The sequence below is a fragment of the Telopea speciosissima genome, chromosome 7 (assembly GCF_018873765.1).
Source record: "Telopea speciosissima isolate NSW1024214 ecotype Mountain lineage chromosome 7, Tspe_v1, whole genome shotgun sequence".
In the NCBI taxonomy this organism is placed as follows: Eukaryota; Viridiplantae; Streptophyta; class Magnoliopsida; order Proteales; family Proteaceae; genus Telopea; species Telopea speciosissima.
The window spans coordinates 30201190-30345368 of record NC_057922.1 but is presented as its reverse complement, the minus strand read 5'-3'; the positions used below and the strand labels follow the sequence as shown (position 1 = coordinate 30345368).

Here is a 144179-nt window from a genome sequence, read left to right as displayed (position 1 = left end):
AAGCATAAATAGCATTTACCTGTCTGGAGGGCCCTTGGTGCTGTTGGCCTTGTGCAACATTGGTTGGAGGAGCTTGGGTATCTTGTTGAATATGAATCTGATGCCTAGGATTTGGCTCAGGTTGGCTAGTTAACTTTCCTATTTTCCTCTCATCCAAGATTGTGACAAGCTGGGTGAGTTATTTTTCCATGTTATTGTGGCTTGTCATGAGAAAAGCTATCTTGTTCATCTCATTCAATCTTGTTGCCTCTCTTCTATTGGTAAACCCTGGGGGTTGCTGATAAGGTGCAAGGAGAGGAGGCCTAGCAGAATTAATAGAAGGTCCTGGATGAGGACGAGGGGGAAAGGAGTTAGGAGACATTCCTTGGCTTTGTGGTGCATAGTTGGGCCTTTGGGCACCAAGCTGGCCTTGATGGTTAAAGTTGGATGGGCCTGCTTGGTTCCTTTGATTCCAGGAGAAATTGGGGTGATTTCTCCATCCTGGATTGTAAGTATTGCTATATGGGTTATTTTGGTAGAGAGCACTTACATTCTCAGTGCTGGAATTGCCCACCAAGGTGTTGGGGCATTCCTCAAAAAGGTGTCCAAGGGTTTGGCACCAACTGCATACCGACACATGATTGACCTGGTTGACCGGATTAACTGGTATAGACTCTTTAAGAACTATGGACTCCAACCATTTTATGAGGCTGTCAAGTTTGGCCTCCTTGGTTGGCATACCCTCAATGAAATACCCCTTAGTGGTCCTTTCAGCCTCTTGGGAGGATTCACATTCCCTAGTCTTATCGGCTAAGTTGGTTAAGAATGTTCATGCATCATTTTCCTCAGAAAAAGAAGTAAAGCCTACAGGACACATGGACTCTACAAGTTGCTTGGTCTGATAATCAATACCCTCATAAATAATTTGGCATAGCTGTCACAAGTCGAAACTATGGTGAGGGCATTCTAAGAGGAGGTCCTTGAATCTTTCCATGAACTTGGAAAATGACTCATGTGGTTTCTGCCTGAACTGGAGGATGTTACTTTTAAGCTTATTGGTCTTGTGAAGAGGGAAGAATTTTCTCAAAAAGACAATGGTGAACTCATCCCATGTATTAATGGAGTTTGTTGGCAGTCCATAGAGCCACTTCTTGGACAAAGGATATAAACCTAAACCTAACTGCATCATCAGTCAAATTCTGGACCTTAATTAGAACACAGATCTCCTCAAATTCCCTAAGGAAGAGATATACATCCTCATTAGCCATCCCATGGAAATGGGGTAGCATGCTAATGAAGTTGGTCTTGAGTTCATAGTTATTCCCTATAACAACATGCAGACTGATGCATGAGGGTTGTGCAGCCCTGGTAGGGTAAAACCTATCCTTAAGAGTCTTGGATTGTTGGTCACCCATGGTCAAAGGTGGGGTTAAGGGTAGTGGAGAAGGTGGTATTCTAATAAGATGATTAGATGAATCACGAGTCCACACCGTAGCCACCTAAATATGAGGTCTCCTTTAGAAAAATTTAAGAAAAATAAAAGACTTAAGAAAAAAGTACTAAAAACAAGAGGGAGACCAAGGTAGATAGTGCATCTATCCCTCAAAAATCGAAACAATGGTTCCAAAGCTGTAAGGATGCCATATAGGTTGACAGCAAAGGAACCCGTATAGTCTTCTATTGTCACGCCCCCATCCCAACAAGGGATACAATACATTATAAGGGGTGACTAGGACGACGTGTGTCATCCTACTAAGCTGCCAGGATCACTGACACAGTGTCCCAATGCACAGTCATAACCAATATTAAAATAACATAATATCAGAGTGCGGAAAGAAAAATATTACAATCCAAATAAAATCAATAGTTTTGCGGAAGCGTATAAAATCAATAGTTACAAGATGATCAAAGCCTAGATGATAAATACTGTAGTTAATCCATTTTTCATTACCATCTAATAATGATCAACAAGGGTATAACAGTAAATGTTTATACATGGGCCTACGTCCTAAAATAAACAAAAGGGGAACAAGTCCCTAGAATTCTCATGGCCCGTAGGCACAATCGTCACAAGGACACCCGTTGCCATGTTCCTCTAACACAGCTTCCAGCTCCTCCGTACCTGCATCATAATCTAAAAAAAATATGTACACGAGGGGGTTAGCTCCACTGAGCCAGTGAGGGGATGGGGATGCACAAACACACAATTCACATAGTCCAATGATGTATGCATATATTAAATAAATTTTCCACCTAACATCACAACTAAGTCAAGGTATATGCTACTGTGACAACTCGGGAGACACTGTGGGTCACTTAACTTATCGCCACAATGAAACCTCAATTGTCACCTGGGACCTACGCCGATCGAAGCCTCCAAGACCACTCAGTGGCAGACCCCTGATAACCAATACTACCATGACTGGCCTCTCCCACCTCCACAGAATCCGGTGTACTGATTACCCAACACCTAAACCCCTGTTGGTAAGGGTCGTAGTATAAGGGTGTAAAATCCTATCCACAGCTACATGCAAGTCCTATCGTCCCGAGAGGTAATCCGGGCGCATCAACTTTTCATCTGGTTTAGTGCCCGGTTACCAGCACGACACGGCGCATACAGTTCAACATGATATTCAACATAATTTTTTTATAATTATATATAGTATCCGGGGTTTCGGCACCGACACCGAGACCCATCAAAGTAAAGCATCTTCCATTAACATCATAACATTCATATATAAAAATATGCAATATGCGCAAGCATGCTTAATAATTTATAATGATGACATAATATACAATACAATAATAATATCAAGCCCAAACAACCAAACCCACTCACATATAAGTTATGTTCCGATGTTATGAGTTGTCGTCGCAATTAAGTAACACGTCGCAAGATGAAAACTTTAAACCTAAATAAAGAGTGAAAACAGGGTTAATTAAGTAAAGGGACGGATCCCCAAAAGGTCTCCCATAAATCATTTAAGTATAAGGTTTCAGAGGCAGGGTGGTTTTATGGGTGGTTTCATGCCCAATTCCTGCAACCACATGTAAATCCTAGCTAACCAGTGGCTTAAGAAGGTCTCTGCCAAGGGCGGTTGCAGGTGTGGTTTCATGCCCAATTGCTGCAACCACAGGTAAATCCTAGGAAACCAGGGGCTCAGGACAGTCTCAGTCAAGGGCGGTTGCAGGAGTGGTTTCTCAGGAAATGAAACCACACATAAATCCTAGCTTTCCAGGGGCCTTCTCAGGGAGGTAATCTCAGGGTGGTTTCTTGCAGGTCTGAAACCACATGTAAAACCACATACCTGCAGAATCGAAATTGAAAGGTTTCTCACTCGGGATTCCTTTCCCAAGGGGTTTAAAGGTAAGGAGGCTTCAAGAAAGCTTCCTCCTAGGTCCATTAGGATTCTAAGACCTCATTAGGTCCATGTAATCCCAAGAATTTAAGAGGAAAAATAAAGAGAACCTAATTTAGGACATAATAGGGTAGAAACCCTAAATTTTTCAAATGGAAAGGGATTGCTTAGGCTTAGAACTTGTAATGGAGTAAAATAACTCCACCATAGTCTAGGTTTAGAGGTTCCATCGATTCCTTGGGTTCCAAGAGAACCCTAGGTCGAATCTCTCCCATTTCCTAAACCCCAAAACCCAAAATAGATGAAGAGAGGTGGGTTTTAATGGCTTACCTTCCCCCAATATAAAAAAGCTCCACGTAGAGGGCTCCACAAGGTGAGGTTCCAAGCCTTCATCCAAGTTTTTCTATTCTTCTTCCTCCTTTTCTCCTTCCTTCTTCCTTCTTTCCTTCTTTCTTCTTTCTTCTTTCTCCTTTCTCTCCTCTTTCTCTCCTCCACGATTTAGGTTAGATGGGAGAAATAAAGAGAAAGAAAGCTTCTCCCCCCCCCCCCCTTTGTCTTATTTATAGAAAATGGACCTTGGGTCCTTTAAGTTAAATGGGTCAAATAGCTAAATGGGTACTTTAAGTTAAATGGGTCAAGAGTTAAATGGGTGGATCCAAGATAAATGGGTCATTAGGCCAAATGGGTACTTTAAGTTAAATGGGTCAAGAGGGCTTAATGGGTTGACCCATGATCTTATTTAGGGTAAAGGAATGGGTTAACCCATCTTTGGGTCAAATAGAGTTAGATGGACCCTTAGGTTAAATTGCCACTTAAGCCCACTGGGCCTCTTAAGTTAATGGGCCTCCACTAGTTATAATTAGGAAAGAACCTAATTAAAAGATGAGCCCACATGATATGGGTATAATTGCTCTTCACGCGTTTCCCCAGGGCAAGTGGGACCCACAAATAGAATATTCCCAACTCAACTAAAATAGTCCGGGCGATCCAAATCTTGACCCGTACTTCGAGGGCACCGAGAAAAAGGGTAAATAAATAAAATTAAGGGCTAGAACTTACTATTTTCTTGTCATGGTTTGTCCCCCATGACCCCGAATAGTTTTCTCCACAGGTAACCCACACTGTGGTCAATAATTTTGTAGCTGGGTTTGACCACCAGTGAGAACAGCTCACCAGCATATGTGGCAGTGATAACCACACGTCACGGGGAAAAAATAATAATTAATTATGGTCCGGGATGCGGGTATAACATCCTCTCCACCTTACAAGAAATTTCATCCCCGAAATTTGAGGCAGCTAGGGGCTTAAGTGAGAAGGGTTGTTGGATAACAACATCCCAAGTCACCCACATCTTAAACTAAGTTAAAGGTCAAGTCAAGATGAGGCAGTGCCTACATGACACAGCAAGTCAGGTTCCACAATTCTCTTTTCCTTACAGGATCACATTACCACAGGGGTGTGGTTCACAATAACCCTAGGAACATAGGGTTCCTACTACTAAGTAAAGTCTCAAGGAACAGAGGTTGCCTAGATCTTCTAGATCAGGTGATACCACTCTAGCCTTCTCTGGTCAGTCTTGGGTTACAGGATTTAACCTGTCCATGTCTCAACATAGGGTGAACATTCTGAAGGCTTTCACATCTAGTTGTCTCATTACCTAACCCAACTTTAGAATGATTTGAAATATTGATGGAATCTCCTATTGTTCACTCCCAGTACGGAGGGAACACATTTGGTGATCCATTACCCCATTCATATCTGTCGTTGGAGAAGGTCTTATTACATCCTTCAGTTTCAGCTTTCACAACCTTTAAACCGATAACACAGTTATCCCACAGGGAAGAGTCCACATCAGTCCTCTTTCGAGAACCAACAACCTTTACTAGCTTTTTGTCCAAGTCAACTCTTATAGTAGTCTCCATAATTTTAACCTATCCGGTCATTAAATTCATTATTCATTACCCTAAGGTTTGGTCAACCAAGGTCAGGACTCCAACTAGTTTCACAGCAAGGTCAAGGTAAGTCATACTTGTAGTACCAGAGAATCACTCTAGTCACACAAGTCCAAGGTTCTAAAGGATATCTATATATATTTATCACACCAATATGTAGGCATAAATTCAATAATTACATTCACATCCCTATGGACATATCTGTCATCTAGATCAATCCACAAGAACAAGAAGTTCTCAGGTACGATTCACTAAGTCTCTTTTTTTTTTTTTTTTGGAAAGTCAAATCACGGTGTAGGACTTTCTCTATGAGTCTAAACAAGGTTTGGATGAACCAAGTAAAGTTCAAATAGAGTTGTCACTAGCTTGAGGTGTTATGAATGACTTCTAAATACACGTGACCTTCATGGCTCAATCACATAGACCAGCCCAAACTAGCCTATCACTTTCCTTTCTTAGTACCTACCCATAAGGTTTGGGTCCTTAAATTCACAGGGTCTAAGGTCTTCATCCTCAAAGGTAACTCTTCTCCTTTTATGTAAGAGAGGAGTCACAGTGGTTACCAATGCCTGCTAGTTCTTATTAGCTGGCCCAGTCGGGTACAAGTCCTAACCTCTTTCAATTCAAGGTATTGACTAGACTTAGGTGGTTCTCACAAATGGGTCACATAACGGGATATCCGGTCTAGGGTATAGGCACATAATCATTACATATAAGTGTAGTCAAAGGTCTCCAAAATAAGCTCAAAATCCTAAAAGAAATCGGGTGGACTCACGAGCGACGTCAACACTCTGGGTGCATTCGTGGCTCCTCCACGAAAATAGGGAGAGCAGACTAACGGGCAGATGTAGAATGCGAATCTGTTCGTTCGTCCGATCTCAAAAGTCTCAATGGCCGAGAGAGTTTAAGTCAAAAGGATCTACGGACGGACGCATGAGTATGAATCCGTTCGTTGATCCGCACAGATTTATAATGATAATTTCAAGTTTTATGCAGAGCGGAGTCACGATAAGTGGATTCACTCGTTCGTCCGTTTGTAAAAATTTAACATAACAGAGCCGCGAGTTTTAAAACTCATTTTTGGCTCCAAAGAAAGGGACATAACCGTAAGGAGAAAAAGCTCTATAGGGACTTCCTTTCAAACTTCCCTTAGGTGGTTTTCTCGTAATCCTAAGCCTCAAGGTTCAACTCTCACTTGTTCAAGATATGACTTTCTTCCCATCTTTACTTTCTCTTTTCTTGGATTTGTGATGAATCATTTCGAGGTGTGATCATGTCTTGATTTTGCTTGTAATCCCATGGCCATGTATGCCAAATCCATACCAAACCGATTGGAACTAGGGTTTTTAGGTGTAAATCAAGTCCTATTTGATCAATGGCACTAAGTTGTTGGATCCTTGTTTGATTATTGCATCTTTTATAAATTTTTAAGTCTTTGGAAGTATTTTAGAGATTGTTGCTATGTTTGTCATGTCTAGTTGAATTTTACTTAGATTATGTTTAGGTTTTGGTTGTAGTAAAATCCTCAATTCACAATATTTTGGAGAAACTCTTCAAGTTCAAATCTAATTCTTTTACATACCATAAAATCTCGTAAAACATTATCCCATTGTCTTATCTTCAAGCATATTCTCTTGTATACATAATTATTGATAAAATCCTTAAATCTTTCCCTTTTTCCTCAGATAAATAATTCTTGTCTCTTGTTGGGGTATTTTCATCCAATAACTTGCTTGTTTGATATTGATTGGAATGTAAGGTAGCCAAAAGTATATATTGTTCACATTGATCTCATTATTCACATCCACGCATTAGGGATCTCACATGGATTTTACATGTGCATTGATCTTATTCATTTCTCTTCACTCCAAACATCTTCCTATGGTTATCATGTCTCATTTCCCTTATATGCTCTTGTCACAATACAATTTCCACATCTTGTAGACATTTCACTTCTATACTTTTATTTGTCAAGCATAAAGCTTAAATTACCAGGGTAAGATATGCCACAAGAGAGGCGAGGGAAACATCAAATGGAGGTAATAAACACCAAAAATAGATTGGTTAAACCAAACAGGGCCAAAAATCCTTTCTGGCTTGGGCGGTTTTAGGTGTGGTTTCAGTAAGTTGCAACCACAGGTAAATCCGGGCTCTTACAGAACCAAATTTTATTCTCAGAAATTCACGGATTCTCAGTCGGTTTCACAAAATTGAATCCGTAGGTGAAACCGTATGGCCCAAAAATTAAAATTTTAAAACCCGCGACTTAGGGGTTTGTTTCCCTCCTTCCAAACACAATCCTAATACATTTGAAGAACCAAAAGCCGTGATCGTTCTTGCTCTCTCTTCCCTCCTCGGTGGATTTTAGTGCTCCAATTTACTCCTTAACTACATCCAATCGCATTCAGGTAAGATCTCTATCTCTCCCATCGATTTCTCTCAAGGAGAAACCTCAAACTCGATTTCAGGTTTATAAAACTTGGGGTTTTTGTTTCCTTTTGCTCGGTAGGCTACTCACAACCTAATCTTAACCATTTTCTCACCATAAGCAACCTATATAAAGGCTTGCATACAATCTTGGCATCTAACTCAAGGATTTAGGTTGGATTTTGGAAAAACCAAAACCTAATCGAATTTTTCTCTTCTCTTTTGCCATATTTGATTCGGTCTTACTATGTAGGCTTAGTCTACACTATTTTGAGTTGCCATAAACCAACTTTGCTTGTTTCTCAAGATTCAAACTTCCAATCACAAAATCTGAAAATTCGTTTTGAAGCCCAAGGCATGCTCCATGATCGAACAAGTCTACTTCTTATTTGAACTTACTGCTTTGTATAAAGCATTACTCTCTAGGCATAATATGGCCATTAACCTCTATCATGTATGATTGCATTCACATAGTGGCCATGCCTTTCCTTTTTTTTTTTTTTTTTCCCAACTTCTTAGATCACAATTGGATAAAAAAATCAGAATTTTTTAACCTAAGAATTCTGCTGTAATTTAATTTGCTTTGAAAGGAAAATCAAGGGCTAGGTTTTGAACTTTACAACCTTACATTGATCATCTACTTAGGCCTTAGCATTCAAGGTACTAATTGCTATCAATCTTGGCTTTTGACCGCAGGTTAAAATAATCAATGGCTCCAAGAACAAGGCGTGCATGCGTGGAATAAGTTGCACCAACTGTCCTAGATCCACTATGATTTTAAAAGATAGAGGACCAAGAGCTTTACCAAAACTGCTGCCGCTTCAAAAATATAGTGGAAGGGCGGGATGTAGTGTTGGATGATCTCAAAGCTTACATGGTGGGGCAAAGATTCGAGGCATTGGGGTGGACCAACATTCTCAACCTTCCTGAACCATACTACCTGAAACTCATTCGCCATTTCTATACAAATTTGGACATCGAGAACCCGGGCACACAAAACTATCGGGTTGTTTCATGTGTCAAGGGGGTTCCTATAGCCTTCATTGCAGCACAGTTGGCCGATGTTATCAACGTGTCCATTGGAGGAGCAAGGACCTATTGTTCACTTAGAAAGAATCCCTATACCTTAATCAAGTGGGAGGTATTGACATTCTGACGGCCATCAGGCGGTTGAACCTGCGAGTGGTGGAAGGCTTCGATGAAGTCATGAAGAAACTCTCCGACCAGACTCGGCGCCTAGAGGGTATCGAGAGAGGGATAGATGACATCAACACCTTTCTTGGTCGCGGTGGTGGCGGTAGTGCAACGTCTAACCCAGCTTTCTCTCAACAATTTGAAGTTATCCTGGATCAGTTCTTCTAGTTCTTGTCTTAGGATGACCAACTGGGAACTTTTAGAAATGGTAGACTTGTATATTTAATCTGAGATGAACAGAATCAAATGTTTTGAGTTGGAACAGATGAGATCTTGCATTCTGAGTTGGGAAAGGCACAGTTATGCCCAAACAAAGAATCTGGAACAATTATGGTGTTTAGATTAGTATCTTTTGATTGGGCAGGATAGAATCATATGTCTTTGTTGGAATAGATGAAATCATGAATGTTGAAATGGAAAGGATATGATTGCCTCCCAAGAAGATTTGGAACAATTGGATATTTGTAATTAACCTTATATATATTTTTATGTACTTGCTTAATTCTCTCTTGCTTAAAGCATTGTTGATAATTATGCTTAGTTATAATTGATTCATTATTGTTTATGGATTTTAACATATAGTTGCCCATTTATGACCTACTTAAGATTCAACCAAGCAATTACATAGTTGTAGCTTAACAGCCTATGGTTCAAGTCCTAAGTGCCATGTTTCCTATTATCTTCTAGGTTCTTGTTTCACCACAATTAGTCTTCTCCTATGTCTGCACACAATCATTTATGTTCGTGAAGATTTTTAGTTTAGAACCTAATTGTGGAGAGTAAATCAAGAGTCCGCGAGACTGTGGTCGGTGCAGAGCATCATTACTCTAATACCACTCTGTCACGCCCCCATGCCAACAAGGGATACAATACATTATAAGGGGTGACTAAGACGACGCGTGTCATCCTACTAAGCTGCCACGATCACTGACACAGTGTCCCAACGCACAGTCATAACCAATATTAAAATAATATAATATCAGAGTGCGGAAAGGGAAATATTATATTTCAAATAAAATCAATAGTTTTGCGGAAGCGTATAAAATCAATAGTTATAAGATGATCAAAGCCTAGATGATAAATACTGTAGTTAATCCATTTTTCATTACCATCTAATAATGATCAACAAGGGTATAACAGTAAATGTTTATACATGGGCCTACGGCCTAAAATAAACAAAAAGGGAACAAGTCCCTAGAATTCTCACGGCCCGTAGGCACAATCGTCACAAGGACATCCGTTGCCATGTTCCTCTAACATAGCTTTCGGCTCCTCCGTACCTGCATCATAATCTAAAAAAAATATATACACGAGGGGGTTAGCTCCACTGAGCCAGTGAGGGGATGGGGATGCACAAACACACAATTCACATAGTCCAATGATGCATGCATATGTTAAATAAATTTTTCACCTAACATCACAACTAAGTCAGAGGTATATGCTACTGTGACAACTCGGGAGACACTGTGGATCACTTAACTTATCGCCACAATGAAACCTCAATTGTCACCTGGGACCTACGCCGATCGAAGCCTCCAAGACCACTCAGTGGTAGACCCCTGGTAACCAATACTACCATGACTGGCCTCTCCCACCTCCACAGAATCCGGTGTACTGATTACCCAACACCTAAACCCCTGTTGGTAAGGGTCGTAGCATAAGGGTGTAAAATCCTAGCCACAGCTACATGCAAGTCCTATCGTCCCGAGAGGTAATCCGGGAGCATCAACTTTTCATCTGGTTTAGTGCCCGATTACCAGCACGGCACGGCGCATACAGTTCAACATGACATTCAACATAATTTTTTCATAATTATATATAGTATCCGGGGTTCCGGCACCGGCACCCACCGGCACCAAGACCCATCAAAGTAAAGCATCTCCCATTAACATCATAGCATTCATATATAAAAATATGCAATATGCGCAAGCATGCTTAATAATGTATAATGATGACATAATATACAATGCAATAATAATATCAAGCCCAAACAACCAAACCCACTAACATATAAGTTATGTTCCGATGTTATGAGTTATCGCCACAATTAAGTAACACGTCGCAAGATGAAAACTTTAAACCTAAATAAAGAGTGAAAACAGGGTTAATTAAGTAAAGGGACGGATCCCCAAAAGGTCTCCCATAAATCATTTAAGTATAAGGTTTCAGAGGCAGGGTGGTTTTATGGGTGGTTTCATGCCCAATTCTTGCAACCACATGTAAATCCTAGCTAACCAGTGGCTTAGGAAGGTCTCTGCCAAGGGCAGTTGCAGGTGTGGTTTCATGCCCAATTGCTGCAACCACAAGTAAATCCTAAGAAACCAGGGGCTCAGGACAGTCTCAGTCAAGGGCGGTTGTAGGAGTGGTTTCTCAGGAAATGAAACCACACATAAATCCTAGCTTTCCAGGGGCCTTCTCACGGAGGTAATCTCAGGGTGGTTTCTTGCAGGTCTAAAACCACATGTAAAACCACATATAAAATCACATACCTGCAGAATTGAAATTAAAAGGTTTCTCACCCGGGATTCCTTTCCCAAGGGGTTTAAAGGTAGGGAGGCTTCAAGAAAGCTTCCTCTTAGGTCCATTAGGGTTCTAAGACCTCATTAGGTCCATTAATCCCAAGGATTTAAGAGGAAAAATAAAGAGAACCTAATTTAGGACATAATAGGGTAGAAACCCTAAATTTCTCAAATGGAAAGGGATTGCTTAGGCTTAGAACTTGTAATGGAGTGAAATAACTCCACCATAGTCTAGGTTTAGAGGTTCCATCGATTCCTTGGGTTCTAAGAGAACCCTAGGTCGAATCTCTCCCATTTCCCAAACCCCAAAACCCAAAATAGATGAAGAGATGTGGGTTTTAATGGCTTACCTTCCCCCAATATAAAAAAGCTCCATGTAGAGGGCTCCACAAGGTGAGGTTCCAAGCTTTTCCATTCTTCTTCCTCCTTTTCTCCTTCCTTCTTCCTTCTTTCCTTCTTTCTTCTTTCTTCTTTCTCCTTTCTCTCCTCTTTCTCTCCTCCACGATTTAGGTTAGATGGGAGAAATAAAGAGAAAGAAAGCTTCTCCCCCCCCCCCCCCTTTGTCTTATTTATAGAAAATGGACCTTGGGTCCTTTAAGTTAAATGGGTCAAATAGCTAAATGGGTACTTTAAGTTAAATGAGTCAAGAGTTAAATGGGTGGATCCAAGATAAATGGGTCATTAGGCCAAATGGGTACTTTAAGTTAAATGGGTCAAGAGGGCTTAATGGGTTGACCCATGGTCTTATTTAGGGTAAAGGAATGGGTTAACCCATCTTTGGGTCAAATAGAGTTAGATGGACTCTTAGGTTAAATTGCCACTTAAGCCCAATGGACCTCTTAAGCTAATGGGCCTCCACTAGTTATAATTAGGAAAGAACCTAATTAAAAGATGAGCCCACATGATATGGGTATAATTGCTCTTCACGCATTTCCCCAGGGCAAGTGGGACCCAGAAATAGAATATTCCCTACTCAACTAAAATAGTCCGGGCGGTCCAAATCTTGACCCGTACTTCGAGGGCACCGAGAAAAAGGATAAATAAATAAAATTAAGGGCTAGAACTTACTATTTCCTTGTCATGGTTTGTCCCCCATGACCCCGAATAGTTTCCTCCATAGGTAACCGCACTGTGGTCAATAATTTTGTAGCTGGGTTTGACCACCAGTGAGAACAGCTCACCAGCATATGTGGCAGTGATAACCACACGTCACGGGGAAGAAATAATAATTAATTATGATCTGGGATGCGAGTATAACATCTATAGCCACCTACGGGCGACTCCAAATGGATTCTAATGTAGGGTGAAGGACTACTATACGTTTTTGTCTCCAAAATCTCTCACTATGTTGCTTTCCTGTTATCCAGAGTGGTCACCTCCAAAGATAAGTCATATGCCAAATCACCCAACCAAGTCAATATGTAGCGTCATAGGTAACTTAATCCTATGAGGGACACCAAAAGATGGAGGGTTGGAGCATATGAAGGACTTTAGATTGGGCACACACTATTTGAAACAGAAGAGAAACAAGAAGAGGTTTTCAAAAACTTTTTTTTTATTTTTTTTATTTTTAGAAAAAGAAGAGAAAATAATAAACTAAAACACTTCGAACTACTTAAAAATCAGATAAATAAAATGGACAATAAGTTCCCCGGCAATGGCGCCAAAAACTTGTTTAAGTTAAAATAAAACTACAAGCGTACTGGTCAATCGTAGCTACGGGTCGAACACGAGGAGATATACGCCACTCTATTTAACTAACTTAAAAATAATGCAAAGTGAACCGAATCAACCGAATCAATTAAAGTACTAAATTAAACTAACGGATCCTACTCATAAGCATCTAACCTATTAAACTAAAGCGAATTGAGAAGAATAAAGGAATAAAAGAAACCAATCAAACTAATGCAAATTAGAAGTAATAAAAATGCAGTCACATATCCACATCCACATAAATAAAATAACCACATAAAAGAAAAATAAAAGAAATAGAGGGAGAAGAAGAAGAAGAGAGAGAGAATGAGATAGAGGAAAGGGAGACTGAGATTGAGAGTTTAGAGAATGCGAACCTAGATGTGCTTGAACCGGATTAATTAAAGAAGCTTGAATGAATACTTGCATGAACTTACCATGGCTTCCTCTTCTAAATCTCCAAGTCTTGTCATCAACATAGGAGCTTAGACTAGGAGGCTTTAAACTAGAACTATCACAACCATTAAACTAGGTTTAAGAAATTAAAACTAAGAACATGAAATCAAAACTAAGAACTTGAAAGAAACTAATCTTATGAAATTAAAGTTAAAAACTAAAAAGCCAAAAATCACAATTTAGAAACAAAGAATAGAAGAAAAATTTACTAAGTGAATAAATGAATTTTACAAGAGAGGTAGGGGTATTTATAGGTGGAAGAGAGGAGAAGAGAGAAGAGGGAAGTGTAGGAGAAATATTCCCTAAGAAAAGAGAATATCCTCTTCTCCTTCCTCTTTTACAATGCCTTGGCTCCTAAGAAAAAGAAAAAAAATATAAAGAGGGAGAGAAGAGAATATTGTTTACATAAGCCTTCTATTTCTAGAAAAGTAAACTTTCAATTCTAACAAGTGCTTCCTTTTCTTTGTAGATATCTTCTCCAAGCAATAAAATCAAAGCATCTTCAACCTTCCATAGATGAGAAAATATCTTTCAAAATAAAACTTTCCCAAGTGAAATTCTAGGAATGCCCTTGAAAAGTTGGAGGGGAGAGAGAGAGCGATGACTAGGATAGTGATGACTAGGATTTCTACTCAACAAATGATAAAATCCCCAATGTGTCCTTTAAAATTCATGGGGCATTAAATGCAGCCCAATAAAAATCATGGACACCTTGTGGGCCTTCAAAAATGTGGAATCTAGTGGCAGTGTGGGTCCCTCCATGTGGGTAGCAGTCCTTCTCTCTCTTCAAGAATGTAAAATTATCAAAACTGCCCTGTACTTGCAGTAGATCTCCACCATTGCTTAGAAATATCTTCTACAACGTCAAAAATGTCCTTGGGCAGTGGTAGAATGACTATGGGCTTGCACTACAGCTCCATTCTAACCCATTATCCTTTCTTGGGCTGAAAAGAATAATCAACTGTTCGGTGGGCTAGACAAATACGTACTTACGTTCCGTCACGTCCAACTTGCTCCAAATTTAATCCTCTTTACAGCTATGGAAAGAAAAATGGCAACTTTACTTGTAACTTGGGACATGCAGCTCCCGATAGTCCAGAATAGCCCAAAATAGCCCAAAACCTAAAAAACACAAGAAAGCACCAAAGTAACTCCTTCCAATGTGGTAAAATGTATGCTTTATACCCTAAGATTTCACACATAAATGTGCTCATCAATACTCATCTTCTTCTACTACTCAATCGAATCACTGCCACCACACCAAGGCTCGTTGGCCACCAAGGTCCGTTGACCACCAAGGCGCAATGCCACCGAGGCCCATTGGGCACCAAGGTCCGTAGACCAAAGGCGCAAAGCCACCCAAGGTTCGTAGACCAAGGCGCAATGCCACCCAAGGTCCGTAGACCAAAGCGTAAAGCCACCCAAGGTCCGTAGACCAAGGGGCAATGCCACCCAAGGTCCGTAGACCAAGGCGCAAAGCCACCCAAGGTCCGTAGACCAAGGCGCAATGCCACCCAAGGTCCATAGACCAAAGGCACAATGCCACCCAAGGTCCGTAGACCAAGGCTCAATGCCACCCAAGGTCCGTAGACCAAGGCGCAATGCCACCCAAGGTCCGTAGACCAAGGCGCAATGCCACCCAAGGTCCGTAGACCAAAGGCGCAATGCCACCCAAGGTCCCTAGACCAAAGGCGCAATGCCACCCAAGGTCCGTAGACCAAGGCTCAATGCCACCCAAGGTCCGTAGACCACCAAGGCACAATGCCACCCAAACTCCGTAGACCAAGGCACAGTGCCACCCAGGTTCGTAGATCACCAAGGTCCGTTGACCACCTATGAATACCAAGGTCCAGGAACCATCGAAGCAATAAGGATCAAATAACTACCAAAGACATGCTATACACGAACAGATTAAGAAGTTAACTACTCATAGCCAGAGAAGAAGGTCACAGTAATCACATAGTTCAGAATTCACAAGTTCAACTGGCTATATACACAAAAAGTCAAGAAACCTCCGTTGGGGGAGTCACATCCTCCTCTGGAGGAGAAGCCATCTCTGCCTCAGGAGGAGGCGCCACACCCTCCTCCACAGGGGCAGTACCCTCATCAGGCTGGGCGACTCCCTCATCAAGCTAGGCGAAGCCCTCCTCAAGCACCACAGTGCTCACCCCTGCCAGGACATCAGTGGTCACAGCAGACAAAAGGTCAGTGCCGCAACACCCGCGAACCGCGAGAAGTCATAACCAGGAGCCTCCTCAAGAATGTAGGCGGCCAAGTCCTGGATCCCCGCATCATATATCCCCTGGTTCTCCTTGTAGAACCAATCCATGAGCTCCGAAGACTGCCTATACTCTGCCACAACACGCTTGCCAGACTCGGCTGACTCCACCTCATGACCCTGCCTCACATCGCAAAGCTCCTCCGAGGATCCAACCACGACCGTGGCAGGGTTAGAGTCACTAGAAGACGACATGAACAGCACTAGGGTAGATTACTTACTCAGAGAGTGATCTCCCCCAAAGGCAAGTGGCCGATGCAAGAAGGAAGAAGGCAAGCTGCAACAGATAGCCAATAAATCCATGAGAGAGAAAAAAAAATTTACCTCAAATGGATAGGCGAGCACGACCTCAATCAAGTGTGGCCTCAAGAGGGCAAACGGGCGCAGCCTCAAGTGGACAAGCAGCCCCAAGCACAGGGACGTGACCACGGGCGGGGCCTTTGACATGACCCTCAAGTGGCCTCAAGAGGGCAAACGGGCGCAGCCTCAGGCGTAACCACGGGGCGCGACCTCCGATGCTACCGCGAGTGCGGACTCAGATGGGTCGGGCAGACACAGACCCAGACAGGATGCAGCCTCGGGCAAAATCTCGAACAAGCACAGCTGATGAAGGTGACCACGACAGATGTGACGTCGAGTCACAAGCAATGACCACAAGCACCAAGCAAGGCACCAAGCAAAGCACTAAGCAAGCACCAAGGCCAATGGCCAAAGGAGGACAAGAAAGCCAACAAGGAGTCACACTACTCTATGTTGCTTAAAGACAAACATATGGTGGGCACCAAAAAGGCAAATGCCAAATGAATGCAAGGAAGAGACAAAACCTCAAAAAAGGTGGAAAGCAAAAAGCAAGAGAGAGGGGAGGAGAAAGAGTGAAAAGTGAAAAAGGAGAGGTGAAGAAGAGAGACATATACCTACAAAGAAGAAAACAAAAAGAAGAACGAAAAAGTGTAGGAGGAGAGGTTTGAACCTATAACCTCTCCCACGTCACGAGAAGATTCACAAGCAAGCTCCACAAGAGAAGCTTATTCGCGATAAACCCCTCGCTACATGACAGCATTACTCTCTTGGACATTCCATTCCAAGAGAGCGGGGGGCAAATGATGAGCCCAAGATTATCTAAGCCAATCAGAAAGCACCACGTGTACCAGTGAACCAGCCCAAGGAGATGGACCGTGATAGGCCCAGAAGAAATCCGATGCAAACATGGGCGCGACCTCCACTATGGGTGCGGCCTCTCCACCTTGGGCGCGACCTCCACCTTGGGCACGGCCCCTCCACCTTGGGCCCGACCTCCACCTTGGGTGCGACCTCTCTACCTTGGGCGTGACCCCCACCATGGGCGCGACCTCTCTACCTGGGGTACGGCCTCTTCACGGGTGCAACCTTCACCTTGGGTGCAGCCTCTCCAGACGGGACCTCCGTGGATATCGCCTCACCATGCACCAACTATATCGCAGCAGACACACGCCATCTCCAGGACTCTAGGCCACCGCCTAGAGGTCACGTCACCTAGACGGACTCAAACACTAAAAGCCTATCACCATGGGCAGAGGTCTATCCACCAAGGATCCTAACATAGCCATGACACTCCCTCATGCAGGGAGGCGGCCAAACAAAGAGGAACCCTGCTACCCAGGGACTCTATCAATCACGAAGGCCACTCTAAATCAGCTGGGACTCTCCTCACCGCCAGGCACTACTATATAAGAGAAGCTACTCTACCCCTTCACCCATCTTGAGTTTCATTCACTCATCTATTTGCGCAAAGAGATCTGACTTCGGCATCAGAGAGTCCTAGGCCGGAATCACACCGATTCTCCGTTGTTACCCCTTGGTCCTTTTGTAGGTTACGGCACTCGAAGGGACCGCAGACGATTTCCTGACGCAACATGGTTCTAGGAAGGGGAGTGCTCCACCAATTTTCCAAGAATGAGAGAGTGCTTATTGAATTTTGGCAATCTCATGAATATATGTGATTTGCACTCTCACTCCCAAATTGATAGCACACATGGGCAAGGGATATTGAGTTTTCTATTGGGACTGGATCACCAACCCATCCAATCTTTTCCACCAAAGAAAGATCCTTATTGCTAGAGGAATCCAATATTGGGTCCAGTATCCAATATTGACCCAACATCTTTCCTTTTCTAACATTGGGTCCATTCAATTATTTCTTCTTCTTCTTCTTCTTCTTCGTCCTACAATGAACAATCTCAAACCTCTTCAAGGATACAGTCTTCCGGTTAAAGCAGAGGAAAAGAAGAACAGGGGAAGCTTTATTGATTCCTCAATCCTCACCCAACGCCTTAACCATTAAAGGTTGTATAAGTACAGTATTTGCTTGTACAATGTAGCAGTGACTGCTCAGATGATGAGTGGCCGGTGACCCTCACTGTTATCATATGGGTAATTTCTTAACGACAAAGTGATATTTCCCGCCTTCTTCTCTTTTCAAATTTTACAATAAGGGTCATGAATCATGATTTGAAGCAAAGGACCAAGGAAGTCTTTGCAATAGCAGCTCTTTTGCCAAGAGTAGCATATAGGATATGACTATGGAATTGAAGTTGAAACCTTACTAATGAAATGAGAATGGCTAACAAAACATGCGCTCACAACTTCTCTGCTGCCACTTTTGAGGAAACATTCCAGGAGTAACTCTTGCTTGTTCATCTCAAAAGCAAAACAAGCCTTCAAGGATTATCATTATTAGTTATTTTAACATCCAAACCCCGGTTTGAGGAATCGAAATTGGATTGGGTTAATCATCCGATTCTCCAGTTGATTCCTGCAACCCTCTTTTGAATCGCCTTATTATACATATTTGATCTTCATCGTTAGTCATTATTTCCTTCTTTTAGTCAGTAAAATGAAACAAGACTTGCCTTTTGTAGTAAGCTCCCCAAGTTCACTGAATAAAAACTCCAAAAAAAATATATAAGAAATTTTGTAAAATCTTTGCATCTGTTTTTACGATAACCTGATGGATTCCCTTCGGATTAGAGCTCTATCCCACGTCCGATTTTGTATTACTTGAACCTTGATCCAAACTCAACTAATCAGAAATACTAGCTGACAAAACTGGGACTTCAGTCCAGCTACTAACTACTATCCCTTGCTTCAAACTACAACAACCAAAATTTACTAATGATGGGATCATGGGATAGACAGGAAAGCATTACTTAATTACCAACGAATTCCCAACGGCCATGATGAAGATCTCACCTTCTTTTAGGATACACAGGTTTTACCATCCAACCAATCCCTGATCAGATTGGGAATGTACAGGATTCCATGATTACACTGGTGTCTTGCCTCAGTTTTCAACAATAAAATATGGAATTACTTACGTGTTTATCAAGAGTGTGTTGTTTATCTTGCTTCTGTTTTTCACACACACACACGCCACACAAAGTGCTCATGTGTTGCAGCTTCCTTGGTCACATTATGCCCCAGATGACAGTTCTTTTTTCCCTCTTTTCTTCTTCTGTTGACTGCTCTTGCTTTTGGATGCCTCTACTGTCATGAAGTCATGGACTTCAAATGGGTTTGTGTTCGTATCTCTGGAAAGGGTGTCAGATTTTGCTTCAGTTGCTTGAGATAATCCATTGCTGCAAGATCGAAACCAACCTGTCCTCTTATTAGTTTTGTATTAAGAATGTCTTTAAGAATCGTCAAGGCAGATTGAATCAGCAGCAGACATCAAGTAGTTATGATGGATCCAGAAGAGCAACATAGTAACCCAAAAAACAGGCACAACCATATTAGGAATAGAAGCAAAATCCTTCAAGTACGAGCTTAGATTCAATGCATCAGAGAATGGTAAGACAGCAAAAGCTGCTCCACATGATCGGTGTCAACATTTGAAAGAGCAGTAATAAAAAAAAATCAGATGGAGAGCCCAAGCATAGTAACATTTTGTTGGAAAGTTAGCCTTCTAATTACATGCTCCTCCAAATGCTGAGCTACCTGCTGCAATTGATTAATTCTGCCTCTGCTTTCTTGAATGCATCAACAATTAAATCAGTCGCAGTAAGGTTCCTTAAGATTTCTTCCCTGTCAACCGTAGAGTCCCCTCTCCTGGAATTTCTTCCTTCAGATCAAGCTCACTTTTAATTGAATTATCTGGGTAAGACAAAAACATTTGTTCCAATCTTTTGCTCTTCCCTGATAAAGAAAGGTTGATGCAGATACATCACCAAAAGAGGCTTATTTTAATGGAAATAAGCCTTGGGTTGGGTTATGTTGGCTGAAACGCAAAGAGAGCCTGGGTTTGGCTAGCCTCTTCAACGACATAAAAAAAAAAAGGATGTAAGATCACGGTTCTCTCTAATATTGTTCATTAAGAGATGCCTTGACAACCACCCCTAGAATTGCCTTCTGATAGCTCCGCCGCTGTGGGTGAACCCTTTCTCCGCCACTGTGCGTGAACCCTTTCTCAGCCGCCGTGCGTGTTGTTTCCTCTGCCAATGCAATAGTTAAGTTTCTGCTTAACCACTCCACCTTTACTCCTCTCTCTTCCACCCTATAGATTTTGATGGTGGGGTTTCCTGAATCCTTTGTACTACAGTTTGTTACTCCTCTGTTTTTTACCATCTTCTAGTTACAGTCCTACTCTTTGCTTACCTTTGCCTGGAGTTTTTCTTCATCCTGCTCATAATGGTTGTATGCTAAGTGCTCTTTCTGTGTGATATTTCGGTGCACTCCTCTGTGTTTTGGTTTATCTCTCCGATGAGTTCCCATCAGAGTCCTGCTACGCCTGACTCCCGACTACTCTCTCTCCCACCTCCTTTCTCTGAAAATAACATCCCCCCAACGGCCTCAGTGCAGGTGGAGACTCCCCTCTCCCCGACGGAGTATCATAGTTAATCGGATGATGAGATTTTCATTGAAGAAGAAGATGAAGAACGGCTTTCTCAGATTTGGAATAACACACCGGTGGGATATATTATGGAAGGAAAACCCTATTGCAAACAAGCGATTGAAGAAGGCCTGGTTACTGCGTGGAACCCGAGATATAAGGTTACTGTGTCTTCAATGTCAGAACGTCAATATCTGTTCCATTTTCACCACGAAATGGACATGATTAACACACTCCAGGAAGGCCCTTGGGCAGTGTCAAGTAATCTACTTCTTCTTGAGAAGTGGAATATAACTCAAAAATGGGAGTTCACCCACTGTGATTTCTGGGCACAGCTGCACTCTCTCCCAATGGACTTGAAGGACCCGGAGATCCTCTTCATCTTAGCTCAAAAGGTTGGTGAGCCATTGAACCTTATGCTGGTCGAGGGTATTCAGTTTGGGAATAAGTTTGTTACTTCAGGATAAGGGTGAGAATAGACATCAGGAAACCACTCAGGTCCTCCATATCTGTGAAACGTCACTCTGGCATCAAGACTATTGTGAAGGTTAAGTTTGAAAAACTTCTCACGTTCTGTTATTTTTGTGGCAGTCTGGGTCATGATGAGAAAAGGTGCACTCAACTGTATGAAGCGTCTATTTATCACACCAATAGCCTTGGATGCGACCCCTCGAAGGAATGTCCGAGCCTGCCTCAAGCTAAATGGGGTCCAGAACTGAGAGGAACTCCTCCGGATGAGCGACTACTCCTCAAAGCCTTGATTATTCCGTGCATGCAGAAAGACAAGGAACCGGCAGAGGTTACCACCATGTCGACGAGTAAGGTCGACGATTCTAGCAGAAGCCTCAATACCGGCACCGGAGAAGATAATGGAAGAGAGGCGGTGAAAGCTCAGAACCCTCATACCACGCGTAGGCGTACAGGACCTGCCACGCAGTACCAGCACATATTACCAGGCGAAACCGTCGCCAGACAGCCTGCCACTCCTGTCAATGCACATACAGGTGTCAGATCCCAGGTTTCCATTCCCATGCCTATCCCAACAAAGCGAGCCATATTGCCTGATGATCGTTACCTTCCTCAGCTTTCCATACCAAATCAAACATCAGATTCCTTGGGATTACAGCTACCTACCTCCTCGGCCTTGATGCCCACTAAGTTGACCCCCCCCCCCCCTCATACACTTCTCAGGGGCTCCTTCCTTCTCCTATCCAGGAGTATTTACTTAAATGCCCTGAGCACTCCACAGCGGTCCTTTCCCTGCTCAATCATATGGCTGATGTCACCATTTCAGGTTTAGAACCGAACCAAGGGTTGGAACCTTTGAGCATTGACTACCCGGTTTATCCCATTTAACCCTTCCATTAACTCAGGCCCACATCTCCCCTCCTATGGATACCTCAAATATCCAGCATTTCCTCAATCAGCCCACACTTCATCACTCATCACACCCTCCCATTACCACTCAACTAAACTACCACTGTGCTTCAAAAATCCCTGTCACACCCATTCCAACATCCCCTTTTAACCTTACAGTGTCATTATCCAGCCGTATGTCATCCGGGAAGAATACCCTGAGGACAGGTAAGGTACAGACTAAAAAGCATCATGCTCTTATCATTGCTGATACGTCCAGAGCGACAAGGAAGTCCAAACATCCCCGCCATACTAAGAAGGATAGCAAAGACCAGAGGGATGAAGCCCAGGAATACTGTTCAGAACAGGTATTATCTCAAGCAGCTAACCAGGATCATTTTTTATCGAATGGACCCATCAAGACTGGGGTGAATCAGTCTCACCGGGGGTCATGAAGCTGATCAGTTGGAACTGTCAGGGTCTAGGGAGCCCCCGGACAGTTCGTGCACTTAAGAATCTCTCTAAGACGGAATCCCCAGATATTATCTTTCTCATGGAATCTAAGAGTCAGGGGAACAGAGTTGATAGGATCAGTCGCCAGTTGAGGTTCCACAGCAACTTCTCGGTCAACTCTAATGGTGCATCAAGGGGATTGGCACTGTTATGGCATTCTCATGTTCAAGTGGAAATTCTGTCTTCGGATAATCACATTATTGATGCCAGGATCTCAAGCCAATCTGGTCAGAAGTTTATGATTTCCGTTGTTTATGGTGACCCGAACAAACAGCATAGACAGAGAATTTGGGATCAGCTTATCTCTATTGGGGCTTCTCGGGTGGATCAATGGCTTTGCGTCGGTGATTTTAATTCTTACTTAGATGGGCATGAAAAAGAGGGAGGAAATAGGAGTAGTTTGCGTGATATCCGGCAGTAAAAACATGGTGGACCAATGTAACTTAATGGACTTGGGTTCCAATGGGCCAACCTTCACATGGAACAATAGGAGGAGGAGATCAGCGAACATACGTATCAAGCTCGACCGTGCTTTTGCCAACCCTGCGTGCATTTAAGGTATGATAATGCTGCTGTTCTCATCAAGCCGGCCATTGCCTCTGATCACAATCCCCTAGTCATGGACACAGAAGGAGGATTAGCTAAGGGTCCTCGGCCTTTTCGATTTGAGGCGATGTGGCTCCATCACCCTGGTTGTAAGGAAGTGATTGAGAGATCTTGGGTTACTTTTGGTTGCAACAGTCCGGCTGAGAAGTTGCTCCGAAAATTTGATAAATGTAAAAGGTCTTTGCGTCGGCGGAATAGGGAGAGCTTTGGACAGATTCAAACAAAAATCATTGATCTTAAACATCAACTTGAGTCTATCCAGGGGCAGCCTTTCTCGGCTACTCAGCAGGAGTTGGAAGAATCTACCTGCCATCAGTTGGAGGAACTGGTTAGGGAAGAAATTCTGTGGAGACAAAAATCAAGGATAGATTGGGTTCGTGAAGGTGATCAGAATTCTGCTTTTTTCCATGCATCTACTGTTCAGAGGCGGCAGAGAAATAGGATCCTCAGGGTCAAGAAAGATAATGGAGAGTGGTCCCAATCCCTAGAAGAAGTGGAGGAAGAGCTGGTTAGGCACTTTAAGGAGGCAGTCACTTCAGAGGGCGTGTATATGAGTACAATTCAGCAGGCTCTTCTCCCTGTTCAATCAGTAGTCTCGGCAGATTTAAATGAGAAGTTATGCGTTGTCCCCTCAATGGAGGAAATCTCTGAAGCCTTGCTTGCTATGGGCCCTCTCAAATCCCCCGGTCCGGATGGATTTCCTCCCGTATTCTTCCAAAAATTCTGGAGTATCACAAAGGAGGATGTTTTCGCCTTTATCTCTGATTTTTTCACTTCTGGCATTCTCTCGAGGTTAATAAAATTTTTGTGTGCCTCATTCCAAAGAATTCAAATCCTGAAATGGCAGAGCATTACTGGCCCATCAGCTTGTGTGGTGTTGCAGTGAAGATTATCTCAAAGATTATGGCAAACAGACTCAAAATGGAACTTCAAGGTATCATTTCCCCCTATCAGTCAGCCTTTGTTCCTGAGAGATTAATTTCTGACAATATTTTTATTGCTCATGAACTTTTCCATTATATCAAGCATCAGAAAAAGAGTAAATTAAAATTTTTGGCCCTTAAGCTTGATATGAAAAAAGCTTATGATAGGATGGAGTGGCCCTTTATCAAAGCTACTTTCATTACACTTGGTTTTTGTGCTCGTTGGGTGGACATGATTATGCAATGCATTTCCTCAGTTTCTTATTCTATTCTTGTAAACGACTCCGAAAGAGGTTCCTTTGTCCCATCTAGGGGTATCCGTCAAGGTGATCCTCTCTCCCCCTTTATCTTCATCTTGTGTTCTCAGGTCTTAAGTGCTATCATCTCAACAGCTGAAGATGGGAAGTTGATTCAGGGAATCCGGGTCAAGAATCGTGCTCCAACTATCTCTCATCTTTTATTTGCGGACGACTGTCTTTTATTCTCTGAGTTGAAGTTGCAACAGATTACCTATCTCAAGGAAAGCCTTGATTTGTACTACCAAGCAAGTGGTCAAGCGATCAACTTACAAAAGTCAAGTCTTACCTTCAGCCCAAATACTCCGATGCATTTCAAAAGATGGTTCTCTCGCATTTTGAAGGTTCGGTATGGTGATGGCCCTTCTAAGTATTTGGGCCTGCCTTCGGAGATAGGGGTTTCTAAAGCGGAAGTCTTCAAAGATCTAACTTCCAAGTCCTGCAATTGAATCAAAGGCTGGAAAAATCAACTTTTATCTCATGAAGGTCTGGTTGTCCTTCTCAAATCAGTAGGATGTTCCCTCTCTAGTTTTGCGGCAGCTCACTTCTCTCTCCCAGTTTCCCATCATGATGAATTGAAGCGAGCTATGACCAATTGCTTATGGGGTCAAAAGCAGGATGAGAATAAAATTCATTGGATATCATGGTCTCGTCTTTGTCAATCTATGGTAAAAGGTGGTTTGGGTCTCAGGGATCCCATTTTGCAAAATAGGACCCTTCTTTCCAAAGTTGCATGGCGGTTATGGACAGACTCAGAGTCTCTTTGGGCACGGTTCTTTAAAGCTATCTACTTCCCAAAATCTGACTTTCTTCATGCATCATCGGGTCATTGCCCTTCCTGGGCCTGGCGGAGTACTCTCATTGGAAGAAAGGTTTTGAGTAGTGGTTTACTTTGGCAAGTTGAATCAGGAGATGATATCAAGATTTGGAAAGATAACTGGGTACCTTCCTCTCCCACTTTCAAACCATTATATCCCAAGCCTATGAACTGCCAGCTGAGTAAAGTGTCTGAGCTGATCGATCCTATCAACCGGATTTGGAAGGAGGATTTATTGAGGGAATTTTTTCATCCTCCTGATGTGCAGGCTATCAAACAAATTCATCTTAATATTTTCCCAAGGAATGATAAACAAGTTTGGGGTGGTGCTAGAAATGGGCTTTTCTCCATCAAAACTGCTTACCATATTCAAGCTAATCAGCAGGATTACTTGTCTGATGGTCAAGCTTCTTCTTCTCATAAGAGGGAGTGGGAATAGTATCCTACCACCGTATGGAAGCGCATCTGGCATTGTAGGACTTGGCTAAAAATAAAAAATTTCTTATGGAGGTGCCGCGCTGAAGGTGTTGCAACGGGTGAAGGGCTGGTCAAGAGACAAATTCCTATCGACCCAAGCTGCCAAAGATGTGGGTGCGATCTGGAAACTATTAACCATGTGTTATTGGAATGCCCCTTCGCTAGAGCCGCTTGGTTTGGGAGCGAACTCAACTTTAACATTCCTCCTCCGGATGCTTCTCCAACCCTTGCTCTTTTTCTGCATAATTGGGAGAACTATAAGTTTCCATCCAAACAAAGAGGAAGGGAGGTGTTATCTTTAGCATCCTTCATGTGTTGGTTTATTTGGTTGGCAAGAAATGATCTGTGTTTCAATGATAAAGCAAGGAATCCAGTGGAAGTCGTTCTCAAAGCCCAGAAAGCTTAGCATGAGTTTGAGGAACTCTCAAAGAATCCTAGTTGTGACCTTCCGTATGGTAATGAGACTTCCCACGTCCTTCAGGCTTGGCAGAGACCCCCTCAAAATGCCACTAAACTGAACTGCGATGCTGCGATTCAGGCGGATACGAGAGTGGGAAGAGTCGGCTTTATTGCTAGGAATTACTAAGGTGACCCCATTGTTGCAGTCTCAGACAGGGCTGAGTTTTTTAGCAGTTCATTTGGTAAAGCAGCAACTATTAGATCGGGCATTATCTGGGCAGTAGATGCAGGGATTTCAGAGGTTATTATTGAATCTGAAAATGCCACCATTATCAAGTTGCTTAATGATGCTTCTTCTACCATCCCCTTGGAGCTTGATGGAGTTATCCATGATATTTGGATTTTAGTCTCCTCTTTTAATTCTTGTAGTTTCTAATGTATTCCTAGGGTGATTAACATTGTTGCTCACACCCTAGCTAGGAAGGCCCTGTCTTTGACAAGTAAGACAGTTTGGCAGCCCTTTTGATGCAGATTCATCACCCAAATGGGCTTATTTTATTAAGAATAAGTCTAGGGTTGGGATATATACATGTTGGGCCTTTAATCCCAAGGGTTTTCTATGTAATAGGCCACTTTAATGAGCCTAAACTAGAGGTATATAGGTTGCATACGGGATTAGCCCAATACTTACTTTATTTTTATGTTTTTAATTGAACCGGTTCAAATTGGTTGCATCCAATTGGTTCAATTTAAGTGATCATGTGACTTGGTTAAGTGATCATGTGATGTAAGTTGGGCTGGATTAGGACTCTATCAGTCCAGCCATGTTTTGATTCTATTTCCTTTAGTATTCTAGTTTCCTAGTCAGTTTAAGTTACCTAATAGGTTAGGGATAGGGTTAGGCCATTCCTTTTTAGTATCTAAGTCTATTTTTGAGTCTTCTATATAAGTTTGTAAGGGAGGCCAGCATTACATACGAATTTGATTAATAAAAAATATTGTTTTGTTGCTGTCTTTGCTGCTGCTGCTTCTCTCTTCAGAGACTGCCTTGTGTGTCATATCAAGACCCCCCCCCTTGTGAGTAATATCAAGGTTGAAGGACTGGAATCCCCAGTGACTCTTTGCATCTTGTAGATCGGGAGGTCCTCTCTTAGCTTTTCTTCAATCTGCTACTGTTGGAGATCAGTGTTAATTCAAGTAAGTTGTTTTATAATTCTGCAATTTCATTCATCTTCTTAATCCTCCACTTAACTCTAATCGATTCCCATAACCCTAGCTTCACTCTAAAATCTGTCCAGCCTTATCCCTCCACTCGATCTCAGTTGCAGCCCAATCTGTCCATCAAAACCCTAAATCCAATTCTGCCCTAAATTGCAAAATTTTGTAACTCATCCAAACCCTAACTTCTTTATATCAAAATAACCCCCTAGACCTGCCCATTAATACCCTATAAACCCCTTTCCCAAAATCCACCCCTAAACCCTAGATCCTGAAAACACTCCATTTTTACAAGGCCTCTAACCCAAAACCCTAGATTTTCAACTTCATCCAAATCAATCCAAACCTAGACCAATAGACTCCTAAAAACCTGCACATCATTACCAAATAAAACCCTAGCTCGAAACCCTAACCCTAATTCTGCCCTAATTAGCCTAAGTTGTCCCAATCGGCCAGCCTTGTTTGGTGATCCTATTACCCTGGTTCCTAGTGGGATTATTCCTACCTAGGACTACATCAAATTGGTATCAGAGCTATGGCGGAGGGAAGCTCCAACCACGCCTCAAAAGACCCACCTCCATTCGTTTTCAATACCCGAGTTTGTCTACCCAATGGGAGCACAACCATATTAATTGTTGATGAGAGGCGACGTAACAACATTATTTCACAATCCGTGGTGAATATGTTGTCCCAGTCAGGAGAGATTTGCATCATGCCTACTGGTCAAGTCTTTGTTGAATTTGAGTGTTCCTCATACTCTGACGGTGCTTGGTGTAAGCCAATACCATCTCCAAGGAGCGTTATTGCAGTAGGTTGTAATTGGTTGGACGAGCGACAAGGTTGGATTGAACCTGAAAACAACTCGTGTGTCCTACCTAATCGACACGGTCTATACCATTTGTTTACTCTAAAAGGGTTACAACCAAAGGTGACCACATCGACTGTACAGCCACAGGGACTGCCGAACATGTCAACTCAAACGCAAGTGGCATCGACTGTGTTTGAAGTTTCACCAATGGCGGATGTACCAACAAAAGATTCTACTAAGGCAATTTGTGTTAAGGAGATTCAAGAACCGATAGCTAAAGAAATTCAAGTAGACCAAGCTGCACCAGTAGTTGAGATCATAATTGAGAAGCTAGGCCATCAAATTGATGTGGAGGTCCAAAACACAATGGTAGAAGAAACTACTGAAGAGGTCTACACTGAAGAGAGCAAAGTAGACAAGGCTGAGGACATGGAAGATGAAGTGGTGGTTGAGAACACTCCACAAGAAATCATCGACATCCAAGATATTGCTCTTGAAGAGGTCGAGCACATAGAGTTTGTTATGCCACTATGGTTCTCTGAAGAGAAAGCTCCACTCCTTGAAGACTTTATTCCTAATATTCTTGCCTCACCAGAGTTCTGTTTGGGAGTGGTCAAAGCTGCTACTCACAAGTTGTTTCCCCCTCATCACTGCAAAATTCGAGGACAAATTTTTTCAAGCTGGGGAGAGTTAATGCAGATTCATCACCTAAATGGGCTTGTTTTATTAGGAATAAGTCTAAGGTTGGGATATATAGATGTTGGGCCTTTGATCCCAAGGGTTTTCTATGTAATAGGCCACTTTAATTAGCCTAAACTAGGGGTATATAGGTTGCATACGGGATTAGCCCAATACTTACTTTATTTTTATGTTTTTAATTGAACCGGTTCAAATTGGTTGCATCCAATTGGTTCAATTTAAGTAATCATGTGACTTGGTTAAGTGGTCATGTGACAACTTAAGTGATCATGTGATGTAAGTTGGGCTGGATTAGGACTCTATAAGTCCAGCCATGTTTTGAGTCTATTTCCTTTAGTATTCTAGTTTCCTAGTCAGTTTAAGTTACCTAATAGGGTAGGGATAGGGTTAGGCCATTCCTTTTTAGTGTCTAAGTCTATTTTTGAGTCTTCTATATAAGTTTGTAAGGGAGGCCAGCATTACATACGAATTTGATTAATAAAAAATATTGTTTTGCTGCTGTCTTTGTTGCTGCTGCTTCTCTCTTCAGAGACTGTCTTGTGTGTCATATCAAGACCCCCCTTTGTGAGTAATATCAAGGTTGAAGGACTGGAATCCCCAGAGACTCCTTGCATCTTGTAGATCGGGAGGTCCTCTCTTAGCTTTTCTTCAATCTGCTACTGTTGGAGATCAGTGTTAATTCAAGTAAGTAGTTTTATAATTCTACAATTTCATTCCTCTTCTTAATCCTCCACTTAACCCTAATCGATTCCCATAACCCTAGCCTCACTCTAAAATCTGTCCAACCTTATCCCTCCACTCGATCTCAGTTGCAGCCCAATCTGTCCATCAAAACCCTAAATCCAATTCTGCCCTAAATTGCAAAATTTCGTAACTCATCCAAACCCTAACTTCTTTATACCAAAATAACCCCCTAGACCTGCCCATTAATACCCTATAAACCCCTTTCCCAAAATCCACCCCTAAACCCTAGATCCTGAAAACACTCCATTTTTACAAGGCCTCTAACCCAAAACCCTAGATTTTCAACTTCATCCAAATCAATCCAAACCTACACCAATAGACTCCTAAAAACCTGCACATCATTACCAAATAAAACCCTAGCTCGAAACCTTAACCCTAACCCTAATTCTGCCCTAATTAGCCAAAGCTGTCCCAATCGGCCAGCCTTGTTTGGTGATCCTATTACCCTGGTTCCTAGTGGGATTATTCCTACCTAGGACTACATCACCTCCACTCCTTGGCTTCTGGATCTTTGTAACGAGGATGCCTTGTGTTCATCTTGTCACCCTTTGCTATAATATTTCTTCGTACCAAAAAAAATAAAAATTAAGGCTGCATACGAGATTGCTTTTATTAGGACTTAGTTTCTTATACTTAGTTTATTTTTATGTGTTTTGGGTTAGTTCAATTGAACTGGTTCAATGTGGATCAATTTAAGTTGCAAGTAATTATTATTAAGTGTTTTAGTTGGCTGGATTAAGATTCTATAAGTCCAGACATGTTTTGAGTCTATTTCCTCTAGCATTTCACTTTCCCAATCAATTTAGGTTTTCTAATTAGTTAAGGATTGGGTTACCCCTTTTCTTTTTAGTGTTTGAGTCTATTCTTGAGTTTTTTATGTAAGGTTGTAAGGGGGGCAAGCATTGTACATGGATTGTGATGAATGAAAAGTTTTTGCTGCTCTCTTCCATTGGAGAAATCCCTTGTGTGCGATCAAGGTAGGTTGGTGTTTGATCCAATCGAACCAACTTGCGGTGTGAAGCCCAGGTGTAATTTTATGTTGTTCTTATAATTCCATCATATTCTTCATCCATTAACAAGTAAGTCAAGACCTTCAAACCTGTAACTTGAACCTTTGTTTCTAGAAGATTACATGTTACATGTTTTTTAAGATTAAGCAATCCAGCCATTGGAATCTGCTCAAATTTTGATTGATTGTTCTGCAACCATTTTCATCAACTCGATCCAAACTTGAAGAGATTCTGACCAGACGATCTTCAAATTTTTGAGTTTCCTATTTTAACCCTACTCCACTTCTTCTACTCTGTTTCAATCCTTCATAGCTTGCCGCCGATTCTGATTCCTACCCTATTGACTTACTGAAATCAGATCACTACATCTCTGAATCAGTGACTTAACTTACTATTATCAACCCTAGTTTCAGTACCCTATTTACCATAATACCCTCACTCCTACCCCAACTGGGAATCAACCAATTAACCTATTTTCTGTCCCCTTATTAAGCTGCAACTTTCAGCAGGCTTTCCCATCCCAACTTTTGAATCATCCTTTGATTAAAGATCATGTTTGGTTACTGGTTTGAGCAATCAAATCCAGCACTACATTAAGGGGTCTCCAGTAGATTGCAACAATGTATAGATTAGTCATAAGAACCAGTCATGGAACATGACAAAAGCTCTAAGGTCATGGGCTCTGAGACATCACACTTCAGCAAAACTTATCAGCATACCATGACTTTACGAGGCAATCATTCTCCACACTAGTCATGGAATAGGTACTGTGCACAAATTGCACTGCCACAAGACTGTCAGTGCAAGTAAACATAGATTTCTGACAATCACCAGAACCCAAACCTCAAAATTTCAAATATTTGTCCATGATACGTCAATACCTCCATCTGTCAGAGCTGCATACAATGAAATATCCATGCAAAACACAGAAAGTTTATGACCAGCTAGTGAAAGAAAATTCGAGAGAATCCAGAAGGAAGACCTTGGCCCATGCAAAGCACAGAAAGCTTGTGACCAAGCAGTGAAAGAGAAAATTCGAGTGAATCCAGAAGAAAGACCTTGGCTGTGATGAATTAAGCATCAGGACCAACAGCAATTACTACTCAAACTAAAGCCACTTGCAGGGAGACAGGGACTGACACAGTAGCAGAATTGACTTAAAAATTGCCAATATGTCATTGACCATATGATTCCAATCTGAGGGATTCATGCAGGAAACAAGTTCAAATTTATTCATAGTATTATAATTCATTTAAACAGAAAAATACAAATATATGCTAGCAATTTGAGTTTGCCTTCAGGGCATCTACCACAGATCACAATATGGCAGAACTTACCATGAGCAAGGAAAGGAAAGAGATTTCACCACATCAATATTATGTAGGAAGTTTTAGGAGAAAGAAAGACCACAAATCCAAGCATATCCAACCCACACAAAATAGATGAAAGGAAATGTCATTAGAGAAGTAACCATGGGCTCAGCCGCTCAGGTGCCAAAAAACCACAAATCAAGAGCATCCAGGAACGACAACTAAGGCGCTATGGTACTTGGTAGAACAACAAAGTTTTCCACATAGCAAAGTGCACAGTTAGCAACCCTGTAGATGAAATCAGACCTCTTCTCATAGCTAAACATGAGGACCTCAGCACACTATCTAGATCAGCTCTAGAGATACACACCCCAAGGCCATTAGGATTGGAATGAAAAGCAAGTCCCATTTCTTAATTTCAAGTTAAAACAAATAACAAATTTATTTACCTTTTTTCTTTGCGGGGGGTTGGAGGGAGGAAGTGTTGAGCCTCTAACTTCACATATTTGAGAATACATGGACAAAAAACAATCCCAACTCAAATTGCCAGAAATAATCACATAAAAACATTGTGGTTATAAACACCTTTTAATCTTAAAACCCTTAATCTGAGTTGAAATCAGACCTCTTCTCATAGTTAAACATGAGGATCTCAGCACACTATCTAGATCAGCTCTAGAGATACACACCCAAAGGCCATTAGGAATTGAGCACTATACTGTAATTGTGGAATATGTCCCATTTCTTAATTTCAAGTTAAAACAAATAAAATGCACTACCCGGTGCTCATATTCCACAATTACTAGAACCTACTGGCAGAAAATTAAATGATAAATCATACCGGGTAGTGCATTTTTATAGCTGTTATTGTTGTGAAAGAAATATGAAAAAATTGATGAGTCATCTGTTTGCATCATTCAACCAGGGAAAACCTACAACCCAGAGCATCTAATTAAACCTTCATGTGCCATCATTAGTTCATAACCAGAAGATCTGGACAGCTCTATAATGAATTGTCATACTTCAATAGAGCATTGCAGGACCAAGATTGTTGCACCTGTTAGTCCTCAAGATTCCAAGTTTAGAATATAGATTGAATCGTTGTACGATTCAAGTAATAGTAACAGTAACACTAACAGTAAGAGTCATAGTCACAGTCACAGTCATAGTAATAGTAATAGTAATAGTAATAATACTAGTAAAGTAATAGTACTCATAGCAACTTGGACTATGAAAATATCTACAATAGTAATAGTACTCATAGCAACTTGGACTATGAAAATATCTACAATTTAAGCACTATTTCTCTTAACATTCATTAAAAGAATTATCTTTCTTGTATTGTGTTTTTACAGCAGAAAGTCATAATTCCCTCTTTATGAACAAAACAATCTACAAACCAACAAATAAAGCAGGGCAAGCATACCAGGGATGGAAGCAAGCAATTATTGGAGAGTTGGTGATGATCACTTCAGGTCAAATCATCTTACTCCGATGTTTGGTTCTCCAGTACTGAGGTTTCCTCTTCTCGAAACTAGGATTGTTGCCCTCAAAGACACTGTTAGCCAGCAGAACTAGACAACTTTTTTTAGGGGTAGAGCAGAACTAGACAACTGACCTGAGCCATTACCATTCACTGATCTCTCAATACCACCAATCTCTGCTACAAGAGGAATAGGACGTTCTGGTATTGAGGGAACGGGCAGGTCAGTCTCCAATATCTTCACAACCTGATCCATAGTTGGCCTAGCATATAAATGCGGATGAGAAGAAAGAACAGCAACCAGAACGTACTTCTCCATGACTTCTTCAGCACCCAACTCAGGCATGCCGTCTTTGATGACATCTAAAGCTCTCCCTTCTCTCACCAGGGACCAAGCCCAATCCGCCACAAGGGAGGTACCGCCATCATTATCACTAACAATTGCCTTCTTCCCACTCAGAAGTTCAAGAAGCACAATCCCATAGCTGTAAACATCACTTCTCTCGGTTAAATGCCTATACAGGGCATACTCAGGGGCAACATAACCCAGTGTCCCGGCCACCCTGGTGCTCAGATGGGTCATCCCCTCCGGTGTCAACTTGGCGAAGCCAAAGTCAGCCAATTTGGGTTCAAACATGTCGTCCAATAGGATATTACTAGTCTTAATATCCCTGTGGATGATGGCTGGTTGTGCCCCGTAATGCAGGTAAGCCAAGCCCCTCGCCATCCCAAGTGCAATTTTCTGTCGGATTGGCCAGCTAAGCTTCTCGTCTGTTGATCCAAACAGATGGTCATGAAGGCTTCCGTTGCGCATCAAATCGAATACGATGATCCGCTGGGGACCCTCGAGAGGAGTAGTGTCAGTACAGTATCCTCTGGGAGCAATAAGGTTTACATGCCTAACACAGGCAATAACCTCAACTTCATGGATGAAGCTGGCATCTCCGGCAGCAGAGCAGTTCTTAAACCTCTTCAATGCAACCTCAGATCCATCCTGTAAAATTCCCTTATAAACATTACCGTAGCCTCCCTTGCCAATTATGTTATCCCTTGAAAAATTCCTCGTAGCCTGTTTGATTTCATCGAAAGTGAACCTAATAAGAGTCGTACTCGCACTTATCAATTCCAACCCCGAAAATGAACTCGCCCGAGAAATTTTAACAAACATCTTCCTCTTCTTCCTCCATTTCTTATATCTTCTCCTCATAAACCGAAAGCCCACAACTACACCCAGCAAGCCAACACTACCGCCTATCACAACCCCAATAATCAGGGTATTGCGATTGTTGTTGCTCGAAGTAGAGGAAGATAAATATAGAGAGAACAAACACATGGCAGTCCCTTTGTCAGTCGGCCCAAATCGATTAACGTTACCGGCAGCATAGATTGACGGGTATCCAGTACAGGCCGAGACGTTCCCAACTTGAGGGCCGCGCAAGTAAGCTGCTTGGAGGCTGGACAGAATTGTAGTGCACGAAGCGCAGGGAGAGCCATTCTCAAGGGCCTGGTTGCAGTAATGCTCGACGTCCAGCAAAGCGGACTCGGGAATTATTGATTCAAACTGCGTACGAGACCTAATATTCATACAACCCTCAGAAATCCAGCTGGTCTGGAAGCCGCAAGAAATGAGAATGTCGAAGTCGGGGATGATTTCATTGATTAAGGACTGGTATGAATCCCAACAAGACTCAGAGGCATTTAACGGAGGGAGGAAGAACCCACTGGTTTGAAGATACAAGGATTCAACCAGACGGAGACCTTGAAGAACGAATTGGCACTTGGTGGAGACATCGGGAAGGTCGAGCCCGTTCGAACTGTGAACAAGGTCACGTAAAACATTGAAATTCAAAGGACAGGGAGCTTCTGCGAGCCTCCTATGTGAGAATTCGACCGCAATTACGAGACCAGAGTTGAAACCAAGAAACCCCAACCCCAACGCGATGAGCAAAATCAATAAATGAAGGACAGACATGAGAGAGAGCTCCAAGGTCTAACCAAGTTTCTGCAAGTTTGCATTTTATCTTTTTCTTCTTCTTTCCACCATTCTCTGGGAATTGTGATATACCTTGACCGGATTTCATTTCTGTTTTTTATTTCTCTACGTCAACAGCATTGAAGGTCCACAGAAGTTTCATCAAAAAATAAATAAATAAACATAAAAATAAAGAATCCAAAGAAGCCTTGTGGGTTCTTTCCTCCCCGTTGAAGGACGGACAGTGACAGAAACCAGACACCAGCCTGGAAAATTTCTGAGATATTTTGACTGTGAATGAAAGAGGAGAAAAATAGGTTTTGGTTAACCAAGTGATCCACCTAATCTTTAATTTAATCAAATTATCCAAAATAAGTACGAGTACCCCTCCCTCACTACCTATAAACAGTATTTCACTGTTGTAGATGGAAAAACCTTCTCTGTTGACCTTATTTCTAAAGGCCCAGTTCGTTTCAAGTTATTCCCAACCCTCACTCTCAGCTATACAGTTCTAGGTTCTTCTCTCCCCGATCGTGATGCTCTTATTGGATTCGACCTTTTTAGTCGACTTCCTCATCTCCGATGGAACGTCCATGGTCTTAGTTACAAGCAGCAGTTCCTTCCCTGGACAAATGTTTCCACTCTTTTACTAACAACTCCCCTTGCAGATATCAAGCAACAGTTGATCACTCAATGCAATGCAAGCTCCCACACAGAGTTCTTGACAAAAGGTGATCACCCTTTGTGGAAAAATCCTCAATTCTTCATCCGTCTTCCTTTCAAGAAAAATGAAGATGCCAATCCCACCAGAACCAGTCATTCAGGAATGAAGCCTGATCATCTTACACTGGCTCGCCAAGAAGTTGCCTTCCTCCAGGCACAGAATCTTCTTGAGCATACATCTTCCCCTTGGGCATGTGAAGTTTTTTATGTGAACAAACGTACTGAACAGACTCATGGAAAACTCAGACTTGTTATCAATTATCAACCTCTCAATGCTTTCTTAGCAGATGATAAATTTCCATTACCCACTCGTCCGGCGCTCCTGCTTCAACTCTCTAAAGCGACTATTTTCAGCAAGTTCGATCTCAAGGTAGGATTTTGGCAGCTTGACATACATCCAGATGACCGTCCTAAAACAGGATTTTGTATCCTAGGATACCACTTTCAATGGACAGTCATGCCTTTTGGCCTCAAAGTAGCACCATCCCTTTTTCAGAAGGCCATGCTACGGATCTATGAGCCCATACAATCTCAGGCACTTATTTACATTGATGATATCCTCCTGTTCTCTGAGACAGAAGCAGCACACTACCAGCTCCTTCAGCAGTTCCTCAAAATAACTCTTTGATATGGCATCATGCTATCTCCCAGTAAAATAGAAGTTGCAGTCTCCAAAGTTCATTTCTTGGGTGTCATCATTGACAAAGGGAAATTTGATCTCCAGCTTCACATTGGTCAATCTCTCCTTAAGTTTCCCAATGGACCACTCACAAAGCAGCAGTTGCAGCAGTTCCTTGGTATTGTTAATTACATGACTGAGTTCCTCCCAAAGCAAATTCAATTCACCAGCTCTCTTCATAGTCTTCTCAAGAAAGATCCCCCACAGTGGTTTCCAGTTCATACTAAAGCTATTCAGTCTCTCAAAACCATGGCACAGTCTCTCCCATCTTTGCAGATTCCATCCACTGGTCTTCGCATTCTCCAAACTGATGCAAGCGACACTCAGTGGGCAGCAGTCCTCCTTGAAGAAGCCCCAGACAAATCCAGGAAAGTTTGTGGATATCGCAGTGGCCAATTCAAAGTCTCTGAACAGCACTATCATTCTACTTTCAAAGAAATTCTGGCAGTTCGACGCGGCATTGAGAAATCCCAGTTCTTCCTCATTGGCCATACTTTCCAGGTCGAAATGGACATGACTTCTTTTCAACGGATGCTCCAATTCAAGCAAAAGATCCTTCCCGAGCCCCAGCTTCTCCGATGGGCACGATGGTTCTCCCAGTGGTCTTTCAAAGTCAAACACATCAAAAGCAAAGATAACGTTCTGGCTGACTTCCTGTCAAGATCCAAACCTCTTACTCCCTCATCTATCCCGGTTCTATGTATGCCTCTTTACGGTGAACCTTCTTCTTCCTCAGGACCACCTATAGACCCTTTAACTTCCTTACTCCCAACCCTTCCTCCACCACTTTATTGTGATATTTCTCTCTGTACTTTGAAGAGTAACAACATTCAGACTTACTAGTCCACCCTTGCAGCCATAATTCACAAAAATGGCCTCAAATTTGACTGGGTTGTTTGTCATCTAGATTACCCGTTTCTTACCCCTTTTACTATCCGTGTCCCAACCATGTTTGATCAGGACTGTGTTGTCTTCTTCTGGCATCTCCTAGCAATCCACAAGATTGCTATCACTTTTAGCAAACCTAGCCTCCTACACTATCTCTGCGCTGCTTCGTCTGTCTTTGCTAACCCTACTGGCACCTACTTCTTCCGTCTCCAACTTCCCCAGCATTTGGCCCGTTTCCTACAACTTTTTTCCCCCATTCCACAATGGATCTCTCTACTCCAAAACCTTCCTGGTGATGATTTCTTTGTCACATACATCTTCCATCGTCCTCCAAACTTCATCCACCACGACCTTGTCACCCCTCCTATTCTGGACCATCACCTAGTGGCTTATGATCCCTCCTACATCATACATGGCACCAACCAGAATGACATATTTACCCATCGCGATGATGATGACATTTCTAAAGCAGTTTGGTTGGACTTCATGCGCACCATGTGCACTCATAATGATGTGGACCCATCCACCCTACCAGCCTCCATTATTAATTCTACTAATACAGCCTGGCAAGTCAATAATCAGCTCCAGTATCCCGTCATTCACCATCTCATGCGCCACCATGTGGAATTTGAAATTGATCACGTTTTGGACTATGTGCCTTATTCTAGCGACAGTGCACCAGACACAGATTAATTTAGAAATATTGATTTGTAAAAGTAACTATGGTCTGTGAAAGTAACTATGGTTTGAGTAACTATAGTTTGTAAAAGTAACTATGGTTTGTAAAAATAACTATGGTTTGTAAAAGTAACTAGGGTTTGTTGTTTTGTTTGGCTATAAATATGGCCTCTCCTTCTACAAAGAGGGTAGAACGGTTTCATTGTTTCATTCCACTACTATAATTGGTATCAGAACATCTTTTCCTAATGATACCAATTAACTATGGTTTGAGTAACTATGGTTTGTAAAAGTAACTAGGGTTTGTAAAAGTAACTATGGTTTGAGTAACTATGGTTTGTAAAAGTAACTATGATTTGTAAAAGTAACTAGAGTTTGTTGTTTTGTTTGGCTATAAATATAGCCTCTCCTTGTACAAAGAGGGCAGAACGGTTTCATTGTTTCATTCCACTACTATAATTTTAATTGCTTCTAAGTCTAACACATAGAATGCTGATTTCTTCCAATCAACACTTGCACTAGGAAACAGCAAAAATTGTGTGCCTGAAGCAGAGGAAGAGAAAATGGAGGGCAGCCATTCTATGTGTTAGACTTAGAAAATTAACCAACAAAAAACTTAGAAAGCTAGCCTCTTTTTGCGACTTTGGGACTAACCGCTCACCTAAGATGAAGAAAAAAGTTGCATCTTCACTGCAATCAATTGATTTTAACACAGCGATGAGCACTTGATCCAAAAGACTAACAATTGATATCAAAGTCAAGGTCGCAATTTTGAGTCACTCATCCTTGCACCAAAGAGGCTCAGCTCAAGGACTACGTACCATTTTATTGTATAGTGGAGTTGTAACTATTAGGTTGAGGCAAAAGTGAAAGATGGGTACTTTACAGTTTGCACAGCTTCAGTTGAAGTAACTGGTTCCAAGGGATAAACTCTCTTGTAAATACCCTGGCCCAGAAGGCCTTGTCTATCATGTATTCATGTATAAGATAGATTGGCCGTTTACCATTCCGTGGCTTCATGATCTTTGTATAAATGAAGCCATTGATTGTACACATGTTTATCAATGTTGGGCTCCTCTGTAGCACGACATGGTGTGCTGTGCACATCCAACGGCCCACAGTGTTTGGGCATGCAACCCAATGTCCTGCCTATGTGTTGGGCTACGTGCCCAAGCACTGTAGGCCATTGGATGGTACGCTACACACCATGTTGCGCTACAGGGGACCCAAATCCTGCTTATCATCAGTAAATTCATTCTTTACCAACAGAAAAAAAAAAAAAAAAAAAAGGTTGAAGTAACTGGTGAGTGGTGATGGAGAAGGAGAGGGCAAAAATGTTAAAAAAAAAAAAAGGGTAAATTATAGATCACCCCCTAGTTTTTTAAAAAACTCAAATCACCCCTTGGTTTAGACCCCAAAATGCCAAATTAGTCCCTGACGTTAGTTTTATGTTGTTAAGCGATGATGTCACCCAGTTAAATAAATTTAAATCCCTAAACTACCCTTGACCAGTGTTGATTTGCGTTTTTATCCTTATAACTAAAAACCCCAAATTCTATTTTCTTCCTCACACCACTTTATTCCTCACCTGCAACTTAATCTCAAGCTGAACTTCACCGGAGAGAAGAAAGAAAGTAATGAGAAGAATTTTTTTTTTTTTTTTGAAAGACAAAACAACACTAGAAAAATAAATTGAGTCTGAACAACTGAAGTGGGCGGAAGAGGAAGAAGAAGAGGAGTAGAACCGTTCTTCTACCAACTCCAACCAGAGAAAACCAAGAAAAGCCAAAGCCTTGCAAAAACTCCCATTTCTTCTTTCTTCTCCCTGATTGCACAAACCAAATTTTAGAAGCCCTTAAAATGATGAAGACAATCATATGAGAAATCAGAAAACCCATAACCCTTTCCAAAACCAACAGAACAAACTCCCAACCCAAGAATTGCATAAATCGAAACCGGCAGAACCAAAACCCTAGAACCTTCTCATTTTGGGTTTTCCATTTTAAATATCAAGAATTAAATTTTGTGAATTTTTCTTTAAGTTCCCATCTCTCATGGTAGTGCCTTCTTTTGATTTTCTTCAGTAAATCAAATCTTAGTTTTAATAACCACAGAGCCCTCTGTTATTAACTTTTTCAGCATAAAGTTCCACACTGTTCTCCGAGAACTTAAATCGTTTTTGAACAACTGAAGCGAGTTCCCTGGTTCTTCTGCTCTTCTCACCTAGAACGTTCTCTGTGCGCATAGGCGTAACTCTAACATCAACACCAGAGTAGCCATCCTCGGCAAGCTCTCTGGTGAGAACCTCGTTGAGCTCCGCAAAGAAAACTCCATCGGCAACCAACGTACGCTTTTTGCTCATCTGAGTCGCCATTCTCTAAGGAATCGTGCGATTTTCGTTCCCAAATGAAGCAACAAAAGGGCGCAGGATTTCTTTTCAGCTTCTCTTCGTGGGGTTATTGAAACCCTAAGTAAAGAGAAGCAAAGGCGGCGGTGGCAGTGCTGCTAGTGGAGTTGCAGGGAAGGGATGGGGTATTTTAGGTTGAAGATGGAAGGAAGGGTAGTATTGTAAATTTAATTCTAATGTTTTAGTACAAGGGTAAAATAGTCATTTCACACCAATAAATAACAGTACACTAACACCATTACTGCAGAGGGGTTGATTTGAGTTTTTTCAAAAACCAGGGGGTGATCTAAGTTTCGATTGAAAACCAGGGGGTGATCTATAATTTACCCCAAAAAAAATTGTAGAGGGTGAGGGAAGGGGGTACTGTTTTGGGTAGTTGTGTAATATCCGTACTTATTTTGGGTAATTTGGTTAAACCTCATACTTTTTTGCGTGTGGGGGATTAAACAAAAGATTAGGTGAGATTGTTTGATAAATCAAAATCCATTTTTGAGTAAAACAAAAATATTTTTTTTGGAAAAGTTTAAGTAAAACAAAATAGAGGAGAGACGAAGATGAGGGTTTATTTTAATAAATGCCACTTGGAATTGATAATGCAGATCTTTAGGAATCACTATCAAACTTCGTTCTAGGGAGAATGTTCTCTGTGGGCAGCCTGTGCAGGGGGCAGGGTGGTCATTGCACCCACCCCCATGTGCCTGGGCGCAAGCTGCGCTGCGGCATAAAGAACAATGCCCCTTATTTAATTTGTATAGATTTTCTTTCACAAGTGGAAACCTCCACGCTGGACTTTTGTGTTCTTATTAACGTCTACGGGTAATGTGACTTTGTCACTGAAACCCCCACAGTTGATCTTACTAAAAGTTACATCTTGAGTGGAGAATCAGTTTCAGTTTGGGAATGAGTAAAACCAAAACCATACCATTAAGGAACTTCAGTTTTTGGTGAGTTTCAGTTTATTTCAGTCTTTTAGTATCAAGTTAATATCCATTTAGATCGATTTGTTTTCAGAGTTAAACCATAATGAAATAACTTATAGTAAGAATCTGATTTGGAAACACTTTAAATCATTTTCCCAAGTCAAACAAGTTCACAAACAAGAATAGAGAAATTGATTTGATATGTTTATGTTTTAATCGGAACAAGAGGCATGAATTGTAAAGAAAAAGATAATTAATATTGAAATCAATGGATAAATAGAGTTTATAGTGAAATCATTGTTACAAATCCTTTTTTTTTTTTTGTAATAATCATTGTTACAAATCAAATCATCGTTTATCATTATAAGGGGAAAATAACTAATATTGAAATCACAAAATGAACCCTACTATCAAAGCATTCAATTAAATATCCAACTGATTTTGTATAAAGAACAAGGAGATCAATGAAAGCATTATTGCATATCAATTTTTCTATTCATAACCTCATTCTCAATGATTTTTTTATCAGTTTTTTTCGATTCGGTTTCTGATTTAGATATTGGTTGGTTCAGTGCAATGATCCGACTTTCAGCCTGTCCCGTCATACCCCAATTCAAAACCATTCTGATAAAGATCGATTTGGTTCGGTCTACGTTTTTTTGGTCGATTTACCGGTTCGGGGTAGGTTTTGACACCCCCTACCCTGCAAGGGCTCTCATTTGCCCCCAAGCTGATGCAGAGACTACACGACCAGACAACAATCTCTTACCCAAATCTCTATCTGATTCCTTTAACCCTTTCTTGAATCGCCCTATTAGTCATATTTTATTTTTTGGTGAAAAGAAGATGAATTAAAATTTGCAGAGATTACCAAAGTCTGAGATCAAACCATTTACCATATTTACATATTTAGAAGTTAGAACTGCGAACCCCTATTAGCTAAGATATGGGTTGGTTGAATAACATTCCTATGAACTTTCTGTATAATAATAGTATCAAAACAAAAAACAAAAAAAAAGAAGTGACTATGTCATGTAACAGGTGAAATAGTTTCCAAGGCCGACAATGGAAATGCTCTTTGTGTAACCAAAATACCAAGTTCTCCGAATCGGTCTAAATAGCCAAGTGCTTGATGCCTTTGTCTTTTGTTGATCGTATGCCCTATTCGATTGCCTTCCCTTCTGCTTCATCAACAGTATCTACAATGCCAAAATCAAATGAAAAACAAAATATATCTAAATTGAGATAGAGTATGGAGGCCCATCCACTTTCCTTAGTGTCTTGATTGAAACCAAACCAAACAATACGTGAAAAGGAACATTCAAAAAACAAGTGCCCTATCATTCATATTTGATCATCATTTTTGGCCATTGTTTCCTTCTTTTAGTCAGTGAAATAACCAGGTATCAATTGAGACTTAAATTTTGTAGCAAGATCCTCAAGTTTAGTGGATCAAGAACTTCAAAAAAATTACAAATTTTTGGGAAATCTTTGCTTCTTCTTCCCAATTCCAATTTCTAGAGTTCCAACCGTTCCCCATCCGGTTAGAGATCCATCCCATGTTGTATACTTGAACCTTAATCCAAACTCAATTAATCAGAATTAGTTACCTGATAAAACTGGAGCTTCAGTCCAGCCACTAACTACTATTGCTTGCTTCAAACTATAAGACCTATTAATGATGGGATAGACAGGAAAGGATTACTTCATTAACAGCGAGCTCCCAACAATCATGGTTAAAGATCTCACCTTCTTTTAGGATACGCAGGTTTTACCATCCAACCAATAATCTCTGATCAGAATTGGAAGGTGCAGGATTCCATGATTACACTGGTGATCTTGCCTTACTTTTCAACACTAGAATATGGAATTACTTACATGTAATTCAAGAATGAGCTGTTTATCTTGCCTCTGTTTTTCACACACTGACAAAATACTTGATGTGCTGCAGCTTCCTTGCTCACATCATGCCCCAGCTGATGCCCTTGCTGATGCCCTTGAGCAAAACTTATTTGTTAATTAACAGCAAGCTGCCTTGAGAATGGTCAAGGCAGGAATGAATCAGCAGCAGGCATTAAGTGATTATGATGCATCCACAAGAACACCACAGCAATATCACAGTAACCCAAAAAACAAGTTCAAGTGCATTAGGAATAGAAGCATAATTGTTCAAGAGCAAGCTTAGATTCAATGCATCAGAGAATGGTAAAGACAGCAATATCTGCTCCAAATGATCGGTGTCAACATTTGAAAGAGCAGTAATAACAAAAATCAGATGAGGAAAGCCCAAGCATAGGAACATTTTGTTGGAAATTTGGTCTTCCAATTAAATTCTCCTCCAAATGCTGAGCAACCTGCTTCAATAGATTGATTCTGCCTCTACCTACTTGAATGCATCAACATTTAAATCAGTTGCAGAATGGTTTCTTGAGTTTTCTTCCCTGTCAACTGTGAAGTACCCCTCTCCTGGAAGTTCTTCCTTCAGATCAAATCCACTTTCAAATGAATTATCTGGGTAAGACAAAAACATTTGTTCCAATATTTCGCTCTTCTTTGATAAAGAAGGGTTCTTCAGAACATAGCAACAATGTATAGATCTGTTATAAAAACCTGTCATGAAACATCACACTTCAGCAAAACTTATCAGCATACCACAACCTTACGAGGAATGTTCTCCACACTATTCACAGAACCCACACCTCCCCAATTTCAAATATTAGTCCACAATACCTCCATCCATCAGAGCTGCATACAATGAAATATCCATGCACAGTAAGCTTGTGAACTAGCAGTGAAAGAGAGAAATTCAGTGAATCCAGAAGGATGACCTTGGCTGTGATGAATATAGCATCAGGAACAACAGAAATTGCTATTTATACTGACGCCACCTGCAGGGAGACAGGGATTGACACAGAGTAGCATAACTGACTTGGAATTGCCAACATACCACTGACCCTATGATTTCAAACATATTCATAAGCTTGCCATTTGCTTTCCTGTAATTCGTTTAAACAGATAAAACAAATATATGCTAGCGGTTAGAGTTTGCCTTCAGGGCATCTACCACAGATCACAGTATGGTAAAACTCACCACGAGCCAGGAGAGAGAGAGAGAGAATTCACCATATCAATCTCCTGCAGGAATTTTTAGGAGAGAAAGGAACCTGTAGATTATGTCTTTTCTCACAGATAAAATTGAGGATCTCAGCACACAATCTCTGGATCAGCTCTAGAGATCCTCCCACACCCAAAGGTCATTAGGATTGGAATGAAAAAGAAGCCACATTTCTTCACTTCAAATTAAAACAAACAACGAATTGATATAATTTCGAGGGAGGAAGCATTAAGCCTCAAACTTCAAATATTTGAGAATAAATAAACAAAAAAATTCCAACCCCAAATTGCCAGAAGTAATCAAATAAAACGTCTAGGTAACCAATGTAAACACCTTTTAATCTTCAAACCCTAACTCTCCTCGTATTTGTTGCAGTGTTTATAGTGCTCATATTCCACAATTACTAGAACCTTCTGGCAGAAAATATAAATGATAAATGTTGTATTTAAAGTGTTTTAATGTCAAGTTTCAAAATAGTTTTAAAACATTTCCCTTTATTGCTTTGGTATTGTAGTATAGAGACTTGAACAACCCATGTTGCTTCGTAAGAAAGCAAAAAAGGACAAGGAACTTGCTTAGTCCCACATCGCTCACCTACAAAGGAGAAGATGAGCTTATAAATATTCATAGGACTTATAAAGGATGTGAGTTGAAAAGGAAAGCATGTCTGGGTTGCCTTTTCACACACGTGCTTGCCCAGCCAGGTCATGGCCATGGCCATGGCCGAGGTCGGGGTGTGGGTCAAACCATATTTATCTTTTTTTTGGCTCCAAATTCAAATTTGAATTTGAACTTGAAATTTTCAAATTACAAAGTATATGTAGTAGAGGTACATACGTACAGGCACATGGAAAGACACATCCTAACGTATGTATACTTGTACAGACATATCCGTATGTGTATAGGCACATGTATACATACAGTCACATCTATATACAGAATGTTAGAGGACTGAAATTTGTTGTTGAAAAGATTCTGTATTGAGAATTGTTTGTGTCTCAATTACAATATTGAGAGTATTCCTGTGTATTCGTAACGTATTCTGCCATTGAGTATACACTCTGTTTTTGTGTTTATCTTCACTGTTTCTTCTCCACCGTATTCTGTCAGTGAGTTAGAGAGCTCGAAAGCTATAATCACATTTAGGGGGTGCACCTTATGTGATTTGAGAGTTGTTTATCTTGGAGGAATAAACACACGGTCAACCCGGTTGCACAATTTGGGGTGTTTAAAACCTTGAGGACAGTATCTCTGATACGACTCAACTCTACTGTCTACACCCTGTTACGAACCAGAAGGACTTGCTTGGACGTATACTGGTGCTGCAAGAGGATGTATATTGGTGCTGTGATTCTTTCTACATCAGTTTATACAAGGATATTTCGGTGATACACAAATTGGCTTTACTAAACAGATAACTCTTATACTATTGCCCATTGCATTATATATACCAACAATAAATCATACTGGGTTGTGCATTTTTATCACTATTATTGTTGTAAAAGTAATATGAAAGGATTGATAAGTATTGCAAGACCAAGAGCAACTAATTAAAACTTCATGTGCAACCATAGTCCATAACCTGGAGATCTGATCAGCTCTATCATGAATTGTCATACTTCAATAGTATTGCAAGACCAAGATTGTTACAACTGTAAGTCCTCAAGATTCCAAGTTTAGAATATAGATTGAATCATGGAAAAAATAAATAAATAAATAACAATAATAATAATTACAATGAACAACATAGGAAGTTGGACTATGAAAATATCTACAATTTATGCTCAAAATTCCCTGTTTATGAACAAAACAATCTACAAACCAACAAATAAAGCAGGGGAAGCAAATATTGGAGAGTTGGTGATAATCACTTCATGTCAGATCATCTTACTCCGTTCTTTGGTTCTCCAGTACTGAGTTTTCCTCTTCTCAGAATTTGGATTGTTGTCCTCAAAGATGAAGGACTGGTAGCCAGCAGAACTAGACAACTGACGTGAGCTGCTACCATTCACTGATCTCTCAATAGCACTAATCTCCGCTACAATAGGAATAGGGCGTTCTGGTATTGAGGGAACTGGCAGATCAGTCTCCAATATCTTCACAATCTGATCCATAGTTGGCCTAACATATAAATGCGGATGGGAAGAAAGAACAGCAACCAGAACGTACTTCTCCATGACTTCTTTAGAACTCAACTCAGGCATACCGTCTTCGATGACATCTAAAGCTCTCCCTTCTCTCACCAGGGACCAAGCCCAATCCGCCAAAAGGGAGGTACGGCCACCATTAGCACTAATAATGGCCTTCTTCCCACTCAAAAGCTCAAGAAGCACAACCCCATAGCTGTAAACATCACTTCTCTCGGTTAATTGCCCATACAGAGCATACTCAGGGGCGACATAACCCAGTGTCCCAGCCACCCTGGTGCTCAGATGGGTCATCCCCTCTGGTGTAAACTTTGCGAAGCCAAAATCTGCCAATTTGGGCTCAAACATCTCGTCCAATAGGATATTACTAGCCTTAATATCCCTGTGGATGATGGCTGGTTGTGCCCCGTAATGCAAGTAAGCCAACCCCCTCGCCGTCCCAAGTGCAATTTTCTGGCGGATTGGCCAACTAAGCTTCATCTCTGTTGATCCAAACAAATGGTCATCGAGGCTTCCGTTGCGCATCAAATCGCATACGATGATCCTCTGGTGGCCCTCAAAAGGAGTAGTGGCAGTGCAGTATCCTATGAGAGCAATAAGGTTTACATGCCGAACACTGGCAATAACCTCAACTTCATGGGTGAAGCTGGCATCCCCTGAAGCAGAGCAGTTCTTAAACCTCTTAAATGCAACCTCAGACCCATCCTGTAGAGTTCCCTTATAAACATTACCATAACCTCCCTTACCAATTATGTTATCCCTTGAAAAATTCCTCGTAGCCTGTTTGATTTCATCGAACGTGAACTTAATAAGACTCGTACTCCCACTAATCAATTCCAACTCCGAAAATGAACTTGTCCGAGTAATTTTGACAAACATCTTCCTCTTCCTCCGTTTCGTATACCTTCTCCTTAGAAACCAAAAGCCCAGTAATACACCCAGCAAGCCAACACTACCGCCTATCACAACCCCAATAATCAGGGTCTTGCGACTGTTGTTGCTCGAAGTAGAGGAAGAGAAATAGAGAGAGAACAAACACATGGCAGTCCCTTTGTCAGTCGGCCCAAATCGATTAACGTTACCGGCAGCATAGATTGACGGGTATCCAGTACAGGCCGAGACGTTCCCAACTTGAGGGCCGCGCAAGTAAGCTGCTTGGAGGCTGGACAGAATTGTAGTGCACGAAGCGCAGGGAGAGCCATTCTCAAGGGCCTGGTTGCAGTAATGCTCGACTTCCAGCAAAGAGGACTGGGGAACTATTGATTCAAACTGCGAACGAGACGTAATATCCATACAACCCTCGGAAATCCAGCTGGTCTGGAAACCGCAAGAGAAGAGAATGTCGAAGTCGGGGATGATTTCATCGATTAAGGATTGGTATGAATCCCAACATGCCTCGGAGGCATTTAACGGAGGAAGGAAGAACCCACTGGTTTGAAGATACAGAGACTCAACCAGACGGAGACCTTGAAGAACGTATTGACACTTGGCGGATACATCTGGAAAGTCGAGTCGATTCGAACCGTGAACGAGTTCGCGTAAAGCATCGAAATTCAAAGGACACGGAGCGTCTGCGAGCTTTCTATGTGGGAATTGGAGCGCCATTACGAGACGAGAATCCAAACCAGGAAACCCCAACCCCAACGCGATAAGCAAAATCAAGAAATGAAGGACGGACATGAGATAGAGCTCCAGGGGCTTACTAAGTTCTGCAAATCTGCATTTTTCCCTTCTTCTTCTTCTTCTGTCCACCCTTCTCTGTCAATTGTGAAGCCTTGTTCGGATTTCATTTTCGCTTTTTTTTTCTTTTTTAATTTCTAATAAGTCAACAGCATTGAAAGTCCAATAAAGACTTGTTGGTTCTTCTTTTCTCTTCGTGGAAAGACGAATAACGATAAACCACCAGCTTTGGAAATTTTCGGACTTTTTTTTTTTTTTTGTTCGGGTAGAAAGAAACTCTTATACTTACGGCTGCAACAAGGCTCAGCCCCGCCTAAAAACCTCAACCCAGACCCAACTCTATCGGGCTCAGCCGCAGCCCACCCTAATTGGCCTTGATTCACCTTGGATTTTGCTATCATCGGACAGTCTAATATTTTTTAGGGAAAGACTTTTCTGTTTGGGAGCGTAGCCCAAATCTTTTTTCTGTCATGTTTGTTCCTTGTTCGATACAGTGGTTCAGTTCCTCGCATAGGGTGACAAAAATGACGTTTTAACTTCGCTCGGACAGGGGATTAGATCATCATTTTTGTCTCTATGAGAGGAATTGGACCACTGTATCAGGCAGGGAACAAGAGACGATAATGATCCAACGTAACCATGCACCAACACAAGGGCCAATGAAAACGCACATTGGAGCATCAACAAGAACGAGATTTTTGCCTTTCATAAAGGCTGGGACGGTCATTTGTTCCCATCATGAATCTAGACACAGGAATCATACTCTCGGGCAGAATTCTTTTTCCCTATTTTTTGTGATCACCTCCTCTTACCTTGAGTCAACAGCTTATTGGAAACTTCAATTTTTCAAATTAGACAACAATAGAATCTCAGAGTTGTCAATCCAATGTGAATTCCTCTCCCACCAGTCAACACATATAAAGGATCGCGGAACTGTCTCAAAAAATTCTTCCTGGCCTGTACATATGACTATTCCGTCTCTAACCTAATCAAATTATCCACCTTCTTGGAGGTGTCAAAAGGCAATATTATTTGGTCAATTGGAATTTTTAAAGCTTCTAAAATGTAATCTAGACCTAAAACATTGAATTAAAAAAATTTTAATAAGTTCTTTCTATATACACAGACATCTGACCACATCAAACTATTAAATTGTCTATATATCCACCTCCGTGGAGGTGTCAAAGGGCAATAGTATTAGGTCAATTGTTGGATTTTTTTAAACCTCAGGTTGAAAAATTCAGCTCAGGGCATATTGGGATCAGGGTGAGCCAAGACGGGTTTGGGTTTGGGCTCACACGGCCAAACTTGTAGCCCTAGTTGTACTTAAATAACATTTATTGTTTTACCTGGAAACAGTCTCTTTACGAAAGCAAGGGTAAGGCTGCGTACATTATGATCCTTCCCCAGACTTTGTAGTGGCAGAAGCCTTGTGCACTAGCTAGGTAGGTCCTTTTTGTTTTACAGGGTGGTCAATTCATAGTAGCCCAAGTTATGTAGGGCAGATAGGGTTTAGTTTCTATTGCTCAAATCTTGAGTTTCAAAACTCAAAGAATTGTTTACGTGATTGAACAGAGCATAGTCAATCTATGTTGAGCAATTGGAATGGTTGAAAAGTAATGAAATAGTTGGGTCAATAATTAAATTTAGGTATAAAATTTTGGATCGTGTTTTCCTTAAGCTTCGGTGATCCATTCACCACAGGGCTTCAAATGTGCATGAGAGAGTATCGGGAGGGTGTTTTGGGGAGTATACTAAATCTTTAGGGGTTTATGAACCCTAGGGTAGTGTGGTAAACTTTCACCGTGCGGTGAAGTAAAACTTTCTCCTGTAATTTAAGGAAGGAAATGCTGATAGGTTGTGTGGCACTATCACCAAGACATAGCAAGGGCGTAATGACTATCCTACCCCGAGAAATGAAAAATCCCACACCTATGGAATGCCTCTATTCTAACACATATCAAATAGCTAAAGTAAACATATCACCTTTCCACATGACACAATTAAATAGATCTTTCTCTTTTTGAGATGCGGAGCCCACTCGCACTATCTCCTTCATCCTGGCCGGAAGTGCCAGTCAAATAAACCCACCAACTGTTCGACACATTGCCGCTGTAATAAACCCAAACCCTAGTTTTTTACTCCTCCCTATACCCTTTTCAAACCCTAGTTTTTTTAATCCTCTCAACTACCCACTTCGGCCTTTACTCTTCAACTTTACCTTGTGAGTGGGAGTATGACGTCAAATGATGTTATGGAAGAGGACCTTCTAGGAGCCTTCGACGATGTAAATAATGATGAACCTGTTGCTATCGATGAGGATGAAATGGATTCGCTTAAAGAGGAGTGGAAATATACTCTGGTTGCAATGGTGATTGCGGATAAGCAGCCCCACCTGGAAGCAGTAAGAGGATCTCTAATGAAAGCATGGAGCCCAGTAGGAGGAATGAAGGTGGAACCACAGGGGAGAGATCTATTTATGATTAAACTCTTCCACAGCTTTGATGTCCGGAGAGCAGTTAACAATGGTCCGTGGATCGTGCTTGGACATTGGGTTTCTATTAAAATGTGGTCACCAAATATTGATTGTCGTCTCGACATTTTTTCTCTTTTGAAGACATGGGTCCAGATCCATGGGTTACCACCGGCATATAGAACTTTCTCCATTGCGGCAAAGCTGGCTGCTAAGGCAGGGAAGCCTATTGAGGGCCATGTGTGCTCTGGACCAAATCCATCTCAAAACTTTGTTAGAATACTCCTGAGGATAGATGTGAGGAAACCCCTATGCAAAGGAGCAAAGCTACAAAGAACCAGAGACATTATTTCGGAGGTGGATTTCAAGTATGAAAGGTTAGAGACCTTCTGCTACTTTTGTGGAAGATTGGGCCATGTGGACTCCCACTGCCTGGAGTGCTTTCAATGGGTAGAAAATCATAACCAGCAGCATGGTTGCGAGGGTAAATATTTATGCAATGCGAGAGACCTCCGACCCTTCTAACCTAGAATCAGAGCAACAAAATCTGGAGTCAGGGACCGAAAAAAAGAGAGGGACATCGGGATACAGCAGTCGGAGAACCCCCATCTGCTGAGAAACGAGTCCTTGCACTCAGAATTTTGGACGAATGTAGAGGGAGAAGCTGTGCCGCCCCTTGATCAGATTGCGTTGAGCACCATGCCGGTGAACCTCGCGACGGCACCGCCACCTTTGCGTTTAGCGCTGCTTGGCACCCAAAAATGCAATGAAGAGTCTAATATGGTGGGGCCCTCTGGGGCTGACGTGGCTCAAGGAAACTCATTGAGTGCTTCTCCACTATCGGCCCAGGTACTGTCTAACCTGTTTACCTCCCTTGCGGGCTCCATAAGTGGGCCTTCCACCTCTCAGGCCCCAAATTTTCATTCGGACTTCATTGAGGCTTTGGGCCGTTTAAGGGTAAGTATTACCATCCAACCTCCCCCCTCTCCTTTCAACCAATCTGGTGACTCTCCCATCAAGCATACGGACCACCAAAATAGTAGCCTACACCTAACCCAATTCCTCGAGGAAATACCTGAATCGAAGGAGGCTCCCAAATCCAGCATTAAAATCAATCCAATACCCCTGCTGCCAAACCAAAAGCCTACACCTAACCTAAGTGCTATTTCCATAACTCCCTCCCATTGCCATACGTTGATGTCCCTTCTAACAACACCCACTTAGCTAGAGGAGGAAGGTGGGACTGAGATGAAATTTGATGCTATAACTGATGTTATTATTGCCCCCACCTCCCTGGACCACAGGCTGAGAGAGCATAGACCCCTTTCTGGAGGCCCTATTACTAATGGAAGAGGCTGGAAGCATGCTGCCCACTTCTCACCCTACCTCCCTCCCTCCTCAAGCGCAGCAGTTACTGATTCTGCGGGGTCCCGAAGTGATCGAGCCCGCGAGGGATTATGATGATTCTAACTTGGAACTGCCAGGGGTTGGGGCGACCCTTGACAGTTTAGGTCTTGAAGACTATGAAGTCTAAGTTTCGCCCAGACGTGGCTTTTTTTATGGAAACAAAATCTGACTCTGATAAAATGAAGATGTTATGTGATTCTCTTTTATTTTCCAATTTTGTTACTGTTGACCCCACTAGCCTCAGTGGGGGGTTATGTGTTACGTGGAACGACAATGTTGACTTGCAGATTATATTGTGTTCACCTAGAATCGTTGACTGTGATGTTTGTATGGTTGGATCTAGTGATTTGTGGAAGCTCTCCTTCATTTATGGACCCCCTAAAACTTCTGAAAGACAGGATTTTTAGAGGCAGCTCCTGGATTTGGGCTCAAATGTTTTTTTTCTGTGGGTGTTATGCGGTGATTTCAATGAAGTTTTGGCTGCAGCAGAGAAGCAAGGTGGGAGGTTAAAGTCCTCTAAGCAGATTTTGAACTTCCAATCTTTTGTTGATACTACTGGCTTGATGGACATGTGCTCAAGTGGACCATTCTTTACTTGGTCAAACAGGCGTAGGGGGAATGACCTTATCTAAGAGAAGTTAGATCGTGCCTTGTGTTCTCTTTCATGGAGAATTAAATTCCTGATGCAAGACTTTTAGTGGAGCCGACTTGTGGATCTGATCATTGCCCTCTTGTGTTGGAAGTCTTTCCTCCCCCCTGCAGGGTAGAGGCTTTTCAGATTTGAGGATAGGTGGAGAGCCCTTCCTGGATGTGAGAAGGAAGTGATTAGTGGTTGGAGTGAGGAGACGCAAGGGTCTTCGATGTTCAAAGTGTTGAAGAAGATCAAGAAAGTCCGCTCCCGGGTGGCTGAATGGAAAAAGCTCTATGTTAGAGATGCAGATCTTGAGGTGACTAAACAGCTGGAGGTCATCAAGAATATCCAGGCCATGTTATGGCACCCCTACTTGGTGGAGTGGGAATTGGAAGCGTAGCAGGAACTATAGTTCCTCCTTGACCAGCAAGAGTCTATCTGGAGGAAGAAAGCTCGTACTCTTTGGTTGAAGGAGGGGGATAGAAACACCAAGTTCTTCCACTCAACTACTCTTCAAAGAAGAAGCAGGAATAAGATTAATAGGCTAATGAATAGGCAGGGGGAGTGGTTAAAAAAAGAAGCTGACATTGATGTAGAGATATTTTCCTTCTTTGATAATCTCTTTGCCTCAGAAGGAGCCCACAACTTGGAAAGAGCTTTTCAATATATCCCTTCTAGTTTTACTGACGACATGAATAGTACTCTCTGCCTTTCGATCTCTGATGAGGAGGTCAAATCTACTGGCTTTAGTATGAAGCCGCTCAAGGCTCCTGGGCCTGATGGGCTTCCCCCAGTGTTTTTTCAGTCGTATTGGGCAACAGTTGGTCTTGCACTGTGTAAGGTGATGGGATCTTTTTTTGAGTCGGGCTTCCTCCTCAAAGAGCTCAATAAGACTCACATTCTCCTTATTCCAAAAGTCAAGGAGGCGGAAAGAGTTGATCAGTTCAGGCCGATAAGTCTGTGCAATGTGGTGTACCGGATTTTTGCGAAAGTGCTTGCTAGAAGGCTTAAGAAATTCTTAGATCAGATTGTGGCCCCGGAGCAAACGGCCTTTGTGGAAGGGAGAAGCATCTCTGAAAATGTTCTAATTGCACATGAGGCCTTTCATCATATCAGGTACACAAAGAGAGGGAGAAATTATTTGGCAGCAGTTAAGCTCGATATGCGGAAGGCCTATGACAGAATTGAATGGGAATTCCTCTCTAAAATTCTGCAGAAGATGGGTTTATGTGGAAAGTGGGTTCAGCTTATCAGCCAATGTGTGAGCACAATGTCTTACTCTTTTCTTCTCAATGGAGTCCAAAAGGGGTCTATCCAACCTTCCCGGGGGATTAGGCAAAGCGACCCGCTCTCTCCTAGCTTGTTTGTTTTGTGCACGGAATGCCTCACCTCCTTGATTTCTAGGGCAGTTGCAGATGGGAGCCTGAGTGGTTTGAGAATTAAGAACTCTAGCCCTACTATTACGCACTCCTTCTTTGCAGATGACTGCCTCATCTTCTTCTAAGCCAATCATGGCTCTTTCAGGAGCCTGAGGGATGCTCTTCTTCTCTTTTGTGAGGCTTCAGGGCAGACGATTAACGGGCAGAAGTCCTCAGCTTCTTTCAGCCCGAATACTCCCCAAAGACTGAGACACATCCTTGCCAGAATCATTAGAGTTGATGGGTTGACTAATCCGGGGACCTACCTTGGTCTCCCCTCAGAGATTGGAAAGAACAAGAAGGCGGCCTTTCAAAATGTTAAGGATAGAACCATTGCCAAGATTGCTGGTTGGAAGGAAAAACTGTTGTCTCAAGCTGGGAAAGAAGTCCTCATCAAGGCTGTAGTAACGGCCTCTCCATCTTACAATATGTCTCACTTTAGACTACCTCATGGGCTCCTAGATGATATTAGCAAGGCGAGCTGTAGCTTCTGCTGGGGTCAGAAACGGGAGGAGAGGAAAATCCATTAGGTGGCAAAGGAGTGCCTAAATCTCCCAAAATTAGATGGAGGACTGGGAATCAAGGACCTAAATATCCAAAGGCAAGCTTTGCTGGGTAAGCTTGGATGGCAGCTGATTACGAAGGAGGATTCTCTTTGGGCAAGGCTATTGAAGAGTATTTATTTCCCGACCTCTTCCTTCTTGTCAGCTCAGGTTGGTGGGAGACCCTCCTGGGCCTGGAGAAGCATCTTACATGGAAGGCAGCTTTTGAGCAAGGGCCTCTTGTGGACAGTCGAAAATGGCTTAGCCATTAACATTAGGGATGACCTGTGGATTCCTGCGTTGGAGGGTTTTCGGCTACATCTCCCCCGCCCCCCGGATTGCCCCTTTATCTGGGTGTCTGACATCATTGACTTACATGCTAAGTGGGATGTGGTAAAGCTTCGTGCATTCTTCTTACCCTTCGAGATTGAGTGCATTTTACAGATTCCCATTAGCTCTGAGGGATGCGATGATCACCTGTTCTGGGGCCCCGCTCCGAATGGTATCTTGTCGGTCAAGTCTGAGTATAGGGTGGGTGCACAATTGACCCAGTGCTCCTCAGTCTCGGCTAAGAAGGCTGTTTCGACTCCAAAGGAGGTTTGGAGGTGTATTTGGAACTCAATTGCTCCCCCTAAAGTGAAAGCTTTCTTGTGGAAAGCTTGCTTAGGAGCCATTGGAGTATTGACTAATCTGAAGAAGCGTAGAATCGTGGATTCAGATATTTGTGGTGGATGTGGGACTGATGCGGAGTATACCGAGCATGCTCTCTTGTATTGTCCGCTTGCCATGCAAGCCTGGTTTGCTTCTTCTGTGTCCTTGAAGGTGGATGCTTTTCCTGGTCTCTCCCTATCATAATGGATTTTAAAATGAAATTACTTACCTGGGGCATCTAAGAAGGAGCACAGGATTTTCTTCTCTTCACATGCGGTTGCTGCTTGGGAAATCTGGAAGCTTAGGAATGCTAGATGCTTCAAGGCTTTGGTTCCCCCGTTTCGGTCCTGGATTGCTTCGGTGAACTAGAAAATTGATGCGGTTATCTCCCTCCCCCCGAGCACCATCTCTTTGGCTGCGGGGGTTTCTACTGCTGTGGTTCCCTCTTCCCCCCCCCCTCGGGAACCTTCTCCCTTTTTGTTGATGCGGCTACTGGATTGAGCCCCAAGGCCCTTGGTGTGGGGTGTGTTGTCTTTGATCCAGGGAACGACATCTGTTTGATCGCTTCCGATCATTTTGCTTTGGCTCCGGCGGTGATTGGTGAGGCATTGGCAATCCGGCTGGCTCTCTCAGCTGCTTGTAAGTTGGGGATCCGATCTCTTGTGGTTTCGTCGGATTGTCTCTCCCTCATTGAATGCTTGACCCCCTCTCCCCCCCTATTCTCCACTGCATTTCTTGTATTGTCAAGGATATCGGCATCCTGAAAGCCTCCTTCTCTTTTTGTGATTTTGTCTTTATCAGCAGATATGGGAACAGATTGGCACACAACTTGGCTAAGTGAGCACTCTCCTGTCCTGTCAGCTGTTTTAGGGTGCCCCCCTTTCCTAGGGATCTCCTAAGCATTGTAACTCATTTTATCAATCAAAGTGAGTAGATCATTGCACCAAAAAAATAAAATAAATTAAATAGATCATTATAAATAATTAATTTAGAAATTTATTTACTTTTTCGATGCAATATGTATTTTGACCTTGAATTTATGTATTGATATTGTATCAACCATAAGAATCAGCCGAAGCAATCAGTATCAATATTTATTTTCAATAACTATTAATATCGACATTGGCAGAAACCGATATCAGCACCATTATTGTAAACTAAAATAAAACCTTGATTTTGACAAAACTTAATCACATCAGAGCTTGGCATAAACAACAAATACCGGAAGTTTAAAGGGAAAAAGAACTCTGTCTAGGAGTGAGGCCTATGCCAGCACTCCCATGAGTCTATGTCTCTCCTCTCTAACACCTCTGCCCCTTATTCAAATAAGAGGAAAAAGAACCATGGGAGAAGAGAGAGATAGACTCATGGGAGTGCTGGCACAGGCCACACTCCGGACAGAAAACTGCTTCCCAAGTTTTAAATATCAACTACCAATGTGGAATTCTAGACACAAACCCATATATAAATATGGGAAAAGAAACGCTAACCGGTGTTGTGTGTGGGCGTGTATCTACGCCCAGATACAACCCGACATGAATAGACCACCACACCCCTAAACCTTTCCATCTTTCCAGGGGGTGTGGTAGTCTTTCTCACTCCGGGATGTGTCCGGATGCAAGTACGTGCAAGTACAAGCCCACACACAACACCGGTTAGCTTTCTTTCTCCCTAGGCTCCGTTTGGTTGCAACTTGCAAGGGGAATTGAAGGGAAGGGAAGTGAAATTTTCATACTTGAAAAATAAATTTTTGTAATCATTACCCCATGTGATAATATCACTAACTTCAAATCATTTCATATTTGGTTATTAAATTCCATTTTACTTTGCATCCATTTACCTTTGGTTTAAAATGTAAAATAAATATTACATGTAAAATGTATCATTACTAAATATGGTAAGAACTATAAGTAATTTATGCAATCACATGGAGTAATGATTACAAAAGTTTCTTCTATAAGTTTGAAAACTTTCCCTTCCCATCCCTTTCATTCCCCTTGCAACTAAACGGCGCCTATAAGAGATATCTCTAATAAATAGTAGATTTATGAAATTTTTTGTGTATGAATATGACTATACAATGGTTATAGGAATAAGAATTAGAATTGGACCATGGAGTTCAGTATCTGATCCTTACTCCAACCGATTCGTGACTGATTCTGACTGAACCCAACAAAGGGGCTAAGATCCATGGAATCTGATTCTGATGTCATGTTTATATACCTAAGTAAGAACACAAAATAAAAAGGGATAGGTTGGAAGGAATTTGAAAAAAAAAACCCACCACAAAATTTTTCCTGGTCCACTCTCTCCATCGAAAAAACGTAAGAGACAAAACAAATACCAATCTTATAATCTTACATACCCATGGCATGATAGGAAGAAGAGTGTCCAGAACAATAGAGTAGTAGAAAATGTTCCCAAAGGCGACGGCCGATTCTACGCCGACACCAACACCAACACCAAGACCAGCCATAGATATTCCGGAGGACATTCTCTCGGTGCTCCCGTCAGATCCCTTCGACCAACTGGATGTGGCACGTAAGATCACATCCATCGCCCTTTCGACACGTATCTCCAAGCTCGAATCTGAATGCTCCAGCCTCCGCTCCTCTCTCGACGAGAAAGACGACCTCATCTCTGAGCTACAGGCTCAGGTCTACTCCCTCGACACTTCTCTCGCTGAAATCTCCGATCGACTCCTCCGAGCTCACCAGGAAAAGGTAATTCCGCTTCTCCTTTCTCCTCCTCCATCCGGAGATTCTGTGACCTTCTTTGTGATTGTTGCAGGAGAGCCTGTTGAAGGAGAACGCTTCCCTGTCTAGCACCGTTAAGAAACTCAATCGAGATGTTTCCAAGGTATACTCCTGATTTAATAGAAATCTTAATCATGGATGAATGTCCATCTCGTATTTGATTTAAGCTTATAACTTTGCTCTTTGGTTAACTGTATACGATTTTATCTCTGAACCGACTCTTCGTTTTCCGAAGTTCGATAAAACGACTAATCTCAATTGAATTAGAAATCTTTTGAGATTAAGATATGTATCATTGAACAACGTTTTCCTTCTACTACTATTATGGCATTTTCTAGTAGTTTTCTAGCATACTCTATAAGAGAAACTGAAAATGTATTAAAAATGATTTTTTGGGGGAAGGGGGGGGGGGGGGGAGAAGGATTTCAATTTACCGTTGCTGTAAATAGCAATGCGTAGTTTAGTTTATGATGAGTTTTACATGCTTACATCTACAACGAGCGTGTAAAATGATTTCTTCCTAGAACAGAGAACAGCCCTCTGAATTCTTAATTTCCAGTTTTTGTTTTTGATATGGGTAAATGCACAGATACCAGGGAATAAGGAAGTTAAAATTCCACCTGTTTGCATCCCACTTTTGATTCTTTGGCCGATCTATGTCAAACATGCAATGGATGCAAATAGCAACTTTCTCATACTGGGGATTAATATCATGTTCTGCCCCCATTTATGCAGTTGGAAATCTTCAGGAAAACCCTTATGCAGTCACTTGAAGAGGACGACAGAAATTCTGTAAGTTTTCTATTCTTTAGTTCTACTTGGGAAAATCACCATCCATTCCGGACTCTACATTAGTATTTTATTTCCCTGACTACTAGTTGATTCTCCATGAGTTTGATGATTCCTCCTTTATCCTATAGGTCTTAGTTCCCTTGAGATGAACATCAAAGTTTATGAGATAGGGCTGCCATTTTTTTTCCAAGAAAAATGCATGGGTGCATCTGACAGGTTCCAGTAACCTGTTCTTTTTCTATTGCAGGCAGGAGGCTCCCAAGTTGTTGCAAAGAAAATATCTAGCCATGAGAGTCTATCTTCTACATCACTTATTGGAGGTCTTCTTGCTGCTTTTATAAACTTTATTGTTTCATAGAAGTAAAAATTAATGTATCCTTGATAGTCCTTCAGGATGGTCCTCCTTACCTTTGGATATATCTTGGGCCAAAAATCAAATGGATTGGATCCTTATGGTGTTGATATGCTCTTTTTTTAAGTGTACTTCTTAAGCTCCCAAGAGAATGCAATGGTTTACTGGTATATGATCATCCGAGTAGTGACTTTTGGCTCCCAAGAATTCCCTGTCAAGATCCATTAAATCATGGAGCCCCTCTCCTTGCATGTGATCAAGATATATAGCTACACAACTTGTATTTTAGCCTCAGTGTTTACCCGGCACATTGATATCTTATGAAAATAATGCTGTGATGACATCTTGATAATTCAAAACATGCAGCTTTAAGCATCCAAGCATGGATTGTTGACTTTATATATACATACATATATATATATATATATATATATATATATATATATTATTCTCTCTCTTGAATCTCGGAGTGATTTGTGGTCCACACCAACAGTTTTATTAAGAAAATTTTCTCTGATATTTTTCAGAAGAGGAAGCTACATTAACACCATCAAAATCATCTTCAATACGGAGTCAGTTCTCAGAAGCAGGAAATTCATTCACTGAGGATAGTGAGATGAATGGTATATGGTTTTTTTGTTTTCTTCAATGGCCTAGATATCAGTCTCTGTCTCTAATATAATGTATCTATTTCAATTTCACTACTCTAGCTAATCTGTATTACCTTTTTCACTATAATTACTTTGGCAGCCTCAAGACCTCGTATATCCCAAGGCCTTCTATTAGCATCCCAAACTAGCACTCCAAGGTTTACTCCTCCAGGTTCCCCACCGAATCTCTCTGCATCAGCATCTCCAACAATAACGTCTAAGCCAGCGTCACCAAGGCGACATTCAGTTTCATTTTCAACCACGAGAGGCATGTTTGATGATAGGGCTTCAGTATTTTCTTCTGTGCCATCAAGCCAACACAGTTCAATAACGAGCTCTGCTGACATAGGATCTCAAACTGGTTAGCTCTGAGAGCTCTCTGTCTGATTGATGGTATTGAGAGCTATCCACAATCTAATTATTCTAGAGGCTGAATATGGTACACCTAAGTTACAACATTAAATGGTTCATCAGATACTAATGTGTTGCATCCTGCGTTCATGCTATGTGGGCTCTTCTAAAATGGAATGCAACTTGTGTCTTTAATTCAGCATGATTTAAGCACTGAATTGTGTATGGGAACCTAACTAACCTTTTATTACGAATTGATTCTAACAATGTATTTGTATGCAATAATGTGTTACTTCTAGAAGTTATTAGTATATGTCAACTCTTATTTTACCTACTTACATGTTAGTGGGTCTTGACTCCCACCTAACTCATCAATCCTAGAGAATGTTGATTGGTATATCCATCCAATGGAAAAGTGTCAAACTCTTGTTGGGTGAAATCACCAAAGGGGAGCTTTTTGAATGGTGGATCTTAGAAACGGAGGAACTGCATATTCTGATGCAGTTAAATCATTTATTTTATTAGAAATAAGCTTTGGGTTGGGTTATATATGTTTTGGGACTTTAGTCCAATGGGTTTTCTTTGTAATGTGCCACTTTAATGGGCTTATGGGCCTATAATATGGTAGAGGCTAGGCATACAGGATTACTTAGTCAAGTGTCTTTATTTCTTTGTTTTAATTGTTATTAAGTGTTTGTTAGGCTGGATTAGGATTCTATAAGTCCAGTCCTGTTTTGAGTAAGTTTCCTAGTTAGTTTAGGTTACATTATTAATGAAGGATTGGGTTAGGCCTAGGGATGTAAACGGATAGTCGAAAATCCGTATCCAATTCATGTTCGTATCTGTTCAGGAGAATCCGAATCTGTCTGGTAACTAATTGGATAAGGATATGGGCATCTTAGCTGAAGAGGCCTCCTTTCATTGCCCAACTAGAGCCTTCTAGGGGGCGGAGGCGGAGGCAAGGTAGAAGGTATGACTGGAAAAAAAAACAACCTTGAGATGGGCCGGTTGATAGATGCGTTCGGAGCGGGTCACATCGTTGTTGGATTTCACTGCCGGTTTCCGACTGGTTATTAGCTGGTTTGTTTAGCTATCTGACGGTAGTAAGATATCCCAAATATATATATCTATATCCGTCTATCTGTTTATTAAATAAAGGGATTGAGTTCTCTGTCCGGCTGTGTAGCATACTCTAGTGCATTCCTATGTCTATCACTATCCTCCCACAATAGGGGGTAGATTTAGCATTTCACAGGAGGGAGGAGAGAGATAGACACAGGGAGGCGCTAGCATAAGCTACGCAGCCTGGCAGTGTTCTTTGCCCCTAAAATTAATATAGCAATACTTAGTGGACAATGCTCGTTTATTTTTTTATTTTTTAAATACCAATAGCAATACTTAGCGGTGCACTAGGGTTTAGTTTTATTCATTTCTTGGCTTTTGTCTTCTGGAGTTCTGATCTTCTGGACTTGGGTTGTTCTGTGCACTCCCTTTGTCTTCTCCGATCTAAATCTGAGATGCAGACAGGAAAAATCGAGTCTCATGCAGCAAAACCCCAAACTCAATCACAGCAGCACCATCTTCTCAAAGCTTGAATCAGTTGCAAGACATCACCCAAACATAATCTCAGCACAACACCTTCCCAAGCTCGATCTCAGCACAACACTTTCTCAGGTTCGTTCTCAGCACAGCTCCTATCCAAGCTCGATCTGAGCACAACACCTTCCCAAGCTTTGGGTGTTCTATGTATCTCCTTCGTCTTCTCTGATCCAGATCTGAGACGCAGATAGGTGTTTATTGTAAACAAACCAGACCAGATAATATCTGGAATCCGATTAAATAAACAAATTTGAATTTGATTAGCGGGGACCCGAAACGGTTTTGTTTCCGCAGTTATAGGGTCCTCTGGTGCAGCGGTTTTAAATACCACAGCCATAAGTAATCTCATATTACTACAATTTTTAACTGCGGTTTTGTTTCCACAGTTATAGAGTGTCCTCTGTTATTGTGGTTTTAAATACCGCAGCAATAAGTATCCCATGTTACTGCAATTTGTAATTGCGGTTTTATTTCCGTAGTTACAGGGTCCTCTATTATTATGATTTTAAATACCACACCTATAAGTATTCCAGATTACTGCGATTTTTAACTGCTCTTTTGTTACCACAGTTACAGGGTCCTCTGTTACTGCGGTTTTTAAACATCGCAACAATAAGTATCCCATATTACTGCACATGAAGAAACCGCAGTTATAGGACATTTATTGCTACGGTTTTAAAAATCGCAGTTAAATTTCGTAGCTACAAGTGTGTTTTGTTTTAGTTGTAGTACCATCAGAAGTAGCAACAATAGTTAAGGGAGAAACCCACTCCGGTTGGTGATGTTTAGCCCAACAAGCATGAACTGTGTGATTGAGCTTGCCACAAAATGTACAATGTCTAGGTGTTCGGTCACTCTGCTGTCCACCTATACCTCTGCCACCATGACCACAACCACCCCATGATCCATGCCCTCTCCTAGAGAAACCTTGACCACGACCTGCAACAAAGGCTGAACTGTCCTTGGAAGAGGGTGAGATATTGGATTTGGGAGGAGCAACTATATGCTGGAAACGTACAAAGGATCATTCCCTGAGAGCACCTTTTTTCCAGTAAGCAATTGACTATTCACAGACTGACAGTCAGTACTTAAACTTGCCATAAATTTTGCAATAAAAAATTCTTCCTGTTGAAGTTGTAGTTGTTCCAGATTGGTGTTAAGAGGGTGATGCATATATACCAGTAAAATTGTTGAAATACTTACTTAAGGATCTGTCCCCCTGCTTGAGAGAGAACATTTTATCATATCGATCCTACACACGGGAGATACTCTTTTCTTGAGAAAAAGTTCTTTTCCGAACATCCCACATTCCTTCAGCAGTGGAATGAAACATTACATTGGCTGCAATTGACTGATCCGTACTGTTCCACAACCAAATAAGAATAGTTTCATTCTCCTGCATCCATTTTTCGTTGGCTTTCATCTCAGATGGTTCTTTAGAATTAGCAAGAGGAGGGTCACACTGATGATACTTCAACTTTCCTTGGCATTGATATAGACTTTGACAGCTTGAGCCCATAAAAGATAATTTCCCACACCATTAAGCTTAATGGTGGCGATCTAGACATTAACATTGTCCTCAGTTGCCTTGGGATCAGCCAACACAGAATATCCACAATCAGAAATATAAGTCAATTGAGTAATGCAAATCACCGCAGATAATTCCCACAACTGGAGAGATGTCAAACCAACAGTGGAGAACACCAATATAACAGAATCTGATATAATTGCAGGGAAGGTAAACCTAGATATTGGGAGAAGATCAACAAAATCAGATCTGGTGGTCAGATGGACCCCAAATCTGGAATCTGGAATGAGTCTCCCTCCTGAGATGAGTAATACAACCCCAGAAATCTGGGTTGATCTACGGGTTAGATCTGAAGACAGACCAGTTCTCGATTTCCACGTAAATTAAGGAAAAACAGTTGAGTTTTAGATTAGGTTAGCAAGTAATAGAAGAGGAAGAAGATGGAGGAGGAAGAAGAAGAGAGAAGGAGAAGTTTGGAGGCAAGAGGAAGAGAAGGAGAAAGTTTGAGTTGTAATGTGTTGTGTGTGAGAGAGATCTCTCCACACCTATATTGCTTCACTAATAGAAATAACAGAATTACATACACCTCCCTAAGGAGGTAAAGAGTAAAAAGGTAAAAAGATAGAAATTATATATTAGGGCAACTAGTCAACAGGCTAGTTCCCAAACTACCCTTAGAACATAACTTCTAATAACTCTAACAAAAACAGAGTACCACAAGCTCTGTTTGGACTTCTAAACAAGAGCCAAAAATAGAGGTTCAAAAAACCCAAAACTAGGGATTGAGTATACCTCCGGGGTAAACACACCCGCAAAACTTCAACTTCATCTGGGTGGAATAGAATATAGTGATCAACCTTTATAGCCATAAAATACAGAGCATGCCAGTAGGTGAAACATAAACTTGCAGTAGATCGAAACCAGTAGATTTATAACTCCATATAATGCTGAGAGCAGAGACCCTAGTTCATCATTTATTCCCACAACTAGGGTCTAGAAAAAGATATCAAGCAGCATAGGTTGCTGCAACCTTCAACTGAAATCATAAAAGAACTTCAAACCTGCTTCTAGTGATTAAACACTTTTCAGAATGGCTCTGAGACTATGTAACAGATGAGAGCCTTAAACAAAACCTGAATCAGAGAGAGACCTAATAAGGAGTATTAGACATAACAGGAAGCTGCCAGCAATAGAATCACTGTGTACTGCTATCAACAACAACAACAAAAAACTCAGCCTTATCCCAACTTAATGGGGTCGGGTAAATGGATCCAACCCAAAAAAAGTAGGGAAAAAGAGTCCAAACCTAAAAGGGGAAGAAAGTATGGAAAAGAGGTGAGAAATGAAGAAAAGAGAAAGACTAATGAAAGATATGATATAAATAGGAAGAGGAAAGAGGCACAGCCCAGCACGTTAGGAGATTCTCAGCTACATGGGGTCTGCAACATGGATCCATGCCCTCCAATAAGCTCGGTCCGAGGTCATACTGTGTACTGCTATTGCTGGACTTTCAATATAATTAATGTAATGAGAAGAGTTACAATCTAATAAGGAGTATTAGACATAATAGGAAACTGCCTAGCAAGGAATAAGAGATAAACTAGGAAACTAAAAGAACCTATCACGATGGGGACTCTCCCCCTATCATGAATACACCCAAGTTGCTATTACCGCCAACTTAACATCATTTACACCAGTTTTAATACATACATGTATACTGAATAGATACTTCTATTTGTTATTCTTGTGTTATGGTTTTGAATTTGCTATCCCTTAATTTTGTTCCAAGTATCATGCATGTGAAACATTTTCAAGCGGATCTCCCCCACCGCGACCCTCTTTTACCAGTGATAAAGGTAAATGCTTCATGAAGTCATGATTTTGAACATTAAATTTTTTTGAACCCAGTTGTGTGCATGTTTTTTCGCTTTAGTATATGATTGTGAGTTTTTGAGCCATATTGTATTGGAAGACCACGCTAGCTAATAATATTTAGATTGTTCAGTTTGGTACTACATTTTTTGACCCCAATCTGTTTTTATTATTTCAGGACGAACCCGAGTTGATGGGAAAGAGTTCTTCCGCCAAGTCCGGTATATACAAAATCAGATCTTTCTTGAAACTAACAATTTACCTGAGATAGATTCGCTAAACCACCTTGCTCCATTAAAACTGATAAGCGAGCACACTTTTACATCACTCTTGTTTTTGGCTATGCATCCTCAGAAGTTGAATATGTACCTGAAGCACACACTAATGTAGTATTGATTTAAAGGACTAAAACAGTGCTGCCAAAACAGAGAGATACGCAAGTAGTTTTTAATATCATAGAACAAAATCCAACAATCAGATGGACCTGAAATTCAGGTTGAGTTCTCCTATTAGTGAAGGAAACCCTTGCTGAAAATCCCAGGTTAATCCAACGGGTTGATCTGGTTTAATGGAGGATTCCTACTGTCACTAGGAAAGGAACAAAACAGTCAAAATAAGATTCTGATGAAAGATCAGATTGCAGAATATTAATCACGATGCTAAATTGAAGTTATGCTATTAAATTCAGCAGAATCAGATCAACAATAACAGGTGTCAATTTCAGCAAATTGACACCCTAGAAACAATCCTACATGGAATAGGACTGTATCAACTACTGGTTAGAATCTGAAATTGAAAGCAGGAGATGATAGAGAAAATTCTCAATCGCAGAATTCCCACAATCAAGTATTCCTATTTCCTAGTATGAGTAGGACTGTTCTAATTTTCCAACAGAATAAGAAATTAAAACAAATTTTGGTCGTCGACAGTATGGAGAAGATGAAACTGAAATCAGAACATGAATCAGAGTACAGATTCACCTTCGAACTATCCTAGTAGTGATAGGACTGACAAAATCACAGGCAGCAACAATGGCAGAATTGCAGAAAACAAAGGATTACTTACTTGAGTATTGATGGAGAAGAAGAAGATATGGCTAAGCATCCCACTTAGCCTCAACTGGAATCCCACCAGCCATTAATGGTATCCCATCACATAGCACCGCATCTCACAGCCATCTGAGTCTCATAGAATAAAAGAAAAGGCTCAAGCCAAAATCTCATTAATCAAATTTGTAAAGCTGTGGCCCCTTACAAACTTATATTGAAGACTCAAAACACTAAAAAGGAAAGGCCTAACCTAGTCTTTAACTAATAAGGTAACATAAATTGGCTAAGAAACTAAACAAATGAAAGAAACTGACTTAAAACATGATTCTAACTATACTAATGAAGTAATCTAGTGCTCCTAAGTCTTACCCAAGCTCCACAAGCTACAATGGATAAGGGTATGGCTCCTATGGTCAACAGGGATGCTACAAAGTGTTATCATTGCTCAGTCACTATCGACAACAGCGAAAATCAAATTCATGTGTAAGATTGTAGCCCCTTAAAAACTTATATAGAAGACTGAAAAACATACTCAAAACACTAAAAAGGAAAGGCCTTACCCAATCCTTAATTAATATGGTAACGTAAACTGACTAGCAAACTAAAGTAATGAAAGAAACTTATTAAAACAGGACTCTAACTAAACTAATGAAGTAAATCCCGTTTTCCTATTTTCTACTCACATTTTAGGCACATTAAATTGTCCTATTATAAAGAAAACCCATGGGATCAAATGGCCAACACCTACATAACCCAACTCAAGACTTATTTCCAATAAAATAAACCCTTTAGGTGACTTATCTGCATCACACTAACTTCATTTCATTTCATGTGAGCTCATAAAGACATGCATAGATATGACAAATACAAGGATATTTGCACCTTAATTTGGCTATTTATAAATATGCATCAGACTAGCTAAATTCTCAATTGCTGGAAGCACCAGAGCTAGGAAAGACCCAGGAAATTTTCTCCTAGGGCCCACTACATAAACTAATAATATATTTATACTCATATCACATATGTAAATGGAATAGGTAAATAGGGGGAGGGACTGCTGCATATATTTTACCTGCATACACTACAACTTTGTATAATACAGAATTACAGATACATTCAAATGCAGTTTTCAAATTTTTTTAGGGGGGCGGGGGGAGAGAATGCATAACCCATGACAACCCACCTGTGTATCCTATGGTTCTGGATCATCCCTAGCTTCAAAAAATTTTAATCTCTCAATTTTCTTTCCAATTTTTTTCTAGGAAAAAAAAATTGCTTTCAAATATAATCTCTGTTTTTGTTTCATCAGGACACGTCTATCTTACGAGCAGTTTGGAGCATTTCTGGCAAATGTCAAGGAATTAAATTCCCACAAGCAAACAAGAGAGGTATGTGGTTTCAACTATAGTTTTTCATTCTCTCCCTTCTGACATATTCCATCTTTGGTCCAACTGTCTCTAATTTGTTTCCAGGAAACTCTACGGAAAGCAGATGAGATATTTGGTCCAGATAACAAGGACCTTTACACCATATTTGAGGGATTGATCACCCGCAATATTCATTAAATTACTAAATTTATAATCAATCCAAGTTTGATGTGTCATCCCCAATTTCTCAAATATCTCTGTAAATATGGTAATGATTTGGTATCACCATACAATTCTATGTATAATCCTTCTTCCAGTAGCATGTCTTGTTATTTATTTATTTGTGAATCTTGATACAATGACAGATCAAACTCCTAGAAATTAATGGTTTGTTTTGTTGCTAAGGTTTTGCTTCCATGACATCAACAAACCAAATGATGAAAGATATAAGAGTGCAGCTAAGCTTGTCCATGCAGATTGTGAACAGTAAAACTTGTGGCATTTGCGAAGAAGTCTCCAATACAATACAAGGCAGGTCCTATGATTGAGTTGGACATCCAAATTTCACATTTTGCCAGTCAAAGCGGCCTTGATCTAACCATCAATACAGATTTTGCATGAGTTGATGTGAATAGGGAGAAGCTGCGAACACACTGCAGTACTGATGTCATTAGGGGTGGTTGTCGGGCAGGCTGGAGGGGTGGCCTAAGCCTAACCCAAGGTGAGCAAAGCCAGCTTGATCCCAAGCCGAGCCCAAGCCGAACCCGATTCTCCCAATCCTATGGCGTGCAAATCCTCAGCCAAAATTTGAAGCTCTCAAATTTTGCACAAACCATGAATAATGAAGACTAGAATCAGGAGATGCTGCTACAGCTGAAGAAACTCATTTACCTACCAAGTTAATGCAACTCTTCTACTCAATGGTGGTGGTGACTTGTGACTTGTGACTTGTGAACCCATGTTTGAAGAGGCATTTGCAAAAGCATTAGCTTCGAAATAATATTGGATATAGATTTTCATCACCGCAGGTGAAGAGATTCTCTCTTCACCAATAGTGATTTAACGTTATAATTGGATTATGAGAAAGAGAGATTGTCATCATTAACTCCCTTTTCCTATTTTTTGTTGAAGGTTTGACAATATCTATTCTCCAACCTAATATTTTGAGATTCTCTCTTCACCAATAAAATAATATCAAACTAAAAGTCACCGATTAAACTGTTTGGTATACAGTCTATTTATTAAAAACTTGTCGGTGGTGTGCTGAATTCGGGTTTGGAGGGGGATATGATATCAGAGCAGAGCAGACATGGGAGAGACAGGGAGCCCTCCATGAGGAAGAGGGCAGCGGTCATGGCGAGTACGTATTTCTATTAATATGCACGCAAGTGTGAATTTTGTCTTGTGGGTCGGCAAATGGGTAGGTTCCGTAGGCCGTAGTCCAAGTCCTCAATTAATTGCTTATGATGGAAGAGAAGCAAATGAGATATGATCGATAAAGGATCGTCCAGGAATTGATATTGGTTTCTATCGATGTTGATACGAATTAGCTGATTCAATACCGATTCCTTAAACCATGCCTTTGATATCTCTATTTTTTTTTTTTATGGTCATCAGACTTTAGGCTTCATTTGGTTATAACTGAAATTAAAAGGTAGAGAAGTGAAAATTTTGTAATCATAATTCCAAACCATTCCATTTATATGATTATTAAATTTCATTTTACCATGCAATTAAAGGGATTTTCACTCTACTTTGCATAAAGAAATTATAATTTTTTGTTTTTAGATTTTAAAATTTCACTTTTTTTCCCTTTAATTTCTTTGCAACCAAGCAAAGCCTTATGATCTTCAAAGTCTGCATTTGTTGCTTCTTTATGATATCGTTACAAGAGAGTGAGAGACCAATCCTCAATGTCCTTATCGACTATGGTCTCAAGGGGATCAATCTCTGAATTGTCCCATGTACTAAAGGGACCCAAAATTAGGATTTGATTTTGATTACTAACGAGACAATTCACTTCTGATTTCTTAATGGTTCTAGCCTCTAAGGCAGTCATTTACTTAACTCAAGTATATATGTTTAAAACTCTTCCATGGCTGAATCTTATATTTACAATAATAATAATTAACCACATAACTAATAACCCTTAATTTTTCTTTGTAATTATAACATAATCTAATCGTGTCCTTCTAGGCGTGCTTATGCCTAATGAAGTACCAAATGAGATATAATGCTTCATTATTTGCCACTTGTCAATACATGAGTTAATCCATGTGACAGAGGACCAAACATACATCTCCATGGTCAAAATATAGTCCAAAGTAAGCAACAAAAGTTGTTCAAACTCCGATTCAAAGCTTTAGTAAAATTACCAAAATTGCATCAAATGGAGAGAAATATAAAATATAAAATGATATATTTTGTAATTTTAACCATTTCGACTCATTTTAAGCTGAAATTGTACCATTGAGATGCTTTTCTGGTCTTGGTCCTCTATCACATTGATTAACTCATGTACTGTCATATGACAAATAGTGAAACATATACTTCACTAGGAAGAGACCTGAACCCTAGAAACGCAATGTTACGAAACAGTGCGAATTGGGATCAGCTTCGTCGAATTTGGATCCGAATCGGTAGATTCAGATTCTTAATTAAACTGCGTAGAGACGTGTGTGTGCGTGTGTGTCAGTCTCACCCACAGACCTTCAGATCATCTGTATCAGTAATATATATTAAGCCTCTATAAATGAGCTAATCCAAAGATTCCTTGATACAGGTTTGAGTGAGACAGAGGATTTAGGGTCTGAGATTGAGAAAGAACAAGAACAGCAGATGCTAGCTAGCCATGAAAATACTGAAAATAAGTGAGTGAGTGAGTGAGTGAGTGAGGAGTATTGGGTAAGAGATCGAAACAAGTTTGCTGTGACATAACATCGAGAGAGATAGAGAGAGAGAGAGAGAGAGAGAGAGAGAGAGCTTAATTGTTTTCTGAGCCTTGAATGCCAGGCAGGCAATGAGCCTAGCTTGCCAGCTGGTTTATTTATTTAACTGATCGAGCAAAACAAAATTAAGAAAGAAGCTTTGTTTATTGGCAAGCCACCTTCACTCACCAACTTACGAAACAATCAATCACCAATATATGGCAATATGCATGGATGATAAGTTAAAGGTAACCCACAGTAAAATGCAAACACTTATCGCCAGCCCATACATTGTATGTATCATCTCTCTAATTAATGAGGGAACCTGTAGCTAGATCTATTTGTTGAATTTGACAACGTACCAAATGGAAGTGTGTGTGTGTGTGAGAGAGAGAGAGAGAGAGATGTTCTTTGCATGGGACGCAGGGGCACGTATGCCCAGACACATGGGGGTGGAAATGATCGATGCACCCCATGAATGGCAGAAATTCCGCCTCCAATGTGTCAAGGCGTGAGCTCTCATTGACTGGCATGATCGGTGTGACCTGTACGTCCCACGCAGAAAACACTCTCCCATTTCTTTATTATTGCAGTTGCATTGAGTTTTTCTTCACCCACGGTGAAAAGAGAATCCCATCACCATTATCATTAGTCGTGTCAAACTGCTAGAGTGCTTTTGACCCTATACAACAGTCAACAGTGGTAGGGGTTTATGATGAAACAAGAGTCCGATCACAAAGTTAAATCACCAGTTATGGGTGTCAAATTTCAACCTAAATTTGTCGGATTGAGAACAATAGAAGGTTTAGACCAAACCTATAGGATCCCTATTAAGTTGGCTTCGGTTTGAACTTTTATGGAACCAATTGGAGCGATTTAAATGATAAAAAAAATTATTTTCCTTATAAGAACGTATTCCCTTTCCGAAAGCACGCCCATGAGTCCAGACAAAGGGAGTGCAAAGTGAACCACCGCACCCCTCTTGGTCTATGCTCATGCGCACACTTTCATTGGTTGGGGTGCTGGCACAAGGGCCATTTCATGCTTCTGGATAGAGTTCATTTTCCCCTTTTTTATAAATCAAATTTGAAATGAACCAACTCAACAAGAACCGCAAAAGCCTGTTAGCCTAACCCGATACAAACCCGAAATCGAACTAGATTGAAACCAATCCTTATATTATCGGGTGGGATTTGATTTTACCCAGATCGATGAGATTGAAGAACAGTTGAACCAGATCAAAATCAAACCGAATCAAACTAACCGATTGACACCCATAGGCTATAACCCCGTGGTGAAGGGATTCTTCCTACTCCTCCACCACATACGGGTAAAGAAAAACTTTCTCCATTGTGGTTATTGTTCTTTGTTTTTTTTTTTCAAGGCAATAAAACCACCACCAAAGAATTGAGTTCATGTAATCAATTCATGCATTCATTTTTATGTTTTTTACTAATTAAAGGTGGGATTTTCTCTCCCTTTATAAACCCAAAACTTTTACTTTCCCAGACCAGGCCTATAAATATAACCTAAATTTAGGGCTTGATCAGACTCATAACACCCTTCTTTCAAAGAAAGTAGAAAACCCATTATTAATCTAAAAAGACAAAACAAATTACAAAAAGTTATAATAATAATAACTAACATTAACACAAGAACCTAACAAGTTAAGCCAGGGTAGAGAAACTTTGTCACAGAGAGAGAGAGAGAGAGAGAGAGAGTTAGGTTTGAATTGATGAGGTTCCATTAATGGCAAGCCCCACTCATTTACATTTATTAGGTAACTATTATATATTTGAGATACATAATATACCACCCTTCATTAAAAATAAAAGCCCAATACAAATCCAGAAGGCTATGCCATTCCAGGTTGGGCCAGGTTGGTACCAACTTGGCTAATCCGAGCCTGATCTGGCCCAATCAAGTTGAGAATGGTTGGACCCAACTCCGGCAAAGCTGGGGTGGATGCATAGATTATAGAAAGAAAGAAAAGGGGAGGAGGACCGAGTTGCTCTCTCATTCTCACCCAGGGTGAGTTTGTTCACTTGTGTAATTTCCAACCCAACCAATCCCGAAATAAGTGCCAGGATTTGCTCTGCTCTTGAGTCTAGTCAGACTCAGAGGATTTCCCTCCTAAACACCATCATTTAAAGCATTATATTAATTGAATAGAGCTAAACCCATTACAAGCAAAACTCCCCTCCTTTCCCCCTCCCCTCCCCTCCCCTCCCCTCCCCTCCCCTCAAACAAAAAAAAAACATGTAATGGGCTAGAGTACTTGAAAGAATTACTAAGAGTAAATTACTCCCCCCTCCCCTCGATTATGGTCTAATGACAAACCCCTCCCCTGGGTTTTGAGAAATGACTCTCCCCTCCCCTGCATTCCCAAGATTCTATCAACCGTACCCTTGCCGTTAAAAAGGGCTGTTAAGTGATGACATCACCCTAATTATATTCGTTTAAACCCCAAACTGCCCTTATATTTGTAATATTCCAATAATACCCCCGCCTAATAAGAAGAGAAAACAAATAGAGAGAAAAGAGAAAGAGAAAATGTATCTCTTCTTCTTCTTGTTCGAACACATCTGTTATCTTCTTTCTCCGGCGAAATCAGAGAACATCATCGTACAAGTTAGCGGTTAGCTGCGGCCATATTCTTTTAAATGCTATCCGGCTAAACTGAAGGTAAGCCCAATCGATAAACCCTAATTTTTATCTCTAATCCCATCGATAAACAAATTGATAAACCCTAATATTTGGGGACAACCCATTTTGCAGAAATTCAGAAGGGGTGGTGCTACATCAAATGTGATAAAAGTTCATTCAAAAGATTGATCCTACACACGGTTAGGTAAGATTTGCACCTATAGTAGTGCAATTGATTTCTGCTGGTTCTTTTTTTTTTCTTTTTCCCCAATTCTACTGTTGTATTATAAAAACGTTTCTTTTGGCTTGATTAGATGATTATATGCTATTCCGTTTCATTATGGGAGTGTATATAACCTATATTCAATACCTATGTGATTAAACTAGAGAAAATAGGCAACCAACTCCCATCTCACGGCTTGGATCGGCAACCAACTCCCATCTCTCTCTAATTTTTATTGTTTAGATTGGAGTTATTTTCTCACTCCCATATCTCTCTGATTTCTATTATATAGGTTACGGTTTTGTATTCTTTAGATCACTCTACAACATTGATTTGTTTTTTTTGTTGTTTTTGTTGTGCATCTTTTACAGGTAAATGTATCAAATGTCTAGCTCAAGTGTTAATTGCAGCAATCCTAATACACTCAAGTACAAATCCTTGAGGTGCAAATGTAATCGGAAAGTCGTGATTAGAATATCGAGACCGATAATAATCCAAATAGGCTTTTTACGATTGCCCAGATTAATGGTTGTAATTTTTTTGTTTGGTGTGATCCCATTGTTGCACCAACAACCGAGCTTGTGCCGAATCCCACCCCTGATTTACAAGAGTTGCAGGAGGAGGTGCGGGTGCTACGAGAGGAGATACGGGTTTTGCGAGAGGTGTTACGGGGGTTACAACAGGCGGTGCGAAGTGGAACAATTAGAATGGATGAAACGGAGAAGTTTGTTGCATCAATGAAGCTTGGAGTTTATTTTGTTCTAGTTTTCTTTGTTGGTGTAATTGTATCAGTTATGATTGGCAAATAAATGTGAAACTGATGTACTTTTTTTTTTTTTTTTTTGATGAAAGTGAAACTGATGTACTTAAATCCCAGCATTAGTAATGAAAAATTGTACAACATCATTAGCAAATGATTCTACAATCATATTTAATCAACAAGATCTTCTAATTGGCTTTTTCCTCAAGTGATCATTATAGGACTTTATATTGAACTTCTTTCTCATCATTAAACAGAGCCAAGCAGCAGAACCACTATCACATACAATTTTAGATGAATTGCTGAAACCATCACACGGTGTATTCACAACTCAACTCCACCACCTCACCGCCCCTTACAAAACCATTTATGCAAGCTTTGGACAGCATTCCCTTGTATTAGTCTACTGTACCACAACATCTGGATATTTGGACAGCAATTCCCTTGTAAATAGGCTTTTAAAAATCTGAAAATTTGGACAGCATTTCCCCTTTAAATAGGCTATCTTAAACCTGGAAATTTGGACAACATTCCTAAATTATCCAAAAAAAAAGTCTATGCTTCCAAAAGTATTTGTCTACCATACTTCAACATCCAACATATCTAAAAAAAAAATTTGTTTGGATCATCCACATCCAACTTAACATCATGTCCAAAATAAAAGTCTACCACAAAATCCAACATATCCAAAAAAAAAAAAAAAAAGTTTACAATCATCCACATCCAACTTAATATCATATCCAAATAAACATAAAAATCATCAAATTACAGCCTATGATTCTAATTTCTTCACTGCCTCTCCTCCCCTCTTTGAACTTATTTCTTCTTCATTTCTCTTGCTTTCCTTTTATCTTCCTTGGCTTTCCTTTGTGCTTCAATCTTGGCCTGCATATTGTCATAAGTGATGGTAGAAGAAGCTTGAGATCTGGTCAATCTTTGAGAGGTATTGACATCACATTTGCTCCCACTTCCCTTCTTTCCCTATACAAGCATGAATTCAATATTAGAATCCTTGTAATCATCACGATAACATAAAATAAGTATGAGTACTTAGGATAAAATCTTATGATTATACCTTTACTTCCTTCCCTTTAATTGGAGCTCTTTCGCATTTCCTTGAGTTGTGGCCTACCTCCTTGCAGTTGCTACATCTGACACTTCCAAATCTTTTTCTAAACTCTCCAGATGCTCCTTCATCAGGTTCCTTCCTCCTATTGATATGTGGTCTTCCTGGTAACCTCTTCAAGGGTGGAGGCTGAACAGTACCTAGGTGATGCTCGGACTTTCCCACCGGCAGATCTAGGTTCTCAGGGACTGGCACTTGCATGTGCCTGTCCATGTGCCTGTCCCTCTCGGACCTCCCACCGGCAGATCTTTCTCAGGGACTGGCACTTGCATGTGCCTGTCCATGTGCCTGTCCCTCTCGGACCTCCCACCGGCAGATCTTTCTCAGGGACTGGCACTTGCATGTTCCTGTCCCTCTCGGACCTCCCACCGGCAGATCTTTCTCAGGGACTGGCACTTGCATGTGCCTGTCCATGTGCCTGTCCTCCCACCGGCAGATCTTTCTCAGGACTGGCACTTGCATGTGCCTGTCCATGTGCCTGTCCCTCTCGGACTTCCCACCGGCAGATCTAGTTTCTCAGGGACTGGCACTTGCATGTGCCTGTCCACGTGCCAGTCTTGCTGTTCATGCCATTCCGAGAATGGTTTTGCAGCCCCAAAGTCTTGGGCTAAAATGGGGTATTCTTAGGGGTTTTTAGGGGTCTCTTTGGCCATGAGAACAACTCCAACCAAGGTGCCATAGCACACACCCAACATGGGTTTGTAAACCCCATGATCGATTAGGTTTTTCTCCATTAAAATACATATGGAAAGAAAACTCATGGGTTTGGGTATTGGGGTTTTGAAAGGGGCTTTAATCAATGTTATTTAACAACCCACAAACCACACCTCTATGGTCGATGTACCTATCCTCGACGACTTCTTTAGAGTCACGGTCAACAATCTTGTGGGATGGCTTGAGTATCATGGTCCACAGTTCACGAGCGTACTCCGCTCCCGGTTCTACATAAAAGGTTCAAACCAGACCGGTGGTCAGACCGAGTTTTAAACCGGGTTTTGGGCACGGATTTAACATCGTTGGTCGTATTTTTGTGGGTCTCGGTGTTGGTATGGCATCGATGACATCTCCATTATACATCTCAGAAGCTTCTCCTGCTAAAGTCCGAGGTGCCTTGGTTAGTACCAATGGTTTCCTTATAACAGGAGGCCAGTTTCTGTCTTACCTGATCAACTTAGCATTCACCAAGGTAATTAAGCCATAATACTGTAAAGTAGTAGTAATGATCTGGTCTTGTTTCTTTTGGTTTAGTGTTAATAGACAAGACAACTTTAATTAACCCATCAGATTTGATGTTTCAGGCTCCTGGGACATGGAGGTGGATGCTTGGAGTTGCAGGGTTACCAGCTATGTTTCAATTTGCACTAATGTGGTTTCTTCCAGAGTCACCACGCTGGCTTTATAGAAAGGTTCACACTTATTTTTATTCCCAGTTATTTTCGAGTTCTTCAAATGAGAACTTTTCAAACAATTTTTATACTGTTATATATCTAGATAAGTTGAAACTTGAGCTCCAATTATCTGCAGATGATTAAGAAAACCAATTTTTTGCTTCTTGTGTATTTATAATGTTATACAGGGAAGGGAAGATGAAGCCAAAGCCTTACTCAAAAGAATCTACCCCGTGGATGAGGCTGAAATGGAGATACAAGCTCTGAAAGAGTCTATTGAGACAGAGATCAATTGCACTACTATAGGTGCAAATCTTACCTAACCGTGTGTAGGATCAATCTTTTGAATGAGCTTTTATCACATTTGATGTAGCACCACCCCTTCTGAATTTCTGCAAAATGGGTTGTCCCCAAATATTAGGGTTTGTCAATTTGTTTATCGATGGGATTAGAGATAAAAATTAGGGTTTATCGATTGGGCTTACGTTTAGTTTAGCCGGATAGCATTTAAAAGAATATGGCCGGAGCTAACCGCTAACTTGTACGATGATGTTCTCTGCTTCCGCCGGAGAAAGAAGATAACGGATGTGTTCGAACAAAAAGAAGAAGAGATACGTTTTCTCTCTCTTTTCTCTCTATTTGTTTTCTCTTGTTATTAGGAGGGGGTATTATTGGAATATTATAAATATAAGGGCAGTTTGGGGTTTAAACGAATATAATTAGGGTGATTTCATCACTTAACAGCCCTTTTTAACGGCAAGGGTACGGTTGATAGAATCTTGGGAATGCAGGGGAGGGGAGAGTCATTTCTCAAAACCCAGGGGAGGGGTTTGTCATTAGACCATAATCGAGGGGAGGGGGGAGTAATTTACTCAATTACTAATTATGAGGTATGGAGTATGAACCATGAAGAACCAGCATTACTCAATTAACCTTATTGTAAAGGTGTCAATCGGGACGGTTCTTAGTAGAAGGGACAATTCTTGTTGGGTTTCGTCACAAGGGGCTAATCTCAGAATCATTCCATTTATTAAATGATTTCAAAACTCGGATCTGATCTATTTATAAATGGGACAATCCGGATTTTATTCCTAAACAGTTTTGCCACACTTTCCTAAGTTCCAGATGATGAAATCTTCATTTGTAAGTATACAAATAAATCCAAAATTCTACATTTTCAAATCGCTAATACCAAATCAAATTCCAAAATAAAATTAGGGCTTATTATATATAAATTTTAAATGATCTTTCGGTTCTAAACCCATTGAGAAAGAGAAACCCATACCATATCCGCCGTGTCCTGTTTTAACGGGTCAATTCTGAGCGGTTCCGGTCTGGTCCCAAATTACAACCTTTTTATTTTGGTGGGTCACCCCTCTGAGCCATCTCAGCATTGGATGCTCAAGGAGGAGGAGTTTAAAGTGAAATGATGAGGATGACGGCAGGATCCGGAACCAGTTTCCGACCCGAGAATCTGGTTTTGGCATTGTAGGGAAGCATCAATTGATGTGCCACTTCTTGGTTTGGACTTTTGAGTCTATCTATACCTAACGGCTCTGAAATTCAATATTTTCTGTCCTCCCTGCCCTGACTCTCCCTATAAGGCTTTGGCTGCGAGGGAGGAAATTTTTTTTTTCCTTTTTCTTTCCTTCCATTTTAGGACCAAAAGGAGAGTAAAAATGGTTGCTGTGTTTGACTCTGTATTAGGAACCATCATCACCACCACCACCACGTGTTTGTATTACTCAATCAATCGTGAGCGGCAATACGGACGGGTTTCATTCATGGCAAGGCACAAGCTTCTCTCTCTTTCTCTGAATCGTCCCTAGATTATTACCAATGGTTGCTATTAATAGATTTTCTTTCCTTCCATAAGGCATTAAAGATAAAGAAAGAGATATAGCTATAGATTGTAAAAAGAAAAGGGAAGAAACGAAAGCTTTTTTGGGGCAGAGAGGAATCCGGGCAAATGTTGAACAAAGGCAGAGAGATTTCTCAGGCATAGAAGAAAGAACCATTCCACACCGCTCTTTTTATCTACATTGTCTCTCCTTTTCTTGCTTCTGGGTTCCTCTAACTCATCATGGAAGATGTCCGAGAATCTTTTTCTTCTCCTCCATGGTATGCATCTTCTTCTTCTTCTTCTCCTTCTGGGACCTGGGTTTGACCGATTTTGTTCATAGGGTATGATAGAGTGGGTTTCTTTGGTAATAATTTCGCTTTGTTTCTGTAATTTTTTTCCCCTTTCTTTTTTCTTCTTTCCCCAGTGCTGCTGAGTTTTCTCTGTTTTCTGGTTTGGGTTTTTTGTTTTTTGCTTTTTTTTTTCATGTGCTAGCAAGTTATTTAGACGCTTCAAGACTTTCTTTTTCTTCCTGATTTTCAGTTTCTTTGCAATGGGTACTTGGCTTTTTTTGGTTTGTTCATCATTTTGTGTTCTTGCGTAGAAACGAAGAGGTTTTATGGCGTCGTCTTCTGTGTTGTTTTACTTTTTTTGAGAACGCCGCTACGGTTTTTGTCTCAAAAGAAAGAGGACACACACTTCTCTTAAAATTTTCATATACTTCCGGCTAGATTCTGCTAATCCTTTTTCTCACAACTAACCTGTCAACGTTTCTTTCTCCGTTTTCTCTGTATGTTTTTTCTATAGTCTACCGTTTCCCCCCTTTTTCTGTTTAATGTTCGTAATCTTATTTTTCTCTCGCTGGAGTTCTTTATTTGTTCTGCTTTTGTTTTGGCAGCGGACATAGTAGCTGTTTCATTGCTCTCGCCGGAAAAACCCCAGAAACCAAGGTTTTTCCGGCTAGGGACAGAAAGGCAGTTGTTCGGCTTCCTGTTTCTGTCTCTGTTCGAGGTAAAAGACTGAACTTTTTTCCTTTCTTAAATTTTGAAAGGTCACATTTCCTTCCCTATCTTATCCCCCCCCCCCTACCCCCCTACCCCTACTCTGCTCACTTCAGAATTTTTTTGGGGGGCTAAAATACTCTGCTCAATTTAGAATGCTCTTTTGTTAGACCTAGCATCTGCAGATATTATGGAGAAGGAGCGAGAAGACGAATTCTCTCCTAGAGAAGTCCTCGAAGACTGCGTGAGGAGCTTAGAATCAGAAACAGGTTCTTCCAAGGCCAGCACCTCTGGCTCTGAAGCTCAACCCAGGGCCACTTCTCATTGGCATGGATTATTCCGTTTATTAAAAGGTAGATCCTTGAGGCGTTTTTACACCTTTCCTCCTGTTAATGTTTTTTCTAGAAGAAAGGGAAGAAATATCGGAGAAAAACAGTGCCCAACAATCAATCCACCTGAAGAAACTGATTTGGACCATCTAAAACCGTCCTGGAAGAACTTCACGCTTTCAGAACTACAAATTGCGACTAAAAATTTCAGTTCTGGTTAGTAATCTTTTCTAGAATTTGAACTCGCAATTCAGAGGTTTTAGTCTTTGGTTTCTGTATTTTATGGTTTGGTTATTAAGTGTTCTTTTTCTTACCCCCTTTGATTAAGCAGAAAATTTGATTGGTAAAGGTGGTTATGCCGAAGTTTATAAGGGGTGTTTGCAAGATGGGCAGCTTGTTGCAATTAAGCAACTGACCCGGGGAACTTCAGAAGAGAAAACGGCGGCCTTCTTATCGGAGCTTGGAATCATAGTCCATGTAAACCATCCTAATACTGCTAAATTGATAGGATACGGAGTGGAAGGAGGAATGCACATTGTTCTTGAATTGTCTCCACATGGGAGCTTAGCATCTCTACTTCATGGTTTGTGTTCATATGCATATATATTTTTCTTTCTGTTTCTGTTTGTTGATTTCTTATCGAGTTATCTGCTTTATAGTCTCCTTATGTTGATTTTGTTTCTCTTTTGCAGGTCCAAAGGAGACACTAGTATGGAGCATCAGGTATAAGATTGCTTTAGGGACAGCTGATGGTCTCCAGTATCTTCATGAGAGTTGTCAAAAGAGAATCATTCACAGAGATATCAAGGCTGCTAATATTTTGCTTACAGAAGAGTATGAGCCTCAGGTATGGTTAAACTTGAAGTTCCATTGGACCAAGAGATCTCAATTTTGTGGAAAATTGTTTCATTTGTGATTTCATTGAGAGGTTAGTATTGAGAAAGTTTAGGAAGGAAACCCCCTTTTTTTTGCAGATGTTCTCACTTCTTGTCTGTTAGATTACCCATCTAATAACTTTTGGGTCATATAATGTCAAAGGTTTCCATTCCATAAAACTAGTCTTATTGCTTGTCTGTTATCCTTTATATTGAATTATCACTTTCAATGTAACATTGTATTTTCAAGCTGAAGTTGACTGGTTGGTTGTTGCTCCCAGCATTTGTTTTGCAGACAGGTAGGCAGATTAGATCAGATACTGATGTTGATTTTCTATTTTTAATCGATTGTCTTTCTTTCATTTTTTACTCTATTATTTTTAAATTTTTTTCAACTTCTGTTTTTGTTCAACCCCCTGCTGAAGCTGTCATCAGTCTCCAGTGATTATAATTGGCATAAATTGAAGGGAGGACATGCACCCCTAGTTTTTTTTTTTCTCTTTTTGGCGGGGATTTGATTTTTGAACTCTCAGCAAACTTATTCATCTTCAATCCAGATTTGTGATTTTGGGCTTGCAAAGTGGTTACCTGAACAATGGACTCACCATACTGTATCAAAATTTGAAGGCACATTTGGGTCGGTAAACCTTTTATTCATCTTTCCTGAGCTCTGAAAAGGATTTTCTTTCTTATAATTTTTCCTTGATTTCTTACCATGGCAGCTATCTTGCCCCTGAGTACTTCATGCATGGTATAGTAGATGAGAAGACAGATGTCTTTTCTTTCGGGGTACTACTTTTAGAGCTCATAACTGGGCGACGAGCTTTGGATAACTCGCAGCAAAGTCTAGTCATGTGGGTATGTTATCTTCTTCCTGCCTTGATAATCTCATACCCTATGTTGCCATATCAGCTGTTTCTTTAGGATTTAAAGTTCCAAACTTTTTCAATTTAAATTCTCCTTGTAGGCCAAGCCTTTGCTGGATAAGAATGATATGAGGGAGCTTGCTGATCCTTCTCTTGATAATGACTATGACCCACAGCAGATGAGTCGTGCAATTTCAACAGCTTCTTTGTGCACCCACCATTCTTCACTTTTACGGCCTCGAATGAGTCAGGCATGTTTTTCCTACAAACTCATGCTATAATGGAAGAAACAAATGGCTGAAAATTAATTTTATGGGTTAAAGTTAATTTAATTTGCTAGTCATGCAATTTCAACAGCTTCTTTGTGCACCCAACATTTCAAACTCATGCTTGAAGGTGAAAGAACTCAAACATCTTACTAAATAATGCAGTACTCTTACCTGTTGACTCAAAATGCAAGTCAGTGAAAACTGAAAAATGAAGCTAAGGGATGGCATGCAGATGCATAAATATATTTAACATGCAACAAAGTGCATTTTAGTAACCAAATAAGAGGAAAACATGTAAAAATAAGTTTGGTATAGAGGGGAACATTAAAGTGCAAGCTAAGTAGAGCAGATTCTGAGAAAGGGACATTTGTTTGAGTATCTTTTATGCACCAGATGCACATCTGTGTACCAAACAAGTGTCTATCTCTAGATGTGTCCAATACAACATCCATGGAGAGAAATTTTGGAAGGGAATATCCTACAAATCACTGAAAGATTGGCTGAATTCAGTTTTTACTCTGGGATTTTTCATTAACTTGACAAGTATGGTTTAACTTCAAAGCAAATCTGCTGATTGATTTGTGATTGCTTGTGGCTTCAGGTAGTACAACTTCTAAGAGGTGAAGGCATTCTGGAGAGCCCAAAACAATGTCAAAGACCATCTCTTCAAAGAACCTACTCAGATGAGCTGCAATATGCAGAAGAATACAACTTAACAAGGTATCTGAATGATCTTACTCGGCATAAGCAGATTGCTATGGAGTTTTGAAAGCACATGCAATCCATGTATCCTCTTGAAACTTTTCTGGAGGTACAATATGAAAAGGTTCTCATGGGATTCCGGAATTAGTATTCATTCATGAAACTATGTGGTCCTTTTGGTGCAAAATTGGAAGAGGGGTATGCCCATTTGAAGACATGAACAGTTTGAGTGGAATCCTTAAAACTCAAATTCCTAGAACCAAATGCAGCTTAAGAGAATTTAGAAGGTAGGGTAGTCAATAAACTCAAATTCTTCTACCCATTTTACATTTTGCTTGCATTGTGTTGCCAATGTAACTAATCTTTCCAACAATGTTGCTGGTGAAAGAGGGGTAGCTGATCTTCCCATGTATTCTATTTAGAAGAGATGATTAGTACAGCAATAGACAGATAAAAAGCAAAGTTAGATTGTATCTGTCTTTTGACTTTAAATCTTACTTGTATGCTTTTGGATGTGATGGATGACATAGTGAAAGTGGCATATATAATTGAGAACGTGAAAAGCTCCAACTCCATTTGCAGTTGGTCTGGTCGCTGGTTTGGAGTTTGGAGTTTGGAGTAGAAGCTGAAGATGTCTAGGAGGCCTTGCTGCAAGCATAAGCTACCCTAGAATGGGCTTGGGCTGTCTTTCTACAGTCTCTGTGCTGGGCTTTATTTATATATTGGGAAAAACTTCCCCACAATGCCAGAGTACAACTTCCCTATCAAATGGATTATTTTATTATTTTTTCTCCTATTATGAATATGTGGGTGGACCTTTATCTGCTCCATTTCCTGGGCAGGTCCATTTCCCCAAGTTCCTCTAATAGAGGGGAGGGGACAGAAATGACCACCCTACCCCTGCCTGAACACACTGCCGCCCGGTTGGGGTTCACCCCTCCTCCCCCTCCCTCTATTAGAGAAACTTGGGAAAATGGAGCGGGCAAGAAATGGAGTAGATAAAATATTTTGTGGGTCCCATGTGGATGATACCTTTTTTAGGACACCCATTGGTCCCTGGTGGGGTATCATGCCTTTGATTATATATCCTCAATACTGCCATCTGGAAGTTTGTCTACGTTCCAAAATTGGTGAATACATGGTATCTGAATGATCTTACTCGGCACATACATGGTGGGCTTGGACCCATTGTGTTTGGGTAATCAGATTTGATAGGTGATCCATTAAGAGGGGCCTAAATTTATCCAAACGGTCAGCCCGCATGTTTGATATGGAATAGTAATGAGGTGCTTTTAATCTCTAGTTTGGAATCGTGGGTTTATCATAGTTTGTAGCTCGATTCACCTATTACTCACTCACTAAGCATTCTGAAGTACTAAATGAAAGACTCGTGTTTCAGAACTGAGAACCGGATCAGAACCAGCCCGCTAGAATCGGAACTGATCCACCCAATAGCTTATTATTCCGGTTCCCGATCTACGAATTAGGAACCGTTGGAATTGAAACAAATTCACATCTTAACCCCATATATTATATAATTCTTATGATTCAAGGTCATAAGAGCTAAGATCAAACATTTTTAATTTTTTTAGAATTTCAATTTTAGCTAATACCACTTGTCTCATGTACTATTTTACCAAAGATTTGACTGTCAATTTAAAGGTTCATTTGGAAATGCTAACTTAAGAACATATCTTAAAATAATTCTAATTTATGAGAGTGGTGGTGTTTCTACTTATTTATTAATACAAAAAAAGAGGTAATATGGACTACTTCTGTGATTTTTTTTTTTTTAAAATGAAGCATATCTCATGTGATTGAAATTAGTGTCTTATTATAAATACTATCAAATATATGTAGCATGCGTTATAGGATTTTTTTTTTTTAATTTGGACTGCTTTGAATCATTTAAGAACTGGAAGTGACCCACACCAATTAATGGTCTGGATTTAAAGTTTGGAACCGATTAACTTATTGGTCCGGTTCTGATCCAGACTAATATCCCAGAACATGACCAATTGACACCCTTAAAATACAGAATTGGTAAACAATGGCATTCTAGAATGGGCCTCATTCATTCTTGGAAGTATTCCAGAATTTGAGAATGGAAATGTAAAACAAATAACGTTTTTTACATTTCAGAATGCATGACAAACGCAGCCTAAGTTTTCAATTTAGATCATTTATTTATTTTTATTAATTTTTTTTTTTTTTTTGGGGGGGGAGGGGGGCATCATGCTAGGGGATTGAACAATGTTTGAAAGAAATTGAAGCTCAGGAGTTTGGCACTCAAATTTGCCATCACGACAAGCAATTTATTTGAAAATAATTTTAAGTAATCTTTATTTCGTCACCTCCCTATTTAAAGGGAGGCACAACTCACAATGCCTTAAAAAGGTGTTTAACGTTCTATCAAAAAAACAAAAAAAAAGGTGTTTATGTAATTGAGTTGGTGAAATTTCTCATGACCTTGGCAAAACCTATGTTTGAAAAAACCAAAACAAAAGAAAAATCCATTCAAGGCGGTGTGGGTCATACTGTTGAGATAAATGCCCATTAATTGGTCAGTTTGGCAATCATCATTCATTGTTGCCTCCTAAAATGGAAAAAAGAATCCTTCTTTGGGGGCAAAAAGGTAAAACATCCAAACCCTTTAACCCAACGGCTTTCGGGTAAGAGTGCTGGAAATTTTTTCCCCTTAAAATTATGATTTTATAAAAAAAAAATGTTCTTTGGGGGGGGGGGGGGGTTCAAAATGATCGTCCTGCTTCTAAGATTTCAACATACACGTTCTTATTGGCTGTTGCACGCACATGATTCTTGTGCTCCTCCATAGAGAATGCTCTCCCTTTTATGAATTACATTGTTAATCCCCCAAGTCCCTGATCACCACCATTTCCATATTGATTGCCATTGGAATAAATTCCAATCTTCATAGCTTTTTATATTCCTAAAAAACCTATGAAAACTGAATTATGCCAATGGCATAAAGCATCTATTATATAAAAGGGTTCACGGGTTGGACGAATGGATGAGCGAGAGAGTCCAACACATGGAACATAGAAATTTTTAGCTTAAGATCAAAGTAATATAAGGTGGCGTATAGTCTCATCATCTGGATTCTAATCCTATGTTCGATAGTGTTCCTCTTCATATGACCCAATATCCCAATTTAGGATCTAATGCACCTGGTAGGCACGGGCACCTAGCATATACTTAGGGAAGATTCCAATGCGCCGCAAAGCGCGCGAGAGAGAGAGAGAAATTAGGGATGAAGTGGTCCACAGTCAACACATCCACAAAATGCGGTTTTCATCTTTTCCCCACAAACCGAAGGAAAAGAAAAAAGGGAGCTCTTTTTAGGGCTTTGGTCCTTTGGATGCTCTTGCTCCGTCCATATATCCGTCAGTTGGGTATTTGAAAAGAACATGGACCTTCGTCGGGTCGGGTTGGTAGTCGTACGGCCCTAAAATTAATGTTTTCGTTCACACAAAACCCTTTTTCCTGATCTTTGTGTCCTTGTTCATCCACATGAACTGATAATAAGGTCGGATTGGTCCATCAGCTTGGGAAAGAGTTGAAAAGAGTGTTTTGTTTTTTCGTTTTTTTGTCGTAGAAAAAGAGTTTCCAATAGAGAGGCACATAAGGGCACCAAAAGGTTAATCTTGCATTCTCATCCAATCTAACTCTTTATGAGGGATAGTGACCAATTAACTTGTAAACTCTCATCATATAGGCTCTAACTCATGGAGAGCTGTGTATGCCTTTCTGGAGAAGGGGTGGGGTGGATCCTTATTAGCTCAACCAGGGTATCAAGGGCCGTATCGGTTATCGGTCATTGTAGATATCGATATCCATATTGGTACAGACCAACCTTCTCAAGACAATACACTATGTTAATGAGGAGAATGTTCTTTGCGTCGCAGCACAGGCTGCATGCAGACAGATAGGCTTGCCACTCAAGGGGACAGGGTGGTCATTACACCCATTCCCATGTGCCTTGGCGCAGCCTATGCTGCAGCACAGAGAATAACACCCCTTTTTTTTATGTATTTTTTTTACCATGGAGACTGCAAGTGAGAAAGGAGGATTGAAATTCCAGCTTGATGGGGGTCATAATGTCTCTTTCTTTTCTTTTTTTTTTGTTAAGATGGGTCTTAATCTATTAGATTAGATTAAATTACATTGAATATGATTAACAACAACTAACCCACTTTCCTCCCCCCGCCCTTTTTTCCCTCTTCTTTTTTAATTTCTTTGGATCCAAGATTCCAAGTGGTTGGACTTGGAATACAAATAAATGAGAAAGGCGCTGGAGAGAGAGAGAGAGAGAGATCGATCTTATATCCTCTAATAGCTAGGGAGGCCAATCCCACCCCTACCCCCGGAAATTAAGGTTGGGGAGATAAGAATCTTTAAATTATGTGAGACAATTCGAGCTCAGGCTGAGCTGTCTTCTTTTTACTTTTCGGCCCAAGGAAGGAAGGAAGGAAGAAAGTTCAGTTCTGTGTTAATAGAACACCGACAAGTGCTTGGGTTTGGGCTTGGGCTTTTTGTTTGGGCTCGGGAAGTTGGGTTGCCATCAAAGACCCATGTATCAAAGAGTCGAAGCAAAATGAGAAGTGGAACACACACAGTCCTCTCACATGGCCACGGCGAGCGGGGCGAGGAGCTGATGCCATGTTAGAAACAGGGCACGTGTTGCAACACTGTTGAATGTAGCAAAATTGGATATGCCATGTGGTGACATAGCCGACTATATAATACCTAATACTTATCCATTCCAACACGACTTCCCTCTTAACAAATTTTCAATCCACGCACCACGTTAGGTGGAGGTTAGGACTTGGCACTACTTCTTCATGATATACATGTATCAGCCAAACCCAGCCCATACCAAACTTAACCTCTAAATGTACTCTCACTATAAAAAAGGGGTGGGGTGAGCAGCTGACTGCTCGGCTGGTGGTGGTTTGCCGATTTGAAGTACATGTCCATGATTTTCATTTAAAAGATGAATTTTTTTTTTTTATTTTTTATTTTTTTACTTTTTATCTATACCAATCCATTGATACAGGATTGACTTTTGTCGATACCGATATAAGTCACCCGACTCAATATCGATCCCTCAAACAATGATACATAGTCAAAAATACCCTTTTTCCATACTAATCAAAAGCGACTTAGGTCACACCTTGGAGATAAAGTACCACGGTAACTTTTCACTTATGAATTCAAAATTCTAATATAAAGAAGGGAGAATGTTCTTTGTGCCGCAGTATAGTCTGCGTTCAGGCATAGGGGCAACCTATGCTATGCAAGGGGCAAGATGATCATTATTCCTATTCCATGTATCTAAGCACAAGCTGCGCTGCAGCACAGAGAACAACACCCCTATAAAGAAAGTCTAAACTATGAAGACAAGGGAGCAAGGACTCTTCACCACCGTTTCATGAATTGGGAACACATCCTCGACATTCGAATTTGGAATCAGCTAAGCACGATTCCTATCGGGTCAAGCATACAGAATGCTACCTAGATCAGATGACCCGACTCCAAAAGCATCCCATCGTGTTCTCACATCACATGACTTTTTTTGTGATAACCATCTCACATCACATGACACATCGTGGGACGTTTACAACGTGCATCGCTATAATTTAATTGTATATATTTTCAGATCTATTACTACAACTACTACCACGTGAATCAGATCCGGAGATTTTCTTCACGCTCTACCAATGGGAGTAAGCTCCACAGACCACAGTACTACTGTAATAATTTAAGGGGGCAATCAAAAACCTTTACTGTAGAATCTTTAGTTAGAATCGGGTCTAATCCATCATGATTCCCATTTGGAGCTAAATGAGTTTCTTACCTTATTACCTCTGAATGTAACAAGTATATGCCGTCCTTATGCGGACTAATATATTCTATTTCTATCACTCTCCTTCCGGTCCCCTCACCACAGAGATTTCAAAATCGTGGGTTTTTGGTCTTGGTTTATTGCCTCAGATCACGAACCAATTACTCAACTATATCCACATGTCTACTATACATTATTTTTTGGGAGAGGATTCTCAAGCAAACGGCTGAGGCTTGAGAGGAGTGTACCAAACTAATGATGTGTGATGAAATGATTTCATACATAGGAGGATAATAATGTCATTTTATACGAGGAGAATGGACAAAAAAAGAAATATAGTTCTAACGTATCCTCCTATGCCAGTTCACAAAACCTTTTTTTCTTTTTTTTTGTTGTTTTGTTTTCATTTTTGAAAAGAGATAAATGACAATAATTTGAATAAAGAGTATTCCAATACATGAGGCTCCCTCATTTACAGGATTTGCCATCAGCAATAATTTGAATAATAAAGAAAATAAAGAAAAATGTGTATATGCTTTTTCACAAATGTATATTTTTTAATTATTCTCTTTGCTCCTCGGAGTATGTGGTCCCCATGTGACTGATTTTGTTTCTAGTACGTGGACTTATTGATGTGGTGTGGGATATTTACCCCCACATTGGTGGCATGGGGAACCCTTGTTCCCCACCCTAAATAGATAAAGAAAGAGGATTCTTTGAACAAACGGTATAGAGGAGTGTAATAATGAGGTGTAACAAAATGTTATTGTAAATAAGAGGATAATAAGGTCATTTTATGTGAGGAGAAGATAAATATACACAAATGTGCTGTCATACCTAGCTCTAATGGTTCACGAAACCGTGTCCCATAAATAAATAAAATGTTGGAATTTTTCAAAATATTGATGTGGACTTTTAGTCCCACATCGGCTATGAAAGGAAAGCTCATTGGGTTTATATGTGTTAGTAGTAAGTAGTTATTATTATCACATGTAATGCTAGAAGAGATTGTACGGTGCACTTGCGAGCGAGGATGGTACCCGTCCGAGCCCGTATGCGTGTGCGTGAGGCGCAATGTGGCGCTTTGATGGCGCACTTTGCACTTCGCATCGTCGCAGTATGTGGAAAAATCTCTGATAGCTTCACAGTGTTACTGTCCCTGCAACCAGTAACAGTCCGCCTGATTTATCTTGGGAGGCAGGTTTGCTGCAACCCTTTGCAAGATTAGGAGGGTGCAAATACTGTCTTAAGGACAGAACGATTTCGTTCGACTCAGGCCTTCTTTCTGTCCTCTCCTTTTTGTTCAGATTTATAACAATCTTAAGACAGTATTTGTTCAATGGAGGAGACTGCAATCATGAAGATACCTGGGAACGAGATAAGCAAACTTGAGAAGTTTGATGGGTCATTTTTCAAACGTTGGAAAGGGAAGATGTATTTCTTCCTCACTGCTTTGAAACTTGCTCATGTCCTGAACGAAGAGAAGCCAGCAGCATCGACACCGATAGACACCACTGCAGAAGCTTCAAGTGGAGAGACACCGGTGCAGATACAGCAGCGCCAGAAGTGGGAGCAAGACTACTTCATGTGCAAGGGCTACATCCTCAATGGGTTATCAAACACACTTTATGATGTGTATGAGCCCAAATTTGCAGACAGCACGTCGAGAGAACTATGGGAGGATCTCAACAAAAAGTACAAAATTGAGGATGCTGGCAACAAGAAGTTTCTTATAAGTAAGTTGTTTGATTACAGGATGATAGGAGATAAGTCTATTATTTCACAAACCTATGAGTTGCAAGGTCTCATGAATCAAATCATCTCTGAGGGCCATTCTCTTGACGAATCTTTCCAAGTGTCATCTATTATTTCAAAGTTACCTTTTGCTTGGAAAGATTGTCGGAAAGAGTTGAAACAGAAGAAGGATGCAATGACTATGCAAGAGTTGATTAAGTATATCCAAGTTGAAGAGAATTCTCGCAAACTGGATAAACTTGAATTGGAGGAAAAATCTCCAAAAGCTCATGTCATAGAAAATGCATCTTCTAAGGGCAAGAAGAGAAAGTATGATGGGAAAGGCACTGTTTCTGAGAAGAAAAAGGGTACATTTATTAACCCCAAAGCGGCTTGCTGGAAATGCGGAAAAGTCGATCATTTCAAGAAACAGTGCAGAGTTTATATCAAGGAGAAGCAACAAAAGGACCAAGCCAACATGGTTGACAATGATGACTGGGCTGCTATGATATCTGAGGTCTATGCAGTGGGTGATGATGAGGAATGGTGGATCGATTCCGGTGCAACCAAACATGTTGCCAAGAACAAAAATTTGTTCAAAGTTTATAAACCTATAGCAGATGGACAAGATCTCTTTATGGGAAATTCTTCAACTGCTAAGGTCATAGGTAAAGGCACAGTGGTTCTGAATCTCACATCCGGGAAAAAGCTTACTCTTAATGATGTACTTCATGTTCCTGATATTAGGAAGAACTTAATGTCTGTAAGCTTGCTAGACAAACATGGATTTAAAATCCTGTTTGAGTCAGGGAACATCATAGTGTCCAAAGGGGGAGTTTATGTTGGGAAAGGATATGCATCGAACGGGATGTATAAATTTAATATGATTAATGAAAACTCATCTTCTGCTTACATTGTTTCTACTTTTGATACATGGCATTCTAGACTTGGGCATGTTAATTATAAGTGCATGAGAAATATGGTTAAATTAGGTTTATTACCAGAATGCACATCTTCTAGTCATGACAAATGTTCTGTATGCATCAAGTCTAAAATTGCTAGGAAATCTTTTAAGAAAGTAGAAAGGAATACACAACTCTTAGAATTAGTACATTCTGATTTGTGTGAGTTAGAAGGTATTCTAACTAGAGGTGGTAAAAGATATTTCATCACATTTATAGATGACTGTTCAAAATACACATATGTATATCTGTTAAGGACTAAAGATGAGGCTTTGGAGAAATTCAAAATCTACAAAGCCGAAGTGGAAAACCAATTGGATCGTAAGATTAAAATCTTACGAACTGATAGGGGAAGGGAATACTTCTCCACTGATGATTTTTGTGAAGTTTATGGAATTATTCATCAAACAACGGCACCCTATAGTCCTCAACAGAATGGAGTAGCAGAAAGGAAAAATAGGACTCTAACAGAAATGGTGAATACACTTTTACTTACTTCTGACTTACCAAAGAATTTATGGGGGGAAGCATTAATGACTGCTTGTCATATAGTTAACCGTATACCCCATAAAAAGACTAATATCACTCCCTATGAATATTGGATGAAGAGAAAATCTTCTCTTGGATATTTCAAAGTATGGGGATGTAGAGCATTGGTAAGATTAACTGATCCTAAAAGACCTAAATTAGGTGAAAAGGCAATTGAATGTATTTTCATTGGCTATGCCCAACATAGCAAGGCCTATAGATTTCTAACGATGGAATCTACAGAGACCGTTAGCCAAAATATAATTTTGGAATCTAGAGATGCTGAGTTCTTTGAGGATTCATTCTCTAGGAAATGGAAGAATGAAAATACAAACAAGGAGGATCAAGATATTGTTCAATCAAATTCTGAGAATAATGAGAGTGTTGAACTTAGAAGAAGTAAAAGAGTTAGAGTGGAAAAATCCTTTGGTCCAGATTTCTATCAATTCTTGGTAGAAGGAAACAGAAATAAAATTACATATTCTTGTGTGTATAATGTTGAACATGATCCATTGACTTTTCGAGAAGCCATGAATTCTCAAGATTTTGCTTTTTGGCAAGAAGCAATAAATGATGAAATGGATTCTCTCATGGGTAATAAAACATGGGTTTTAACAGATTTACCTCCTGGATTTAAATCTATTGGTTGTAAGTGGATTTTTAAGCGAAAGTTTAAAGCTGATGGAACCATTGATAAGTTTAAAGCTAGGCTTGTAGCAAAGGGCTTTAAGCAAAAAGAAGGCATTGATTATTTCGATACATATGCTCCTGTTGTTAGAATTAGTACAGTTAGATTGTTAATTGCTTTAGCATCGATTAATAAACTTGTTATACACCAAATGGATGTTAAAACTGCTTTTCTAAATGGAGATTTAGAGGAAGAAGTTTACATGGAACAACCTGAAGGGTTTGTTTTGAAAGGCCAGGAAAGTAAGGTTTGTAAACTAGTCAAATCTTTATATGGTCTAAAACAAGCTCCTAAGCAATGGCATGATAAATTTGACCAAAAGGTTGTAGCAAATGGATTTAGAATAAATGAATCTGATAAATGTGTTTATTCTAAATTCAAGAATGGACATGTTGTTATAATATGTTTATATGTTGATGATATGTTAATCTTTGGTACTAATACAAGCACTGTTTTGGAGACAAAGGCTTTCCTATCTTCGTGTTTTGATATGAAAGATATGGGTGAAGCAAATATAATTTTGGGAATCAAAATTGTTAGATCCTCTGATTGTATTTCTTTAACACAGTCTCATTACATAAAGAAAATATTAAAGAAATTCAATCATGAGGACTATAAACCAGTTGCTACCCCATATGATCATTCTATTAGATTAATTTCTAATTAAGGAAATTGTATATCTCAATTGGAATACGCTAGTATCATTGGCAGCTTAATGTATGCCATGCAGTGCACTCGTCCTGATATAGCTTTTGCAGTTGGTGTTTTGAGTAGGTTTACTCATAACCCTGGACAAATTCATTGGAATGCAGTTTCTAGAGTACTTAAGTACTTAAAGGGCACAATGAATTATGCATTAAGTTATAAAGATTTTCCCGCAGTACTAGAAGGATACACAGATGCTAATTGGATCACAGGATCCGATGAATCAAAGTCCACAAGTGGTTGGATATTTACCTTGGGTGGAGGATCAATTTCTTGGGGATCCAAGAAACAGACTGTAGTTTCACACTCCACTATGGAGTCTGAATTTATCGCTTTAGCAATGGCAGTAAAGGAAGCAGAATGGCTTAGGGACCTCTTAACAGAGATTCCTCTGTGGCCTAAGTCAATACCTGCTATATCAATATCTTGTGATAATGAAGCAACATTATCAAGGGCTTATAATAAAGTCTACAATGGAAAGTCAAGGCATATCAGTTTAAGACATAGCTATGTAAGAGAACAACTCATCAAAGGAGTTGTGACTATTAGTTATGTAAAGTCAAAGAAAAATTTGGCTGATCCCTTTACAAAAGGCCTGGGTAGGGATGTGGTATGGAAGACTTCCAGGGAGATGGGTTTAAAGCTTTTAAATGAGAGGTAACCTGCAAGTGGAAACCAACTAGACACTAGACCAACATCTAGTCAACTAGTTCAATGGAAAAACACTTGTAGTAATAACCGGTTATGCACTCAACTAGTAGAGATAAGATCTTTTGACATCTCAAGGTAGTGCATGTTTGTATGGAGAAATCGACAGAGGGTAGGATCAGTCCTTCAATGAGTCTATGCCTTATAGGAAATGCAAGTCATACAATTGCATTTTATTAGATTCACCTATATAAGTGCAGGAAGTGGGGCCGCTTCTGCAAGATTCAAAGCTTGTCTCTAAGGCACTTATGAAAACCTAAAATGAAAGCACAAGGCCATAAATATGCGGGTGTTATTGAAACTATGTTCAAGTAAGTCATACGTCTAGTATATTAGATTTGTCGCTAAAAATTCTAAGTTCAAGGCTACGGCTACTTCGTTTTTGACAAATACTAATGTATTTTGATAACATAAAGGTTCAAGTCGAAAGACACCTTTATGTAAGTATGATTTAGAAGTACAGAGAGTTTACTGACTGAGGCTCAATTATTTTAAAAAATTGGGGGAAATTATTGGAATTTTTTAAAATATTGATGTGGACTTTTAGTCCCACATCGGCTATGAAAGGAAAGCTCATTGGGTTTATTTGTGTTAGTAGTAAGTAGTTATTATTATCACATGTAATGCTAGAAGAGATTGTACGGTGCACTTGCGAGCGAGGATGGTACCCGTCCGAGCGCGTATGCGTGCGCGTGCGCGTGCGTGAGGCGCAATGTGGCGCTTTGATGGCGCACTTTGCACTTCGCGCATCGTCGCAGTATGTCGCTTTAATCTTTTCGGGATCGACGGTGTCTGATCAAAGGGTGCTTAGGATCGATCCGACCGTTGGATCGGTGGCTGATCAAAGAGGGAGTGCAACCCTTGGTTTAACATTGACCCCAAGAGTTGCAACCCACACGAACAGCCAAGGGAGCCCAGCCCAATAGTCATGACCTGTCAGGTCAAGTCATATGAGCCAATGGGTGTGACCCATCCGAACAGGCCTTGTGGGCATATAAATGGGCCATGAATTCTCTCAGTCCAGATGATCAAAAAGAAAAATCTCTGATAGCTTCACAGTGTTACTGTCCCTGCAACCAGTAACAGTCCGCCTGATTTATCTTGGGAGGCAGGTTTGCTGCAACCCTTTGCAAGATTAGGAGGGTGCAAATACTGTCTTAAGGACAGAACGATTTCGTTCGACTCAGGCCTTCTTTCTGTCCTCTCCTTTTTGTTCAGATTTCTAACATAAAAGGAAAGTCTTTTTGATACCACATCTATGACAAATACATTGTAACTATCGTTTTCATTTGAGGAGTGGAAAAGTGATGTGATAAACTCTACCATTAGATGTCTAGGGAATGGTGTGAATTAACCACATGATAGATTTCATAAAAAAAATTAATTATTTTCTCATTCATGTAATAATACCATTCTCGGACATGTGAATGCATTTTGCTTCTTTTCTTGCGCACATTTTTTAAACTCTGAATTCTTTTTTAAGGTTTTGTTTCATGCAACCAACTTTGACTATGCTGAAACTTGATAAGTGAATAAAAGACATTCACATCTTCCTCTTCACAAAATTTAGTCCCATTTGACTTACCGTACATAAATTATACATAGTTATGAAAATTAATCAAATATCATCGGAGTTATGATAATAAAATAAAGGGACCCCCTTTGCTTCCATAAATGCTTCTACATGCTAGCATTAAGAGGGGTATTTATAGAAAATAAAAAAGAAATGTGTTGTCACGAAACTATACATTAAGACTCTTTACTCTTCACCTACATGGAGCTAATCCCACATAAGGATGTCAATCTAGAATTGAAACTGAAACTAGTTGGTTGAAACCGAATCAGTTCTTCGGTTTGATTTTGGTTTCAAAATCTGAAATATATCATTGATTCAGTTCGATTTTCGCTTTCATGATTAAAACCATCAAACGGAAATAAATTAGCCATTTCAAACCAAATAAACAACAGAGTAAAACATATATATATTTTTTAAAATTTTACTTAATATAGATGATAATTTTTATTTTATTTTTAATATTTGATGGATTATTATGACCCTAACAAACAACGGGTTCTTTTATTGTAAAGATATAGAAAAGTTTGTTGAAAAACCTAGAATAGGGATCAAGCCGAATAAAGTATCGATTAAAAACCGAACCAAAATTGAATTATGCCAGTTCGATTTTGAAAGTATGCTCCTATTCGATTTTGATTTCTACCTATAATATTTTGAACCGAACCAAAATCGGATTGAAAACCAAACCGATTGACATCCTTAATTCCAACTTCTATGCTACCACTCTCTATCTCTTCGGCTCACATAAAATGACCTCTCTACCCCCTAAACCACTTGCTCAATAGAACCATCTCCCAAACATTTCTAAGGATGTAAACGGATCAAATTCGATCAAATAGTGGCATTATCATATTCGTATCCGATTATATTTGGACGGATTCAAATAATATCCTATCGATTTTTTGACAGATTCAAATAGTTTCCGGATAGTATTTTTTGAATATGGATTCTCCTAAATGGATATGAACATGGATCAAATACTAATTTTTGACTATCTGCTGACATCTTTACCGTTTTTATGATGAGGGTTAGGGTAGAGACTTGAGAGTTCAATAACTACCATTTATTCTATTTTTCTTAGATTTTGATTTTTTTTAACGCTTTTTTACCAAAAATAAAGAAAAAGAATTTAACTAACAATTAAAAAATCTAGAAAAAAAATCATATTATCTTAACTTATAAAATTATAAAAATAAGAATAAAATTCAATAAGATAACTTAAAAGGATAGATAGACACAGAGATAAATTTCAGATATTTTATTACCTTTGGATAATAATCGATCAAATAGAAAAATTATCATATTTGTATCTGATTAGTTTCGATACGGAACGCGGATCAAATATCCGATTACATCCTTAAACATTTCCCCAAATGGGAGTATTAATGAAAGATAAAATCGGCGTTTAATCAATAATTAATTTCGTCTGGTAGCGTCAAATTTAAAAAAAAAATTAAACGAACCTCCTACTCCCGTAATCGTAGTGCTGTCTGTCGACACGCAATCCACGAGGCGAAAATCACCAACCCCCAAGGCAGAAGAAACTAAAGAATATCCAATTTAGTAGATTAATTACATCTACTTTCTACCATTAATCCATTAATTAGATTATACGCAATATTACCAAAATAAAAAATTCGATTATACGCACAAACGTCCAAACAAGGTCTTAAAACCGTTTTAGTCAATTTCTTATTTAAGTGTGTATTGTATTGTGTACATGTGTTGGTATTGGTATCGGTACCCATATCATCTGAGGGTGTCAAGCCTGAACCGCGTTGACCAAACCAACCAAACCTAACTACTATACCGTTCTGGCTATCAAACCCTAAACCAAAATGATCAGACTGATCAAACTCAACTGAACCGAGCAAATTCCCTCTCAAACTTACTTTGGTTTGGGTATTATGACATTGATAAAAAAAAATAGACCGCATTGGACCGACCAAAAACCAAACCAAAATAAAAAACTAGAAATGCTATTTTATTTTTCCATAAATCGAAACTGAACCAAACTGAGCCTGATAAGAGAAAAACAAAATAAACCGAACCTTCACTTTTTTCAGGCTGGCTGAAACGGGACCAAATCGACCCCCCTACATATTGGTATTGTATAAATATTGGGTACCAATGATATTGGTACATATCGGACCAATACGATATGGATACAGATAACATGGTACAATGTAGGGATGTAAACGGATCGGATTCGGCTCGAATAGTGCTATATCCACATTTGCATCCGATTAGCTTTTGGACGGATTCGGATAGTGTTAAACGGATACGGACGCGGATACAGATCGGATATTTTGTCCGTTTACATGTAAATATAGCTTTTCAAATAGCTATAGCTTATCCGTATCTACATTCGTTTAGCTTTCGGATGGATTTGGATAACGCTAAACGGATACAGACACGAATACGAAAATAGATTTCGACTATTCATTTACACCCCTAGTACAATGTACATAGATGCTGTTCTTTCTTCAAGGTAAAAAAAATACTAACTCATACAATAGTAATACTTATAAGATGGTGGTGGTGGTGGTGTGTACCTCACGCCATACGATGCGCCAATCAAAAAATTACTTATTAGATTTTTTTTTGGCAATTATTTAATAATTAAGAGGGTGTCAATGATCACATATTTACATGACAGCTTCCACAAATTATTCAATGTCTCTTCCACTCTCGCAACTCTCCCTCTTCTCCAAAAAATTACTTGTTTATTTAATGTTGTTTAAATTTAGAATTAATTATTGAAACCCCATTATTTGGAATGATTAGAATATGTAATTAATAAATTAATCCAAACTCTCTCTATTCCTTTGGTTGCTTGATTAGCAGAGACCAGAAACCAAACAGTTGCTTGGGCATCCCGTTAAGAAATTCCATTGCGTGTTGCAAACCTCAGATTTCAATTTCTAAGGTCTTTTGTTTTTTGAGTTTCTTAGTTTGGATTTTGGAAGCTAACAACCCATTAACCCAACACAAATCCAAAAGCTTTTAACGTTTTTATTTTTAAAAAATTTCTAATAATTTCTATTTATTTTTTTTTTTTTTTTTGGGTTTAACTTACAGCACCCACCAAGCTAGCAAAGAGGGAGTCTAAAGGGGTGGTGGGTTAGAGAAAGAAGGATGGACTCGTCTGGTCTTTAACAGTTCTTCAACTCAAAAACCATAAAAATTAAAATAACCCCAAAACAGAAAAGGATTTGAAGAGTGAAGAAGCAATTAGGATTTGTGTTCCGATCGGCAGACAATCGGATGGTCTTTCTGATTGTAGGCTTCGAGAAATGGTCGGCAGTGGCGGTGGCGGGGGTGGAGGTGGTGCTGCCGGAGAGCGGCGGTGGGAGTCTTCGTTTTGACCGCTGCTTGTTCTGGAGAAGAAGCTTTACGGTGTTGGGAGGATGATGAGGAAAGCCAAAGGTGGTAGCGGTAACGGTAGGAGCAACGGTTTGCTGCCCAATTCCTTTCGCATAATCTCTTCTTGTTTGAAGACGGTTTCAACGAATGCTAGTTCCGTTGCTTCCACGGTTCGCTCTGCTGGTGCTTCCGTTGCCGCTTCCATTGCTTCCGAGGATCATAAAGACCAGGTATTTCTTTCTTCCCTTCCCTTCTTTCCAATTCATTCATGGCCTTTGAAATTGCATTCCATACTTGTTTATACTAATTTAGTGTTTGTTTTCATTTACTGATGTTTTGTTTTTATGTTGACATGAGTATCATTTTGATGATAACTTTATTGACTCTCTGGGTGTTTCCGACATGATATATATTCAGAGAAAAATTCTGTCTTGATTGATCATTCATTTCAATTATCTGGTTTATTGGTTTGTTCCCTTTTCCCTTTTTATTTTTAATAACAAATTTCAAAGTTTTCGGCGCCCGATTGGGGGTGGGTGGCTGGGGGGGTTTGGTGGAGGCCGGATGGGAATTCGATCTCCTCTCTACTTCGTATCTTATGATGCTACTGGTATTAAATTATTTGGGAGAAGTTTGGCTAAAGGTATTGTTTGATCATTTGATACTTTTTAAGGCTACAATGAAGGCAAATGATTATCATCTTTTTATTATCGGAGCAAGCTGAAGAAGGAAAATGCTGAGTATTTCTTGGCATTTTGCCTTTGGGTTTCCCCCCTCAATTTAATTTAGTCATGTTACAAGAGGAAGACATATATAACAATTCAACACATTATTTTCTACCTCATTGAGTAAATGTGCGAATTTGGAAAGATGAACTTCAAAATTTCTCTCTTATTCCATCCCTGTAATGTTGACTCGATGGTTTGAATCTGTTTCTATCAGTCAGCTTTAGCATTGAAGTTACCCGATACTTTGTCTCAGTTGCAAAGTTGGTTCTCCTCTTATTGATCCTCTCTTCATTTGGTTACTTGGTACCATCCTCTATTCATTCTTTTGTATTTCCGTGTTGGACATTGAATTGCATCAGCTGCTTCAAATCATAATTCATGTACTCCAACATAGATTTCTGTGTTGGAGTGAATATAACATGGTCTAAAGTACATTAATAATTTGACTAATAGTCAGGAAGTCACTTATGTGTTTCCTGATTGATGTACTCTTTTCTACTTAGATATTAAGAAACCAACTGAAATACATTTGGGGGTTTATGATAATATTTTTACCCAGGTTCAGAACCCAGAAAATTAGACCCTCAACACTACACAAGGACAAAAGGAATTATAATATTAGATTTGGAAACATAAAAGGAAAAATTTCTTCGTACATACATGAGAGGAAGCAACAAATGGAATAAAGAGCAATGTTGGCGTGTGTCATGCACTGGGTTTTACATAATGCATCGGAAGCTTCTTTCCCACAGCTTTACATGAAGTGAGTCATTCTATTTGAAAGCAACAAATTAAACCAAGGAATATAGTGTTGGGATATCTTCATAGAAATCATTCACTGAATGACACCAGGAACTTCTTTGAATTTCTCTGCCTAAAAAATTGTCAGCAATTTAGTCCAGGTAGTTCACCATGTTGAACTGAGTGCTGTGCTAATCCTTGTTCACATAAACCCTTTCTCCTAATTTCTTTATTGTTTTTGTGATCTACCGCCTTGAATATAGTTTAAATTCTTTTGATTTATCTACCAGTATAAGGGATCATCTATTACATCGGGTTTTGTAGCAAGTATGTTTTCTAAATTTCTTGGTCAAACAGGTATTATGGGCTGGCTTTGACAAACTAGAGCTTGGTCATTTTGTCCTCAAACGTGTTCTGTTACTTGGTTACTCCAATGGATTCCAAGTCCTTGATGTTGAAGATGTCTCCAATGTAAATGAACTGGTCTCAAAACGTGATGGTCCAGTTACTTTTCTACAGATGCAGCCCACCCCTGCAAAGTCCGAAGGTGAGGAAGGATTTATAGCATCTCAACCCTTACTGTTGGTTGTTGCCGGGGATGAGACTGTCTCTTCAGGTCCAGTGCAGGGTGGGGGCCATTTTGGTGGACAGATCAGAGATGGTAACATAGAACCTCAACCAGGAAACTCTGTCTACTCTCCTACAGCGGTTCGGTTCTACTCACTAAGATCACACAGTTATGTGCATGTTCTGAGGTTTCGGTCGGCAGTCTATACTGTTAGATGCAGTCCACGTATAGTGGCTGTGGGTCTTGCTACTCAAGTAAGCACTACATTGATCATATTTTTACAGAATAGAAATGGGTAAATTTGTATCCTGAGATCCTGAATATGTAAATGGTAAAAATCATTTGGGTGGGTGGGGGGGGGGGGGATGTCCCTATGTATGTTGATCACATGCTGGATATCTCTCCCACCTGTAGATGGCATTAAGGTTTGTTTTGTTTATTTAATTTCTTTATTGATGGAGCTAAGTTGCAAGATTACTGATCAATATTTTTCCCTTTTTTTTTTGGTGCCAGATATACTGCTTTGACGCTCTCACCCTTGAGAATAAATTCAGTGTTCTCACCTATCCTGTCCCTCAGGTGGGTGGACAAGGAGTTGTTGGGGCTAACATTGGCTTTGGCCCAATGGCTATTGGCCCCAGGTGGTTAGCTTATGCTTCCAACAATCCTCTGTTGTCAAACACCAGCCGCCTAAGTCCACAGAATCTTACGCCTTCTCCAGGTGTTAGTCCGTCTACTTCTCCTGGTAATGGGAGTTTGGTTGCTCGTTATGCGATGGAGTCAAGCAAACACTTAGCTACTGGCTTAATCAATCTTGGCGACATCAGTTACAAAACATTGTCCAAATACTGTCAGGAGCTTTTACCGGATGGTTCAAGCTCTCCTGTATCAAAAAATTCAAACTGGAAAGTTGGTAGACTTGCATCATCAACACATTCAAATGAAACAGATAATGCGGGGATGGTTAGTCATCTGCACAGTTTTATCATGAACTTAGCATGAGAAAACCTCATGGACTCTCTTGTCTTTTTTTTCATTTTGTTGAAAATAACAGAATCTGTTGAAAAGCGAAGTGTTTACATATGCATTCAAAAAGCATTTTATTCATTTACTTTGTATTTGGTTGCCATTTGGAATGACATTGTTCCCTTAGCATTTGTTTACAATATGTATAATGTGATGCTTCAAGATGGACCAACGTGGGTTACATTGTTCTGTTAATAAAGGCATGAAATAATTTCTATTATTTAGTCATATTTTGGAGGTGCATACATGAAGATCACATACACTCAGATGCTATGGTAAACCAGAAGCAAATGGTTTAATTCACTTGCTAATTAAGTGCAGTCAAAGTTACATTCCATGTTGATAAGAATTTAATCTGTGTTTGGTGATATTTTCTGAAATGTTTTTTGGGTATTTGATTGGAAGCACCATCATATGAGAAGGTGGATAAACATTGAAAGCCCCCAAATATAGCCATTCACAATTCAGAAAGTAATTATTCTTTTTTTTGTTTTCCTGTTAAATAGCAGAGTTAAATTTCCTGTTAGATGGAAATTATCTTGAGAATATTAAAAAAAAAACGGCTTGAGATTCTTAGGAATGAGGTTTTTGGGGATATCAATGTTTAATCTGCTATATGCCTTTGCAGAGTCAATATAACTTTGAGTTAAATGAGGAGTTTTCCTCTGTTTATTGGATTGTTGCAGGTTGTCATTAAGGATTTTGAATCCAGGGCTGTTATTTCTCAATTTAGAGCCCATTCAAGTCCAATTTCTGCACTCTGTTTTGACCCAAGTGGGACTCTTTTGGTTACTGCATCTGTTTATGGGAACAACATAAACATATTCAGGATCATGCCGTCCTGCATCCCAACTGGATCAGGCACTCCCACCTACGATTGGAGCTCTTCTCATGTGCATTTATACAAGTTATATCGTGGAATGACAACGGCAGTAAGCAATTAATTCATGCTTCTGATACATGCTGTTCTCATATTCTTTCACTCTCTTCATGGGTGTAGTTGTTAATAGTTTTTTATGTATTCCTCTTCTTTTTCCCCTTTGGTTGTTTGTGTGTCTATGTTTCTGACAGGTCATACAAGACATATGTTTCAGCCATTATAGTCAGTGGATAGCTATTATTTCATCCCGAGGAACTTGCCATATTTTTGTTCTATCTCCTTTTGGTGGTGATACTGGTCTTCAAACACAAGGTCTTCATAACGATGGGCCTATTCTTTCACCAGGTTTATCTTTACCATGGTGGTCTGCTTCATCTTGCACAATGAACCAGCAAGCTTTCCCACCACCACCCCCTGTAACACTCTCTGTGGTAAGCAGGATAAAGGATGGTAACTCCGGGTGGCTTAATACAGTAAGTAATGCTGCAGCTTCTGCAACAGGGAAAGTATTTGTGCCCTCTGGTGCTGTTGCTGCTGTTTTCCACAATTCTGTATCTCGCAGTTCTCAAAACTCTTCCTCAAAGACTTTGGAGCACCTGCTAGTTTATACTCCATCTGGTCATCTCATTCAACATGAACTTCTGCCATCCTTGGGGATAGAACCAAATGATAGTGGGGCAAGAACTGGGTCGGGTTCTTTTGTGCAAGTACATGATGAGGAGTTAAAAGTGAGAGTTGAACCTGTTCAATGGTGGGATGTTTGCCGAAGATCAGATTGGCCAGAAAGAGAAGTACACATTTCCCAGATTGCCCATGATAGACAAGAAGCTGCACAAATTGTCATGGATAATTCTACTGAGGATGATATTGATATGAATTATGTTGTGGATTCAAATAATAGCACTGGGGTAAAAGATTTGGTAAAACCCTGTGAAAGACCACACTGGTATCTATCCAATGCGGAGGTGCAGATATGCACAGGGAGGATAGCCATATGGCAGAAATCCAAGGTATTCTTATTATACATTGCAAAATGCTGCTCTATGCCATTTGTGTTCCAGTTTGGTTATGATTCTTGCATATCTGTTCTAGATATCTTTCCATATGATGAGTCCTTTGAGGTCCAACGAGAGGAAGTTTAACAATGATAATGTGGGTGGAGAGATTGAAATTGAAAAGATGCCTGTTCATGAGCTTGAAATAAGGCGCAAGGATTTGCTTCCTGTGTTTGATCATTTCCATAGTGTTCAGTCCGACTGGAGTGACAGGTAAATTAACACATTTCACTTACTGTTGCTTTCAAATCTTGGTTATTAAAACTCTATTGCATATTCCTTTTATTGAGATTTGGAAGCCTTTATTTTTATGGGACAGTCTGGTTAACCTGGGCTTTGTGTTTGTGAATTGTTGGTGGCTAATGATGGCTGTTAGAACTATATTTAACCAATTTGACATTAAATATGATTGGATATTTAAGTTACTCTGTTGTTTCAAGCTTGTGCCATAGTTGTTGGTTAATTTGGGGAAGCGATTTGGGGGGGGGGGGGAGAAGGGAAGAAAGATGAATGAACCTAAGTGAATCTTAGTACCTGATTCTTCAAAGGTGTTATGGGAGTGTGGGGCTTTCCCTTTCTTCCCCACAGCCTAGTAACAACTATTGATTCTTATGTTGCTTAGATAATGTCCATTCAAATGCCTAAACTTTAAACACCCCTTGAATTATATGCTTCTAAAAAAATGGTTTTGTTAAATCTTTCTTCTTTGTTGCTTTGATCTGCAACATTTACATAGCATTTGTCCCTAGGTGCTGAAAACCATTTGGCACATTACTGTTGTAAAGCACAATCTTCAGGTAGTTTCAATCCCTGAGGTAGGAAGCCCTATTTATGACTATCCTAAATTAGTTCTTTGATAACCCTTCTGATGTTGTCTCACAATGTTCACAGAATTTCCATGAAAGTGAAAGGACCTTGGATACTGAATTCAACCACAGAATCAGATGCCGTTCTTAACCGTTTTCATCCTAGACTCAGAAGTACTATTTTGAGAGAGAAATAACACAATGACTTGAGAATCTGTTCTGGCTTATTCTTGTTCTTTCTAATAGTACAAGATGTATTTTGATTGGTGAAGCAAGTGGTTCTTCTTCAATGATGGAAAAATCTAAGGTTTGAGTTGTGGATTTGGATTTTCTTTGGCTTTCTGAAGATTCAGTTGTTCTTTCTAAAATCAAATTTACATTGCTGCTCCGGTATCCACAAATAAAAAATTCTTCTGGGGGCCTTAGCTCTTTTGCTGCTTTCTTCTTTGTTTTATTTTTTTGAACCCCCTGTTCTCTTTATGTCTTTTTTCTTTTCTTTTAGCTAGATTTAGCTTTTATAATTTGAAAATTTAATTAGAAATAATTTAAAAACAAGAGATAAAAATGGAGCATGTATCTTCTTTAAATTTTGAATGTCTGAGGAACTTTTAATACTAAATTTTGGTTTTCCAGTTCATTGAACTTTTCAAATTTGAATCTCCCACTACCCTGCTGTTGTCACTAGGTTCATACCTAATTCAATGCCTTCTATTTCAGTTTTCAACCTTTTCTTTTTTAGGGTCATGACTAGTGTGTTTTTCCTTATATGACCTTCACCATGGTAAATGGCAATAAATGGGTTACATTTTACATAATACGACATCTGTCTATTAATTTTTGGTATGCCTACCATTATTTAATTGTTTATATATTTTTGTTTATCTAGTTTTCCGTTTTTTGGTAGATATGTCCCTCTTTCTTACATTTTTCTGTAATATGCTTGGATGCTGGCTTGGTTGCCTCATGCAGGGGACTTTTAGTGGGAAGATCTGCAAATGTTTCGTCTTCTGATCCTCATCAAACTAAAGGAAAGTTCATGGAAGTGAATGTTAGTTACAACTCTAAGTCGGCATCCCTTGGATCAGGGCGAAGCTCTAATGGAGGTAGTACCATGTTTAATTAAGTTGGAAATGTAACTCATATGGAGGTAGTACCACGTTTAATTAAGTTGGAAATTTAACTCATAATCTGGCTAGTGCTTCAACTATAATTTATCTAAAAGCCAAGTTACTATGGTAATATAGTTTACCTCTAAAAACTTGGTCAACGCAAAATTTACAGAGTTATTGGTTGTTATGTTGTTACAGATTTTTGTTTACTCAAAGAGGTCTGGTTTTAACAACGGTAATTAATGCTACGATTGCTATCACAAAGACTTTTGATAGAACTAATATTTTGACCGAATGGAACTAATTGTTTAGTTGGTGGCATTGGTCATCATTGGTAAATAGGAGTTATTAGAGGATCGTTTGTAGTGTTTTAAACCCTATAAATAATAAATATTTTATTCTAGGTCTCTGTTGCTAGGTATTTTCTTCTTCTGGGCAATTGATCATTTGATCTTTGATTATTAATTTTGAACCTTAAAATATTGGACTTATAATATTCTTGATATAATTCCACAGGATCATCAAGAGCAACTGAGAGTTTGCTTGATATAGATCAATTGAATATGCTGAAGTCTTATGCACCAATGGATCAAGCTGTCGATGAAGTTGATGGTGAAGAGAGGGAGAGTAAAGCACAGACATCCACCCTTGTGAGCCAATGCTCCTCTAAACAAAATCATGAATCAATTCTTCCTAAATGTTCTACGAAGGATGGTTGCCAGGTGGAAGATCATGTTGTTAATGATGTATCTGCTTCAAGGAGCAACTCGCATTGTATTGGGAAACAACCTATCTCTGAAGGAGTTCCCTCCAAAAATGCTGATGGTATTAATGGAATCATAAACACTAGTGGCATTAGTGAAATATCAAATGCAAGTTCTGATCATTCTGGTTCTAGTCCTAACATTCATGTGGATGACCCTGCATGTGTAGAGTTGCAAGACACTCTAGATTTTGGGCAGTATTTTCAAGAGGGGTACTGTAAAGTAACAGAGCTCAATGTGAATAATGAGCTCACTAACATTAATGATGCTGACAGCAGCAGTAGCCACTGTGAGAGGGAAAGACCTGAAGAGGAAACAGAGAACGACGACATGCTCGGGGGTGTCTTTGCCTTCAGTGAAGAAAGTAAGTATCATAAATTAGTTATTTAGTTTTATTCTTATCGTGTAAAAAGTTGCAGCAATGACATGCAAAGAACTGCTGGCCATACAAAAACAGTTTGGGTTGTCATTATCCATGCATGTATAAATTGTTAATGCTGAGTTTAATGCATGACATTGTGTTCTTGAGTCTCATAGATTGAATGATTCTTGGTTATTTGATTACATGCATCTAATATCTAGTTTTGCTTACCATATCTTTGATGTAGGCTGATCTTTATGGTTCATGGTGCTGTGTGTAAGAAAAGGCTGAACTAATTCCACTGACTTGCCATCAAATTCAAAATCATGAGTTGTAATCGGACTTCCACTCCAAAGTGAGTTCAAATTGTCAACTTGCAGTGGTGGGAGAGGAACTGACTATTACTCCTCAACTTTGTGCCAATAAGGGGTCACATGTATGCACAAGATTGTATCAGCATCATTCCAAAGCATGACTCTCTCTCTCTCTTTCTCTCTCATGTACATTTTGTATATGGAAATTCGTAATTCATGGGGGGGGGGGGGGGGTTGGGTTGTTGACTAGCTTTATGCATGGCGGGAGTTTGGCTACTTGATAGAGGTAGATTTGGGTTTGTATACCCTGTCTAAAACATTTTACCAAAGTTTGCTTGTACAGATGAATTCAGTTTGAACAGTTTATCTCTCCAAATTGTACTACTAATATATATTCTTGAAAAAAAATGGAAAAAGAAAAAAGAAGGCTGATTATGCTGCACAAATGTGAGGGCTACTAGTTTGATTGTATGCTTCGGCAACTCTCTTCATGTTCATCAGAATTATATTTTTAATCTCTTGGTGTTCCTGTTCTGCAGATTTGTCTGTTTTTATTATGAATCCCCCCCCCCTTTCCCAATTTTATGGAAGAAAATCAGTGGTTCATTTACTGAAAGCAGTAAGCAACTCACAATGGATTTTTTGTATCTTTTGGGGCGTGGCGGGTTGGGTTGTAACAATTATGTGAGGAAGAAGAATGTGTGTCACACTGTCGTGGTACAGACTTGAGGTCTTTCAGGAAGGAGATCTCAAAGGTGGATGTCTGAAGGTGAGACTTTTTCTTAAGAATTCAATTAAAGTGAGAAGATGAATACACAACTTGACAGAAGCCAAAAACAAGAGATTAAGGGATCCTGTCATGCATAATGCGTGCTACTTTCCTTGGCAATTTGGAGATATCAATGTTTGGATTGACATGAATCAAGGATGATCATTTGGTTCACAGTTGGAAAACAAAAGTTCCAAGTTGTAGTTCATGAGAGGTTTAGCTAAAACACTTATTATGTATATAAAGCAGTAAAGGTGAAATATTATTTTACTGTAGAAATCACATGATTCCCGGATGGTTTTGATGAGGACTGAAAGGTGGCTAACCACCTCACTTGGAGTAAAGCTGAAAACCCTTATTATGTATGTAAAGCTGTGGTGTAGGAAGACCTGAAGCAATGTTCTCCAGACTAGAATGTATGGATTCTTTTTTCAATTTTTTGGGTATAGAAAAAAAAGCTGAAAAATAGGGATTCACCATGTATTTCTTCTAAATATTAAAATGTTAAAGCTTAATGTAGCACAAAATATCATTTAACATTTTAACTTTTAGGTAAAACTCAGGCCAGGCTGGGCCGGGGTACAGATATTGATAAACTGGTGGTAACTTTAGCCCAAAACAATTCTTTTTCTTTTCTTACTGTCTTTCTCTCTTTTCCTCCTCTTTTGTTTTTTGTTTTTTAATACTAGACCATCACCAACTTAGTTGCATCCAATGATATAGATCACCAACCCTACTTCCAACCTAAGCCTCAAGCTGAGATGTCTTAATCCTAACCCAACCCAATCAAGTTGGCTCAGCCCTAGAAAATCCATTCTGAAAACTGGGTCAACCTAGGAGAGGCTAACCCAAAAAAACCTTGATATTCCCATAGGGATAGACATTTAGGAACATAAGTTTCATGTAGAGAGACATATTAGCCTTAAGAATCTGTAATTCAGTACCCATCTAGAAATGTGATGCATCAGGGAAGTGGGATTAAGTAAGAAGATTTTGAAAGATACACCACATTTCTATGGAATCCGAGGTTCCTTCCAAATAGGCATACAATTTGATTTTTGTAACAAACCCATATATAGAGATAGATATATGTAACAAGAGTACAAGACCTTATATAGGTTGGTGGAGCTCAAGCCAGGCTGACCCAAGGCCTCAGCTTGCATGGGCTCTCCCAACCCCACACCCACATAACTAAAAATCTAGGGTTTGCCCTGCCCAAGTTTCATTACTGTACAAATCCTGGCTGTGCTCTGTGAGTACGGATTCCACAGAGAAAAGAGAGAGAGAGAAGAAGAACAAGTAGGGTTGTCCTATAAGTTGAAGCAAAATTTCATTAATCTTCTACCATGTGCCCATTTGGCTTATAACCCTGTAAATGATCCATGTTAAAACTCCTACTAAGATTCTAAATTCGAACAAACTAGGACTCAAAACTTTAATCCAAAGTAAACTGGAACTACTAATATTACTAAAAAGAACAATGTAAGACAGACTTAAACATATTAAATTCAAAGTTGCTGTAATAATAATAGGGGGGGGGGGGGGTTCTCTGAAAGTACAAAAAGGAAATTTACATAAAACCCTAAGTAGAAGTAGTGAAGAAGTTACAATATTAACCCCCACCCATGTTTTGACCTTTGGAAGCAGCCCAAAAGCAAATTTGTAACTATATTGCTAAATCATTTTTGGCCCAGTTCAACATCACTAGGGTTGAAATGGAGCATATAGCTTTCATTATTAGTGGCACAGAGCATTTTGAAAGTGTATTCACTGAATATTGGTGATACATTGAACTGAATTTATGTTCAAACTTTAAGAAAAAAATTCTGCAATCTAGGGTGGTTTTAAAGAATCAGTATTGGTCCATGGATCACCTGATCCTGATTGGTAACTGATCAGAACGATCCAGATGATAATGTTCTGCAACAATCCAATGAACAATCTGAATATCAGTCCCTGATGATCCACCCTCTGATACCAATATTCCTATCCTGATTAAGACAGGAAGCAGAGATGTAATTAGCAGAAATTATATAGGGATCCTTTTAGATTAAACACTGCCTTCAAATTCCTGTCATACATTGGATCAGGTGGTGTAGAACTGTAGATAGGGAATCATGCCATGAATGTTAGGGATATAGACATCCACCTAAAATTGTGGAGTTTGGATTCTAAATAGGCATGGAAATATCCATAGTAGTGGGAATTGAATCAATTTATGGTAAATTTTATGTTTGAGTTGTTTACTTCTAATCTCAAACTTATAGGAGTTCTAACTCCCATTGTCTGACCAGGTGCTAAAAGAAAACCATATCTATCTATGGCAGTATATATACACAGACACACTTACATGTCTTGGTGAGAAATGGTCTGCAACAAAGTAGATAAATGTGGACTCAGACAAGAACTTGGGAACTGGTGGAAATTGCAGAGATGAGAATGAGAGTTGTCAGAAGTGGGCTGCTCTTGGAGAATGCACAAAGAACCCAGAGTATATTGTTGGATCTCCAAATCTTCCAGGTTCTTGCAGGAGGAGTTGTAAAGTGTGTTAGCACTTAGCATTCATCTTTGCTTTACATGCTCATTATCTATTTATGTGACAAATTCTATACAAATCTGCTTCTCCACCTGCTTTTTAACTAATGGTTTATATTTAACACTTGCATGAAGAATAAACAGCTTTCACAAGTTCTTATTGATTCTTATTTAATAAAATTCAAATTATTTGTAAAAGCTTTTCTTGAGAAATAAGAATTATAATTTAGCACAAAGGAAAGGAGTATATTTAATAATTACTTACAAACCATCAAAGATTAAAAGGAATTGTTAACATTCACCATGGCATGCCACCAAGATTAAAGCTGTGTTTATATGCATTCTAGGCAGTTTTTGCATTCTCAGTCAATAAAAACAACTATTTTTATCATCCGAGAATGCAAAATCAACTTAGAATGCATACCAAATGCTGCCTAAATGTCACATGCAATTTGTTTTGATTAGATCAATATCTTTGCTCTCCCTGGCCCCTCGGAAAAAAAAAATATATATTCTGTTTTTTTGTTTTGTCAACCTAATTTCATAACATTTACAATCATGGGTAAATATTAAGAAGGGATGTGATATGACAAATATATGTACATAGTCCTTTTTTTTAAATAAAAAATAATTTCTCATGATGTCAACTTATTTAGTTGACCAGTTGTTTTACATGTCTAACATTGGTTAGAATTACTATTATTTTTTTTTTCAAAATGAAAATGGAGACAAATAATAACTAATTTAAAAATCCATAAAATCCCAATCCCCATGTCCTACTCACTTTCTTTTAAATTAAAATCCAATTTTTGGCTCTTATAGGTTGTTGGTACCAAAATGCCACTTGCAATGATATCCTATTAATCTCTAAGCTCGAGTTGAATTCCACCATCATCCTCCCATAAAAGAAAACCCCTCATAGAGATTTTCTATTCATTTCTCTCTCTCTCTCTCTCTCTCTCTCTCTCCTCAAATGAATTAATAAAAAAAAATGATCGAGTAAGTTTAGGCTACGCCGCTTGCTCACAGAGACTTTTTTCAAAGAAAAAAAATTTTAAAAAGTGTGATATACTTTTGGGGGTTGATTTAGGCAATTAACATAAAATAAAAATGTGGTGTGTCTATGTGCATTGATCTTCCTCGCGTGCGTTTTGATGACGCTGAATTCTGTCCTCCTTATGTGTTTTAAGGTTTTGTTTTAACCCAATTGTTTGAAAAATCTTCAAGTTTTTCTTATGGTCTAGTTATAACTCTTAAGTCCTTGAATGAGTGTAGTAGGTGAGGGCACGAATTAACAGATGTCATAAAATTGTTTTAGCTTAAAGGTCAACTCGTACATTCTTGATTGCACGCACCATAAAAGATATCTACGATCTTGAGAAAAGTGTCTAAAGATACAACGCAGTCTTCCTACGTCTTTGATGTGTGTACCTATTGCAGTTTCTACAGGTTTATGATAGAATCTTGTAAAAATAAGAAAATTGCCATACTTTCTCATTCAGCCACTCTTCATCAACCATTCGGTATTACCCCCTCTTTCTTGAAATTGCCTCTAAGCACCCCCATGGCCCATGGATAAGTGATAAGACTTTTTCAACTATTGAACAGTTGCAGTTGCACTCTGGTTAGGTGGGTGGAAGGCCAGGCCCCAAACACAGCAGACCCAGCAGCAGATAATATAACATATTTGCAGCAATATCTCAAACAGAAAAAAGCATCTCCTCTGTTGTTCCACTTCACCTCCCTCCACAGTCCAAAAATTATAAATGAATGCGTATTTATTCTCTTGGTCCTGCCCTTTTTCTTTTTGAAAAGGAGATAAAGCCAAAATACTAATACTACAAAAGAAAGAAAGAAAAAAAGGAAAAAAAAAAGTAACCCTTCAGTTATCTTGCATCTGTTCCATCACTGTAGCCTTCAAAGGTGGTTTTCCAGTTCTGGAAATGCAGAGAATTCCAACAAGAGGAATCAATCATATTTGGAAGGTTGGCAATGGCATCTCCATCTTTATTACTGCATTTTTCTTGGGTGGGCAACAAACATTCATTCTTGGTGTCTGGTCTTAATTAATTGTATGATTTGAGGAGCCGACACATACTTATTTCTTAATTTTTGTATTCTCATGTTCTCATGGCATGGCACTGCCATGAAAGATAAGAAGATTAATTTTTAATTTTATTTTTTATGAAATAAGATATGTTCCTTAAGAACCCCACTTTGATGCTCTAATAGCTGTATCTCTTCCAACTCAGGAGAAATCAACATAAGCCAATTAACTCCTTTGGTTCTTCAAACTCAATTGTTCATGCATCTTTGAATATGGTGTGCATGTGGATGGATACTGGTCTTGTTTCAATTTTCCTTTAGAAAACCCAAGAGAGCAATCTTGGACTTACAGTTCCTACTGAATAATAGCTCAAAGCCCATGTGCTATTTTTCTTCTTCAAATCCATATAAAGCCAACAGAAGTAGAACAGTTACCTGGTAATTGTGGAAGGGGGAAAGAAGGATATAATATTTCAACCTAACTAATAATATTCACCCCTCAAATAACAAAAGTAGGTTTTTTTTTTTGATTTTTTTTTATGGCATACAAAATTGGTTTTTTAAGGCAGCAATATGCCAAGTGAAGTATGACTCTTGCCCTATTTGCAACTTGGCAGTATATGTGTTAATCTACATGACAGAAGACCCCATAAATATCTCAATAGTCAAATTTTAATCCAAAATAAATATGAAAAGTGATTTAAATTTCGATTCAAAGTTTTAGTAAAATGACTAAAGTACAAACAAATGGAAATGAATATAAAATATTTTATAATTTCAACTACTTCTGCTTCCTCTGCTCATTTTGAAATTGTACCAATGAGATGCTTACCTCTTCATCACTTAAAAAGACATACCAATAAATTACCATGTGGTAAATAGTCAAACACTATTCTTCCTTAGGCACAGTGATGTCTTGATTTTCCCCAAAATAAAAAATATTCTTCTCTCAAATGGAGTTCAGAGTTATTTTTTTATTTTTTTGTAAGGTGGGGTTCATCGATGTAAAACATAGTATAGGGTTGGCCAATACCGAAACTAATACCAATACCAATATGGAATGGCCGTGTAGGACTGATTCAAGATTTTATTAAAAAGGACATTTTTTGATAGAATAAACCATTTTTAATCGTATCAATAGATCCATATCGGCTTAGTATCAGTATTGGTCTGGCTGATACCCTGATACAATACCGAGTTTTGAATTATGGTGGATGGTTGTGGAAAGGCTGGTGGGTTTACTTTGGGAAAATCCCGATTTAAGATGAGGGACAAGAGCTGCAATTAGCCACCAGCTTGAATGAGCTTAAGAATTGGGGAAAGTTTTCCTTCACCCATGAATCTATCAAGTAATTACCTAACCCCTATATATTGGGGCCTTTGGAGGTCTAAAATATCCTTCACTGTTCTCAGATATTCTCATCGAAATGAAAAGATGGTCATCGGTGAAAGGATTTATACTTCATCATGGGTGAAGGAAAACTCCATCCATAATAATTCATCATTTGAAACTTATACGACAACTTGAAGGTTGAATCATGGTTTGAGAAAACAGATCGGAAATGGTAGAATGATTTTAATTCTGGCCGATTCAAATTGGCCTATTCATATTGAATTTCTAGGGTTCAGGCCGATTTCGACTGACTCGAGCTGAATCAGAATTGTTAGAGGCTGATTTGTACAAACCATGAAACCGAATGTTTTTCATAACCTTGAACCGAAATCGAACCAAATTGGCTCGGTTTTTTTATTCCTATTTGATTTTTAGTATTGAGTTTCCTTCAGTTCATATACAATCTCACTAAATCTGTTTTACGGTTTACTTCTTCAATTTGTGTGAGACTTGGGAATGTCTCGTACTGTCTTTGAAGAACCAAAACATGAAAAAGGAAACGAATGGAAATGCACCATTGAAGAAGAGAAGTGTGGAGTGTTGATAGTTGAAAACGGAGGTTGAAGAGACGAAGAAAAAATTGAAATCTTTGAACTCGTGTTTTAACCTTTTAGAGTTTAGTATGGTTAAGTTTTGATTCAGGTTGGATTTATGCACATGACATTTCATTTCATTTGTTTCAGCTCAGTTCAAACAATGATTTGTAGAGTAATAGACCAAATTGAACCGATTAAAATTTTAATTGTCGTCGTGACACAATGATCGATTATGTGTCTATCACTCTCCTCAAATTCAAAAAAATTTAAATTTTTTCTTATTTTTTTCTAACCATTTTTTGCCAGCCAAACATGGCCTTAGGTTACTTGAATTATTGGTGGAATCCAGTTCTGTTAGGAGGATTAGTTTCATGACTTGGGTTGGTGTGACCATACCACTAGCTTCATCCAAAGGGTCATCAACCTCGTGTCCTCCTCTCATTCCCTCCTCTGGTGTCCCGGGGCTCTTCCTCCTCTGTGGTGTCTACACATTAGCTTGAGTTGAATTACCTAACCATAGTACTAGTGGAGGAGCTACAGTACTTGTCTCCTTGCTATTTGCCTGTGGGTCCTCTGCTCTGCTCAGCTCAGCCAGAATGAAGCCTCACTCCGAGTCTCAGAGCAATTTTAGTCTTTGTATATATAGACCATCATTTCTCATCTTACTTTTCATAGAAGAATGAATGATAACTTTGATTTTCAGACTGGTAAAAAGGAATTGTAGATGCATTGAACCTTGAAGTCTCTCTCTGTAATCTCTGCTTACCAAGTAGGGAACCCACAAGGCCAAAACCTCATATGTGTGGTATGTGGTGGATCCAGCGATTCCCCCACAAGCATCATCACTCAAATAAGGCAAATAACAAAAGATGGAAATTGAAATAAAGAAAGGAAAAAAAAAAAAAGATTCCTTTGTAAATCCATACTTAACATGAATAAGACCAAGAAAGGTTGGATTCTGTCTATGACATTAATGAGGTAACAGTGTGTGTCCCCAGATGAAAGCAACAGCCACAAAAGAATGGCCAATGCACAAAGAGTTAAAAAGATACTGTTCCTTTACTTGACTAATAACAACCTAAAACCAACAAAACCAACCAACCCAAAAACAAGATCTATGTCTCTTTTACATGCTAAGGTGGTTCCACCATCAAGATAAGATTCTTTATAAAAAAGAGAAGATAAAAATGATAGAAAGATGAGAAGAGTAAAGAAGGGAAAAGGGTGAAAGGATTAGGTAGAGAAGGAAGGAACATCTCTTCTGTACTCAATCCTTTCTTTTGTCTTTATCTTCTTTCTAGTTGGCCCACGCTGTGGAGGCCCCCCCCGCCTCCACACCCCCCCTTACCGCCAATTCTTGTTTTTTTTTATGGTAAAGCCCTTACCACCAATTCACAAAGCCAGAAAGGAAAGAAAAGCCATGGAACATTACACACCCAATGGGTGATATTTAATTATTTAAAGAATGGGAAAATGATGTGTAGTGTCACATACGTATACGGCTTCTGATACTCTATCTATCTCTCACTACTCCCTTGAAGAATATATGGGAAAAGGGTTTGGATTCACAGCAGTCACAGATTGGGAGAGGATTTAAGGCTGGTCTTGGGTCATTTCTACGTCACTTTGAAATCTGGGTACTAAACAATTAGAGACGTAAAACAAACAAAATTATGAACCAGAGGTTTACAGAGAACTGAATTATTAATTTATTCTAAAATGGGTTTTTTCCTCTGTGTAATTATAGTTGATTACACTGAGACTGTAAAATTTAGCCCTCCATAGATATAGGGAAGAAGGTGACTACCTGACAGGGGACGGTTTGTGTGTTTGCGTTTGTATTTGTGTGTGCGCGTGAGAGAGAGAGAGAGTTGGGGAGCAATAATTACTGAACAAAGGGGATTGTAAAGACAGAAAGTTGAAGTAAAGATGGCATAATTTGGATTGGTGGTGGATTGTGGACTGTGGGGGGCCGGTGGCCTGGGGGGGGGGGGGGGGGGGCTTTAAGAGTGTTTATTAGAAGAGAGGAACTGAGGATGTGAATCGTGTATTCTGTGTGAGGGAACATCGCATAAATCCCGAGAGACCGACTCTCAATAGAGGAGAAGAAACAGGGGTACTTTATTAGTAGCGTATAAAAGCAGGATCTGTTGGATTCCTGGGGTTGCTCTGAGAGAACCCAACATTAAATATATCAAATCTCTTCAAAGTTATTGGTGTTTGTTTCCTTCTTTTCTCATTTCCATCTTCTTTTATATAAGATCTGCAAAATCGAAGGGGTAGGTCAGTTTGGTGAGACCGTGAGAACAAGGCAGTCTAAGAGGAAAGGGTAGAGAGGACTGAGGAGTCAAGCATGGATGTGGATCAGATGCAGAGACGGTTTGCTGATTACACTGCATCCTTGTTTCGTGAGGTTAGTTTTGTGTCTATTCGCTTTTACAATAAACGGAGGGTGGGGGGTAAAATACAAAAAAAAAGTTCTTAGATGGGTTTGGGTTCGTCTGTTTGTTTGGACTTTTGGATTTCTGTCCCATTTCGTTTTGTTTGTTGGTTGATTGAGGTTTTGATGATGGGTTCTTGTTGTTGAGAAGGGATTTCTTGATGATCAATTCACTCAGCTTCAGCAACTGCAAGACGAAAGCAACCCCGATTTCGTTGTCGAAGTTGTCTCTCTCTTCTTTGAAGATTCTGAGAGGCTTCTCAACGATTTGGGCAAAGCTCTGTAAGGATTCTAGCTCATTCCGTTTCTCTTCCTTTTCCCTTTTCCGTTGGTCTATTGCTTTAATTTTTTTTTCCTTTCTTGAAAACCAGTTGAATCAATTTTTGTATATGTTAATGGGTATTTTCTTCCTTCTTTCCCTGTACAGTGATCAGCAGATTGTAGATTTCAAGAAGGTGGATGCCCATGTTCACCAGCTGAAGGGTAGCAGCTCCAGGTATTTAAAATTTCTTTCTTTTAGTTTCTTACTTTCTCTATTTTATGTTTTCCTGTGCTTGAAAACCACTTGAATCAATTTTTGTGGTACCTGACATGGCATCCTCATATTACAGAGATCTCTGTATGTTTGTGGGAAGTCCTACAACCCAAACCTGTGAAACTCGGAACTAAATCCGACAAGTTATTATTGTTAAGAGAATCAAAATCTGAGATAGGGCAGTAAGAGAGAAGAAAACAATTAAATTTTGTTTCTTGTGGTGGTTCTATGAAAAATAAAGAAATTTCATCTGGGTTACAGCATAGGTGCACAGAGGGTTAAAAATGCTTGCATTGCGTTTCGCAACTTTTGTGAGATGCAGAACACTGAAGGGTGAGGTTTACTTCCTTTATCAAAGATTTCCTTCCATCATGAGCTCCATATCATTAAGCTAATCAAAAGAATCAGTACTAAAAGCAGTGGAGTTTTTATCTTCTGATCAATTCAATGATCTGGTGCAGGTGTCTCAGATGTCTGCAACAGGTGAAACAGGAGTACTTCCTTGTGAAGAACAAGCTTGAATCTCTATTCAGGGTGAGTATTAAGAACCTGCTTCTAAAACTCATCTCTCTTTGTATATGTGTGCTAAAGAGACTGAATTTTCCTTTTCATTTTCTGTAACTGGAGCAACAGATCCTGGCTGCTGGTGGGTCAAATCCAATGATGGAATAAGTGGTAGTGCGAGGTTAATAGTTGTCCACTTAAGCAGAGAACAAGAGAGTGAAGAAAAAAAAGGAATGAGTGTGAGAGTGGTGATGTAAAGAAGCTTTTTTGAGCTTTTGTTTTATTATTGACAATGTAAGCTACTTCACTTGTGAAAAGTTCTCTTTAACTATTGAGCTTTTGGGCTTTTGTCTGATGAGGGACTGTGGGAGAAAGAGGAGAGCATCTCTTGTGTGATCAGATGAGCCAATCTCTCTCTCCAGTTTTCAGCTTAAGAGCTTAACAATATTTATTCTTTACCATTCAATAGTTTGATGTAACATTTGCCCAATTGTAGCATCAGCATCTGTTTGTCTTCGGATTTAAAAGGCCATCAAGTAGAGTCCAGATTGCTGGGTTTTCTTGTTTATTCCCCACTGTTCTTAAAATGCCTCCAACTTGGACCCAATTTTAGCATCAGTGAATGATTCCAGTCACCTTAGGTGAATTGAAAAATGGAAATGACAATGGAGTTGGAGCAGCTGAGACTTGGTGGCCTGACTCCTGAACTTTACAGGCTTTGTCTGCGTTACTGAGTTAGTCCCTTTTCAATCTACTTCTCAAAGCATTAGAGCTCATAAGGTTGCCACTGAATGGAATCAATCAATGTCTATTATCTATCTTGGGTGGTCAAGGGTTTTGTCATTTTTATGTGATCCATACCCATATTCACACCCCTATCCAAGATTATTAAAATCGGAATCGGTTAAAAAAATAATCCTAGAATCGGCTCTCAGATCTGAAAACTTTGTGATCCGAAGATCAAAACCCTAGAATGTCATGTCAAATCAGCCGGAATCAATCACAGCTGATTCGACGAATCTGATAGCAGTTCCTCGTTAAGTGTGTTAAAATGCAGATCGACCCTATTGAACTGACCAAATTTTTTTTTCTTCCCTCAAAGAATTCTAGATCAAACCCAATGGGAATAGAGATTGAAGAAGGAGCACACAGGTTCTTCTGAGTCAGATAGAGTGGGGAAGGCCATGCATGCTCTAATTTTGGGTCAATGCCTTGTGGATTAGGATGGAGGAAGGCGTATGGAGTGGGGGATTAGATTCTTTAATAAAGCATAGAAATTAATATATGGGAAAGGATTCCCCACGATGCTAGTGTGGGAGGAATACGCACGTGTACGCCACACCAATGACTAGTCTAAAAATGGTATCATTCACATTTAACTAAATATTCAAAGTAGGAAAGAGAAATTAATAAAAAAAAAAAAGCTAGGGAAATTGCACTATCACGTAGTGAGAAAATTTTAATAAATTTATGATAGAATAAATTAATAGAGTGATTTAGATTCTAGAGTGACCACATGCCCATGAGGTTGGGGAAAATAGCACCAAGGCATGGTTAAAAAACCAAAAAATTATTAATCGTTCAAGTTGAGAAATGGGAAGAAATCCAACATCCAAACACCATTTTCATTGGAGGGTTGTGTTTAATTTGTATGGTGATGAGCTATGTTTGGTGAGAGATCAACAACCCTTTTTATCAGTTGGGTTTGTCTAAATGTCTGCTCTCAAAGTGTATGGCCAGAGAGACATGGAGGAGAGGTACTACAGAATTACAGATTACAGATCCTCTGTCTCTTGGTTTTTTCTGGAGTTTCTGTTTTATACTATTAGTTGTTTTGTTGCATCTTCACTCTTCAGCGACTTTGAAGATATCCAATTCCAATTTCCAACCATTTCTTTCTCTCTGCCTCTTGAAAATCTTTCTTCTTTTTATTTTTTTTTCTTTCAAAGAGATGCTGAGGTATGCAAAAGGGAAGAAGAAGAAGAAGAAGAAGAAGAAGAAGCAAGAATGATGAAAAGCTTAGGATGGAAAATTAAAGTAATATATATTCAATTCGGATATAGATTTGTGGAATATGATGAATCTTTAGCTGTGATTAGATTGGCAGACTTGATTTGGGATCAACAGATTTGTTGTATTACTGTTTGGCCAAGTTTTATCAACTCCATGGAAATTGTCAATTATTTGGATGATCTCAAAAAACATATAAAAATTTACCATTAAGGATTTGGAAGTAAAAAAGAGCACATATGTCAAGCTAAAACCTAACAAAAAATTACACAAAATATTCACAAAAAAAAGGGCCCTAATTATCTCATATGAACCCAAATCCAGTATGGAACTGTTGGAGAACCTAATAGAGAGAGAGAGAGAGAGGTTTGGTTGATTTCCTATTTTTATGTACTTTAACTTATATTATAGTTTTTTCTTTTATTTATTTTTTAATTATTTTCTAATTCCTTATCATATTTTTTTCTACATGACAAGGAAGCATAGTTACTTGTGATCACGGATTTAGTAATTGACATCAAATTGATCGTATTTTTATAGATTTTTAATCTTACTGCCACGTGTCATAACCTTATTGATTGTACCATCGATCCGAATCGTTACCAACCAAAACTGATAGTCTGATACCGATTACTAAATCCCATACATATGATATGACCAAATTCCCAACTATTTTTTTATAGGGTTGGCGTCTTCCATGGATGGCAATTATATGATTTATATAATTGATCAAGATGCAAAGTTTTTTCCTATATAACAAGTTATAGAAATCTAAAATAAAAGTACTTCTCTTAAATATTTTTAGGTAAAAGTTTTCGTGTATGGTCGTATATGGTGCACGATCGTACCTTCAACTGTTGGATGAGGATGAGAAACTGTGTATTGTATACGATCATGTTCATCCAACGGTTGAAAACACGACCGTGCATGCATGCACGGTCGTGTATGAAAACTCTCCCCATATTTTTATTATATTAATAAAATAATTTCTAATTTCTAGAGGAAAAAATTAATTTTTCCAATGTGGCATTATTACAATATTACTTGGAGCTCTAACTTTGTGGGCATATGGTTTATGTTTTTTTAAGAACAAATTTAATTATCAGAAAATAGAAAATTACAAATATTGTCCGTACATTTGCACCTTATATTGCATACGATTTATATTATCATCTAATCATGGTATAATTTTTAAATCAATCTATAACATCTACATTTATCAATGTAATGCTTTCAACTTCAGTTGAAAATTTCAAATTTCCTTGGTACTGGTTGAAGGAGTCCAACCGTTGAAAAATAATGGAAAAAGACATAAACATGGTGTGTCATATGATTAAGATTAGCCACCAATCCAAGGGGTTTCCCATCTATCTAATGATCAGGATTACAATTAATCAATCCAACTTAATGGAATTAATATCCATCTGGACTGACTCTGCTGATCTAGTTTTATGGTTGCAACAGGGACATGTGAATGGCCTCTTTTCTATATTATTTGTTATTAGATCCCTTTTTGAAGAACTTTGGTGTTGTAACCATTTCTAAACAATCTTGTAGATTAATTTCCCCAATTCAAAAGTCTAGCAATCTTTGCAAAGGGAAATAAGTATAACTCGGTCAACTTAGATCATGTAGTACCTCTCATTAAGTTTTAGTGTATATTTTTTTTTTCTTTCAAAAATCAATCTAAGTAGTAAAAAGTTGTTCGCATACGAATCAATCCTTAAATTGTGTGTACAAAAAATTTACGGAGAAATTTTTGCACCTACCAGAGTAAAGATAAAATCTCTTCATTCAAAGTGATTTGATTTTGTGATTGGACCCATGGAATAGTGAATGTCATCATTAACTCCCGCACTTATCTATGAAGGTTTGAAATATTGTTTCTCAGTCAAGATTCTTTCTTCAGTATAGGTGAAGGGACACTTAGTCCAAATTTTATACATACAATTTTATGGGAAAATGAATGATACATGATCGCAAGGCTCCTTCGCAGGTGTCTCAAATGGCTGTCTCAGGGAAAAGAATGCTACTTAAAGGGCAAATGTACCGTCCTCCCCCCTCCCCCCCCCCCCCCCAAACCATGAATTAAAAAAGCGTATCTATGTTGATGCCCCTGCATGCACTCTCATTGGCTCTCGTGCTGGTGTAGGCGCTACACAACCAGACATCGATCTCTTGCCCCAATTTTATGTAGGCAAAAGATCACCATGTTGCCTACACCTACATGGAATGGAATCTCCCAAATCAAGTGAATGTGAGCATGCAATGAGACGCCACATGGTTTGTGTATAAGGGACCCACATTTTAGGGAGGAGAGAGTGTGTGTAAGAGGGCAAAACATAAATAACCTACACTAGCAAATTGCCTTCATTTTTCTATTTTATATTTACTAAAAATTCAAGTAATATTTTCCATTGAAACAAATGGAGCCTTAAAAAACTCTAATTCAATTAGGAAACTTTGTTCTAAAGTAACTAAATTGTTTTGGTTAAATATAGATCAACTCAACAATCATATATCACCTTCTTATTATTGGCATCAAAACTCTGAAACATCAATCTGACTGTTGAAATCGAAATGCTTCCTCCTAACACCCCCCCCCCCACCCCCACTCCCCAACCCTTCAGCTGAAGTGCAACATAATCTTCAATCCAATCTATACACATGGGGGAAAGCATTTGTCACAGTTAGGCAACCATTATTGTAAAGCAAATGTTGGGATATGAGATCTTATTTTTAAGGGATGGGAATATGCTGTCTTTAGAGAATCATTGGACAGACTAGCCATAGTAAATTAATATACAATTTAATTTTTTTGCTTTTGTTTTTGTTTTTAGTTATCCATGTAACATGAGAGGAGTTATTTCAATGCTTTATTTTGACAGTTGGTGAACTCCATTTGAGCTGAAATTTGATATGTGAGCGAACAGCAAGACCTTGGGTTTCACCTATTTACGATATTTACAATTTCTACTTTGTCTGACATGCCATGTGGCAAAAACAAGTAGAGTTTGGAAAACTCTCTCCAAACCAGTCTGCCTCGAAACACCTCTCTAAATAGCTTTCAAGTCATTCATGCATGCACCAATATTTCTTTTCAATTAGAATTATCTGATTAGGGTATAGGGTTGTAGCATGTTGGTTGTGACAATATGAGAACCAAGAGATCAGTACCTAAGGGAAGAAGGAAGAAGAGAAGGATTCGATGGAGAGAAGGAAAAGTAAGGAGAGAGAACCAAAGAGCTCATGGTAGGTTCAGAATATCCTATTGTGAGCATAGGTCCACTTATTTTATGATTCAATAAAAGATAAATTACAACTAAGGACAGAATGTTATAATTACAATTAAACCCAAATAATAAAAAAGACATGACAATAAACCCCCTGCACTATACTTAATTTTTTTTTTTTTATGGAAATCTTGGACAGTTGAGGAAAAACAAGGGGGAAACTGGAAAGTGCCCTAATGCTGCATGGTGTGCCATATGGTAGAATAAGTTCCTCAATTAGACATGGCCCTATCCAGAGAACTCTCCATTTATGCAACTACTAAGACAACCAAATCATCCTTCCATGTGGTAGAACAAGCCACAGTGCTGTGATTAATATTCCATTTTGACATGCAAGATTCTAAGTTATTAAGTGCTCCATTTTGAGAAGAATTATACTATTCAAAAAAAAAAAGAAAAAAGAATACAGATGAAAAAGAAAATAATTTATCCCAAAAAAAAGGGTAATGAAAAAACAAACCATTTTTGAAACTTTAATACTAAATGTTACACATGAAAAGATAATCCGACCTATTCATTCAGACAAATGACATAGAAAACTTGCATAAACTTCAAAATTTTTATTTTTATTTTTTTGGAGGAATGATTGTAATTAGAAAGAATCTATTCTGTGGAGCACAAGAAAAGCAGTAACAAGTGATAAGGAAAAGTACATTGAGAGGCTCAGCTATTGCAACAAAGAGAAACCAGGGAACCTATGAGAAGTAATAAACAAGGCCAAAGATCACCTGGGTTGAAGTGATCATGAAGGCATGAGCACTGAGTTAGAACCAGATATGGCCTTAGACTTGAGGCAGCACAGCATGATTCTTGTAGCCAACAAGCCCAAGTAGGTGGTATGGGGCTTACAGTTGAGCTCTTACTTTTTATAAGTTACCCAACTTGAGAAAACATACCAAAGTCCCCCAACATGAAACAAGATTAAATGTCCTCTCCAAATTTATTTTTTTTATTCTTCCCCACCCCTACCCCTCATCAAAGCTACATCCTAGCTTGGTACCAAAATTTTTCTGATGTTGAAATAGAAATTCAAATTTTAGTTAGAAAGTGAGAAAATCTAAATAATGTGAAAATAACCCTAGGTTAATCCTGTTTTGATTTTATATAAATCTTCTCATGTAAATGTGCACTTTCTATCTCTATATTCTCCATTTCATCCTAGCTGGCCCCAATTAGCTGAGTTGAACAATCTCTACATTCAATTTTCAATTCTATTTTTCCTAAATATTTTGAGAAAATTCAGAGTAGGGAAGAAAACCAATGAATTGATTACATTACTAGAAACCCTTGTAGGGTTTAAAAATTACAAGGATGATAGATATAGAAACCTAGAATAACATGATAGTATCTTTCTTAAAATAAACCCATAATCCTTAATATTCTTATCTAGCATGCCTTGGATGCTGAACCATCCTTGACTATCTCATCCTCCCTGGTTTTAGGAGGAGGATAAGCCAGGTTTCATGTCCTCAAAGAACTCCAGCAGAGTCTTGCACCACCACTTTGAACCCTAGTTGTAGAAGGCCTATGTCAGGTTTCTAGGCATGAATCTTGACTGGCTGATCATGAATGGCTGGAAACAAGGCTCTGTTGACTGGTTGATTGATGATTGAATAATGTCCAAATAGGTAAACACCTTACCCTGCCCATCTGAGCACATTATAATGGTCTTAATCATGTCAAAAGCTCTTAATTCATCAAAGTAGATTGTCATAGTAGATGAGGGACTAGAAACAGAATCGCTAAGAAAAAAGAAAAAAACAAGAACAAATATGTATAATTTACCTTATGGAATAAAATTGAGAACTGAAAAGAAATTTTTTCCATCCACTGATAATTTGTCCAATGCTTCTGAACCCTGTAGTCAATGAAAGAAAGAATTATCTAAAGTCATAAAAAAAGGCCGTACCCAGTGCACAAGGCTCCCGCGTTTAGCAGGGTCTGGGGAGGGTCATATTGACCAAAAATACTTGAAAGAATAGATATCATGAACTCCTTTACGTCTGATTCAGAAATGAGAACAATCTTTCTTGCTGATAACCAGTTTCACTGCCCAAGTTTTGGGAGGATCTGTGTATTAGTAGTTGAAGATCCTTCAGCAGATGTCTTCATTGTCTCAAGTGAAGGGGATGATTTTCTTTTGAAGAGGGTACTCTATTGCTCAAGAAAAGAGTAAAAAAAAAGATACAATATCCATACAGGAAGGAAAGATATAGCAGTAGAAAAGAAATGAGAAGTATACAGAGTATTCCAGAGAGGAGTAAAGGGCAATGTGTTCGTCCATATCAACCTGATAATCAGCAGAGAATCAAGAGAAAACACTATCACCTCGATCATGATCATCTAACTCTCATACCCCCAAAATGATTCTATGAAATTCCACAAATAAATTGCACACTCCGGCTTTCTTTGAATATGGAGAAAAGCAACCTAATGCGTTGCAGCCCCTGGCATTGCTCCAGCAAGATACGGCCAAAAAGCCACCTCAGTGCTCAAGCACCCTTACTAAAGGGGCTCGAAAGCTGGCCTTACACAAACAAAGAAAACTACAGGCTGATTGTAAATCAGCTCAGCATTTCCACTGAACAATAATGATACAGATGCACCCCAATACAGTCCATTCTTTTCTTTCATCCAAACTGACCATCCAATAGCAAAGAGCAATACAACCACCCGGTAGTGAAGAAAAAACTCTATTCTGATAGGCAAGCAGTGACTAATTTTTTAAACTTTTGAATGGTTTTAATTACTCATTCTGTTGAATGTAGGCTCGATGATTGTGATATCATGAGAGATGATGCAGATTTGAAAATGAATGAATTGGGAGCATTTGAATTCAGACAAGAAAAGAAAAAAATCAGGTGGGAAATTTTTATTTCTTTTAGCCATTCAGCAACTGATCTTCTAAAAGTCACTGATTGAAGAAATCTGAAGCAATACAAGTCAAGACTATTGTATATCGACAAAGGAAAATGAATACATTACTATTGTTGGAGAATACTTCAGCTTTTCCCTTACTAATTATTCATAGTTTGATTTGATGGTGTACTCCATATTACTTTCTGCTCATCAAAGCTGCCAATCACAGCAGATTGCAATTTATCACCAAGTAGTTTTGCAAAGTGATCATAATACTCCATTGGATTCACACTTTCCAATATTTTGACTAATTTCCCTTGCTTTTTATCAATGACAATTTGTCCGTCTTTGGATTCATCACCCACAGTGATGACCTTGACGGGCTTGACTTGCAAGACTTGATGCGGATCATTACCAGCTGCTATTGTTGCACCAAGGATTTCTCCTAGGAATATATCCTGAAGCAGAATAAACAATAGAAATGAAAATATGCTAAAGCTGCAACAACAATAAGAGCAGAACAACCTACTTCTATTCAAAATCATAAATCCATCCAATGCAAATGGGTAGTACGACCCCACTATTATAAGTAAAGAAAGATGGCCCTACAAAAAGGGCCACACTCCGTTCCAAGTCTCACTTTCCTAGGGTATGAGGAGGGTTGGACTGGAAGTGCTTATAACCTTCGGCATCTATTGCAGAGTTTAGCTACACTCAAACTCAAACCATACTTCATATTGGCAGGCTGAGCTTTAGTGATGGCCCTTTTATAACAGTGCAAAGTGAGGATTTCCCAGCATGTCAACTACCCTACTACTAGTTCTGATGGCATTACATGAGTGCTGGTAGATAGACCAAATGATAAAAGACTTGGAATGACCAACGGAATTAATTGTTTTTCATAGAAATGCATAGATAAGTCCATATGATGTGTCCACCAACGTGCATGTGTGTTAACCACCCTACTACTCTCTCTGAAGCACACAAAATTAGAGAGTTCAGAAGGTCAGGTTCCTCCAATCAAGTGATGGTAATTCAATAGAAATTTCCTCTAGGTTGTTTCAGAAATCGACAGTACTTTACCATATGATGATATAATTGATACTTATGCTGCAAATGATATAGCGTTGACAGTAAACGGTAGGTAAACACAGCTTCAGGAGTCCTCTTTGTGAGCTTCAAACTTTCCAGAATCTTACGAAAAGAATTTACTTTCCGTTGAACACCAAGGGGGATGAGTGTGATGTTGAGTTCCGAGTTGAAGACCGTCTTTGCAGCCAAAGGGTCAAGAAACATGTTTAGTTCTGCATACTTGTTTGAAGGAACTATGAAGACATTTCCATGATCCATATTGTCATAGCTGAAGTGTCCCCCAACTATGTATATATTCTGCATTGGAATTAAAACAATGGAGAATAAGTGTAGGCCAACAAAGGGCATGGCATTAGGAAAGGGAAAATAAAAATACTACTGCTTTAATAGCATATATGGTCTTATATAGTGTCATATCAGAATGATTCATGCAACTCATCTCAAATATGGATAAAAGCTAGAACAATGATGATGAGCTTATAGTTACTTTTTTAAAGGATTCCAAATTCACCTCTGTATGTCCTGTTTTGCTTTCCTCTATAGACACTTACTGTATCCGATCATCAGATGCCACTTATCATTATCAAAATAGTGAAGTAGAACTATGCACCAGATTTGAAGATGATGTTTACTTTTCAGCCAGTTATCAAAGTGGATGCTAAAGGAAGCTCATGCCATATCTGGTGGCCCTTTGGAAAGAGAGGTACAGGCATTCTAATAAGACAAGGAGAATTCTCAAGTTATGCACATAAATTAGTTCTTTCTTATTTAGTTGGCTATTAACTCAAAGAAATTTAAGGTACTCATTGATCTGTTAGGTGGGTGTTGTTTTATGGGGTTGAGAAACTCCTTTTTTTTAATATATAGTTTTTTAATGTCAATGAAGAGTAAAGGAATATATTGTATACTGTTTGTTCACCAACAGAATACTTTTTGTTTGCCTATCAAAAAGATAGTTATCAAATGTCAGTGTTAATCACATAGAAAATTAGACAGCACCTTAGTAGCAATCTCTGAATTTTCTGACTAGAATGACAAGAATTTTATTTAATTCCCGAGTCCTAAAAGCCAACTCTTCACAACAGCACATTCTTGGGTGTAGCGAGATTAGCAGCTAGGGAATCAGAACCGAAAGATGGGAGAGGGAATGGAGAGAAAAATGTAACAGAGAAAAGAGGAGAACTGTCGAATGTGCCAGTCTCCCTCAGCATACTTGTATTTATAACTTGAAATTACAATAGAAAAGAGGGAACCCCTAATCTGATTAGGAATTCCTAATCAGGATAGGAGTTCAAGTTACAATAGGAGAATAATAAAACTAAAGACTAACAATTAGGACTCAAAGCAGAACTAGGACTACCAACTAGGACTACAGCAACTCAAAGAGAAATAGGACAGACTCAAACTATAACTAGGAGTTTATAATCCTAATTATAAAACATAAAAACCAAATCACTGTTCACGTGAACAGTATCACGTGAACTATACTTCAACACTCCCCCTCAAAAACACAATTCAGGTCACTGTTCACATGAACAGTGTCACGTGAACAGTACTTCAACATTCCCCCTCAAGCTGGAGCATACAAATCACCTAAACCCAGCTTGGAACAACTTCGACGGAAAGCAAGCCCAAACAGTGCCTTTGTAAACATATCACCAAGTTGATTGGTAGTAGAAACAAAAGGAGTAACAACCAACTTCTTCATAACAGCATCCCGAACAAAGTGACAACCAACCTCAATGTGCTTTGTCCTCTCATGAAAATAGGATTACTATAGATAGCAGCTTGATTATCACAAAACATTTTCATAGGCTGGTTGATGGGAAACCCTAATTCCTGGAGTAAAGATTTGACCCTCATCAACTCAGCTGTAGTATGTGCCATCGCTCGATATTCGGCTTCAACACTAGATCGAGCAACGGTGGTTTGTTTCTTGCTTTTCCATGTGACCAAATTTCCACCCACAAAAGTACAATAATCAGAAGTGGACCGTCTATCACCATTAGCACCAGCCCAATCTGCATCAGAGAACCCAACCAGATTAGCATTTCGATTAAGTCGATAAATGAGACCTTTACTAGGAGCACTCTTTAGATAGCGCAACACACGGCAAGCAGCTTTCTAATGAATTTTCTTTGGACACTACATAAATTGACTAATAACCCCAACAGCAAAGGATATATCCAGACGAGTGACTGTAAGATAAATAAGTCTGCCAACTAGTCTTCTATATCGATGAACATCTGAAAAGTCCTCACCCTCATCGGATCCAAGTTTCTGATGAGGATCCATAGGAGTATTTGCTGGTTTGGAAGCAAGCATTCCAGTGTCAATCAGAAGGTCAAGGACATATTTCCTCTGAGACAAGCTAATACCGTTCTTGCTTCTCAAAACCTCAATACCAAGAAAATACTTGAGAGTACCCAAGTCCTTCATCTGAAAATGCTGATGAAGATATGCTTTAACTTGGGCAATACCAGAAGCATCATTACCAGATATAATAATGTCATCCACATAGACGACCATCACCACCACTTTAGAATTTTGACGGTGAACAAAAACAGAATGGTCAGAGTAACACTGAGAGAATCCTACCTTAGTAACAATGGAGCTGAACTTATCAAACCATGCTCGTGGAGATTGTTTCAACCCATAAATTGCCTTGCGAAGCTTGCAAACTTTGGTAGAAGACTCCCCCTGAGCAACATACCCTGGAGGTTGCTCCATATAAACCTCCTCTTGAAGATCACCATAGAGAAAAGCATTTTTGATATCCATTTGATATAGGGGCCAATCAAAATTAACAGCCAAAGAAAAAAGGATCCGAACAGAGTTCAGACGAGCAACTGGAGAAAAAGTCTCAAAGTAATCCACACCATAGGTTTGAGTATAGCCTTTAGCAACTAGGCGGGTCTTCAGTTGTTCAACAGAACCATCAGGATTGTATTTGATTGTATAAACCCACTGATACTTAACAAGATCTTTCCCAGCAGGTAACGGAACTAGAGTCCCGGTATGGCAAGATAGCAATGCATCCATCTCGGTGTCTATGGCTGATTTCCAACCAGGGTGAGAGAATGCCTCATGGTGGGTGTGAGGAATAAAGTTAGTAGATAATGCGGAAGCAAGTGGATGATATCATGATAGTGAGAAGGAAGATGAGAAATGGTTACATAGTGCTCAATAGGATTAACAGGTTTTTTAGTACAAGAAGGAGTATTTAGTACAAGAACGAGTACCTTTACGAAAAGCAATGGGTAAGTCGATGGAGCCTTCAGCATCAGAATCAGATTGAGTGTCGGGCTGAGCAGCATCTATTGTATCACTAGGTAGTACCGAAACAGTAGGAACAGGGTCAGTAGTAGGAGTGGGTAATGGATTAGAGATGGGTACAGGTGGCGGAGCTGTGGGAGCAGGTAATGTTGGTGGTCGACGTCGACAACGGTGATAGACCTGAATTGGTGAAGGAACAGGTATAGGAACAGGTATGGGTGGACCTAAAGGATCTTTACTATTCACTATAGATGGTACAGTAGAAGAGGGAAAATAAGGTGTATTTTCAAAGAATGTGATATTGGCATTAATAAATTGTTTGTTGGAAATGGGATCAAAACATTTATACCTTTTCTGAGTACGAGAATAACCAAGAAAAAAACATTTAACAGACCGAGGAGAGAGTTTATCAATGGTGGGATGGAGAATGTGAACAAAACACACAACCAAAAACACGCGGTGGAGAGGAAAACAGTGGACGATCAGGATGAAGAATAGAAAAGGGAATTTTATTTTGTAAAACAAAAGATGGCATATGATTAATAAGATAACAGGCTGTGAGAACAGCATCACACCAAAAACGTTTGGGAACATTCATGTTGATCATAATAGAACGAGCAACTTCGAGTAAGTGCCGATTTTTGCGTTTGGCCACCCCATTTTTTTGTGGAGTGTACGAGCAGCTAGTTTGGTGAATAATACCATGAGTAAGACAAAAATCAGAAATAGTAGACTGAGTGTACTCCAAGGCATTATCTGAAAGAAAAGTTTTAATGGATGTGGCAAATTGAGTTTTGATTTCTTGATAAAAATTTTGTAATACAGTAAGAAACTGAGTCCGGTCTTTTAACAAATAAACCCAAGTGGAGTGAGAATAATCATCCACAAAACTAACAAAATAAGAAAATCCTAGCCTATTACGAACTCGACACGGACCCCAAATATCAGAATGAACTAAAGAGAACAATGAAGAACTTCTAGGTAAAGTACGGGCAGGAAAAGAAGAATGATGATGTTTGCCTAGTTCACAAGCCTCACATTCAAGGTGAGATGCGGTCTTGCAACTAGGAACCATTAATTGAAGTTTCGGTAATGATGGGTGACCAAATCGTAGATGTCATTGCATGGGGGATGGAGTGGTAGTAGATGCAGCAGCAGTGGAAGGTCCGATGCCCTCCAGGTAGTATAGTCCGCCGTGCTCAAGCCCTCCACCAATCTTCTTCTTTGTCTGAAGGTCCTGAAAAACACAATAAGAAGGATAAAAGGTTACAGAGTAGTTAAGGGATTTAGGAAGTTGACTAACAGAATCAAGATTTAAGGGTAATTTAGGAACATGAAGAACAAGAGAAAAAGTCATAGATGATGTTGGAGACACAATACCATGACCAGTTATCTTGGTAGAGGATCCATCAGCAAGAATAACATTGGAAGAGGTTTGAATAGGATTAATGGAAGAAAATAAACTTGACTTACCAGTCATGTGGCATGAAGCCCCTGAATCGATAAGCCATGAAGTAGAAGAAGGAAAAAATGTAGCATTACCTTTATAGGCTAGAGTGGCGGTAGAGGAAGAGGCAGATGTAGCTTCAAGTTGTTGGAGGCGTTTGACTAGCTGGTTGTAATCATCATGAGGCACAAAAGATGAAGTTGTTGAACTCTGGTTCATGTCACTAGTAGGTTTAGTAGCAGTATCAGTGGTAGCAGCATTGGCTAGTTCAATCGCCAAATCAGGTCTTCCATGCTTGGCCAACAAGTGTCAACTATATGATTAGGTTTGCCACAATATGTGCATTGACGGGCAGATTTGTCAATATATTGAGAATCTGTACCTTGTCCACTAGATCCACGGCCACGGCCTCTAAATTGGCCACGGCCACATCCCCTTCCACGATTGGCAACAAAGGCTGAGTTGTCTTTGGGAGTATTCTCAAGTTTGGATGGATTCACCAAACGATTAATGCGGGAGAACACTTCATTGAGAGAAGGAACCTTCTCTCCTGCAAGCAACTGACTTTTCACAGACTGATAGTCAGGATGTAGCCCAGTTAAAAATTTTGCAACATGAAACTCAGCTCGTTGTTGCTTTAACTGATCAAGATTAGTAGTTAAGCGTTGGTGTATCTGCAGTTCTTCAACCATGCGCTTATAACTTGCAAAATACTCATTCAAGGTCTTATCCCCTTGTTGGAAAGTAAAGAGTTTCTCATACAGATCATACATACGAGAGATATTCCTTTCTTGAGAGAAGCTTTCACGTAAGTCATTCCAAACATCCTTGGCCAGTGTGTGAAACATCACATTAGAAGCAATAGCAGGTTCAACACTGTTCCATAGCCATATCTTGATGATAGAATTTTCACGTATCCACTCATCATGAGCTGTGAGTGTGGTAGGGTCCTTAGGATCACGATTAGGAGGATCATCTGTAATGTATTTCAGTTTGCCCTTGGCATGTATGTAAGCTTGTACTGCCTGGCCCATAGTAAATAATTTGAAACTCCAGAGAGTTTGATAGTAGTTATTTGTACTTGGACATTGTCCATAGGTGGTTTGGGATCAGCCATCAAATCAGATTAACTTAGCAATACCAGATTACCAGTAGTGTAGATCGGCTCTAAAGTAGAACCTGACTAGGGTTGAATAGTCTTCAACCAGCAGCAGTAGGAGCAGGAATAAGGTTCTGATAACCTAAAACAGCAGTAAACCAGTGCAATAGCACACTCGGCAGTAGTAGAAATTTGGGTTTAATGACCCAAATATGCAGAACCAGAATCAGTGGATGTTAAATCCAACTCAGATCAACAGTATTAGAGTGCCGAGTGAAGTTTAGAATAGCAACAGAATCTGGTAACTTATCTGGGATCGATCAGAGAAAAGAGAACCCTGCGATGTTGCTGTAGAGTAGAATCCTTATACTTTCTCAAATAAACTTCAATCTTCGGAGAACATCTATAGAATGGGTAGAAAACTTCAAGAGGGAATTGTAGAACTTGTCTTCAAGACATTGCCGCAGGTTGAGAAGAGTCTTCTCCAATCGATCTGAACTTTAGATATAATAAAACCCAAGTTTTCAACTGAAAACTTCATCAAGGGTTAAACTGTAATAATATGCAGCATAGGGTGCTGCCCCCCTTTAAGAGGAATTGAGTTAAGGAACTCTCAACCCAGAATCGAGGAAGACAACTAGCTTAAGAGTTGTGCTCTGATACCATGTAGCGAGATTAGCAGCTAGGGAACCAGAACCAAAAGATGGGAGAGGGAATAGAGAGAAAAATATAACAGAGAAAAGAGGAGAACTGTTGAATGTGACAGTCTCCCTCAGCATACTTGTATTTATAACTTGAAATTACAATAGAAAAGAGGGAACTCCTATTCTGATTAGGAATTCCTAACCAGGATAGGAGTCCAAGTTACAATAGGAGAATAATAAAACTAAAGACTAACAATTAGGACTCAAAGTAGAACTAGGACTACAACAACTCAAAGAGAAATAGGACAGACTCAAACTATAACTAGGAGTTTATAATCCTAATTATAAAACACAAAAACCAAATCACTGTTCACGTGAACAGTACTTCAACCCTTCCTCTCAAAAACACAATTCAGGTCACTGTTCACGTGAACAGTACTTCAACATTGGGCATCCTCAGGCCTTACCTTTGTCGGTGTGTTACTCTAAGGTGGAAGTTCTGTATAATAACCATTAAGGATATTTTTTTTATGAGACACTAAAATCTATTAACGAATGACAGTAGAAATTGGCAAAGAAGCTTTAACACTGACATAGTATAGGACAAGTAGATGAGACGAAATAACACATTTATGCTAGAATAGGTTTGAGGAGGAAGAAATAGACCCAATTTCTAGGCAGGGGACTAACAAACGGAACTCTGTCTACCCAAAGTTTCCTCCACAATGTAAATCCATGGAAAATGAGTCAGAGCCCAAAATGAAGTCCACAGACATGGTTACATACATGTGAATACTACTCTACAAGCTCCATTGATCCATTGTTTCTTGGCTCAACTGTAGTTTCTCTTGAACTATTGAAGGCCTTCTACTGGATCAGAAGTTCCTACAGTTTGCAGCTTGATATGGTTATCCAGCATTGAGCTTAAGAGTTCAATTGTACAATTCTTGGTTTACTCCTTTTAAACAGAGAAATTCTCTTGAACAATATGATCTAGTACGTGCTCAAATTGAAGCTAACATACATGGTAATCTCCCCAAGAAGGCTACAAAGGCTTGCACTTCCAATGAGAATGCCTTTTTTATAAAAGGGAACTAAAATACATCCTTGGAAAGAATAATTCAATGAACACACTAGATTTTTCATGGGATTATATATAATTTATCTTATCATTCTTCTGCGTAACCAAATATTTTCCATGAGCTATGAGACTGCAAGAGAACAGAAGACTGACCAGAATCACCGAGCTGAAATTCTTCTCTGAAATAATAATATTTGCCAAATTTGTCAAAGGTCCATTGGTCAATATAGTAATTTTTGACCCTGGATCCAGTGATTCTGAAATGTTCTTCCAAACTTCTAAAGCTAGGGGTTGTCTAAGTTCGGGGTGATCAGTATCTCTAGGAGCTCCATATTTCACAGAGTTTTCTGCTGTATACCTGAAATACAACTCCAAATGTCACACAAAATATATGCTCAGAGAGCTCTTCTAAGATGACATTGATAGAAAAAATATAAAGTACACTAACAGATTACATCTATGTGTCATAATGGAAAAAGCCATCAATTTAGCAATCAGATGAAAGTTTCTTTGCAGTTTGATACTGATCAAGTCCCTCCCAAATTATTCCTAGATACTGAGGAGAGAGCTGTCTTGACTACAATGAGTGATGCAGCACAACAAATAACCAACTATAATTCATCTGGTACTAGGGATTTTAGGGGAAAATAAAGGAGAGAAAGTAAGAAAAAGACTACACAGAGGACAGAAAGTTCTTTGTTTTTTCGTGGGGCGAGGGGGTGGTCGTGGTTATGAGAATTTACCATTTTTGGAATTTCCACAAATCCACTAAAGAAAGTTACATAACCTCTTTCTGCACTTCCGAACCCTCATAACAATTCAAGACAAGCCTAACAGCAATGCAAGAGAGACAAGAAATGGAGAACATGGTAATTTCAGGTTCTCTTAAAACTTTCCTGACCAAAAATGCTCCAGTGGAGGTCCCAACAAAAACCATGGATCTTAGCTTTTGGACTGGATCCATGTGTGAACCCTGGTTGTCCCAAATTTATTTGAGATGTGATATTGCTTTTCCCTGTCTATGCTCTGTTATGTATTGTGACATTTTTCTGGAAGGATATCTTTCTTAAACAGGACCCTATTCACTTCAGGGGGGTAAAAAAGAAGGCTCCCTCTTCTCTTCACTCGTCCCCAATGTTGTATTATACAACGATCTTTCTTACTAATCCTAGATAAAATATGTTGAAGAAAAAATTGGAAAGTAACATCATATGCTTAAAATTCAAATAAATTATTTGCTAAATGACAAAAAAAAAAAAAGAAGACAAATTAGTCCAAATTACTAGTTTGACATGCTTGGTCATCCTTTTTCTTAATTAATTTATAAATAAAACCAATAGTGTACATAAGCACAAAAACACTCCAGATATTTGGAGGTTGGCATTTCAATTTTGCTCCAACTCTTGCTTGAATCCATGCTTTGCTTACCTAGGTTTAAGCCCTGTTTTCACTACTGGTCGAATGGTTTACTTAGTCTCCAACATACACTTGTCAATGTGTTATGGACAGTTGCATGAAATTAATCTTCCATGCATCATAGTATAATTCTCCTAGCAAGTGATCATAGCCCTTTAACAACTGTAATATGAGCCCTACATCCAGAAATAAAAAAAGAATAAAAATACTCAAATACCCCAACTAAATCAATGTTGCTCCCACCATTCCCGATATAGATTGAACCCAGCTGGATGACTTCAAGATTGGAACTAATGTTCTCCCTCCCCCACCCCCCCCACCCCCGCACCCCCCCAAAAAAAAAATATCCCCAGTTCATTTTCCAGATATTATTGATTTCACTAACAAATATGAAGCTCATTGCAAGTCTCCCAGGGCATCCCTTATCCCTGTATGGTCATGGCAACTGAGGTTCACAAAATCTTTATTGATACAATATAACCTCAAAATTTTCTCAATCGTCCCACAGATCTATCACCATTTCCCAACAAGAAAAAGTAATTCCATCTTCAAGGTCTAAAGAGTGACTTCAGATATGGATCTTTCAACAAGGAACCTTAACCTGAAAGACAATATACTGAGGAAAATTCATCATTTCAAATCCAGTTCATCGTAGAGATTACAACGTTTAAGCAAGTTGGAAAAGCATCAAAATATATTGTGTTCACGGATAATATCTTGAGGAAAATAATTAATACGTTGTGATAACAATAAATTGCATCAATATGAATTGGAAAGAAATCAGAATTAGAGTTTGCCCAAGATGTTTCTTGCACCAAAAGATGCTGTAGCATCTATGTCTATAAGTTCTACTCAAGAGTCAAAATTGTTATGAAGCAGCTTGGAAATTTGACAAACATCTGAATCATACAGAAATATTCCATTAAAAATACTTTAATATTAAGTAACATAGGAGAGGATGCATGGCTTACCTTCTAGGGCTACGTGGCAAATTGCGAGCAAGCCCATAAAGTGTATCAGAGTCTATAAATCCACCACTACCATTTGGAATAGCTTTGGTGTACCTGCAGTCTCCATAAGTTTGGTTAATTGCATATACATCGCCAAGACCAACTGGGATGTCATCACGGCCCATCATATGTAGTACATCATATATGATATCTATGGTAGCAGCATTCGCCCAGCCAGTAGGACTTACTAATATTCCCTGAGAGGATGGGGGGAAGAAACATGTGTAGACATTAAAATCAATTTCAGATTTAATGAAAACTGGCTTCGATACTGGAGCTTAAGTCCCTCATCACTTCCACTAAACCTAATTATTAGCAACATTAGAAAGACAGAATCCGTATTAATTAAAGCTACATTAAGATGTTTGTAGAGGCTGTCATAACCAGTACAAACAGCAAAAGAGGGAGAACCAGTTTACCTTGAGATTGATAACTTCGACAGGTACTTTTAGGAGATAGATCAGAGCTACAAAATCTCCAGCACTCATATCCATGTCGAACACAACAGGTTTCCCCAATTTTCTATTCCCAAAATCTGGCCTGTAATTAACTTCTTTATAATAAGGAAACTGTGTTGTAAAATTAAATCTCCCAGTTCCCTGAGGGAGATTCAAAACCTGCACTCACAAAGACAAAGCAAGAGCATTTTTTTTATTGTATACCTTGGGAAGGAAATGTAAAACAAAAAAAAAAAAAAAAAGATTGAATGACAAACTTACTAAATACTTAATCAATCTGCATTCACTTTAATACATTTGAAAAACTATTCTCCGCATCAAGAAGGAAAATACATATGTTTAAGACAAATTGATATGAAAAAGATTTTTAGAGGAAAGAAGTCAAAGAAGCACTTACATCCAAGAAACTTTTGAAATATTCTCTGTCAAGTGGGCTGTTAATATCTTTATTTGGTTTTGCCTTTGTAGCAACAAGAACACGCACAGCCTCTGAACCATTTATCTCCTTTGTATAACCATCCTGTTTCCATTTGTTAAATTCTGTTAGCAGATATGTTCTTTTTTTTTTTTCTTTTGAAGGTCAAGCTACGCAATACCTCCTAAATGTAACATGAACAGACTTTTCAATGGAGAACTTTATAGCTAGATCTGGAAAGTGTTATACCATTTATCTTTTTGGTTCCCCCCTCCCCGGACAATTTTTTTTCTTTATCAAGAAACATATTTATTATACATGGACAATTCTTTTTTTTGAATCTTTGATAGGCAAATTCAAAGTATATCAAAGCTACACCATAAAAGAAATTCTCTTAAATGGTGAATTGGAAACCATAGCCTTATTCTTACTTCAAAATTAAAGGTCAAATCCATCAACTAGGCGAGAGTATTTAACAAAAATCGAATGAAACATCTAAAGAGAAAGTACTTTTCCATCTAGAAACCAAATACCTCACATTTCCCTTTTCCATTTCCGTTGTCCACAACGCAAAATGGATCCTCAATTCCGGTCATGACATGACCACTATGCACTCCACTCTTCTGTAGATGAAACTCTGGCATTAAACGGTCGTCAAAAAGTGGATTTGAGCCGTCAAATACTCCATATGGTTTGTTTGAAGTAACAACAGTTATATTAATATATTCCATCTCAGCAAATTCATTTTCCCCATCACGTTTATGCAAATTATGCATGATTGACACTGCTACACCAGAGGTAAGTGAATCCCACATGAAATAGCTCTGCAAAAGGTCATCCAATATTTGTTAGCCCATCTTGATCACTGGAAGGAATAACATTTATCATGTTATTTTACTGTAAGAACATGTAGAAGGTCTAAATTCACAAAGATTTCAAAAGTATTATACAAATGAATAAAACTCATCAAACAATTCTAACAAATTAATTACCGCATAAAATTGGTTATCAAACCAAGTATCACGGATCATTTTTAAGGACTGGAAGCAGTACTCTGCCTCATATGTTTGCTGTCTCTTTTCAAATTCCATAAAGAACTTCTCAGTTACGGGGATTGTGTTTGTCGCATCCAGGGGAACAAGGGTAATTGGGATGCCAGAATGGAAAACCTACAATCAAAGTGAAATATATCAACAGCATAACAAGCCTTTACAATTATAGTCAATAGATAAGGAATATTCATATTTTTCTTTAAAGATAATCATATAGCTTTTGTCTTCAGTACCATTTATTCATTTACACACTTGACTAACCTACTTCAAACAATTTAATTACCTGGTATGCTGCAAAAGGATCTTGAAACATATTAAACTCTGCATTAGAATTACTAGTGTAGGCCGTAAACAGATTTCCATGGTCACCACACTGGCGCGGCTTGCAAGAGGAGCTGGCATTCTTTGGGCAACAACCCGTCGGGTTTTTCGACCTCACACCACCACCCATCACATAAATGTGCTCAATATTTTTCTTCAGATGAGGATTAGTCATAAGGAAAATGGCAATGTTAGTATGTGTCCCAATCATAAATAGAGTTATGGGGCCCTTGGATATTGTGTCTATCAAAACTTCTTGAGCAGTGGGCTGGCAAAGAGGGGAATATTTCCTGTCTCCCTGCTTTAACCAAAAATTACATTAGCAAGTGTGTTCATTACACAACACAAGAGAGAGAGAGAGAGAGAGAGAGAGAGCAATAAGGCTGTGGTTTTATAATGTAGGAGCAGAATCTAGTGCTAGCATCAACAATATCTTTGTTTTAGTAAGCAAGTAGCATATCTTTTGAAATCAGGAAAGATACAGTCCTTACTGGATCCAGATCATGGAAATAATTATGTTTAACTTTAATCTTAGCTAGCATAAACCATACAACAATTAATTTTCAATAGTGTCAAATAAATTGGGATTGTTTAACTATGATGGCCACCCAACTATTTTGGGATTCACAACATAAATTGTTGTCCAACATTCCAATCCATCCAGATCCATATCAACTGTTAATGTTCCATCAATTCTCACAACCTAAATCTTCATGCTTTCAGGCTTCCAATAGCTTTGGACCTGAACCAAGCCTGTTGTCACAGGTGTCATCATAGGTCTTTGTTGTACATGCCCAAAGCATTGTAGCCTCCCTTATTTATGCTGTGCTTCCCTAGTCAATCCAGTTGAGCATCTAAATTTCCATTTTTAAACTCACCCCATGACTGATGATGCATCATTCTGTCCCTTGTGTGCGTCAGTCTTATTTTTCATTCCAAAAGCTTATTAGTTTTATTGGTAGCATTGGTTAAATGGCACTCCACATACATATGAGTGATGCAGCACAGTTATATACTACATCTTTCCTGATTTCACCTTCCTTCTACATAATGGACTAAAGATTATGGAACTGTCCTCACTGCATTTCTTGTGGCTAAGGGAAGAAATGACCCACACTCTATTTAGTATGCATGTATGGTTCTGGCAACAATTTTCAAACCTGTGGTCTGCATGCCAAAAAGATACTTTGCTTTCAACAGCAGAAGTAAATAGAACTGACACAATCTTTAAGTTTGGTTTGATTGCCAAAAATAACTCTGCCATTTCAGAGCATGTAGAAACATGCTTGAGAAGGTTACCACCCACAATAAAAATGTAGGATGTATATTTCTAGAGATACTAAAATTAGAATAGCAAATAAATGAAGTAAAACTAAGATAAAGAGAACTAAAATCAGATCAAAGGATTGGACAGTGTGATGTTAACTACTCAATGATTAAGTTCATAAGAATAACTTGATGGAACAAACAATTAAACTAACAGAATTCAACACGAGTCTTATGAAATTAACAAGACACTTGCATCGAGAATGAAAAATTATTTATGGTAGGTTAATATCCTGCACAAGAAGTCAATTTAGCAGGCAGAGCTTGTTAGGAAACCATAATCACAACAGAGCTTGTTACCTGCGGAAGAAGGCCTCTTCGTATGCCATAATTTGTAGCAATATCCAACCGTCCCCCAAACCGCCCTACAGGTATAGATTGTCTGTACCTACAAGCTCCTGCTGTTGAGTTGCCCTGTAAATATTTTAACACTAGAAAAATGTAAGAATATACAGAAAACAATATTGACTGGCTAGTAGGTAATAGAGCTTCAAAACCAAGGTTCCAACAGCAAAATCTTATAAGAAATGAGATCACATCTCACTAAGACTGTTATGAATAATATATTAGCTTATTTACAGGAGAATTAGCTGAGAAATTCTCTAGAAATGATTTGAAAAATGTCTTAAGCACTATGGATTCAACCTTTTGTAGGCATTAGTCCTTCTGTACCTGTTCAATTATAGGAAGATATCCACCAACATTTGGAAATATGGTGCCATCTTGTAATATAATACCGTCGCCTCCAACTCCAACCTGAATGTCGTCCCGACCCATCATATAGAGAAGGTCGTACACTTGATTCACAGCATGCCCAGCTTCATTCCATGAATTGGGAGTGATAGTAACAGCCTGTAGCAATGTAATATGTATCATGATGCAGTTTCATGGGGAAATAAAAGAAATTCCAGAGAAGAGACCTATGAAGGCATAAGAAGAAGCATTTCAAATTTGACTATTTTCAAACACACACACACACACAAAATCACATTCTCCCCAACTAGGAAGCTACAGTAGATATGTAATTTGGTTAAGTCTGTCAGCTAGAAATTTAAGCAAAAGCAAAACCAAATATAATCAGAATGATATGAATGAAGAAATTTAATTTGTGAAAAGAAATAAACATTTTTCAGTTGTGAGTGCAAGAAGAAAAACCTGCAACTGGAATTCTGATTGGTTTAGCTTCAACAGATACAAGAGTGCAAAGAAATCATCAGTATCAACATCTGAATCCAAAAGAATCCGTCGAGGCATGGCTTTTGCAGAGCGAAGCTCTGCCCCACCGAGAAGACCAAACAGAACCAGTGACCAAAGAAGTCTCCCCAGCAACAACATTGGCGCTATACAAGAGAGAACCCGCAAATTTCTCAAGTATTACCAGAAACCAGAATCACTTCATCACCACAAACTGTTCCATCAGTCTCTCACCCCTGAAAATAGATCAAAGGCAACCCATTACTTCCATTTTCCATCACCAAGCTTCAACCAAGCACCACAACAACAAGAAGAGGAGAACAATTCAGGGAGAGAATTCAAAACTAAAGCACCAATACATGCATTAATGAAGGGATGACGGAAGAAGATGAGGAAAACCCAGGCAGTAGATTGAGGACAGAGGCACATAAACCGAGACTCGAAAGGAGATTTAATGGTGCAATGCCCAATGGTTCCTTTGTTGCCTAGTGGACTTCCATAATCCTTTCATTCATTTCATTCCATTCCTCAGAGTGGAAAGAACGTGGCTAAGTGTATATGTAAGAGCCAGATGTGTACGGGAAGTAAACAGGGGAAGGCGTAGCCGCGTAGACGATGAGAGGAGACCAAAGTCTTCTTCATTTTCAAGATCCTTGGAAAGATTGAGAAAGAGAGAGTAATTGGGAGGTGTTCAATGTTTAACACATGAAAGAGACACTTGTAAACAAATCTTTTCTTCTTGACTTCCACCCTCGTAATAATTATTAAAAAGGAAAAATCTTATGAAATGATGACACGAGATCCAATTATTTTCGGTTTTTTTTTTTTGTTTATGGTCCAAAAAAAAAAAAAAACCAAACATCAAAGTTTGAATCTTGAAACAAACCAGAAGGAGATGGAGAAGAAATGGATTGTTGACGTTGATATTTTTAATTAGTTGTAGATTCAGAGAAGGGCAGGGACCAGCAACACAAGTCGACAAGAAGGGAGCAGAAATATTGGAATTGGGGAAGAAAACAGGGAATATAAATATTGGAGAACTTTGATTCCTACAATGGGGTTCTGCTTCTGCCTTTGACTTATCACTTGATGTTATTGGAAGAAATCTGATGAAGCCATGACCTTTTTGATTTCATATTCATTCTTCTGTTCTGGTTTGGTTTGGACCATTTAGTTGTTAAATCCATGAAAAGAAGAATAACAGTGAAGGGAAAGAATCAAAGAAGGTGGTGAGTGAACTGTGAATATATGAATCAGAGAATGTGGGCAATTGAGAAGGTATTGGACAGAATGGTTTGATCATTTTGAAGACTCTAAAGCCCACACTTGGATTGTGATAGAGTGATAGTGCTAGCTGGTCCCACATACCTCTTAAACTAATGAAAATTTTCTCCATTAATGGGTTAAGCTACTAATTGCGTATAGCTTAAGTTTGAAAGAATAGAACCAAGGAAGGATTAGGTCAGGGGCTTACTTTAATTAACTTTGTTGGCCAAACCTTAACAAATCACTTCATGGGTCTGAAAACTCTTAGGCCCTTCTCAGAGGTATACACCCAAAAAACTAAAATTTAAAATCCAAGATCATCCACTCAACTGGATTTTTATGTCAAAAGACCCAAAAGTCTCTTCTTATAATGGTGAATTAGAACAATTTAGATGAACATATCATAAAATATTTTTTTTTTTTTTTTTTAAACATAAAATCAAATATACTGCACTGTCAAAAAATCTCTTCTAATGGGTCAAAGCAAAATGACCACTCAAGATGAATTTTACATCTAAATTATTAAGTGGGAAGTTCATATTGATGAGATTCTAACATGATTTCGTAGTAATCCCGTTTGGGTATGCTTGGACGTTAATTCTTTATTTTTTTCTTTTTTAAATAAATATTTATTGATTTTTAATTAAAAAATAAAAAACTCATCATCATGATTTCGTTGTAATTTAATACTAGATATTA

The 144179-nt window shown here is 39.3% G+C and overlaps 8 protein-coding genes and 1 long non-coding RNA gene across 10 annotated transcripts; 6 read left to right on the top strand and 3 right to left on the bottom strand.

The window, feature by feature from the left end:
- Positions 1-33330: 33330 nt before the first annotated feature.
- Positions 33331-48700, bottom strand: LOC122667938 (probable LRR receptor-like serine/threonine-protein kinase RKF3). The gene is made up of 2 exons (XM_043864427.1): positions 48638-48700; positions 33331-35412 (listed from the first exon to the last, which is right to left on the bottom strand). Exon 2 carries the CDS (start codon positions 35349-35351, stop codon positions 33471-33473), a length of 1881 nt encoding a protein of 626 aa, XP_043720362.1. The 5' UTR covers positions 35352-35412; positions 48638-48700; the 3' UTR covers positions 33331-33470.
- LOC122667937 (probable LRR receptor-like serine/threonine-protein kinase RKF3) lies at positions 33331-48708 on the bottom strand. Its single transcript, XM_043864426.1, has 2 exons — positions 46633-48708; positions 33331-33365 (listed from the first exon to the last, which is right to left on the bottom strand). The coding sequence occupies exon 1, from the start codon at positions 48586-48588 to the stop codon at positions 46639-46641; it is 1950 nt and encodes a 649-aa protein (XP_043720361.1). The 5' UTR covers positions 48589-48708; the 3' UTR covers positions 33331-33365; positions 46633-46638.
- A 9416-nt stretch (positions 48709-58124) lies between these two features.
- LOC122668435 (uncharacterized protein At4g15545) lies at positions 58125-68430 on the top strand. Its single transcript, XM_043864999.1, has 9 exons — positions 58125-58433; positions 58501-58569; positions 59202-59258; positions 59506-59578; positions 60138-60233; positions 60361-60621; positions 65789-65831; positions 67969-68047; positions 68132-68430. Exons 1-9 carry the CDS (start codon positions 58125-58127, stop codon positions 68222-68224), a joined length of 1080 nt encoding a protein of 359 aa, XP_043720934.1. The 3' UTR covers positions 68225-68430.
- Positions 68431-76726: 8296 nt separating this feature from the next.
- LOC122668434 (probable inositol transporter 2) lies at positions 76727-77419 on the top strand. Its single transcript, XM_043864998.1, has 3 exons — positions 76727-76894; positions 77007-77114; positions 77285-77419. Exons 1-3 carry the CDS (start codon positions 76757-76759, stop codon positions 77417-77419), a joined length of 381 nt encoding a protein of 126 aa, XP_043720933.1. The 5' UTR covers positions 76727-76756.
- Positions 77420-79169: 1750 nt separating this feature from the next.
- LOC122666671 (receptor-like cytosolic serine/threonine-protein kinase RBK2) lies at positions 79170-83505 on the top strand. Its single transcript, XM_043862712.1, has 9 exons — positions 79170-79217; positions 79835-79947; positions 80108-80482; positions 80598-80849; positions 80959-81113; positions 81699-81778; positions 81864-81999; positions 82109-82258; positions 82878-83505. The coding sequence occupies exons 1-9, from the start codon at positions 79180-79182 to the stop codon at positions 83043-83045; spliced, it is 1467 nt and encodes a 488-aa protein (XP_043718647.1). The 5' UTR covers positions 79170-79179; the 3' UTR covers positions 83046-83505.
- A 15388-nt stretch (positions 83506-98893) lies between these two features.
- Positions 98894-107945, top strand: LOC122669025 (autophagy-related protein 18g-like). 2 transcript variants are annotated; one of them, XM_043865638.1, is made up of 9 exons: positions 98894-99341; positions 100938-101402; positions 101662-102111; positions 102861-103106; positions 103246-104064; positions 104147-104322; positions 105885-105943; positions 106541-107152; positions 107397-107945. In XM_043865638.1, exons 1-9 carry the CDS (start codon positions 99156-99158, stop codon positions 107399-107401), a joined length of 3018 nt encoding a protein of 1005 aa, XP_043721573.1. In that variant the 5' UTR covers positions 98894-99155; the 3' UTR covers positions 107402-107945. The 2 variants fall into 2 exon arrangements, with proteins under 2 accessions (XP_043721573.1, XP_043721571.1); XM_043865636.1 differs by having other exon boundaries at positions 98897-99341; positions 105885-106018.
- A 2378-nt stretch (positions 107946-110323) lies between these two features.
- On the top strand, positions 110324-131823 carry LOC122669397. The gene is made up of 3 exons (XR_006334006.1): positions 110324-110335; positions 118907-118911; positions 131748-131823. It is a non-coding gene; the product is annotated as an uncharacterized LOC122669397 (long non-coding RNA).
- Positions 116752-118687, top strand: LOC122669396 (histidine-containing phosphotransfer protein 1-like). The gene is made up of 6 exons (XM_043866154.1): positions 116752-117155; positions 117334-117464; positions 117610-117678; positions 117979-118050; positions 118179-118251; positions 118339-118687. Exons 1-6 carry the CDS (start codon positions 117096-117098, stop codon positions 118387-118389), a joined length of 456 nt encoding a protein of 151 aa, XP_043722089.1. The 5' UTR covers positions 116752-117095; the 3' UTR covers positions 118390-118687.
- Positions 126375-142618, bottom strand: LOC122669395. Its single transcript, XM_043866153.1, has 12 exons — positions 142176-142618; positions 141693-141872; positions 141321-141434; positions 139657-139992; positions 139314-139490; positions 138855-139145; positions 138304-138426; positions 137868-138065; positions 137410-137645; positions 135176-135380; positions 127467-127772; positions 126375-126841 (listed from the first exon to the last, which is right to left on the bottom strand). The coding sequence occupies exons 1-12, from the start codon at positions 142353-142355 to the stop codon at positions 126542-126544; spliced, it is 2646 nt and encodes an 881-aa protein (XP_043722088.1). The 5' UTR covers positions 142356-142618; the 3' UTR covers positions 126375-126541.
- Between the last annotated feature and the right edge of the window lie 1561 nt (positions 142619-144179).

Coding starts and splice junctions, on each gene's coding strand:
- LOC122666671 (XM_043862712.1), top strand. CDS start 79,180: ATGGAAGATGTCCGAGAATCTTTTTCTTCTCCTCCATG. Junction 79,948..80,107: donor TGTTTCTGTCTCTGTTCGAG/GTAAAAGACTGA, acceptor CTCTTTTGTTAG/ACCTAGCATCTGCAGATATT. Junction 81,779..81,863: donor AAATTTGAAGGCACATTTGG/GTCGGTAAACCT, acceptor TTACCATGGCAG/CTATCTTGCCCCTGAGTACT.
- LOC122669396 (XM_043866154.1), top strand. CDS start 117,096: ATGGATGTGGATCAGATGCAGAGACGGTTTGCTGATTACACTGCATCC. Junction 117,156..117,333: donor CTGCATCCTTGTTTCGTGAG/GTTAGTTTTGTG, acceptor GTTGTTGAGAAG/GGATTTCTTGATGATCAATT. Junction 117,679..117,978: donor CTGAAGGGTAGCAGCTCCAG/GTATTTAAAATT, acceptor TCTGGGTTACAG/CATAGGTGCACAGAGGGTTA.
- LOC122667937 (XM_043864426.1), bottom strand. CDS start 48,588: ATGTCCGTCCTTCATTTCTTGATTTTGCTTATCGCGTTGGGGTTGGGG.
- LOC122668435 (XM_043864999.1), top strand. CDS start 58,125: ATGTTCCCAAAGGCGACGGCCGATTCTACGCCGACACCAACACCAACA. Junction 60,234..60,360: donor TGAGGATAGTGAGATGAATG/GTATATGGTTTT, acceptor TTACTTTGGCAG/CCTCAAGACCTCGTATATCC. Junction 60,622..65,788: donor TGACATAGGATCTCAAACTG/GTTAGCTCTGAG, acceptor TTATTATTTCAG/GACGAACCCGAGTTGATGGG.
- LOC122669025 (XM_043865636.1), top strand. CDS start 99,156: ATGATGAGGAAAGCCAAAGGTGGTAGCGGTAACGGTAGGAGCAACGGT. Junction 99,342..100,937: donor CCGAGGATCATAAAGACCAG/GTATTTCTTTCT, acceptor TTGGTCAAACAG/GTATTATGGGCTGGCTTTGA. Junction 102,112..102,860: donor AAACAGATAATGCGGGGATG/GTTAGTCATCTG, acceptor GGATTGTTGCAG/GTTGTCATTAAGGATTTTGA.
- LOC122669395 (XM_043866153.1), bottom strand. CDS start 142,355: ATGTTGTTGCTGGGGAGACTTCTTTGGTCACTGGTTCTGTTTGGTCTT. Junction 139,146..139,313: donor TTGATAACCAATTTTATGCG/GTAATTAATTTG, acceptor GACCTTTTGCAG/AGCTATTTCATGTGGGATTC. Junction 138,066..138,303: donor ATTTCAAAAGTTTCTTGGAT/GTAAGTGCTTCT, acceptor TTGTGAGTGCAG/GTTTTGAATCTCCCTCAGGG.
- LOC122667938 (XM_043864427.1), bottom strand. CDS start 35,351: ATGTCTGTCCTTCATTTATTGATTTTGCTCATCGCGTTGGGGTTGGGG.
- LOC122668434 (XM_043864998.1), top strand. CDS start 76,757: ATGGCATCGATGACATCTCCATTATACATCTCAGAAGCTTCTCCTGCT. Junction 76,895..77,006: donor TCAACTTAGCATTCACCAAG/GTAATTAAGCCA, acceptor TTGATGTTTCAG/GCTCCTGGGACATGGAGGTG. Junction 77,115..77,284: donor CACGCTGGCTTTATAGAAAG/GTTCACACTTAT, acceptor AATGTTATACAG/GGAAGGGAAGATGAAGCCAA.